At 39.0% G+C, this 121896-nt stretch overlaps 9 protein-coding genes and 1 non-coding gene across 12 annotated transcripts in view; 5 read left to right on the forward strand and 5 right to left on the reverse strand.

The window, feature by feature from the left end:
- Positions 1 to 6163, reverse strand: part of filip1l (filamin A interacting protein 1-like) — a 71442-nt gene extending 65279 nt beyond the window's left edge. The window contains exon 1 of the mRNA XM_061716185.1: positions 5919 to 6163. The gene's annotated coding sequence lies outside the window, so the exon portion shown is untranslated. The remainder of the gene's footprint in view (positions 1 to 5918) is intronic.
- Positions 6164 to 16002: 9839 nt separating this feature from the next.
- On the forward strand, positions 16003 to 18516 carry LOC133425322 (uncharacterized). The gene is made up of 7 exons (XM_061716113.1): positions 16003 to 16055; positions 16147 to 16253; positions 16330 to 16428; positions 17603 to 17784; positions 17896 to 17953; positions 18018 to 18077; positions 18167 to 18516. Exons 2-7 carry the CDS (start codon positions 16161 to 16163, stop codon positions 18461 to 18463), a joined length of 789 nt encoding a protein of 262 aa, XP_061572097.1. The 5' UTR covers positions 16003 to 16055; positions 16147 to 16160; the 3' UTR covers positions 18464 to 18516.
- A 24624-nt stretch (positions 18517 to 43140) lies between these two features.
- LOC133424973 (collagen alpha-1(VIII) chain-like) lies at positions 43141 to 61378 on the forward strand. 2 transcript variants are annotated; one of them, XM_061715595.1, is made up of 5 exons: positions 43141 to 43202; positions 43336 to 43474; positions 55818 to 55991; positions 57901 to 58195; positions 58324 to 61378. In XM_061715595.1, exons 4-5 carry the CDS (start codon positions 57904 to 57906, stop codon positions 60267 to 60269), a joined length of 2238 nt encoding a protein of 745 aa, XP_061571579.1. In that variant the 5' UTR covers positions 43141 to 43202; positions 43336 to 43474; positions 55818 to 55991; positions 57901 to 57903; the 3' UTR covers positions 60270 to 61378. The 2 variants fall into 2 exon arrangements, with proteins under 2 accessions (XP_061571579.1, XP_061571578.1); XM_061715594.1 differs by lacking the exon at positions 43141 to 43202 and having other exon boundaries at positions 43294 to 43474.
- An 8820-nt stretch (positions 61379 to 70198) lies between these two features.
- LOC133425084 (protein jagunal homolog 1-B) lies at positions 70199 to 72519 on the forward strand. Of its 2 annotated transcripts, none has more exons than XM_061715760.1 (4): positions 70199 to 70306; positions 71327 to 71420; positions 71506 to 71578; positions 71651 to 72519. In XM_061715760.1, the coding sequence occupies exons 2-4, from the start codon at positions 71332 to 71334 to the stop codon at positions 72038 to 72040; spliced, it is 552 nt and encodes a 183-aa protein (XP_061571744.1). In that variant the 5' UTR covers positions 70199 to 70306; positions 71327 to 71331; the 3' UTR covers positions 72041 to 72519. The 2 variants fall into 2 exon arrangements, with proteins under 2 accessions (XP_061571744.1, XP_061571743.1); XM_061715759.1 differs by having other exon boundaries at positions 70213 to 70306; positions 71323 to 71420.
- Positions 72520 to 72563: 44 nt separating this feature from the next.
- nfkbiz (nuclear factor of kappa light polypeptide gene enhancer in B-cells inhibitor, zeta) lies at positions 72564 to 78331 on the reverse strand. The gene is made up of 10 exons (XM_061715761.1): positions 78004 to 78331; positions 77332 to 77420; positions 76857 to 77173; positions 75385 to 75490; positions 75160 to 75306; positions 74131 to 74194; positions 73875 to 74044; positions 73617 to 73727; positions 73075 to 73242; positions 72564 to 72942 (listed from the first exon to the last, which is right to left on the reverse strand). The coding sequence occupies exons 1-10, from the start codon at positions 78065 to 78067 to the stop codon at positions 72892 to 72894; spliced, it is 1287 nt and encodes a 428-aa protein (XP_061571745.1). The 5' UTR covers positions 78068 to 78331; the 3' UTR covers positions 72564 to 72891.
- A 1257-nt stretch (positions 78332 to 79588) lies between these two features.
- gk (glycerol kinase) lies at positions 79589 to 97995 on the reverse strand. Its single transcript, XM_061715495.1, has 21 exons — positions 97783 to 97995; positions 95807 to 95880; positions 95561 to 95667; positions 95400 to 95477; positions 95164 to 95243; positions 94946 to 95083; positions 94751 to 94860; positions 93981 to 94047; positions 93663 to 93680; positions 91945 to 91980; positions 91796 to 91863; positions 91659 to 91701; positions 91495 to 91575; positions 91307 to 91385; positions 89584 to 89680; positions 89423 to 89507; positions 89200 to 89320; positions 82615 to 82758; positions 82431 to 82517; positions 81538 to 81624; positions 79589 to 81332 (listed from the first exon to the last, which is right to left on the reverse strand). Exons 1-21 carry the CDS (start codon positions 97873 to 97875, stop codon positions 81322 to 81324), a joined length of 1704 nt encoding a protein of 567 aa, XP_061571479.1. The 5' UTR covers positions 97876 to 97995; the 3' UTR covers positions 79589 to 81321.
- Positions 97996 to 98205: 210 nt separating this feature from the next.
- Positions 98206 to 98277, reverse strand: trnae-uuc (transfer RNA glutamic acid (anticodon UUC)). The gene has a single exon. It is a non-coding gene; the product is annotated as a tRNA-Glu (tRNA).
- Positions 98278 to 98631: 354 nt separating this feature from the next.
- Positions 98632 to 103226, forward strand: wbp4 (WW domain binding protein 4). Its single transcript, XM_061715687.1, has 10 exons — positions 98632 to 98750; positions 98897 to 98969; positions 99055 to 99117; positions 101428 to 101554; positions 101643 to 101846; positions 101947 to 102008; positions 102110 to 102185; positions 102271 to 102443; positions 102530 to 102759; positions 102844 to 103226. Coding segments are annotated over exons 1-10 (1212 nt in total). The 5' UTR covers positions 98632 to 98748; the 3' UTR covers positions 103046 to 103226.
- Positions 103227 to 103639: 413 nt separating this feature from the next.
- On the reverse strand, positions 103640 to 109612 carry mtrf1 (mitochondrial translational release factor 1). Its single transcript, XM_061715688.1, has 9 exons — positions 109160 to 109612; positions 108123 to 108220; positions 107963 to 108044; positions 107664 to 107771; positions 105857 to 106029; positions 105655 to 105772; positions 105442 to 105578; positions 105265 to 105363; positions 103640 to 104097 (listed from the first exon to the last, which is right to left on the reverse strand). The coding sequence occupies exons 1-9, from the start codon at positions 109551 to 109553 to the stop codon at positions 103966 to 103968; spliced, it is 1341 nt and encodes a 446-aa protein (XP_061571672.1). The 5' UTR covers positions 109554 to 109612; the 3' UTR covers positions 103640 to 103965.
- A 931-nt stretch (positions 109613 to 110543) lies between these two features.
- Positions 110544 to 113183, forward strand: LOC133424817 (coiled-coil domain-containing protein 122-like). Its single transcript, XM_061715341.1, has 6 exons — positions 110544 to 110571; positions 111774 to 111889; positions 112068 to 112466; positions 112564 to 112680; positions 112824 to 112897; positions 113093 to 113183. Exons 1-6 carry the CDS (start codon positions 110544 to 110546, stop codon positions 113181 to 113183), a joined length of 825 nt encoding a protein of 274 aa, XP_061571325.1.
- Positions 113184 to 121896: the final 8713 nt, after the last annotated feature.

The raw sequence follows: 121896 nt of genomic DNA on the forward strand, positions 1-121896 counted from the left end.
TTAAGCAATAGCTTGTCATAATAAATATATAGTTGGTAATAATTACGGTATAGTTTCTGTTAGCGTATCAAGATAATTTATATTAGTGTTCTATATTTATCTATTATTTTAGATTTACAATTTTTTTTTAATTTGTAAATTGAGCTACTTTTTTTTAGTTCCTCATTCAGGCGGTTCCACAGTTTCCTTCGACACTGATACATCTTGACATTTTATTTGAGAGAAAGATGAATAGATAAATACAGTATAGATCTTCAAATGGGTAAGATGAGGGTTGGAATCACATTTCTTTAGGTTCTGCCTCATTAAATGCCAGTATGGTGGTACTATAAAAGATAAATGAGGTCATATGTGCTGCAGCATATAGGGCTTTTAGGGGTTTGTTTAACAAGAGAGCTTCATCAGAGTCACAGAATGTGATGCAGCACATTCTCAAGAAAATACACAACCACTGGACCCATTTTACTTACTCGTTGCAACATCTGACAACTTAAAGGTAGGGAAAGCAATTCCACCTCACCATTTCATGTGTAATTCTATGATGGGGTGAGTTTTCTTGAACACATGAGCAACAAGGAAATAGCTAGCCCTCCGTGTGTTGTTGGTGTTTTATTCAAATATCAACAGGCGATAAAAATGGGAAAAAATCTGGGATAAAAAATGTATAAAAAGATAAAATATCAACAGATGCCACTTACTCTACTTTTAATGAGTTATCCACCTTAACAACTTATTAGAATTCAGTGAGTATGTGTTCAAAGAATAGATTTTGTTCCTTGTTTTGGCAGCTTGGCCACAGTTAAAGTGTGAGACTCCAGCGAACGTCGCCTGCTGACAGTCTTCATTGCAGCGCAGTCATCCATCACTTGCTCCATGGTGTAGTGATGCAGCACAAGCAAACCTCACTTATACGCTTCCACAGAGTTGGGCAGCTGCCGTATCGGCTGCAGCAAATTTAAGTGTTTGCAAACAACGTAAATTATATATAGGAAAAATTGTGCGCTTAAAATCAAGTTGTGCCCTGTCAAAAAATGAAATGTAGGGTTTTGCATTAAGGAGGCTGAACGTAACCTGACCAAACAAGATGAGCTGATTGATGATGAAGGTTTAAACAACTCTTTGGAAGATTTAAAAAAAAAAGAATCATAACAACACGGAGTATTATCTTTAATGCTTAAGAATAAGTGTACAAAATAATCCCTCTGAGCCTTTTAGGGTTTTGGCCCTCACTTGCTCTCACAGCCATTGCTTCTGCGAAAGCAAACCTCATCTGGTCTCCCGGTGCCCATCCTGCAGGACTAACTGATTTCAGCAACCTATTTTGAATTGATTTGACAGCAAAAGGGTGCAGGTCAAGCTGGGAGAAATGGAGAAGGCCAAGTGCTGGTGAGCATGGGAGTTTCTCCCTCAGTATATATAGTGGCCTCCTCCCAGAGCTCTGAGCAGTTGATATTCTGTGAGAGAAACGGGATCCCCACGGATGAAACAAGACCCTGGTCCCGTGTTTCATGCAGTCTTAGTCCTGGTCAAGCCCACTTCAGCCACCTGCTTCATCAGCATTTTATTATTATTTATTTATTTACGCTTCAAACTCCATAATCAGACATGGCATGTCCCTCCAAGCCATACTCCTTTTCTACTGCATCATGTTACTAGAAGAAGTATTTTCTCTTATCTTTCCCAAGAGGACCAGAGGTGCAGAGATGCTGTTTTTCTCCTGGAAGCTATCGTCTTTGTGCAGACAGCCCGTCCTCTTTCTGATAAGACCGCTGTTGTCACAAATCAATGCAGCAGGAAGCCTTCTGTGTTGCCTTTCAGCATCCGTGATAAACAGTGAAATGAGATGCAACCACGAATCAGAAAAGGTAAGGAATGTAGAAGATGAAGATTTAAAAAAGATATGAAATGTACTTTGATTTTCATTGCTTTTGCAGACCGCATGAAAACAAGGTATTGAATGCTTTTTCTCTTCATATACTGGAGAAATGTATTGCTTGTAAAAAGGTTAAAGTAAAAAGTAATCATTATTTTTAACAGGGGATTTGGTACAAAAGCAATATCCATTAAAAGCAAACTCTTCAAGGTCATAAGATGGGCAGAGATGTCCACTTAGTCATCAATTTCTTTAAAAGAATTATTGAAAGGCATAAGCACTTAAAATATTCATTATTTTTCTCTATTTATGAATTGGACAGTTTAATTGTCTAATTGTCTCTTGGAGACACCATTAAGTCTTGACAAAATGGCTTTTTCTGACACCCTGATATCTAATTGGCTGAGATGTAGCATCCCGTCAAAAGTTTGAAACAATTATCACTTCAGTTTTGCATTTCTCTACAGTCGTCCGCCACTTTTTCCAGACTAAAACTCATCACATCTTCTCCAGGAAAGACGTCTACGGAATCCCAATCACTTTGTTCCATTACAGTTGGATCCAAAAGTGTAATGTGACCCCTTCATTGATTCCTATGAGGAAACACTTATTCCTGCTGGCGCCCTCCCAGCACATAGATTGAATGTCCTGTTCAAGGACACTTCCCTTTAGGTAGTTGTGGCAACACATGTCAAATGCACACAATTACATTTATGTACCAGAACCTTCATTTCCTCGTTTTTTTGCCGACGTTATTTGTTTCATTAAAGCTCCCTTAAGATATTAAAAGAAGATGAGCTTTCCCCTCAAAGCTCAGCGCTGCTGTGATTGGTTGGAACAAAGGGGGAGGGGGGAAGAAGCACAGATAGCAAGTTTTTCCACTGATTAGAAAAGCCCAAACTTGAAAGTAAAAACAAGATGATCAAAAAAGCAGTTAAAGCCAAACTTCAAGTATATCTTTGATGTGTGTTTTACAGGCTAATTATCACACACGCTGGTCGTGGCACACACCAGCCATCTCTGCTCATTGATAAATCAAACCACGATAAAGCCTCTGAGCCAGGCTCTTTAATCCACGTTACAGCTGGTGAAGCTCTAGGTGCCGGGAGGTTTACCTTAATGCTTTTTGATGACCCCTGCCCCACTACCCTCAAACTGTCAATCACCCCGAGAGCAGAGAAAGGGAAGAATTATCATGAAATGACCTGTTTACAGACTGATTGTCCTTCTTTAATGATATGATGTCACATCATGTCATAAATCATCAGAGATTGTATAGATACGTTTTATTTAATAAATAACAATAGTAATTTTATTTTTTGGCTTGTGGCTGGAATAGTATGAAAAATTAAATGATAGTTTACTTATTATAAAAATATGCTGAAATTAAAGATCAACGTTTTAATGCAGCAAAAACTTAGTCCTGATTTTGTGTTTCTGTAATTTTCTGATACACGTTTCTGTCTGGGATTATTCAGGTTATATATTTAGACGGAGCAGTGGACTGTGTTGAGTGAAAATGGTTTTCCAAGCTCGTGCCTTGGGCCACTCGGTGACATTGATCATAGTGACACAATGGTTTTTGGTGCAGCGTCACCCGAGGGCTCAGTGGTGACATCAGCCGGTTCAGGCCTGGTACTTTTAAACAAGCTGCAACGTCTTAGTTCTTTGTTGTACTCTGGAAAACCATTTAGTCAAAGATGCAAAAAGAAATAATGATGGTTTGAAAGAAACTCTATATCAGAACTCTTCCCATCTTTTCTGCAAATGTATGTTTATTTAAAAACATACTGTTTTATTCCAAAAAGCTGAAAACTGTCAATTTTCAACATTTTAATCTTTGTTTTCATTTATCCTGGAGTCTTCCCTTTTCCTCTGGGTTTTTCCCCCCCTGCCTCAGTTCATTTAGGAGAACGTAATATCTAAAGTGTACTAAAACTCGTCACTTCTTACTTCATTAAGACACTTTTGGCTGTAAAAAACAGCCTAAAGCCCAAAATCTTGGCTCGTGTTTCCCTTTGGAAGTTTCTCTCATTCCCATTTTAATGTCTCTCCAGAGATGCTTGACAGGGTTCATGTCAGTCTAGACTCTATCTTGGGAATCTTAGTACTTTTACTAAACCACTCTTGTGTTTTCTGTGAGATGCTTAGCAAAATGAAAAGAGATGTCACTTTTATGCATCTCTCTTTCTATGCTGACAAGTCTCTGTGTCCAATCTGGGGAAAAATGTTACTGTGGAATGATGCTGGCACCTATATGTTTAACTGTTAGAGGATTTTGCTGTCACGTCTTTGAGTGAAGAACTGTCCACCCTGACTAAATAATGATGCCTATCTGCTTTAAAGTATGAATCTCCACAACCTCAGAATCTCATACATATTAAATCCTTCGTCCTTAGTTTGGCAACTAAAGTCTTGCAGCAGTTTCAAACGTATTTACTTGACTCTAAAATGTTTTTTTTGTCACCATTTTATCACAAAATGAAAATATTTGCGCTAGATAAATGTATAAAAATGCTCAGCAGAGCTGTACAGACACTCTGCACTTTAACTTATTTGACTTTCTAGACTTTATCCATCCTGAACTGTATTAAGCTGCGGGGCTCTTTGTTGTCCTGCAGCAGATTACTGCTGCAGCACCAGAAGGCTGCAGCTCTCCATCTCGCCATCATACGGACTTAAACAGATCAACCTGTCACCTCTAGTCTCACACTACGGCCCCAGCCTTTTAAAGCTGCATCTGGAGGGAGTGGGCCGGACTGTCCTTCCGTTGGACCAAATATTTATGCACAGGAGGGAGACCTGTGGGAGTCCAGGGAGATTGTTTCGACACCTGTTGATTCATTTCATGTTTATTGCTGGCCATTAAATGTGCAGGAAAAGGGAGGAAAGGGCCTTCCTAGAGTTCAGTGTGACAACTTTGTAAGTTTTGAGTCGGTCAGAATAACATGTACTTTATGCAACTATAGATTTTAGCCATGAGCTTTTTCATTGGGGATCCATAATCAAACTTAGCTGTAGTTAATCTACGGGCTTGCCCTGACATGACTGTTGTCTATCGCTCCAACTGCCCTTAGTGGGTTTCCAAACTGAGCCTGGAGTGTAGGCCTGGTAACCCGAGCCTTCCCTCCCTCAGCCGTCCTCGGTGCACTCGTTACTGTATGCTGCAGGTTCTCATGGACATGCTGCCCTTTGGAAATTCCCTGGCCGCAACCAATAAAGCCTGACGCGTAACACCGGTGATAAGATAGTATCACTGCACAGAAGATCATGAATTATCACCTTCAACTTTGATGTGATAGACAATTTAACCACGGGGTCCGCTACCAGTGCCAGGATGGGATCATATTGTGCACTGATCAGCAGATTCAGCAGACGATAAGTGACTGCAAAAGACTGCAAAAGTAAGACTTTCAGCAAAAGCATACAGGAGCCAAAATGCAAATCAGCAACGCAGATTTTAAATCAAAATCAGAAAGTTAAGATCTTCTCTCTTTTGATCAAATAAATCACTACTAATTAGAGCTAATTCAATCCAATTAGACTAAGTTAAGATCAGCCAGATTTCACTGTGACCCCCAGAGACGACGGGCTTCTCCGGTCTTTACTGGTAATCTCTATATCTGTCCAATTAGCAACAACCTCGAAGAAAAGCTAACACAATGCAGATTATGTCCAACTAAGTGTCTGTTCTGGAAATCCACTCAAGTCCAAAGCATCTGCTCTATAGTGTTCATTTACAAAAATACAGACCTTTACTGAAAAAGATGAATAAATGCAACATATTTACGATATTTAACGTGGTATGGTGAACAGCAGTGATTTTCTTATGTGGAAAATAGGAAGAATATAAATAATTTGTAGATATTATATTGCATGATATAATATAATTATAATATATAATATAATATAATATTGCACATGCAGACTACTGCATGCCTGCTTCCAAAGGAGAGATAAATATTGAGTCGTGTGCATGTGTGCATACACACAAACACACGCATATCTCCTGACACACACACCCACACCGCTTCACCAGTCTTACCTATTGCAGCGAAGCTTTTAGCCTCTGCAGTGGCCTCCTTCCTTCTCCTTCAGCCTCCCAGCTCAGATGAAGAGTTATCCTCTGTGTGAATGCAGCGACAGCAAGTGTCCCTTCTCTCTTCTCCGTCTCGTCCTCGGCCGGCCCCTCGTACAATCCAGGTGAACGTGATGAGCAGGAGAGGAGAGGAGTGTGTCCTTAAAGACTGAGGGAGCTGCTGCTGCTGCTGCTACTGCTGCTGCGAGTGTGATGATGTCTGTGGCTGGTGACTGTGAAGACTGACTGTGTGTGTGAGGAGGAGGGTGGGCAGAGGGGGGAGAGACAGGAACTGCCATGCAGATATCAGCCCTGTTGCGGTTAAATTTAAACCACCCTCCCTTCTGACACCTTGAGCCCTGGCCGCTCTTCCTCCCCAACAGAGTCAGACCTCTGACGGTACCATATGGTCCACGACACAAGACTGAGCCCTTGGGATTCTGTGAACGGGTGTGAAGAAAGGACAAACAAGGAGGATGAAAGGAGAAAAGTGTAGGTATTTTAGGCAGTTCTGGGAGAAATCTTTGAATTAATACTGAACCAAACCCAGTAATGTTGATACACATAATTATCTAAGACCACGTTCACACTTGTTGACTTTCAGCATCACAGATTGCGGGGCTGTTCAGACTACAGGATTTGAAGTCCTGAAGTTGCTGTCGTGTTCAGATTATGTGACTGGTTGCTGACTAAAGTCGCATGTCTAATACCTCAAGCAATTTCTCATGCAGACCAAGGCAGGACTCCCAGTTTTCCTGTTTAAAGCCACTGCAGTGATTTCAGTGACCACAAGGAGCTGGCTCCAAAAATGAGCCAATTTTCATAGATATATAAAGTAGAATGCAAGTTACAATTTTAGTCTTCATGATAAGATTTCACTTCTAGTCAGGATGTAGGAGAGGAACATTTTATGTACTCCATCTTGTAAAGTTAAATCAAACCAAGAATTAATATATAAATAAGGGCATGCTGTGTAGAGTGAAAAGCTGCATTGCAGTTTATGGTTCCAAACAGCTTAAAGCCGGGCAGACATTGCGATTGTCGGCTCTTTTTGAACAGATTTTCCAGTTGTGCGACTATTTTTTGGATCGGGCCAAATTTTGACCCAATCGTTGGTCGTGCCTCGTGCAGTGTACGTGGGGTAACGACGAGAGATTAACACCTCACGTCACGACGAGCTCCCGATCACAAATTATGTGCTCGCAAGAAAATCAAACGTGTTTGAAATCCTGGTCGCTCCTCGTGAAGGAATCGCACAGTTGAAGCAGCTACGACCCGATTGTTCTCATCCTTTCACAGAGAGCAATCTCTGATGTCACGTCAAAAACTATTATTTGTAGTTTATAGTGTTGCAATTTCACATTACAAATCATGTTTTAATAGCAGAAAAAAAAAACGTATTTCCCACGTCTGCCCAGCCAATTCCTTGTCCAACCACGACGTTGTCTAATCTTTTTTCATTTATCGCCACACAGAATGGCACAAATTGCTGGCAGTGCGTTTGTTTTTGCTGAGCATCTTCGGTGTCTCCCACTTCGGGGTTCCTCCTCTTCCACTTCTTTTTGACGTTGCAGTTCCAGTAACAGAAGTCCGACGTGAGGATTATGATCGTATAGTGTGAGCAGACGGAGCATCAGAGCATCGGGTCGTACAGTGTGAGACCATAAATCGTGGGCTGCAAACTTTTGAACTCAGCGATCTAGTCGTGCAGTTTGAGATGGGGCTGGATCAAACGATTTCAAATATCGCACAGTGTATGCCCAGCTTTAGTACTGCGTCGTACAAATGGAGCAACTGAGGCAAGGTGAGAAAGCTCCAACCAGACGCCAGGCTTGCACCTTCCACCTTTTTACACATTATTGAAGTGACCGCCATGACCAGAGAGAGCGTCCACTTTTGTTTACACTGCAGATGCATTGCATAGAGGGGTACACTTAAGACTTTGTTTAATGAATGTAGTGACATAAGAGAACAAATATCTGCTTTGACTGGATGACGCCTTTGCTATGGACAAATTCATTCATATGAAGTTCTGCCAAACTCAATGTTTTGATGCACTACCCAGGAATAGTACCTTCCTGAGATGCTTTGCAAAGGTGTTTACCATGCCTCACTTCCCATAAATGAATGGGATCCATGTAACGTAGGGTGATTTATCCATTCCATATAATAGGCATAGAGATCACACATTACACGATATCTCAGCGACTCTGTCCCCCAACTCAGCTTCAAACCACATTCAGTAAAACATGAAGGAAAGTTTGCCCTCCTCATGGTGACGTCAGACCATTCTTAGCTCTTTCATTTACTGTAACTTGAATTAGGGTTTGCTGACTGCTCCAGACACAGCATCCTAAATATCCATCACCAACCAAAGAAGGTCCCATCAGCGAGTGATTTAAACTGCTCACACGTAACAATCAAGTCCCGGCAGGTGACCACCGACTGCCCAGCTATTTGTGCCTGAATACTCACCAAGCTGAGCAACGGGGTCAAAATTGTGTCGTCTGAAAGTGGCCCAACAATGGACTCTAAATAGAACATTTAAATTATAGGGCGACAGCTGGTTCCTACATTACCCATAATGCAACATAAACACTGATATCCTCACACTGCTGGCTGATGTTGTATGTTCTCTTCTTTCGTGCTTTCTAGTGACATCACTGGAGGTTATTGGTCCGTGTATTTCGCGTCCATCCGTTTTTTATTTTGAAATGACAAAACAAAAATAGAGAAATAATCCAAAATAATTTGTTCCCCATCTTTTGTTTTGATAATAAAAAACTGAAAACGGATCGTTATCCATTATCCGTTATCTGTTATCCGATTTCATTGATGTGTTTGAAAATCAAAATTGGGAATTAAAACAGCGAGTGGAAAACTCTTTTCTCTATTTCCTATTCGTTTCCAAGGATACTGGATACTAGGATTGGACAAATGGGGGGATTGCACATGCGCAGTAATAAATTAAGAAAGTTGTTTCTCGTTCTTTTGTTGATCAGATTGAAATTTAACAGTTTTAAATTTTTTTAATGTTGAAATGTTTAATGTTTAATCTGTAATCTGTCTTCACTCCGTCATGAAACTGCAGTGATGTTGTGAAAGTCCGTTCAGCTGCAGCGTCCAATCCCCGCCCCCCCACCACGTTGGAAACGAATAGGAAATAGAGAAAAGAGTTTTCCACTCACTGTTTTAATTCCCAATTATGATTTTCAAACACATCAATGAAATCGGATAACAGATAACGGATAATGGATAATGGATAACGATCCGTTTTCCGTTTTCCGTTTTTTGTTATCAAAACAAAAGATGGGGAACGGATTATTTTGGATTTTATCTCTATTTTTATTTTGTCATTTCAAAACAAAAAACGGATGGCCGTGAAGTACACGGACCGTTATTGATCAAAACATTAAACTCCCCCTTCTAAAATACTTCTCTGCAGGATTTCTAGAGGAGTGGACTTGCACCAGAATAGTTGCCTCATACATTAAGCTGAAGCTCCTTTGCAAGGTTCAAAAACAAACTAGGTTACTTTGTGTTGCAGTGGTTGAGTCAGAGGCAGCGTCTTTCTCTCAGCAGACGTCAGAGCTGCAGCACAACTATTGTTCAGTTTCTAATGGTGCGCAGGGCTTTGATTTAGTTTTTTTCTTTTCTTTTGTTGTTGAGGCTCATTCTTACTAGACATGAAATATATCAGAGCAAAGTAAGCACATAAAGACTGACCTGTGAACATGTGTGTTTGTGTGTGCACGAGATTCAGTCAGAGCTCTTCAGCTGTCAATAGTTGCTCTCCTTGACAAGCAGCCATAAATTTCCCTGCCGGCTCCGTCTTCCTTCACCTCAGTTTCACCCCAGGTGTGTATACGTGTGAGAGAGTGTGTGTAGATTTGCTTTTGGAAATAAAACCATATTTTAATGCTTCTCATTTCAAACCACCCTTTGATCAGTTTAACATTAATGAAAAAAAGGGGAAATGATTTTAGCTCTCCTACAGTGAGGTGGTTTTGTCTTTCATGTCTCTACAGCAGTTTACATTTAAGGCTTTTACATGAAATTGTTGTGGAGAGGGGAAACAATTATACAAAGAGAAAATGACGTTTGAAACTTCTTAAAACGCTTCTTCTCAGCCTGCAGTGGAAGAAACAACGTTGACTCAGCAGTTCTTTAGTCTGTGACGCACAATTTTGCCTCAATGTTAGGGAGAGAGAGAAAAAACACACATTTTGACTGCTGTTGTCATAGGCAACAATGATGACTGAGTTTGCCTCAAGTCTTGCCCGACAGTGAGACTCATTCGTACAGGAAAAAGGCACATCCTGTGGTTATGGAAAGCTTGATACACTATTTTAGAAATATCACATTCATCCGGGTCTGCATCAGGTAACCAGAACAACCAAGGAGATTACCGAAAGTCCTAAAATTGGTTTAAGGCCTGTCCAACGATGCTTTATTAATACTTGAAAGACGTGAAAACCATCATCTTCTAGAGAGAAATATGAATGAAAATGATCAGCAGAATTCACAGCAATGTTAGGTGGTGATAGAAAGAGCATTTCCATGCACAAGATGTAAAGAAAACTCAAGGATTTTGGACCAAAAAATGATATAACCTTAAAAAAAAAAACATTCAAACAATGAGCATATTGATTGGATTCTGGAAGAAAATAGTCATGTGGTCTGTTTTTATTATTGTATGTTTGTTTTGTTTTATTTTAATTCCTTGAAATTGAGGATATTATTCTACACTACGGCATCAATTCAACTCCACATATTTATTGCGAATCAAAATCCAAAATTTGAGAACAAAACCCAAGAATCTGCAGCCAAGAAATCCGAATCTTTAAACGAGGGCGCAGTCATCTTTCTCAGTTACACTTTTCTTTTCTCCACATCAGTTCTAGAACAAATGTCTGTTTGAGATGTCTCTCAGTTGCATTGTTTTTGTGGTTCTGAAATGACTGTCAAATTTGAAAAAAAAGCACAAGTAAGAAAGATTGCTTGAAAAGGGAGATGGTTTGAAAATGATGGCGAGAAAAGAAAAGTGTAACTAAGAATGATGATTGCACCCTCGGTTAGAGGTTCTGATTTCTTGGCTACAGATTCAGAGTTTTCATGCGCAATACATTTGGCACGGATTGACGCCATAAAATCCCCAGACCGTACTGACAAGACTGATGACGCTCAGATTGTGAAGGAGGGGGATGAGGGAGCATGAAACATCATATTCCCAGATGAACAGATGGGCTGTAATGTAACTCTGTCTCCCCCCGGTTCAGCACTGCAGGACCACATCTGACCATCAACTTACACAAACTGCAGCTAAGATTATAGGACACGGATCACTTGTCCCTGCGGTTATTTCAACCGTCCTGTCTGAACATTTGACCGATACGACTCATTAAAGACAGGATACACAGCACCTGAAGCAGCTGCCACTATCATAGTACCCTTGAGATGTTTTTTAGGGCTGAAGTTCACACATCTGAGTGCTAGAGATGGAAAGAACGCTTCAACAATGTGCATGGACCTTTATGGCACCGGAGCTCTTAATGCACTGATATGGCACTGACCTACTGGAACCAGGTGCATTAGACAGAGTGATGTGTTTTGAGATGACAAGCTTGTCCCTGAGCATTTTATTTGTCTGCACCTTTAAGAAAATCTGAGATTTCCCTGAGCTGGTATGCACAACACCATCCACCCTCCAAATCCACAAATCCTGCTCAGAACTTCATACACAGTGTATTTAAGTGGTAGCAGTGAAGGATGGGATTTCCTATTTCATGGTTATTCCTTTTTATTGTTTGTTTTTTCTTTCCTTTGTTTTGAGAACATGTTAAATTGCTCTGCAGATTACATTTTGACTGATTCCTACCTCCATTGAGGCTTGCTAGATTGTATTTATCCTCTCAACAAATCAATGCTCTCAGCCTCAAATGAATTCCCTTTAGCCTGACTTTGCTGACAAACAGCAGTATCAGACGTGGACTTAAAAGGGGTTGTCCTCATTATAGATTGTACCTAAATCATAGCTATTGATCATCTCAGTTTAATGGTCAATCTTAGTTCTGTTTGTCGATGTGCTGGTGTATGTTCTAAGCTGTGAAATAATGGAGTGGGATTGGTTATGGATTTGTTGTTCAGTGCAGACAAGGCAAGAAAAAAATCAAACCCAAATGTGTGTGGCTTTAGTTATTACCAGCATTTTAAAACGTATTCAACAACGTATATACGGTTCATAAGCAATATGCTATGAAGCTACATTCTTTCGTGGTGAATATGTTTCATGTTGTCAAAACGGTTTTATCCAAAAGAAGTTTGATGGTTGACCAAACTCTAGTGGAGTTGATTGAAAAGTGAGTATAAAGGACTGATAAATTATTTACAGAACATGCCTTATTGTGTTTGGATCAGTGTCAGGGTGGTCTTCTGCATGCAGTAACTTTACACTGCTTTCTAATCACAAACATCTCATCATTAACCTGACTGACAGCTCTGAGGGGAGAAAAATGCAGAACCTCAAGCCTCCACTAGCAGAGGTGTGTGTGTGTGTGTGTGTGTGTGTGTGTGTGTGTGTGTGTGTGTGTGTGTGTGTGTGTGTGCGTGCGTGCGTGCGTGCGTGCGTGCGTGCGTGCGTGCGTGCGTGCGTGCGTGCGTGCGTGCGTGCGTGCGTGCGTGCGTGCGTGCGTGCGTGCGTGCGTGCGTGCGTGCGTGCGTGCGTGCGTGCGTGCGTGCGTGCGTGCGTGCGTTAGGGATGGGCGATCTGGACAAAAAAATGTATCACGATAATTTCTGGCATTTATCCCGATAACGATAAAAAAAATACCAATACAAAAAGTGTCATCAACGGGAATTTATTTGTCTTTCTTTCTTTCTTTCTTTCTTTCTTTCTTTCTTTCTTTCTTTCTTTCTTTCTTTCTTTCTTTCTTTCTTTCTTTCAGGCTCATTTCTTTCTTTCATTCTTTTTTTTCAGGCTCATTTAATTCTGTCTTTCTTTCTTTCTTTCTTTCAGGCTCATTTCCTTCCTTCCTTCCTTCCTTCCTTCCTTCCTTCCTTCCTTCCTTCCTTCCTTCCTTCCTTCCGCGTCGATTTAACACAGAACCATAAATCAGCTTTACACAAAAACGTTATCAACGGGAATGTATCGTTTTTACCGCAAGATGACAAATTCTTACCGTGGGGAATTTTTTTGACGGTGTATGGTGAACGGTAAAATATCGCCCATTCCTGTGTGTGTGTGTGTGTGTGTGTGTGTGTGTGTGTGTGTGTGTGTGTGCACACCAAGGAAAAAGAGTTTCACTTAACCGTCATTCAGTCACCAAGATGTTTCTGTTGTTAATTGAAAGGAGACGTCTGAAAGGATTAAGAAAGTATGAAAATGAAAGAAATACTAATTAACAAACCAGAAGCTAATTTACTAATTTACCATTTAGACTGAGTGTTTGAAAGTCCAAGAAGTCATATTGAGCACACTCCTGAGCACAGGGAGTCTGCTCTTGATCCTGGAAATGGTAAATAAACCCACAGTCTGACCACAGCCCATTACTCAGCCCGTTTACTGAACGTGTTTTTCTCAAGTGTTTTTACGACTTTGTTCAACACTATCACCCAGTTCTCCAACAAAGTTGCTGAATGGACTTTGTGGTGGATTGTTTCGTCGAAAGAATAAAGTGATCCAGCCAAACAAACCACCGTGCACGCCATTTTCTTTTAAGCACTTGCTACTGTTTTGATTTCCATTTTTGTGGCTTCTTCTTCATCCTGTTCAGGGTTGCAGGGGCGATGTCTCTGTGTGTTTTAGATCTTAAATGTTGTGTAAAACCATAAAAAGTCTCATGTTGTGAGTAAAATCACCTGAAATTGATTCTGCATTTTCAAAGGTCCTTTGACGACTCTTCATGGACAAGTGCAGGAAATGACATTGTGTTTTTTTTATTCCTCTGGGGCAAAAGCTCTCCACCTTTCTCACCACGATGGCAAACATCCATTTTCCATTAGTCTGTCACTGGGTGAGAGCACCTGTGCTTGCTGTTTTATCAGTCCCTTTACGGCCCGTCTGCTCAGCCCGTTCAATACGCTGCATGTCGGGCTGGTGTGGATGGCCTTTTTGGGACAATTCCCTGTGCAACAGAGAGCTGTTATAGAAATGAAAAGACCAGCGAGCTTTCAGAAGAGTCGATCTGGCTTGAGTGATGTCCTCGAGCCTGAATAGTTAATGTAAGTATGACTCAGTTGTGCAAAATTGTCTTGCATCACAGTTGCCTCATTTGGAAGAGTTTTAAAAAGAAGAGACAGGAAAAACTTCAGAATAACTTCTCAATTCATTCATTATTGAGAGAGGATTTGTTTGTTACCTGACATGTAAAACCAAGCAAATGTTTTCCACTACACTTTGCCAAGACGGAGTCATAAAGCCCCCGTTTATCTCACACACAGGCACACACACACACTCTCTCCGAGCCTCTTCTTCAGCATCATGGGAGCGGGCAGTTTAAAAACAGAAGTATTTACGACTCAGCACTCTCCTCTAGAGTTCCTGGAGCTCCACTGAACATGTGGCACTGGCAGTGTGACACCAGCTCAGTTTAAAGATAGACGGGTTCCTGCTTCTGCCTATTTTGTATTGGGGTCTCCACACCTGCTCGTCTGTCTGTCTTGTGCTGTGAGAGCATGACGGGATATTTTCTAAGATAACTTATTCAGCATATGTGTAATCCAATGAACGAGACACACGACGGCTTTTTGTTTGCTGCTTTGCTTGTTTTTCTGGCATCAGATGTTATATCTTAGTGGAGTTCACAGGTGTGTGCTCTATATGCTTCTATATTCTTTATAGTGGGGGAAAATTGTACTAAAACAAGTTGAAAAAACCTCCTGTTAGTGAATAAGAACAGAATGGGATTTTGTGAAAATAACTATCTGCATTTTTAATTAAAGATAGGATAATAAAAAAATCTTGATTGCTTAAACTGATAAATTGTATTCGATTCTGTAAACATGGAATAATAATTGTGAGCACTGAGATAAGATTTCCAGCAGTTTGTAGTGTCTTCATTTGTACTTTACATTTTTTTTTACATTGCCTCAGATTTCTTCAGTGTTCACTGTAATGTGTGCTTAGTCTCTTTTTTTCTGAAATGGGCAATGACTTTCTTCTGAATGTAAAGTAAAACAAAGCAGATACAATCTTGAACATTAAATCGATTCAAAGGTCATGGAAAATTACAATTAATTTCAACTAAAATGCTCTAAAGTTTAACTTTAAACTTAAATACTTTGGAATGATTACTTGAAAAATGTACCAAAATTAAACAAACCTTTGTACATAAGTGATGCTCAGTAATGTCTGTATGTATAATTTTTTTTTAAACACACACACACATACACAATAGATATAATAGTTATTATAATTAATGAACGTCATTCTATTTTGAATTTGCATTTTTGAAAAATCCATGTGTTTTTACCTGTTTAAACGACGCAAAAACGTCAACACGTGTTAAAAAAAATCCAAACCATTTGCCGGCCTGTGCTGAAAAACCTGCTGTGCTCTGTCTCCATCTAGTGGCTGAAATAGGAAACGCAACCAAGTCTGAATGCACAGCTGAATCCAATGATGCGGCGATGATGAACACGCAGTATTAATGAAGGGGAATGACTGCTCACATTTCGGATGAGGTACCATTGAGAGTGTTAAGAAACAGCTTCACGGATAGCCTTTTTTTCATGTGGTAAAAAGGTGTTGGAAGGGAGTTTTCTTTTTTTTCTCCGTTTTTGCCAAAAAAGAGGGGAAAAAATTTGAATATGTCAGCATGCCATTCTGACATTTTGAGGCGCATTAGTGGTGTAAATCTAATACCTTCAGGTCGGCAGCTGCCCCGGACCCCCCCTGCAACAGTTGTGAGAAGGATAAGTTTTAGTGATGCAGATTTTGGGAATAGTAAGGTATGTGCATTATTCCACAGCAGTCTGTTATATGTGCCTCTTCCTTTTTTTTTTTTATTATTCATAAAATGAGTTGCATCTTTATGCAGACTGGTGCTACAAATCAAGAAGACCAATATCGGGCACTTTGTTGCAGCCATCCTGAACCAAATGAAGGTACTTGCGGTCTGTGTGGTTTTCTTTTTAAAGTGAACTTATCATGATGAGCTTGTTGAGCTGCAGTGTTTCTTTTTGCTTCCAAAACCAGATGCCCCCCTCTCCATGCTGAAAGGGATGAAGGGGTATCAGTTGACCCAGAGTGACTTGGAATTTATCAAACGTATGAAAGAGGAACAACTTGTTAAAAAGCTGCAGGTAAACTTGACATGTTCCAGACATTTTACTGCTGACATGGAAACATTCTGATGGATGGATAATAAACGGTCCTCAGGGAGACCAGGAAGAGGTGCAGAGGCTGCTGAAAAATAAAATGATGGCTTTGGAGCTGGCATGGGCGTCCACGGAGAAGGCACAAGCTGAACTCGGCAAGGTGAGCTGCTCCGAACTGTTGTCAACATGGAAGGCATTGCAGGAGGCCGCTATGAAAACATCTCGGTCACGTCTCAGCACCTCAGTGCTGGAAAGCAGTGATCCAAAAGCAACTTGTTTCTTTTTATTTAGCTGGCGTTTGGGTGCCCCTCATGTTCTTATCATAAATGACTAGGAGTGGGTATTGGGAAGGACCTCACGATACGATACGCATCACGATACTTGAGCCACGATACGATACACATTGCGATATCCCGATTATTATATTCTACATAGTTCACCGAAAAATTTTAGAATGCATTACACATCTTAAAATCCAAGTTGTATATATGTACATCAGATGATAGTGATGGATCTTAAAATCCGAGTTGCACGCTCATCAGATTATAGTGACAATTCATGGGACAAACTGAGTCAAAACAATGTTTTATTATAACTATACAAGCTAAAGTTACAACTTATTTGTATATGTTTTTTATATTATTTACATCATATGAAATTAACATTAAATTTAGTATGAGGTTGCTTTAATTATGTGGCAAATGATAATAAACACAAGAAAGATGGGTACTAAAACCAAGGACAGGCACAGTGATCAGTCAGTATAGATATAAATCCATAAATAAATAAACCTCTGTCCATTATTTTTCATTTTTTAAGGACAGGCAATTGTGTTATATAAAAAATAAATTATAAAATGAAATTAAACCTGAGCTCAGTGCAGGGCCCTCCCGGGGTTGGTAGAGAGTGGCAATGCCCAGGACTGTCACTTAGGTAGGAGCACTGGGTGATATAATGGGAAAAAGATCGGGGATAATAAAAAAAATCGATATTCAAATTTTGAATATCGATATTGAATCGGCTGGAAAATTATTGCGATATATTGCCATATCGATATTTTTGCCCACCCCTATAAATGACTGTTTAAAAATCTGAATGTGTAACAGCACTTGTTGGTGGTTTAGACTGACGCATGAAATATTTAGTTTGTTGCTCAGGAAACTGTCTGAAAACAGGACGGGTGATAGCATAGATTAAACAACTCCAAATGTGAGACGTCTGACCATGCCAACTGTAATCTGAAACATGGACTTGTGTGCAGAGTATCTGCAAATGAAATGTAACTGTCAAACTGATCCTCCTGCGTGTTTTTACTGCATTCCCCCCACTGTCAGATCCCATCCGGCGAAAAACTCACCGAGGGGATCAAGATGGTCATGACATCACCACGGATGGGGCTCACAGACGTGGACGCCAAGTCTCCTCTGTCCATGGCATTGGTGACTATAGAAAACTTCCAGACCGCAATGAAGGAGAAGCAGAAAGACCTCGATAATCATAAGCAGATGCTGGAAATGTAATGTTGTAGCTTCAAGAACCTCAGAACTATTAGTCTCAACACTGATCAGCGTAGCTCAACCTTGCTGTTTGAATTGGAAAATGACCCATCCGTGTCCATGTTTTTAAGGTTGAAGCAAGAGCCTGAAGAGACGGTGAATTTTGAAAAAGAACTTGCCATTGAGCAGGTAAGGTTGGGTCCAGCTTTAACATTTCTATTTATTGGTTGTAGCTGATTACTGTTTTCTTCAGCTGATATCACAGAGGTTGAAGCAAACGTTGTCTGACCTAAAATCTGAGGCTCGACTAGAGGTGAGAACCTGGTCTGATTTCATGTTAAACACATTAATTTGACTGTCCAGTAACCACAGGGTTTTGAAGTGTTTATTATGGTTTCACAGGAGGAGTATAAATCTCTGCAGATGAATACTTTGAAAGCACCAGCAGATGATTTGGAGCATGCACAAGCTACAACAAGCGAAGTGGAACGGTCAGGAAAGGGAAGAAAACGGAGAGCTAAAGAATTACCAGACACGGCAATCAAAGCTAACTCGACAAGACGGAAACGCGCAGACAATCAGATGAAGGTGAAAGATGATCACTCGGATCAGATCAAGAGCAAAGCTTTGGAGGAGACGCAACACACTGGCCCGAGACGGTCGAAACGAATTGCCAACATGCAAATACAAAATAAGTAGGCTGACTTGTGACTTGCACTGTGTCTAGAGTTTTTATTTTTTTGAATAAATTATGTGGATTTCATGTGAGTTCTGATTTACTTTTTTTTTTTTTGCATGGTTAAGTGTAGTACTGATAAATGCAGATGGGCACAATGTGCTTCAAAATCTGAGCTGAAAGTTGACTAATGTAAAGGGGGGAACGGGTGAAATGTATGGACCTGTTGAGCAGAAGAAATTTAATTTGATCATTGTACAACTGTAAATGTAACAGATGCTGATCTAAATGATTTGTAGTTTGTATCAGCTTGGGATCACAAAGGTAAAGGCTGAGTGTTTGCCAGTAAAATATTAAGACAAGTATAAGTAAAATAAATCCTGAAAAAACACCCTTCAGGTGAAAAAGACTCCCTGACGTGCTGATGCATCACTTTAATTTTCACACTGACTCTTGGGAGCTTTAGCAGAGTAACCTTGTCAATCATACGTGACGTATAGGTCTGAAAACCGACTAAGAAAAACATCCAACAGTCGTCATTCGTGAGGAAAATATGCTGACATTCGGAATGCTTCAAGATTTCAGGTTACAAATTGAGTTTGAACAGTCAGACTTCGGTCATTTGCCAGGGTTGGCTTCACAAATGACTGCAGTCCTAACAAATGTAGTACGATCTCTAACAGCTGAACTTGTTATATTTTTCCACCTTGGGCCTTAATCCTTGACAACTTTTCCTGCAGTCTGGGAGGCTTTTAGAGCCAGACTGTTATCCTGAAAACTTCAAAAGATTTTCATTTTTCCCCTCACAGCTAAACATTACACAACTTTTTTTTTTTTAAGTCTTGTGTCTGAAAATGACCAAGGCTAGACCAAAGTCATTTAAGTGTGGGTGCCACAGGTCCATATCTATTAATAGTGTAATATTGATCAAATCATCACACTCCAGTGAGTTTTTTGGAAAGTCAGTCGAGTTTACCAGCAGAGTTTTATTTATTTTTGTTATTCCTTCATTATTTCTTCCCTACTCTGTGGCTTCATCGTCCTCCAAGTTTCTCTGCTTGTGTTTGCCAAGCCTGGAGCCCGGAGCTGCTTTTAAGAGTCCAGGCATGGGAATGTTACCTCAAATACGTCAATTTCAGAAATTAGATCTTGTTTACAGAGAGAGTCCAAGCAGACAGCCGGGATCCTGGCCCAAGAAATCATAGCTCATGGGTTACATACAAATTGCCCTTTTTTCTTTTCTTTTTTCTTCTTGTGGTTCAATAAACTTCCCTCTGTATTAAAGAACTCGAAAAGTAACGAGGTAATATTTTCCAAGATTACAAAATATGTCTATGCAATTTTTTTTATTTTTTTTTAACTTGGATTCCAAAAGTTTATGAACTGTTGTGACTTATACGAGCAATTCTGCTCTAATGTACTCACATCGGAATAGTTTTCCAGGATGGCACATTTTGAATTTCCTGAATTTGCCTCTGGAGCATTGAGCGCGAGTCGCCACTAGAGGGCGGTGTTATGGATGTTAACGCTCCTGCGGCGGAAGAAAAGTCTCTTTAGCTCTATTTCTAAATATCATTAAATTTAGCTTTATCTTTATTTTTTAAGGCCATCAGAAGTTGAGAAAATGTTTCCTGCTGGGATCAAAGCCCCCTGACACACTGCCATGAATGGTAAGATAAATAAAACACCTTTTATCACTTTCAAATCAGATGTATTTAATGTATGAGGTAAAGTTATATATTGATAAATTTCATGTGATACAGTTTAACAAGTATACTTTTTTAAAGTTGCACGTTTTTCTGTTTTTACTTAAATAAGTGCTGGGATCACCTGAACTTTCAGGTCTTGAGAATTATTTAGAGGTTAAACTTATTTTTGCCTACTTTAATCTCAGTCATAAACCTTTTTAAAAAAGATTATCACAGAAAAGCTTTGCAAAAGAATACTTTGTGGCAGAGTTGTTTTTTTTTAATCATTGTATATTTTGCCCATCTAACATAGTGTGTATGAGTTGTTTTTCTTTTCTTAATTTGAAAGAGCTGAATGAATATTTTACTGAAACGTTACTGTTAGACATCAAAAATCTGCATGATGTTCAAGCAAAGTTCAATTTGTGAATTTAAACAGATTTTAGAGCTTTGATTCATGGAGAACTGATTATCATGAAATTTCTCTTGGCGAAGAAAAGTCCCAATAAATTTCATTTTTGTCTCATTATTGTACAATGAAGTGGTGATAGAACAAAATTAGATCACATTTACATTGCTTTACATTTCTTAAAATACCAGTGTTAAGTTTAACGAGTGCCATCCAACCGAAGACCATCTTTGGTGAGACAAAACTATTTAGTTTCAGGCTCTGCATGCCGTCGTGAACCGTCCGGCCGGCCCTGTAATGCTTCTGTTTTGCTTGGACTCTGAGGCAGGACGGGACGTGCAGCCCTGCCAAAGAAAACCTGTAAAAGTAAAACGGTGAGAACGGAGACTGAGACATGAGGAGGTGAGGTGTGCGACACATGTATGAGCTGCCGTGCCAAGTCTGGTGAAGCAGGAACACATTAGTGCATCTCAGAGAGGAGGCAAAGTGTGAATCCCGCCACCGCAGTCTGGTGCCAGTTACAGTGAAACTCCAAACCAAGAGAGAGCACTTCACAGGAGTATGAGTTTCTTTAATGCGGTGCTCGAGATGCCAAATATGACCACAGACATAAAAAAGATTTGGCATGATCATTTACGTGTAAGATCTGTGCCTCATTTTCTATCAACAGGACGAAGTAAATAAGCAATAACTGCATTTGTTCACATATGCACTTATGTGGACTTATTCAGATGTTTTTCCCCACAAGGTATAATTCAACAGCAAATGAGAAGAATGGGAAGAAGTGTTATAATAGAAAAAAATTAGGAAACTAAATGTTTCCATGAGTCCTGAATATTTGTTAAAATCCTTTGTCTCCAACAAATGACTCCCTGCCAGCATCAGGGTGGCTGTCATGACCTCTACAAGGCTCAGAGAGAGACTTCATGTCATTCACCATACAACTGCAACATCAAACTGAGTGATCTGAAACAGATAATACAGCTGCTAGTTCTAAGATGGAAAAAGGTTTCCTATCAAAGGAAAACTCTGTAATCAATAGAACCACATTTGATTTAATTCTACATTTGGAGGCATGGGACGGTTGCTTCGTGTATCCTTCCTCTGTTAGGAGGCCAAGTTGTGTCCTTACTTGGAAGTTAATGCCTTAAAGGTATAGTCTGTGATGTTGGAGAGCTAGCAAGATTTGAAAGTGGCACCTCCTCTAAGCCCCGCCCCCTCCTCCCCCTCCCGTCAGCACTCCGTCCAAAGCCACGCCCCCACAAACTTTGGGGAACGCGCATTTGCAGGAGACGAGTTTTCCAGGACATTTTGGACAGCACATTTTCAACAAAACTACCCCATGTCTCATTCACCTGTAAGCGAGGCCGGTTTTAGGGGGGGGCAGGGGTGGGTGGGCTGTGCCCACCCAAACGTGCGTCCTGCCCACCCAATCAAAGTTATGGGGATCCTTTATTTTCTACGGCGTAGCCGTGGCTCCAGAGCCTGCAAAGCAGCGCACCGCCACCCGCACTGGCGCTCTCCGCCCTCGCCGGGATGGAGACGCCTCCATCCCCACGGACCCCCATACTGGGGAGGTCGTATTTTTGGCTGCGTTTTCTCGTTTTCTGCGCCATTCTTCAGCAAACGTGACTCGAGTGTGGGAAGTTTTCCAGCAATATTTTCAACGTGACGAGTGCGCGCATGGGACAGAGGGGGGCGTGGGCGGGACTTAAAATGAAGGCATCTGATTGGTTCTTTCCCCTCTGCCAATCCTCTGGTCCTCTGACCAATCCATGCCACTCGGTGCGCAAAAAACAGATCGGTCAGAGTTTTTACAGGATTAAAGCTGTCGGAGAGATCAGATTTTTTTCTTTCCTTTTTCTGAACACATTATTCACTGGCTACTCTCAGGATGGAAGGACCATTTCACCCAGTATAACAATAAATGTTTTTGAATACGATTACAGACTATACCTTTTAAAGGAGCATGAGGCTCCTTTTAAGAAATGAGACTCTCTAGCGCCACCCTTCACCACGATGGCCGTGGGGGGTACTGCAGCCAACAGTGAAGCCGGCATGGGAGAACGGGGAGAACGCGGGAGAACGCGCATGCAGCGTCATGTGACGTCACATCCGCAGGACAGCGCGGGAAATTCCAGCCCGGAATTGCAGCACATTTTGCAGCACACAGCCTGTTCAAGGCAACGGAGAGATACACTAGAGGGCTCATTCTTTTTGGTTTGGAACGCTTCATCTGACATTATTACTAGAAAACTTTAAACGTATACAAATTTTTTTCATAAATCCTGCCTCATACTCCTTTAAGTACAAAAAAATTATTTATACAGGTGATCAGCGGGGCAGTGTGGGGATAAATGTGGCCATATGTCCATCCTCCTTGATTTAGTGCCCTTTCATACCATCAACGCTCATTCTGGTCTTGATGAAACAGAAGAGTCCACGACTCTCTTCACACTCTTAAGACCCTCAGAAAGCAGCTGCAGCAAAAACTGTGTAAAGATAATTTCTTTCCTCTCCTGCTTGACTGACGTGCATCCAGCCATTCACTAATGCCAGATGACTTAGAAAAGCTCTCAAAAAAACTAAACAGAACAATCATGGATCATCTCACTGTAAGACAGTGCTATTAGGGAAAACATAACAAATGAACACCCAGATATTTTTGGCGACGTTTGTTGTTATGGGGTCACCATCCTGATCCTCCCTTGAATTCTTTCTGTCTTGGTTTTAATTGAAACTCCTCTCTCCCCCTGAAAAACTGTATTTGCGCTTGATTGTATCAACCAGATTTGAGCTTTGCATGAATAAATCAGGAAATAAGTTCCAAGCAGACTTGCAGTAAATCAACCTATTTGTAAGAGGTAATTAGAATTTGTTTCAGAAGAATTAATTGAACTCAAACTATGCTTGTTTCCAAGAATGTTCCCCAACACTTCAAGAGAAGTTTAAGAAAAAACAACAAAACAAAGAATTTCATCCTTTAAAACTTGATATCTTAATTTACATGTGCAAAAAAGGAGTAGGAAGAAGTGTAAATTTCATATATCAGGCAATGGGTTAAATATAAAGTTATGAATGTTGGATTACAGTTCAACAATTTTTTTAAATTGTTTGCATTTCTTAAAATGGTTATCAGTAATGTTCTGAGTCAGTGAAGAAATGAAACTTGTCTCCAACTTTGGAATCATGAAGAGGCGTAAGATTGATCCTGGATTAATCATCTGTTTTCTCTAAACTTAGGCGGTCCAGAGTCCACATTTCCTGTTTTTGGGACCCACTTGTGAGATGGGGAGACTAACTTGTTGTTCTTTGGATATTGCTACCGTAAATTTCAACTAGCCTCCAGCATAGCTTTATTCTAAGTTAACAGTCCTTTTTTCATGAGCCAGTGAAAACTTGTTCTCCTGGCAACTGAAGAGAGTGTCCATCAAAGCTGGACAAACAGCGTCCAGACAGAGACGCTGCAGAGGAGGCCCTGACCTTCTGTGAAGAACAACAGTAACAGTCTTTGCCCTTCCTTTTCTGGTCTGGCTTAGTTTTGTTGTTTCTTTCTGTCGCTGTTAGCAGCTTGCAGTCATCTCCACCTTGCGTCTTAGAAGTTAAACATGCACTCCGACTGTCCCGGCTGCTGGGATCAGCACAATGTCAGATGGATCGAGATTAATATACACAAGTCAGCAAATTTGTTTGGACCTTTTATATAAAAGAAACAAAACCCCACAATGCTCACTGAAATAACTTGAAACACTAAAACAGTCATAATAATCTTGATATTTCGTTGCACCTGCACAAATTCCAATCTGTCTTTTTTATGATTTGCTTTTCAACACTGTTTGACACTTTGTTTCAAAAAGTGACGGATGGTTTGATCTGACACTGATGTACCTTGACCTTGAAGTTAACCTGTAATCTCTTTGGAAGTTGTTCTGGGCTTTACCATCCGTACTATCGATCTCTACAATTTGTCATCAAGTTTCCTCTTGCAGCAATGTCCAGGGGCATTGGCTACAGTCTTGTGAATCCTAAACTTCTGATCAAATATGCAAATGTGTTTCTTCACAGTAGCATCAAGGTGCTCGGAGATGGTCGTCTAGCATTTACCTTTTAATATGTTTATCTAGAATTTACTTTCTGATCTCCTCATACATCTCCTTTGTTTTCTCTGATCCATGTTCAGAGTGGGAACACGTGTGATGCTAATGACAGGGCCCACTTTAGTTTAAAATGTCAGTGCACATAACTTACAGACCTGACTTTTTTTTTACGTATATTTACTGTTTCAAGTAATCTAAAATTAGATTGTCATTCTAATTGTTCACATTTTTAAATTAAAGAAGGACCTGAGGCATGGCTAGGAAACTTTGCATGATCGTTGCTTAGTTTCACTTCTTACAGAAGCTTGTTTAGATGTTTTCTTGCGAAAGTCTGATGCTAAAGTCTGTGGTGGGTTCAAGAATGGGTTTTGTTTAGATATATTTTTGAATATCATATTTCTCCAAGTACCACTGGATCAGGATTCTCGATTAGTTGTAGCTACCTGATTACACTGTGAAGACACAGTTGCAGTAATCAGTTTGACTGAAGATAAACGCATGGATGTGTTTTTCATGGTCCTGCTGAGACATTAGTCCTTTGATCATGGAGATGTTCTTCAGCTGATAGAAGGCCGACTTTGTAATGGTTTTAATGTGTTTCTGAAGCTTCAGTTCTGAGACCATGACTACACCCAGATTTCGGGCCTTGTCAATGGTTTGTAGCTGTAATACCTGAAGCTGCGTGCTGACTCTTAAACGCCCTTGTTTTGGTCCAAAAACAACTACTTCAGTTTTGTTTGTGTTCAACTGAAGAAAAGTATGGCACTCATCCACTCAATGATTTGTTCCCTGCATCTACACAACGCTTGTATGGGCTCATTGTCTCCTGGTGACAGTGTAATGTAAAGTTGTGTGTCATCTGCATAGTTATGGTAACTTATTTTGTTGTTTATTATTATTTGAGCTAGCAGAAGCATGTTGATGTTAAACAGGAGAGGTCAAAGTAGTCCCTTTCCTTTAAAGGAGCTTGAGGCCGGATTGTGGCAAGATTTATGAAAAAAATCCGTATACATTTTAAGTTTTCTAGTAATAATGTCAGATGAAGCGTTCCAAACCCAAAAGAATGATTCCTCTAGTGTATCTCTCCGTTGCCTTGAACAGGCTGTGTGCTGCAAAATGTGCTGCAATTCGGTCCCGAATTTCCCGCGCTGGGCTGCGGATGTGACGTCACATGACGCTGCATGCACGTTCTCCCCGTTCTCCCGTGCCGGCTTCACTGTTGGCTGCAGTACCCCCAACAGCCGTCGTGGTGAAGGGTGGCGCTAGAGAGTATCATTTCTTAAAAGGAGCCTCAAGCTCAAACTCAAGACAAGACTTAAGACTCAAACAAGGCAAGTACTGTGCAAGAAAGTCCGAATCAATTCTCCAATCGCTCTAGCAATATACTATGGTCAACAGTGTCAAATGCTGCGCTGATCTCCAATGATGTCCAGCACTGTGGTTCTTCCACAGTCTGTATTTATGTGGATGTTACTGAACACCTTGACAAGGGCAGTCAGTGCTGTGGTGAGCATGAAAACTGTACTGGAAGATTTCAAAGTGGTTGGTCAGAGTTAAGAAGGTATTTAACTGTTGAGACACACCTATTTCAATAGCTTACTGATGAACGGAAGATTTGAGATGAGTCTATAATTTTGCATAATTTTTCTCAGCCTTCCCGGGAAAGTCTACGCCAGAGTACTGGAGAGGAGAATACGGCCAATGGTTGAACCTCGGATTCAGGAGGAACAATGCGGTTTTCGTCCCGGTCGTGGAACACTGGACCAGCTCTATACCCTCCGCAGGGTGCTCGAGGGTGCATGGGAATTTGCCCAACCAGTCTACATCTGTTTTGTGGATCTGGAGAAGGCATTTGACCGTGTCCCTCGTGCCATTCTGTAAGTATGGAGTCCGGGGTCCTCTATTAAGGGCTGTCCGGTCTCTGTATGATCAGAGCAGGAGTTTGGTTCGCATTGCAGTAGATCAGACTTGTTCCCGGTGCATGTTGGACTCCGGCAGGGCTGCCCTTTGTCAACGGTCCTGTTCATAATTTTTATGGACAGGATTTCTAGGCGCAGCCAGGGACCGGAGGGGATCCGGTTTGGGAACCACAGGACTTCGTCTCTGCTTTTTGCAGATGATGTTGTCCTGTTGGCTTCATCGGACCGGGACCTTCAGCATGTGCTGGGGCGGTTTGAGGCCGAGTGCGACGCGGCAGGGATGAGAATCAGCACCTCCAAGACCGAGGCCATGGTTCTCCATCGGGAAAGGGTGGCGTGCCTTCTCCGGGTGGGTGGAGAAGTCCTGCCTCAGGTGGAGGAGTTCAAGTACCGGTATCTCAGGGTCTTGTTCACGAGTGAGGGAACGATGAAGAGGGAGATTGACAGACGGATCAGTGCAGCGTCCGCAGTTATGCGGTCGGTGTACCGGACCGTCGTGGTGAAGAAGGAGCTGAGTCGAAAGGCAAAGCTCTTGATTTACCGGTCAATCTACGCACCTACCCTCACCTATGGTCATGAACTTTGGGTAGTGACCGAAAGGACAAGATCGTGGATACAAGCGGCCGAGATGAGTTTCCTCCGCAGGGTGGCTGGACTCCCTTAGAGATAGGGTGAGGAGTTCGGTCACCCGGGAGGAGCTGGGAGTCGAGCCGCTGCTCCTTCACATTGAGAGGAGTCAGCTGAGGTGGCTTGGGCATCTGTACCGGATGGACGCCTCCCTAGGGAGGAGTTCCAGGCATGTCCCTCCTCCCTAGGGAGGTGTTCCAGGCATGTCCCTCAGGGGGGAGACCCCGGGAAGACCCAGGACATGCTGGAGAGACTATGTCTCGGCTGGCCTGGGAACGCCTGGGACTCCCCTCGGAAGAGCTGAAGGAAGAGCTGGAGGAAGTGTTTGGGGTGAAGGAAGTCTGGGCATCTCTGCTGAGGCTGCTGCCCCCGCGACCCGGTTCCGGATAAGCGGAATAAAATGGATGGATGGATTTTGCATTAGCAACTTATCCAGATAGTTATTTTTCAGCAGTGGTTTGGTGACTGCTGTCTTCGAGGTCTGGGGGAAAACACCTGACAAAAGGAATGGGCTTAGATGATCCGTAATATCCTCCACGTTTTTGTAGCTGATTCTGAAAAAATTACAAAAGTTTCATTTTGTCCAAATTGGTTTTAATTGGAGAAAGTACTGTTACTGGACTTGATATCGATACACTGGCAGTTTTTCTAATCTTCTGGATTTTCTCCCTAAAAAACTTGGCAAATTCATTGCAGGCCCTTGTAGAGTGGAGTTGAGATGCTGCTGACACAGGAGGGTTTGTTAGCCTGTCCACAGTGCACCACCACTTCCAAGTCTGCTAAATCCTCCAGATGCTCTTTTGTAGTCATCGGTTTAGATTTGCCTTTTAACTTTTACACTATCTGGCCTTATTATCACTGCTATCAAACCACAGACCCGACGAGCTAATTGTGGTCAGAAGCCTTCCATTTTTGTGTGTCTGCATATTTACAATATACACAGATTTTATTGGAGCATGGGTGTGTCTGACGGTGTGTTTCCTTCACCAGCCCTCTTGACAGTCCACCATATTCATTGACCCCTGTGGGTATATTTAATGGCTGTGTTTAGGCTGGGCGAGAGGACATAGGTACATATTGTTTACATATTGATTGCATAAAAATAACATACGTACTATCTATGAAGCATCTCACTCTTCAGTGCAACACGTAATTAAGTAAGTACAGACATATACAGTCAAATATCTTTAAATAATCATACATATGTAAATATATCAATATAAAGTCGTATACATGCAGTTAAATATAAAGTTAAATACATAACCTTATATCCATTTGTGTGTTTATACATATAAATTAATGGTAAAAGAAATTGTGCAGTCTTCAGTAAAGACACACCTGGAAACACCTATTTATGAGTACGTACACATACTAGGTTTATCATCTATTTAAATATTATATATTGTGTAATGTATACTATATAATAATTCATGGTTAGCATACTCATATGGATAATTATATTTATACCTACAGTTAGAATAAATGCACACACATGTACATGTGATTAAGTACATACATGGTAGATAAACATATTCCTACATAAATGCCTACCAGTACATTAATAACTTCATATATGCATTTACACATGTATGCACATACGCGTGTACAATCAAAAGCTAAACAGAAACTTTAGTCTTAAATATTAACTTTAGTCTTAAATATTTCCTTTTCCTTTTATTTCCTTTTTGAATGTCAGTTTGTCTGCTCAGTCAACCATTAAGAGTTTATAGAAATATGCAATGCCACCGCATTTATTCAAACAAAGTATTAAATTGTTCTCCCCGAAAATATAATAACTCTTAAACTCTTCAACATGCCTTGGTTGTAGTTATGGAGATAATTTACTCAACGGATAAACAAGTAAGATGAATTGCACATTGTGCCCTAAGGATCAGCTTTTGCAGAACTACTTAAAAAATGAAAAAGTAAAAAAATAATAATGACTGCAATCTAAAAAGTCAAATGTAGTACAAGTCTTTAACGGTGACTTGTTTGAAGGTTATCCCAATGTTGATCCATGTGCAGTCGTCAGTTTACTCTGTTCCTGAGAGGAATGGTGGGAAATGTTTGCTGCTGCTTCAGCTGCTTCAGGTTTAATCTTACCACATACACACATCCATCAATTTTGAATCTTCAAGCAGAAAAAATCTTTTCACAGTACTTGCTGGAAAAAATGAATAAGTAAAATAATGAATTAAATCCGAAATATGCTTATGAAGCCACATCAGGAAGACGTTTAGAAAGCCCTTCCCAATATCCCCTATGTGTCTTCAGCAGTTCCCCGAACTCATCCATATCATTTGCCAGTGATCCTTCATTCCTCGAGACAATCAAAGGAAGAAATGGTTTACATTTTATTCCACTTTTTCTCCACTTCGCTCCTGCTCCACACCCTGTCTGCATTTGCGGTGTTATGTGGTTCTCCCACATGTAAACAGCTTTCCCATTGTCAGGGCTATTCATTAAAAGAGATTTAAAACAGAGTCCGAAGTACCAGCAGAAATCCCTTAAGCAGCACGCTATCCAAATCAGAGTTGTAACATGTTTGATGAATTTTTTGTTTTTACTGGAAAAAGAAAATGAATTGAAAAAATCTCAAAACATTGTGGAATAAAGGTTTGATATGACCAGAGCTGGCATACTGGCATCATCAAACATTTTGCAGGGTGTACAGCGGAGAGGCGGAGCTGGGCCGTGATTGTCTCTGTATCATGTCTGATTTCAAACTCATAATTAACACAATCTGGGATCCACATTCTTTTTTAGCATAAAAATGAGCCAGTTATGAAGGTATGAAAGCAAGTATTTTGCCAAGTGCAGAAACAAAACAAGATTTTGTGTCTTAATCCAACATGCAAAAGGCAAGGAATTTGGTTTGTTTTCATTATCAAATGTAGAAAAAATAAAAAAAATAAGAAGTGGCTCTGTTCTACATCACACTTCCTTATTTGGCAAGTGTTTCTGAAAGCCGGTGACAAGAATGTCTGATGATTCCTTCACAGCATGGGTCTGAAATATTTGTGGTTTTGTGCCATTCATAGCTCAAAGCATGTAAAGTATGCTGCAAATTACCCAAGGAAGAGGTGGCTGTAAATTCCCACCCACTCACTACTGTCTGACCTGCATGGAATCCATCATTCATGTGAAAATGAACCCTTTAAATTGCCTGGACAACCCTGACAGTCGTGTTAGGCAGGAGAGAAGAGTTTAGCGCTCCGTCTTGTTTTTCAGGATATAATGTTTCACACCATCTGTATTTACTTTAATGTTACAGTGCTGCCTGACTTTGAAATAACAAGAGCTTATTCACGTTAAAAAGAATCAAGTGGCTGTGATTAGAATGTTGAATTTTTATACACGTGTTTGGCATTCTGTTCAGTCCAGAAGACTATTGTTCTTTGATGTTTGGATGACTAGATATGCAAAGCAACAGACATACCACGTCTTGAAGTTTGTGTTTTTAGTTGATCCTACATATAGGTTGCATTAATTATTTTCTTCTTTTTTTAATCTATATATACGTTGCTATACATAGGTTGCATTAATTAAATCAGGACAAAGACATTTTGCTTTGTCCATTTACTTTTTTGGAAAGCCTTAAGTCAGACTTTCAGCTTCATCCAAGTCGACAAAACCTTGGGAGGCTGCAAAAACTAGTCCCTAAGAACATAAGTCTAAGTCTTGTGTCAAGAAAATTAAAAGATTATTTTAAAAGATTTTGCTAGTTTTAAGAATTTTTGTCAAGAAAACTTTTTTAACCCATTGGCAAAGATATTTTTACTTATAAGAACTCTTTATCTCAATTTATACAATATTACCATTATTTTTGAGAGGGTCTGTTTTTGAAGTGTATGTCGTTTTAATGCACAAAGATTTATTGAATTAAATGAGATAACATACACCCAAAAATTATAACTAATATATATATATATATATATATATATAATATTATATTTTTTTTATTTTTTTTGTCTTGCGTCCACAGCTGTAGCTCCATAATGTAAATATTTCATTCTGGTACATATTTAAATACACATTGAACAACAACAAATAGAGAATACACATTAGTGCAGGGAATTTAAAAACAATACAAACAAACAGCTACAAGACATTAACATGCAAAATCCCACTTGTTGTAATAAGCTTAGGTTGAGGCATTAAACAACAACATTGCCTGTGTTACATCTAGCGTGACTTGTAGAAATATTCCATCTCTTGCTAAGAGCAAAAAATGCAGTTCATATCATTCTGCACAGAAATAAAAGACAGATATATGCGGAGGGGAAACATACCAAATGGATTGAAGAATAAGAGTAATTCATGAATTTTGCACCATGATTAAATGAACAATGGAGTTCAGCAAATATGGCATGAAAACAAGATTCAGCTTAATTGAACAAATCTATGCCCTCAGCTAAAGGTTCAGTGAGGCAAAGCCTCTTTTAGAACAAATAGGCCTTTAAAGATTGTTGAACTTATTTTTAGTCGTGTTAAGATCGTCTGAGTGTGGGAATGGAATATGCGGGGATAGTGTTCAAAGCCAATATTTATTTGATCCCCTGGACATGAGGTTTTGTTGAGCCCTAATTCCAGAATCCACACCGTACTGGTCTGGTTCTGCTCCCAAAGGAACTGCTGTTAAACTCTTTTTATCGCTCGTTTATGTTTTGTTTCATGCCGTCTAGAGCCTTTCATAATTACATTGCTGCAACAAATCCTGGTTCAAGGTTAAAAGAATTGCTACTTTGTTTTGAACGTGCCAATACTGAATGTTGGTCTGTCATACGAATGAGAAGGAAATTGCAGTGCTGACATCTGTCGTTTATAGGTGTACATTAACATGCACTGTTCCTATTAGATAAACTAATACGTGAAATAAAATGCAATATACATGTATATATATATATGACTCCAGAATCTATGACTTGAAAATGTGTAAGGCAGCTTAAGTCTCATCTGTGCCACCACACATTTTGTCAATTGAATCAGCTGAGATTAATAGGTAATGTCCATAACTGGAACTGAGCTCTTTTTTCATATTTAAAAATATAATTGGTAACAGACTAGATTAATATTGAACACATCTGATTCTGTACTGATCAGAGTAGCACATGTGATATCAGGATGGTTCATGACAATTGTACTGAGTGACATCATCACAACCACATACAGACAATCACATGAACATGTGAGAACATGTCAAACTCTGCGTGATGTCACCCAGAGGTTTTCTGAAGTGTGCGTTTAATGCCTCACACTGTTTGGCACAATGTTTCAACAAGATATGATCAACAGCAGAACAAAACATTCTGTCTTTATTCACAGCTAAGAAGGTAAACTTGTAAGTCAATGCAGTGCTAATTAACTATACAAGCTACCAATTAAAAATTCACCTCCCTAATTTTGCATTAATTTGTTGCTTTATATAACTTTATCTGGTCTGATACAAAAAAAACACCACCCAAACAATTATCATGAATGTGAAAGCTAGGAATGAAGACCAAAACCATTTTTTGTAACCATTATGTTAATTTACACTTTCAAATTTGGGCATTTAAAGGCAGGGGGTTGATGGAGTCAACCCCCGGTGGTCAGTCGATGAACTGAAACTTTTCCTTTTTCTATGTTGAATTCAACCAGGAAGTTGAATTTTGGTGTTTGGACACCACAAGTATGTAGCCATTCTGAGGTTGTCCATTTGAACCATCAAAATTAAGCTTGAATGTTGCATTTGAACACTGTAATCTTCATCTTTTTAAAACTTGAAGTTAGAATATTTGTACAAGAGGCTGGAGTTGGAGAGTGAGAGTTCAAATCTGACTGGAGATAACTTTTTCTTTTATTGTGGAATTGTTTTCGGAAAAAAATCACCATTGCAGCGATTGTCAAAAGGAATATCTAACTCAAAAAAATCGGTGGCAGTCGCTTATTGGACAAAAAAAAATCCAACTCAGATATTTCAAGAGAAAAATACACTTAAGTTTTTTAGGATCTTTCTTTAGGCTCTTCTCCATGTTTGGGAATTCGGTTGAATAAATGCTTAAATATGTTAAACTTCTAAAACGAGAACTATTTTTTGAAAAAAAAAAAAGAAATATTGAAAAACCTTGCAAAAGTACCTAATGTAATGTTCTGCAGTGTCGATGAAAATTATGTATTGATTGAACACGACATGTCAAAAAAAGCAAAGTTGATGAATCAGAAGCTTTTTAAGCACTTCTTCTTCTTTATGTCCACTTTAGACTTATTCCCACCATCAAACCAGTACTTACGTATCCAGCCTTTTATGTGAAGGTTAGCAGGAATGAAATGCAAACCAAAGTGCTTGGCTCTAGCTTGCAGCCAAATAAATAATACATTTGATAGCAAGTCGTTCCTAAAGTTGTGGTAATTTCTTCCATTCATCTAATAATCTTGAAGGGCAGAGATTTCCTTAATGTTCAAGGTTGATGAAGTGCACTTGGAATCAGATGACAACGTGGTTGACAAAATGTGGATGAAAGTTGGGAAAGTACTGTAATTCTGTCCATATGCTTTTAAAGACATATCGGTTTTATACTTGGTGTAATTCCCCCCTTTTTCATCCAAAACGTTAAAATAAGGATGTGATTTCCTCCAAACTGCTTCAAAAGTGTTGATGAAATTAAACTTGGTAAAAATGTTATAATTGTTTTTTTTAATTATGCGTAACGTTGAAACCTAAAAGGCAATTTTTTTTTGTTTTTGTTTAATTTAGTTTTTTTCGCATTCCCATATGCAACTTTGCCTGAAAATCATTTTGTGTAAACAGAGTGTAAGGTTAGGGTCGCGTGTCGGAGCTGGTGAATGATGGACTGCAGAGAAGCAGAAAAAGTAAGAACTCTCGACTGCATTTGCCATTCTCGTAGGCTTAATTAAGCTCATGGTGTTGTGGTGTAACTGTTACACTGCTGCCCAGATGCAAAGGGACAGAAAAGCCTGACACAATAGCTCCATTGATGGAGACTTTTTCAGCTTGTGAAAGGAGTTGTTTAATGTTGTCTGTGGCTCTGAAGGAGCTCTGTCGTGTCTGAGAAAATGCTGATGATGTCAGCTCGGTTCTTTCACTATATTCATTGAAGACGTGGCATTTTACCTGTCTGACGTAATAAGATGTCGTACCGGATTGAAAACCCACAAACAGGCAGCACCTGCAGGTGAGTGCAATGAAGGCCTGGCTGAGCATGATCATAATATTCCTGAATCTAGTCAAAATGATCTTATTTTAAGCAGAAATATCTATTCCAATGGAGTAAGAATTTTTTCTTGATTCTAATTCTTAAAACTAACAAAATAGTCTAAAATGGTTTTCTAATTTTCTTGAAACAAGGCTTTTTTTTAAACGTTCTTAGAAAATTCGTTTTTTTTGTTTGTTTTTTATTTTTTTTAAATAATCTCACGTCAAAGAAAGTCTCATGAACTTCTGAAAATCTAGGTACATTGCTTAACCTGTTTTTGCTAAATGGTAAATGCCATGTTTGTATCAGATGAGAGGTGTTTTGTGGACTGGGCACGCTTCCCACCAGGTGAACACCTCAGAACCTCTGACTTCTATGAACCCTTCATAAGCAGGTTTCTTCAGGCATCTCCGCTGTGAGGAGGTTATGAATGTAGGGAAGTCCTGTTAACATGTTGGGACCATGAGGTTGGTCTCCAAAGTTTGATGCAGGTGATGGTTTTAACTCTTGACTGTTTCATTTTGTTTCAGAATAGCACCAAAGGCCTAAACCAAGAACAACAGTCCTGCCCGATAGTCAGCACCTTCACTCAGCAGTTCAGCAGATGTAACCAGACCTCTGAACGGACTCACAGCTGTGAAGGTAAGCATTTTTCCCCGTTCCATTGGTTTTCATTCTAAATCCAGTAAACAAGCAGTGATGCTCAGTGGAATATGAAATATGCTTCTTATTGGCATTTGAACAGTATAGAGGTATGAGATATTTGGTGCTATAAGAGTCAAGTTTGTTGCTTCTGTCTGTGCCGTCTTATTAAAGAATGTAATGCGGCAGCAGATGGGTTATACTTTGGATATATAGTAGGCTTCATGCTGAAAGTGTCTAAAAGCTGATTAGTTGGCTATTTTAAAGGGGACCTTTTATGAAAAACCTGTTTTTTCTTGCTTTAACATATATAAAGTGGTCTCCCCTCAGCCTGCCAACTCAGAGAAGGAGGAAAGCAACCAAATTCTGCAGTGTCTGTACAGCCGCCCGGATGAGCCGTCCAATGTGATGTGGCTTCTACGAGCCGTTCAGATTCTGCTCCTGTCGTTACGTCACGACAGGAGCGATGCGTGAAACCAGGCAGCAAATCAGCACAGAGCCTCATTATCATAGCCCTGCCCACTCAGAATCCCTCATAGAAATGGAGGTTAGAAACGGGGAAGATAAAGACATGGCTTAGAGGCTGAATTTCTAATTTATTTACCAAAAACAATCAAAAGCTTGTTTTTAAGACATTCAAGGCCTGTTTAAAATCCAGGCCCTAGGACACAATGTACTGGATAGCACCGGATGCTGGCAGAGTGTCTTCATTCTCTCCAAAATCCACCACACAAGTCGAAATTATTCAACACAAACCAAATGATGCTCTGAAAAAAAGTGGAAGGAGGAGATTTAGAGCTAAACTGGGAAAAAAAAGACATGAATACACACAAGCAAGTGGTTTTAGAGAATCACATGGAGATGGAGAACGACAAAGAAAACATGATGGACACTCTTCTTACTTTGTTGCTATTTTTGTTTTAACTTTCTAGCCAGATCGGCCCGATCATGTCTTTAAATCCTCCACATCCACGTGGATCCATTCTAAACCAATGCAACATACACGGCTTCTAGCCATGTCGGAAACACTTAAACACAAAGACCCAGACTTTATGGGTCAATCATACTTGTGCATAGCATGGATTGTTTGGTATGAGATACCAAAGAATCAATATGAGCACTTCTCTGGACTAAGATACGGTTATTTAAAGTGGTATTCACTGTTTGATGTAGCCACAAGGTCAACTATAGATAGATGGAACTATAATCTGTTGCTACTTTTCATTCACAGAAGCATACAACGTAATAACCACCTTGCAGGTTGTGAGAAAATGCATGTACCACATGCAAGTTAATAACAGCACATCTGGAGTCATTTTACATCACACATTTACTTCCAACACTGTGCCAGTATATGGAACACAAATGTTCCCTGAGAGAAAACTGATCCAATCATTTACTGGAGGCCAGCACCATGGTGTAAAATCATTAATTTTTTTGGTCTGCTGAAGCCAGACGATTGCATCATAGTTATAAAAACATTCAGAAACAGGAATGGACCTCCAGAGTGGCTGTCATGCTGTTATCCCCACACATTCAGCACACTGACATATTTACACTGCAGTGGCACTGGGAAAGCAAGAACAGGGGTCTCACAGCCGTCTGCTCTCACCATGTCTGTCCTCACTGCAGACTTAATGACCTCAGGAAATTTTGGCAAATGCAGTTAGCAGCTAACAATCCTTTTCCTGTGATATCATGTGGAACTGGAGTGTAGTGGTGTGCTCAGTAATTGGCGTGACATCACCAAAGGCAAACACATGGTGACAGCATGAACAAACCATATTCTATTTCTCCTCCACTCCCAATCCAACCTCAATCAACATTATGTTTTCACAAGCTGTCCTTCGTAGCATGCTATAGTGGCTGCTTTTCCTACTGTGAGATGTTAATAATAATATTTAACTGGGCAATTTTCATAGTTGAAACTCCGGGTCTGGGGTTTGTAAGGGCTCTTTCTTTTCTTTAGAGCCTCAACAAGCGCTATTGTAAAGCTTATAGCTCACATTTATTTCAGAAAGAGAACTCAGAACTCAAAAAATAATACTGAAACTGTAGTTTGTGGCTTTAAATACCTTCATTCGACCTCTTATATCTGATGTTCTGTATCCGTTCTATGTATATTTGTTCTCCTGCACTGATTCAAACAAAGTCAGGTTAAAAACACTGAAATAAGGCACAGTAATCCATCACTGAGGCATCTCTGTATCAGTGATGGACGAAGGTTTGTGAAGCCGAGTTTTCCTTCTTGTATAAATGTAATCTTTGAAAAAAAAAAAAAAAGATTTTCATGCAAATAAAGACACGCCTATTTAAACAAATGAGAATGTAATATCACTTGAGAAAGAGAGTTTGATATTAGATATTCACATATTCCCCAACAACCCTGAACAGAATGAAAGTGGATGGATGGATGTTTTTGTTTCTTTGCAGTTCACCAGAGCAGCATCTGCTTCCTGCTACCTGGCACTGCCTGCCGTCTTTGCCTCAGATCAAAAACTACCATCTTTTTGGGTCTACTTTGATAAATGAGCTTCTCCAAGAGCATCATAAAACATTGCTTTTCAGTTTAACTACATTCAAATGCCACCACCAAGGCAGATGAAAATGTAAATGAAAACATGTGGAGCTTCATATAAAATAAATGAAACATATGTAAAGTAGGGAACAAAACACAAGGAGTGTGTATTGCATGACTTGGCGACTAAGAGATTCCTGTTTGTTTTAAATTTCCTTAATCTAAAATAAAAGTAAAAGTGGCTTGGCAGTTGTTCTTTTAAAGTCACAGGACCTACAATTGTTCTGCAACCCCTGTAGATGTTTTATTAGGCTAAAAATGTAAGACATGGTTCAGTTCTTTGGTAAAAAATAAATAAATGAAGCAATCCGCAAAAATTGCAGTCATTTTATAGGGACCACTTTATTTACTTTTCAATTTTTAAACTTTAACAGAGCCTTCTTGCCTTATTTAAATGTTTTGTAAAGATGATGTGTCCTCTGCCGAACCCCCTTTGCAGTTCCTCTGCCAAAACTCCCAAATCAGCCTACAAAGATGTAGGGAAACATTCAAGTTGCAGCCACAACTCAAAGCAGGCTCTGAGACGACCGGATTAACAGCCAGACAGAAAAATTCAGAGGTGGTCACAAGAGAGCAAACAGCTCGTCTCAGCAGAAACTAACTGATTCCAGCAGGAATAATTTTCATTGCTTGTTTCACTCTGAGGAAGTACTGCAGACGGTGATGGCTGATATCGAGCCTTTACATTGCTCACCATTTGAATGTTGTGACTGGAAACGTATACAACATTCAACCTCATTAGCACCATTCATGCACTACAGCTGTAACTGATATCAGGTTGCATTGTTTCATGCAATGACATCATGTAACTACAGTCAGAAGCCGCATCTGTTGAAAACTGAATGGAAGTCTGAAAAGAACTTGCCGCAAAGTACAAAAAGAAGATTCATAAATCAAAACATCTCATCCCTGTGATTTTATTTATTTGTAAAACAGATCATGTACAAGTGCATTAACATCAACCTGTGCATCCAAAGTACTCCCATGCTTCAATTAGATCCATTTTAGCAGCAATAACTAGAAGTGTTTGTTTTCTTTTTTGGCTTTTGGCTCCTTCTTCTTTACAACATTGCTTCAGATCATTTACGAGGCGGTGATTGCAGTAATCACGGCAGGATATAACCTGTACCAGGAGTTAAGTTACATATAGTCAGGGAGGTATATGTTTTTTGTATTTTGTAGAGTGCAAAGTGACAGGACTTAGGCAATGTGGTCAGGGAAGGATAACTGGTCATCAAACATGACACCCAGGTTCTGTGTAACCTTTGTGAGTGTTAAATTGTTAACATGTTAAGTTGTCAAGTTGTTGTTAAGTGTTAAGTTGAAGGTGGTGATTCTTCATCCATGCAGACAGGTCAGAGAGGCAAGCTGAGATACGCGCAGAGATTGTGTGGACGTCCATTGGAAATAATGTGTATTAATCACATGCACTCAACACCAGGGGCGGGAGGGGGTCCCACATCACCCGCGCTCCCTCACCGGCCTGGGATAGGTGGGTCGGGATACCCGGGCCTGGCGGGGCTCGCCGTGCAGCCTGGGGTGCCTTCTGGCGGTGCTGGACCCCCCCGGGGAGGGGGAAATGGTGCGTGATTGTGTGTCTGTGTCGGTGAGAATGCGGTATGGAAGGGTCCTGCCATGGAGGATTTGGGCCTCCATTGGCAGGACATCAAAACTTAATAATTTATCAATATTATATTATACAAAGATGGTTATTATTATTATTATTATTATTAGTATTATTATTATGTATAGTATATCATATTATTATTAGTATAGATATCGGATAGTTGAATGGATGAATGAATGGGATGCCTGGGTCTGGGGCCCTCTGTTGTCGGGCCTGCAAGGGTGTCGCCTTGTTGGGGGGTTCCCTCTCTCCGGGCCCGTCTCCGGTCCCCCCCGCTGCCTCCGCGGCGGGGCGCCCCTCTGGTCTTGGAGGGCCACTTTCGTGGGGGGCGGGTGCGCCTGCCCGCGTCGGCGGCCGGGGCGGCTCTGTCTCTCCGGGCAGGCTGGCCCCCTGCCGGGTGGGGGTCGTTGGCCTGAAGGGTGAGGGCCTCCTGGCCGCGTGTCCGGCCCGGACCGGGTGGCCGGGGATTGCCTGGGTCGCGGTCCGCCGCCGCGGGATCCCTGGCTGCTTCTTCCCGCGCCGTGGGGGCCCCGCCCGCGGGCCCCCTTGGCTGCCGCCGGGGGGGGGGGCTCGCAGGCGGTGGGTTGCCTCCCTCCTACTTCTCCCCTCTGTGGGGTTGCCGGTGGCCTGGGTTCCGGGCTCTTCCGTGTCGGCCTCTGGTCTCGCGGGTGGCGGGGTTGCTCCCCCCCTCCCCCACTATAGATACACTTCAGGTGGAGCTTTGTTTGGTTTATTACACACACACACACACACACACACACACACATAGTCACTTAGTCACATGCATATACACACACACACACACACACACACACACACACACACACACACACACACACACGCATGATCATATACATACACACACACACACACACGAGCTCACATTCGACTCATTCACTCACTCACGGCTCATGTGGTTCTTCTGAAATGCTGCATTTGGCTTTCCTCAAATGTAGTGTTGGCAATTAAGGCCAAAAATCTCAAACTTTGGTCTCATCAGTTCATATGTTGTTCACATGTTGTGTCCCGAAGTCATGTGTATTTGTTCAGATGCTGCTTTGTAAACCTCAGTCATGCGGGAAAAGAATAAGCATTCTCCTGGTGACACTTTTAAACAAACCATATTTGTTTGGTTGTTTTTCTAATTGTGCTGTCATTGACTGTAGGTCTGCAGGATCTGAGATGTAGCTCTGTTTTTATTCCTTTGAGTATTGCACTGCCTGACCTTGAAATCAGTTCACTGGAAAGTCCACTCCTGGGAACACTGGCAACAGTCTTGAATGCTTTTGTACTTGTGAATATTTTTTCTTAGTTAAGGAAATTGAGGTACAAATTGTTTGAGATGGTTTAATAACTTTCCAGAAGGATGTGCAGCAGCAATTGCTTCTGTAATTACCACTACTTATGTCTTTCCATCTAGGCATTGGGTCAAAACCTACTTTAATGGTTCAGACTGGCAAAAAGCCTGCTTTTATGGAGCTGTGCACGGCCACTGATGACCACTTCAAGCACTAATAACTAGCAGCACTTGCCTGCACCTTGCACTCTTAATGAAGGCATTAGGGGGGAATGCAGTATTGCCTGCATGTTTTTTTTTCCTAATTTCAGTGTCATTTTTTTAATTTGCTTAATATTTGTACCCAAATTCCTGTACTGTGCTATTTACCCTTTGCTAAAAAGGGGAAAAAATACAGCTTGGATTTTGTCCAGTTTGTAAATGCAACATTTAGACTGCCAGCTATAATAGTTTTCACAGCCCATTTTATTTTACTTCTGTGCCTCCTCCAATAAATCCTATTAAGTCCAGAGTCAAAATTCTTGACACAGAGCCCCGCCCTGGCCAGTGTTTCATGTGCCAGTGTAGCTGAAGGCTACATCAGTACACAAAACACTGGTCTACTATGGCTTCCAGAGGGTAAATTCTGTTCTCCTCAGTTCAATCTTCTGTTATGGGTTTTTGGAACCGGTTTCGCCAAATTCTCGACAAGATTTGTTCTTGCCAACAAATTATTTTCATAGTCGCTGGATTAATAACATTTCAGTCAATCATATGGAAACAGTTTCTAAGATGCAGCAGCATTAGGAAAAACCTGCAGATGTTTGAGAGAATGTGTTTCTGATTTTGCAGATGCAAAAGATTGCCAATTGTTTCATTATATAAACTTGAGAAAACAGTGTGGGTGTCTTGTGTGGGCCTCAGTCATTAATCCCAGATCACAGTTTTTTAGAGAGTGCACAGACTAGATACTAAACAAAAATCTAATTCATGTTACACTTGTCAGTATTACTTGTGACTGTGTTTCCAACCCCAGATGAAAGGAAACTGATTGAGGAACAGGAAACATGAAGTAATAAAAGTAATTGCCAAGGTTGCCGGAGCTTTTCATGGTGCTTCAGCAACTTGGCCTTAAGATCTAAGATAAAGGCTAATAACGCCATGAACAGGATTTCTGCATGCAGGCAGGTATGAGGTCAGTATTTCCATGCCGCAGACTTTTTTTTCTGTTGGGGAGAGAGACCCTGATGTATGGACTTAAAGTTATCACTGTAAGATGATCAATGGACAGGTTAATTTAACCCTAATAATAAATACATAAATAAAAACTGACAAACCTAAAGTCATTTATATTCCAAACAACTTTAACAAGCACAAATTTCCACTGAGCAACTAAGCAATTCCTGCACGAGAACACGTTAAAGAACCAAAATAGCAACACGACCTAAAGCACAAGGAATAATTCCTTAAATTTGAACCAGCTGTTCAGAGTGTGCTTGTTCTGCCCTCGGCCTTTGGTTGCTGCTTTCGCATGGTGAAGTATTTGGACAAAAGTGAAATATTTTCAGCTTTTTTACACCAAATGTGCTGGGGAAAAGTTACATGGGAGGGCAAATCTGAGAAGCCCAGGGCTGCCTTAACTTAGCTTAACATAGTTTGGCTTCTCTCATTTGCTGTTCCATCTTGAATTTCTCTGGTATTTAAGGAGAAAAGTGCTCCTTCCATGGCACGAACATCCATCTTGTGATGGATTTCATACCAAAGCACTCTGAGGACTCTATGTAGTAGAAATGGTGTTACTGAATCATTACATTTCTGCAACCCCAGCCCAGGGTTAGTCCACATTCGATGGAGACTGGATTGTAATGGCTTATCATAAAATGTAGTTTAGTCATGCAAAGAATATGCAGAATATGCAGTCCAAAGACTAGAATGTTGTTTCCAAAATGTCCTGGTTTGCATAAGTAGTCTGTTTGTAGTCAGAGTAGTAAAGATTAATCACATTTGAGCGGGCTTTAGTTGGATGCATTTGAACAGTCATGTGGAGAGCAAACAGAACAGAAAGTCTTTGTCTGGATATCCAGATATCTGCTGGCTACACCAAAAGCCCAGGAGCATTGGCTTTATCATTTATACTTCATCCATCAGTCCATTTTCTACATCTGCTTCATCCCGTACAGGGTCAGGGGAAGGTTGGAGTCTATTCCAGGTGAGAGACGGAGTACACCGTGGACAGGCCGTCAGTCCGTCAGTCAGTCAGTCTGTCAGTCCATCACAAGGCCAAAGAGAGACAAATTAAACAAACAACTGTGCATGTTCACACTATGAGAAACAAACCCCAGACAGGATTTGAAGTGCTCTTCCGCTGGAGTTTGAAAGCAAAACTGAGCAGAAAGCTAGGTTAAATATAAGGGAAACAGACTGTTATCTTTTCAATGTATCTTTGCATCCTGGTCAAAATCTAAATTGGATCAATGTCAGCAATGTGTAAATGAGCCCAGTTTTGGAGTGGTTTTATCAACTACTATGCTTATACTGTAGTTGCCACAAAAGCCCTCCCCTCCCAGCTAGAATTTGACCTCAGTAAACGCTGGCTAACCAAATTAAGACCCTGCCCTTAAATCATTCTGCATGCAAAGAATGCACAGAGAGGTCCAAGTCAAACGAGAATCTTCCTCCTTGTGATATATTGTTGCGCAGCTGGTGAGGTTTTCTCTTTCCTCTCACTTTTCTCTCTATAACCCCTAATGCTGCAAACATAAAGTTCCAGAGGTGGTTTCTCTCTCTCACACAGATCTTGTTTTCCTCCCTCTGTGTCTCACATGCACACGTCCAGCGCTGCTTTTCTCTGAGCTTGTTCAGCTCCGCCCGCCGGTCGATAAAAGCCAAGGCTTCACCAGGGCTGCAGTACAGCGTCTGTCCCTAACTCCTCAAAACTCTGTGATACACGCACTCTGCAGCAACAGCACTCAAAGGTAGGATTTGTCACTGCTTGCACAGCAGGATTTCATGATATTTTGATTGGTATGACTACCATTTTGGCATTACTCTGTAGGTATGGTTAAGCTTAAAGTTACATGTGTTTTTCTGTAATTTTCTATTGTTGTGCATAGACTGAATTGTTCCCCTCTTACATGAAGAAAGAGGCAAAGTAAATGTTTCATCGGGCATCCTACCTTGCAGAGCTCACTGCTGTGAAGCTTCTGCTGACAAAGGTTTCTGCAGACAATATTTTTACAGTTTACCCAATGCATTCAAAGAAAGGGAGGAAAATCCCCAAGATACACCTGGGAAGAATAACTCGGGCTGAAGCTTGTTAAAATAAATGCTGTGCACAGCAAGTTCACAGGATTTAGCACGAGTTAATGGTCTGCTTTGGTATTGTGGGTTACTAAGTTGCATATTTCTCAGCATAGCAGGAAAAATGTAGACTTCTTTGTCGCTGAGTGTGAGGAAGAAGAGAATTGGGTTTTAAGCCTCATAGTTTTAAATGTCTCTATAAACAAGAGAAAACGGCTTTAAAATCACTTGGAATTAGACTTTCTGTCAGAGCGCAGCCTCTGAGAGGTGAGTCATTCTTTCCATTTTTAATCTTTGTCTCAATTTCATAAAAGGTTTTGGTCTTTCATCTATGGGTACTGAACAGAAGCTCCAAATCAGACAGATTTAGCAGGATTTCGCCCCTTTTTCTGAATATAGTTGATGAATCCCCACTTCACAGCCACTCAGGTGTAACGAAGGAAGTAAACGTCTCTGAGACGACGTCGTTGGACCAGCACCCTCTTGTACTGATGGCAGCATAAAACCAGATATGAGTTTGATGCCTTCTGAACTTGCTTGCAGCTAAAGAGCTTTGCAGACCTGACTTTTTCTATAGCTCCTCAACAGTTTTTAAATGAAACCTAACTGAAGTAGCAAAAACTTGCCTTTTCTGTAGATGGAGCTATTTTTTTTTCTTGTAGCTTATAACTGCATTGAAAATAAACCCAAACCTTTCATATTTGTCCTCTTTTCAGTGAGGAAACTCACTTATGGGAAATGGGGTTCAAAGCAGCTATAGTAGTTGTGGCTATAGATATTTTGTGATTACCTTAACATTCCCAGAGTGATCCTTGAATGCACTGGAAAGACCGCCGGCATCCATAAAATGTTGTTATGGAATTTGTCAGTTAGTGCTGAACAGCGGGATTGGGAGTAACACACAATACCCTTCTGCAGATGTGAAGAAGTCCAAAAAGAAAAGAAAAAACAAATACAATAGAAAGTAATTAACTATCCATAATAGTATCATGCGTGTTTGCTTTGTTTTTTCTAGAACTGTTTGGTTTTGACAGAAAGAAAAAGAGAGAGAATTAGTTGAGAAGCTAAAACCTCAGAGCTGTTTGCATTTCCCTTGTGTTTGGGGTCAAGGGGGTCAAGGGACTGAATCCGTTTGAAGCAGGATTTCACAAACACAGTTCCTTCAGAAGAACTGTGTGTTTGAGGATGCAGCCAAGAGCCTGAGGGTGACCTAATCTAACCCTAGACCCAGATAGGCTTTACCTTTCCCACGTCTTACTAAGTGCAGCCTGGTAATATTATTCAATTGACAGCAGGTTTGAAATGTGATGAAATATATTTCGGCAGATATCCGAATGTCTCTGTAAAGTCTGCTCGGGTTTTTATTGTATCATACGATATCTTTGTCTGAAGCATTTCATATGGATGCAGAACATTTGTAAGGGTTTTTAAACTTCAGGACTTTTTATGAAATAGTTTGATAGTTCAAGGTATCTACTTTCATACATGGAGCCAGTGTGCTATGCTTTGCAGTTGATAATTTATCTCAGATGACGTATCATGCAACAGGATGTTCTTCCATGTCTCCCTGGCTTTGATTTTCTTTGTTGTGGAGAAACTGAACCTGTTTTGCTCTCTCTAAGCTTTGCAAGGAGACCAGATCAAGCTGTACGTTTGAATCAGTTATTCTGTTGAAGTCCTCTGACTCTTTTTCTCGTATTATCCTTCGCCGTTCTCACCTACTGAACAGGAAGTGTTTACGCAGCTCGGAGGGAATGTGTTTCTTGCTCCCGCAGCTGCAGCCTGTGATTTGAGGCCATGTGTTCAAACATCCTCTTGCTACTGTGTAGACTTGCTGCAGCCTCAGAGATTCATTAGGCTATTTCACTATGTGTCCCTACTCCATCTTTAATCTAGACAAAAATAAAGAAGATACATTAAAAAGGTCATTCTGTGAGTAAATTAAGATGACACTGTGATGCAAGTTTACTCATTTTGCCTCCCACGAGTGGTAGCATTGTTTTCTCAGCATCATGGGGTTTTTTTTGATTTACTACAAAGAATTTCATATTTAAAATTATAAATAAACAGAGTTTTAGTTCTTATTATCTGTCGTAAATACTCCACTGCGAAAACATCTGGACATTAAGGAAAGGGAGGATCATATTTTTTACTCCAAATAGCATTTTTTATGGCGTAACTGTGTCACATCCACTTTCTCTGAATTCCCATCATATCACGTAAAGTTATGATGCACTTTATGGCACCTTATAAACTCGAGAAACTGAAAAAATCAATAAAATGGAGTGTGTCTATATAGGTGACAAATTGTAGGCATCTGTGCGTGAGGGAGATTTACAGCATCCTCTGCGTAGATCATCTCCAAAGTGAAACTTTTAGCAGTAAACCCAAAAAGACCCTCTCTCAGTCCAACATCTAATCATCACGTGGTCATTTTTAAGTGTTAGGCAACTCCCAGCCTCTAAATTACACCAATTACTCCTCATCTGGAAAGTTTCATGTGCCTGCTCGCATTGTGTTTGTGATGTACTGGGTGTTTATATTGGAAAAGTTCTAATCTCACGATGTTAGAAATCTTTTGCGGTTTTTGTAGCCCCAGTTACAGAATAATATGTTTAACGTTTCTGGAAACCTATGACAAACAGCACAGCAGGCCAGGCTTGTGGTAAGAATCACATACAAATCACACGACATAGTCATATTCGTGTAAAAACTCCTAGAACATAGTTTTCAGGTTGGGAGTTTTTCTTTTGTCTGCATAACTTTTACGTCCTGAGCAGTTGAAGCCGATCACCTGGAAACAAAGAGAAAAGGAGACTGGAAACATCTGGCAGATGTTGCAAAAGGGTCTGTTTACGGTAAACCCCAACTTATAAAAGCAATTCCTAACCGAGAGGTTTATGTTTCAAAACATAAAACTGAGAGAAAATGAAAGCGAATAGAAGAGTTTTATTTGCTGAACGACCGGCCAATCATCCCGACTCTTTTTATCTTCAATGTAAATAATTAGTCTGGTTCCTCTGGATTCGGCTTTTAGTTTCCAGGGAGCAGTCACTATGGATGCAGAAGTAACTGCTGCCTGGAAATGCCATTTGATAGGGAGACAACCAGTCAGAGAAACAAAGCATGTGACGGAGGCAGATTGCCAGCCAGACTAGTCTCGATATAAGGCGTCCAAAATGTTGAGCAGTGGAGTAAGAGCAAAGTGGAAATGACTGTTGTTGGGTTTTTCAGGAAAAACTTGTTGATCCAAGGTTTCATTAGCAGCTCTCCAGCCATCTTTTTTTAATCATGGCTCCTGGATTGTATGAGTCATGGGATAAAAACTCCTCCTGACCCACTGCAATTGGTTTGGTACGTTTAGACTGCTTTGGATCTTTCGTGACAGTTTTACCAAATGTTGTAACTAAGAGGTTAAGTTTCATGACGGTTTGAGAGGGTTGAGCTGTGTTGTACGGCCCCAACAGTTCTCAGCTCGCAAATGTTCACCACATATCACTCAAAAGCCACAATTCAATGAAAAAGCTTTATTATTTTTAAAATAACGAGCTTTTTCTAACCCCCGGCTCAGAAGTTGCAAGTAAGGATGAAAGTCAACTCCTGTGCAATCAAGACACCCAAAGCTTGGCGTCAAAGGCAAAACTAATTTGAAAACAATGGGTTCCCTCTGGTGTTGAAACAGGATCCCCTGAACCACTGCCACCCTGCCAATCTTCCAGCGCAGGCTCGTTCACAGGTGATAAAGAACAGGCTCGCTGCTGGATGATCATGTGTGTCTGCAATGCTCAAGAAATGTGCAACGGCACCGTCTTACTCTGAAGACTCGGCTGGGTTTTTGAGGTCAAGTTGGAAAGAACACTCTTTTGGGCTCCAGCTAAGTCTGTAAAAATGCAGTGAGGAGTTTCCTAAAAAATTAATTCCTCTCTTTTTGTCCATGCGTACATTTTCTTTGTCAGATATCACAAGTGAAGAAGGATGTAATTGGATGTCAAATGGGCTTGTTGGTGGGACAATGCAACTTTCTAGAATGTCTTTTGTTTGGCTGTTCGATTTAGACATTAGATAAACATCCATCACGCTCATCTTCAGCACCAGCAGCCAGCAGTTATGGATTTCATTTTATTACAGTTTCTGCCGTATCTCTTTTCTTTACATTCCTGAGTGAGTGTTTTGATCAATCCTAGGGCTTATTTGTGTCACTGATGCATCATCTATCTCATTATTTACATCCTGCAACATCTGGTCACAGCATGCTTTATATCAGATTCAACAAACTTTAATGCCACATTTCCATATGCCCTGATTTTTTCCTTTGATTTTTTTTTTTAAGGGTCAGAAAAACAAGATTGGAGACCTGATGTGGCCCTTGCTCATTTCATATTTTGCAAAATATATGAGATATGTTTATGCAGCTGGAAACTGCAGATTTCCCCAGTGGAGTCTGTGGTTCAAGCAAAGTCATCATACCTGGTTAATGTCAACTCATTGTTATTGCTTATGAAAATATTAATTTACTAAGGAGAGTTTCCCATCTGAGAGCCAGTGCAAATACGAAAGAGAGCAAGGAAAAAAAAATAGAGACAACCACATGGCCTTCAGGTAGAGACTTGGATTAATCTGCTGCTCATACTAAAAGCTTGGAAAAGTCTGAAAAGCCCGAAGTGTTTCCTTCCTGCTGTGCATGGTAGTGGGACATGGTGAAAAAAAGCGCTATTTAAATGAATAAAAGCAAAATTATATACATTTCTTTTATAAAAAATAAAAAAAACTTGAATTCTGAGCAGCTATTATCTGCTTTCCACAGAAATCTGATCTTCTGTTTTGACAGAACTGAGAAGCTAATAGGAAAATAATTCTCCTCCCATTGTGATCTTAGCCTGAGATAAAAACTGTGGCCAGACATTTGGTGAACTGCATTTCCAAGAAAGGAGAGGGAGTCAGTCATTCAGTCAGTCATTGAAATAGGTGAAGAGGTCAGACTGACGGATTGTATGCATTCGTCTGAAGGATAAAGAGGTGGAAGTGTATTTTATCTGCATGCATATATACAGTACGTGTGAGAAGCCACTCAAACCCCCCGACTGCTGCTTCTTTACATTGGTTGCTTATTTGAAGAAACAGTTCAAATGTATTACCAAGGGTGCAGCGAGGCCTCACTCTGCAAAGAGCTAAATCAGGAGATAAAATATCCTGAAAGTGGCATGGAAGTGGTGCGGAGGTAACTCTTGTGCAAACTTTTTAACCCATTTTTCAACCTGCAGTGAGAAGAACCGTATTCGTGTCCCCTTCTTATAAGGAAAAGTAAGAATTAAGGGAAAGGTGATAAAAGCTTTGACGATTTAGCCAATGTAAATCACCTGCACAGACATGGGAAAGGCGGTGAATGCAGAGAAGAAAAACAGCATCAGGTCCAGACTGTGATAAATATGACTGTGGCTTGTGAAGAATGGGGAGAGAAAGTCTTACTGCTCTGTGGGTTACAGATGGAAATTAATTCTGATACAGAAAACCAGCATCTAGTTGTAATTACAAAAAATTAGATTAGACTAAAATTCTAATTTTCTCTGAATAATCAGGCGTTTTCTTGCCATTAGAAGCACATATTGTTCTCCATCCCGTCCAAAGGAAAAACAGGTAAATTCATTGAAAAAGAATTGGCTTTGGCGCCCTCTCTTGATATCCCTTCCAGCTCTTTTTACATTGTTATTGGTCATTTGAAGACAAGGTGAAGGGGTATATTTTCAGAACTTTGTACCTGCTGTTCATTTTGTGTCCACTGGTGAAAATGATGAACATTTCTGAAATAACCTCTTACGACTGCTGCCAGCAAAAACACCAAACACACCTGCACTGTGAGCACAAATTGCTGCCCGAGAGATCCACTGTGGCTGTGGTGTGTTTTAAAGATAAAGTAGTAACGGGCAACAGCTCACACAGAGCCATGCAAATAGTCACACGTACACCCGCACACAGGTGCATTCCCCAGATGTTGTCTTGGCGCGTGATCATGCTGCTGTCAGCTGATTGTTGCATTCCTTTGTGAGCGCATGCGTTATTTGAAAGTAAAGTAGTGCTTTTGGGGGCTTGTTTTCTCCATAAAAATACCTCCTGGGGTATAAACTGCTGAAATGTTATTCTCATAAAAACTATGGAAAACTTATGTGCGTTTTTTTTTTCCTTTTTTTTAGAATTTAATCATGAACAAAATGTCACTGCTTTTCCAGACACATCAGAAAAAAACCCTTGAAATGCCTTTTATCCTGACCCAAAATGTCTACATTTCGTCTTTTCCTTATTAGAACAGGAGAACCGTCTGTAGTCTGTTGGAGACATAACAGCCAGCCTGACTGCCAGCAGTTAAAACTGGCACCCCTGCTCCTGAGCATCGTTGTGCCTCTGCTCCTTTGCCGTTTGTTTATCAAGCAATAGAGTCCCCCCATCTGGAATCTCTCAGCAGGAGAAAACAGAGGAGGAATGGAAATGTGATTATTTTCAAAGCCAAAGTGGAGGTGATAAAAGACTTGTGGCTCATCACCAAACATGGCCAGCTGCGGTTGTATGTGTTGGCAGGGAGGCCTTTGCTGCATGGGATTTATGTCAAGCCAGAGAAGTGGAGGTGTGTGTAGAATTATTATCAATTTGGAGGTTATGCATAAAACATGAATGGGAATCTGATTGGACTGAAACTTGGAATTTTATTGCTTAGGCATGGAGGACAAATGTTTATTACTCCCCTCTTTTAACCCATTTAACCTTAACACGGGTGATGATTTGAAAGTGTGTTTTGTTGTCCGTCTGTGTGCATAGGACTTGCAACTGGCCAAAGGAAAAGAAAAAGAAAACTGCCTCACCCATAATCTTTTTGTATATTGTTATGTGTGGTTTAATGTAAAACTTTCTCCAGAAATGAAAGCAAACCGTTTCAATTTTGCACATTTGGGATCAGTAGATGTCAAAGCTGCAGCCAAAAACGTGATTTATGATGTGACCACTTTTCAAGAGGAATCCAACCGGATGTCTTACAATAAGAAGCATATCTTGCTTTTTTTTTTTTTTTTCTTAAAAATGTGTCAAATAATTAGGACATGCCTCATGTGAAGGCGTTTCCTCTAGCTTGAGCTTTTGTAGATGTATTGATGACACTACACCATCAAATAACCACAAAAATAAGATGCTTATTAGAAAAAAATAACTATCTGAAAGAAGAAGATACATAGTAAAATGTTTCTCAAATATCACCACCTACAACTTTAACTTGTCCGTGTGTGTGATTTAAGAGTTTTGGCCCAAGTGAGAAGAAGACGACAGAGGAAACAAGGAGGAAATGCTGTTTTGCTGAGATGTTTCCTTGTTTTATGGCACATTTTGTACGCATTTATATCTTACCCATCGATGTTAAGCTTAAAAAGTTTAAATGGGTCTGTAGTCAAGCTGAACCAAAAATAACTGAGTTATCACCAAGTTAAGTTTGACAGTGTTCCGGTCTCAACAACATCCCAACTTAGTTCAGACAGGCATGTTCATCGTCATCGCTAAGCTTATTTTTTAAAACATACTTCCTCTTTACTACTATTTTACACTGTCTGCTTGGAGAAGCCTAATCCTCCTTGCTCGACACACACATCTTATTAAAAACTAGTAAAAGAGCAATATACCTTGTGTCCAGTGCCTTTTAATCATCAGTTCTTGCTTTATTGTTGTTTGGTTTTTACAAAATTATCTTCAAACTATGATCGGGGCTGAGAAAAAGGTTTGGCTACTCTTAGCATGATGTTACCAGCTGATTATGTTATGCTAAAGGTTCATATTTTTCATTGTAATTATGTTAATAATGTAATTAAAGGGGACTTATTAAGAAAAACATAGTTTTCATAACTTGTAAGACAGCTGAATTGGTGCTACGATGAAATACAATAACTAATTTTCACCATATTTAGTTTCAGCCCCAGAGACGATCTGAGATTGCAGAAACCTTTGGCTGACTTATAGGAGCAGACAGTTTTATGGAAAAGAGGTTCTGCTTTTTATACAGTGTGAAGAAAGAATATGGCTTTTGAGCATTTATGCACAAATCAAATAATGTTATGAACTGGTAAATAAGCATATTTATTCTATTTATCTCAGTTTATGTGAATCTAAAAAATGGCACAATGCTCCTTATTTTGGTTTGTTGCGCTACTCAGAATGAAGATCATTTGAATAGTTTACAAAGCTTGATTTAAACTGACATCTATAAGAATAGAGATTTTTGTACTTTACGCTGTTTTTTGTCATCTTTGTCAACTAAACGTGGCATATACCATGGAAAAGTTTAAACTAGATTTAAAGATTAGAATTAGGTAAATCATGCCTAAATCTATGTGTACACTTTGTCTTCCTTTTTTTTGGATGGATGTGTTGAGAAAAGAGGATCCTGTAAATTTTCAGATGACTCAGAGGTGAGGAGAGAAGCAAACACTCCAGAGCTTAATCACAGTCTGTGTGATGGAGAACCGAAATAAACCACAAAAAGATGATTCAGGAGGTCACTTTATTCGCCATACAGCGTAATCAAGAATCAAAATGTAATGTTCTTATAATTTAGCACTTATCACAGTTTCAGTCTGTGGTTCAGACACTCCAATTTATTTCCCATTATTCCGTCTGAGAACCAAAAGATGACTGATGATATGGAAGTTGTAATCAAAACCTCTTTTTATTATAACAAATAAGCTTTGCATGTCCGTTCACTTGGAAGAGGCCCAACGTTCCACTGGAAACTTTAAAGTGGAGTATGATTGCTGTAAATTTGCTCTCTAAAAGCAAACGTTGTTTTGTGAGCATCTGAAGCTTAAGGTTTGGTTGAGTCATGGACAACAAGTTTTGACTAATTTCTGACCAAGAAATGTGCTGTTGATGCACTTAATTCAAGAGAGACCAACCTCTAGAAGTAAAAAAAATAATGGCACAAACAATATAACATATGGCTTGTAAAACAGGATTGTATGACTGATGAATTGTTCTTCACAACATATTAGTGTTATAACATCTCAAATACATTATTTAGTTGTTTAACTGTTTGACCTCTCAAAACCTGAGGGCCTTTTTTTCCCTACAGTAAACTTAAATCTTTTGCCAAATTCATTTTTTTGTCAATTGAAGCAACGAGGAAGCATCTCTATTTCCTCGGTGAGCCAGAAATGCTGCTGGTGAGGTTGTGGTTTTGAAGCAAAGGAAGTACATACATGGTATTCAGGGTTTTATTTGTTTTGGTTGGAGGAAACTGACTCTGATGTTTATGTGCACAAGTATAGAACATGTCATTAATATGTCTAAATTATTTCACAGGAAATTGTAAAATTCCAAATATTGTTTAGAATACTGGTATATTTTATGTCATTGATGAGCCAGATGTTGGTCTATGTTTGCAGAGGAGTCAAGTAACGAAGTACAAATACTTCGTTACCTTACTTAAGTAGAAATTTTGGTTATCTATACTTCACTGGAGTAATTATTTTTCAGACAACTTTTTACTTTTACTCCTTACATTTTCACACAATTATCTGTACTTTTTACTCCTTACATTTTAAAAACAGCCTCGTTACTCTATTTCATTTCAGCCTTTAAAAAAAACTATCCAGTTAAATTGCTCCATCCGGATAGAGTGAATTTGGTTGTGGTTGTTTCAGATGTTCTTCTCCAGTTTTGTTCTTACATCTGTTCCCTCAGATTCCTGCAACTAAACTTGGATGTACATTCCAATAAAGGTTAGGATAAATGATAACATGCCTCTGAAGTTTGACTTTTTGCACCATTACAATACTTATAGGCAACTAGTCATCATATCTCCTGCTCTCTGAAACACATGTTAATGCTCAATAGTACACATATATGCTTCTTTAATATATTTGCATTATACTAAGATACATTCATTTTCAATGGCTTTTGTCCTTAATGGCTTTTTCCCCCTTACATTACTTTTACTTTTATACTTTAAGTAGTTTTGAAACCAGTACTTTTATACTTTTACTTGAGTAAAAGACTTGAGTTGATACTTCAACTTCTACAGGAGTATTTTTAAACTCTAGTATCTATACTTCTACCTGAGTAATGAATGTGAATACTTTTGACACCTCTGTATGTTTGACAAGACACATACAAAAGACATCTCATTTAATTTTTTTGACAATTAAACACAACTTGCCAGTTGATGATATTGGTTACTAGAAAACTTGGTTTCTATCAGCAATTTTGCTCCACTGCATATCTAAGGGTGAAAAAGGTCAGCGATGGTGTCAGATCCTTTCACACATGATGTACCTCGTGAACCGTTTGACATGGTTAAAAACTGGGACAAGGTGTCCTTTTAGCTTAAATACGAGTTTTCCAAACTACACTATTACTCCAGTTTACAGAATAAGAGTGTTAAATCAAAGTTCCATAACAAGCAAATGTATAATAAAACAAACAACATGCAATTATCCTGACAAGTCATGTGTAAAACTTATAAAATTCTCCAGCAATAACAGTAGCCAGGACAGGAGTTTTATCCATCACTGTATGTTTTTATTGGTTAGTCTTTGTATAGACCTTATTTTTATTCATCCACAGAATTACTACAGTGATCCTAATACTGATGTGATATTCAGATTATGTATTTTTATTCTTGAACAGGAAATGTCCTTAATCTCTCCCGCGGCTCTGTTACTCATGGCTAAAACAGTATCAAGCAAAAGGATGAGTGTTTTATATGCTTTTTGAGCATAAGCCATGAACATTGTCGTCTAATGGATATTTCCCTGTTTCCTCACCAAACATGTGTTCCTCCTCCATCTGCAGGGAACAACTTTTGAATTTTGAGTGCCTTTGAATTGTTATGAAGTCTAGGAGATTTTGAAGGGTGTCAATCAGTTTATTGTCCAAATATTTGTCATCGTGTTCAATTTTCAAAGCTCCCTGCCAAAAGAAGCTTGACGAACAATGTCTTACAGCTTTCATATGTGGCAAAGATGTGGAGATAATTGCCTCCAGCTTTGTGGTTTTAGGAAACACGCAAAGGAAATGAGTTATAGGAAGGGTATCACTCTGGTGGCAGTCTGTTACAGAAGCTCTGGTCATATTGTGTCTTTCTTTGTATCTTCTTTAGATTTAGTGCTGAACTTTTTTCTGTTCAAACTCTTGGTTTTTTAAACAGTTTCCAACTGAAGGTTGGAGATTGTTCTTCTTGGAGTATTTCTACTGATAATTTTGGCACTTCTAATAGTTCTTACGATTATTTCACATATTTACATATGGGAGCAAATAACGGGTTTTCCGTGGACCACCTAATGCCCACAATAAGTTTCCAAATCCAGACAAATTAAGGATGTTGGGTCAAGTATGCAGAATATGTGTAGCTCATTATAAAGAGAGTGCTGTATGAATTGACTGGCTCATAATGTAAGTGCTTTGAGTAGTTAACAGGACTGGAAAGTGGTATAGAAATACTCCCAAATCACCCTTCATTAAATGACTGGTGCCTGTAATCTTAACATAAATTCCTTAGCAACACAAGCATGCTTCTTATTACTACTTATTACTTATTTGAAATTACAGTCGTTCATCGTAATTGTCTCTGTCCATGGTGCTGCATCAGCTATATACATTTTATGTGTGATTACATTACATTACATTTAGAAAATGTTTTAATCTCAAGCAATTTAAAACAGTTATACAGTCAAGCCATAGTAACATTGTAGGTCACAAAGTAAGGGTTGTTAAGTCACCGTTCAAATAAGTGGTAACGTACATTGTATATATATTTAATTCATATTTGTATTTGGATTTAATATGAGGTATTTTCACACATAAAAATACAAAAGTGCAAATATATAATCAGATGTTCAGCTTTGGATGCTAAATTGAGATTGGTTAATTCACAATTCCTCACAAAGATTTGTCATACCGCTATGAAAACAAATAGCCAGTTTAAGTGCTTGAACTTGTTACAAGCTCCAACCTCCAAAACAGCTCATCACACAATATTTAATTTTTTCACAGGGCCCAAAAGGACTTCAGCCTGATGTGTGGATCTCAGCCTGGATCCCGTACATACCGTACGTACCTAACTCACTAATGTGGAAGAGACCCAGAGAAGCAACCTAAAGAGGAGGGGAATCAAAGGAGAAAGTGGCTTAAGGATTGAAAGAGGTGTATGCCATAAAGACCTGACCGGTGAGAAGCTTTGCTACATACTTAAAAAGTGCAATGCATTATATAGAAAACAGAAAGAGTCAAATAAAAAAAAAAGTAATTCCTTGTGGGGACAGGCAATTTATTTTTTCACAGGATAATTACTTTTTCAGGTAAATATGAATTTACGCAGCTTATTACTTTTCTTATTGGACTTAGATATTGCATGTTGATTAATGTGGTCTCTCAGGGTGCTAAATGCATTTACTTATAGACAATGCACAAAAATATTAATCTCATAGCAGAAAATACATTAAAACAAATATGTGCGCAATTACAGATTTATATTGAAACTACAAGAGTAAAATACACAAAATACTGACTAAACATAATCTTTGCATTCTCCTTTATGTTTGATATCTTTTATTTGGAACACAAGCACAAATAAAATAAACAGAAAAACAATAAATCAAAAAAGAACAATAATAGTCTAAATAATAACTGTACCTTCATAAACAAAGTAGACGATAATTAATGAATCCAAATAAATACCAAATGCATCATGCTTGAAAAGGAGTAGAAAGAAGTGATACGTTCATTAAATCCTACCTCTAGTCTACGCACATACGCACGTATGTATGCATGCATACATACATACATACATACACACCTACATACATACACACCTACATACACACCTACAGACAGACAGACAGACAGACAGACAGACAGACATATACACACACACACACACACACACACACACACATACATACACACTTGCATACACACATGCACACATACATGCACACATACATGCTTGCATACATACACAGACTTGCACACATACACCCTTGCGCACATAAATACTTGCATATTTGCATACATGCATACATACATACATGCATCTATACTTGCATGCATACTTTCATACATACTTGCATACGTTCATACATGCTTGCAGACATACATACTTGCATACATCCATGCATGCATACATACATGCATGTACACATACACACTTGCATACATAGATACATACATACATGCTTGCATACATAGATACATACAAACATGCTTGCATACATGCTTGCATTCATACATGCATGCATACATGCATACATCCATGCATGCATACATGCACACATACACACTTGCATACATAGATATATACATACATGCTTGCATACATACATGCATACATACATACATACATGCATACGCTTGCATCTACTCTTGCATGCATACTTTCATACATACTTGCATACGTTGATACTGTACATGCTTGCAGACATACATACTTGCATGCAAACTTGCATGAATGCACACATACACACTTGCATACATAGATACATACGTACATGCTTGCATACTTGCATACATGCATGCATGCATGCAAGCATACATACATACATATTTGCATACATACTTGCATACATGCATACATGCTTCCACACATGCATGCTTGCACACTTGCATACTTGCGTATGTGCCTACATACATACATGTTGGTTTTAATGAACATGTTGCAAACATTTGTACCTATTTTAAATGCTAATTGGACTAGGCAAATCATTCTGGTACAGACATATTTACAGCATTGAAGATCATGTCCACAGCAGACCATTCCCTGTTGGGTGTCCTAATTATGATGCATGTCTGTGTAACTCACTTTGAGGTAAACAAGAGGATGGAAAGACTGAAAGGAAACTCCTCCAATACTGGCAGTGGGCAATGGGGAGTTTTTGTTTCTTTTTGGTATTGTCATAGTTGATGTCATAGGATTTGTTATATCATCATTATTACAGTATACAACAATACAGTAACAATCTGTATGTGTGTGGTGAGAGATAGTTCATTGGGAGCCATTCAAATGGACATTAAACCAGTTTTAAATATCAAGCACGAGCCAAACATGGAATTGTTTTCTTTTGTTCCTTCTCCGCTACAGAAAATGGTGGCTGCATCACTTCATTTTGCTTATCAACTCATCTCAGTCTTCCACCTATGTTGGTTACATCTGGCTCATGGTGGAGCATATTATGGACAGAAACAGCCACCTCAACAGCCCCAGGCCTTACCACAGTACGGTGATGGGTTTCCTCAGCAACAGTTTCTGGGTAATGAGATGCCACCCTCATCTTATGGAAACGAAGGGCCATTGCTGACTCAGTATGGAAAAGAGTTTCCTCAACTACCTTTGCAAATGGGAAAACAGAGACCATTGGGAAATGGTAAAGGTAAAGGTAAGGACGCATATATTGTATACACATTATTGCATAGATGGGGAATCCTAATTGGAAAAGTAAAATTACAAACGTGTTAACAATACATTAATTATTTATTGCTCACATCTGTTTTCTCTTATTTACAGGGCAAACTTTCCCAAGAGGATCTAAAGGTCCACAACCAGTTCCTGGTGGGGATGTTATCCGAGAGGGACCACAAGGAATTCAGGGTCCACCAGGAGCAAGAGGCCCCCCAGGACCATCAGGCAACCCAGGCCAACCAGGACAGGGGTTGCCAGGTCCGCCGGGAAAGCCAGGACCCCCTGGTCCTCTGGGCTACAAAGGAATTGGAAAACCTGGTATGCCAGGGATGCCAGGAAAACCTGGAGGATCTGGAATACCAGGACAAAAAGGTGACCTTGGTCCAAATGGTGGTGAAGGGCCAACTGGACACCCCGGGCCTCCGGGACTCCCAGGTCCTTCAGGTCTACCTGGAATCGCAAAGCATGGAGGTTTGGGGCTGCCAGGCGTGACAGGCCCACCAGGAGAGCCTGGCCCAAAAGGTCCACCAGGGTTACCTGGTTTGTCAGGCCCAAAGGGAGACAAAGGAGTTGGCCTACCTGGTTTTCCAGGTTTGAAAGGACCTGGTGGACCACAAGGTCCCCCTGGACAAGTGGGCCTCCCTGGCATTGGTAAACCTGGCCTTAATGGTCTCCCTGGGCAGCCAGGGATACCAGGAAAACCTGGTGGTCCTGGAGAATCAGGGGTGGTAGGGTCACCTGGTGAAAGAGGCCTTCCAGGTGTACCAGGCATGCCAGGAATTGGAAAACCAGGAAAAGATGGTTTCAATGGTCAACCAGGGCCCACAGGTGGGAGAGGGGAGCCAGGTCTTCCTGGTTCATCAGGGCCTCCTGGGTTGCCAGGTTATGGTAAACCAGGGTTTCCTGGCCAAAATGGTCATAAAGGACATGCTGGTATTCCAGGACCACTTGGCCCAAAAGGAGATAAAGGTAATGTAGGTCTTCCAGGGGTCATTGGTCCCACCGGCGTTAGTGGAATGCCTGGTCAGCCAGGTCCGATAGGGCCTCCTGGTAGTCTTGGATTCACGGGACAAAAGGGAGAGGATGGTGATGGAGGCCAAAGAGGAAATCCAGGAGCAAAGGGTCAAATTGGGCCTTCGGGTCTTCCAGGACAGCCTGGCAGAGGAGGGGAGTCAGGACAACCTGGACCAAGAGGTTTTCAAGGACCTACTGGTCCTAAGGGAGAAGGCGGTATGAGGGGTTTACCTGGTGCTCCAGGTGCTTCAGGATTATCAGGACCAAGAGGAGAGGGGGGAGAACCTGGAGACAAAGGCCCCCAAGGACCACAGGGTATTCCTGGACTTTCCGGACCAGGAGGACCGATTGGACCTCCTGGACTTCCAGGGCAAAAAGGTGAAACAGGCCCATCAGGAAACCCTGGTTATCCTGGTGAGGGAAACCCAGGACCCCCTGGTCAAGTTGGCTCTCAAGGTAGCCCAGGTCCAATTGGCCCTCCCGGACTTACAGGACAACAAGGACCCCCTGGCCCCCCTGGTCCTCCAGGACTACCTGCTGCATCTCCTGACCTAGTGCAGATCCTGCCACACAGTGGCCCATACAATGGCCAAGGTTACAAGAAGCCCAAGAATGGAGGGGAGATTAGTGAAGCTAGCCTGGAGATGCCTGCATTCACAGCAAAGCTTACAACTCCATACCCTCCTGTTGGGTCTCCCATCATCTTTGACAAACTCCTGCACAACGGCAATCAGGACTACAGTCCCCAAAATGGTGTTTTTACCTGTCGGATACCAGGCATCTACTACTTTGCTTACCACGTCCACTGCAAAGGGAGTAATGTTTGGGTAGCACTGATGAAAAACAATGAGCCAGTAATGTACACTTATGATGAATATAAAAAGGGTTTACTGGATCAGGCCTCGGGGAGCGCCGTACTCCCATTACGGAAGGGAGACACTGTGCATGTACAGCTACCATCGGACCAGGCAGCAGGACTTTATGCCGGTCAGTACGTCCACTCTACATTTTCTGGATACTTATTATACTCGATGTAATGAAATTTTATATGCTCATAATACGGCGCATTGATGGTAAAGTTTACCATTATGATGGTAAAACTACTTAACACTCAAGGTACATTGTAGGCCAAGTTAAACAGTTTACACTAGATGGCGGCAGAATAATAGTTTTGCATCGTAGCAACATATTTAATTGAATTATTCTTCGCATTACAATCATCACATCTGTTTGAGCCTATGTAGGAAGAAAAGATTTTTGTCTTGACTCTTAGTTGAGGAGGACCAAAGATCAAAAAGCACTACCAAACAATATAATTCCTTAAACGTTTACATTGTACATTTATTCTTGTATCCATCCACACGCAATATACCAGTGTCAATGATATGGCAGGAATCATTCCTAAAAGCTTTATCTTGCAGACTATCACTTTAGATTAGCACCTTTTTCATTTATACAAAGCACAAAAACATATCAAATGCATTATACGGTGCATTTAGTTACAACTATGACAGACAGTTGGCTTATACATGAAACCATTGTTCTTTTATAAGTTTGTTTTCTTACATTACTTACAAAATCTTCATACACATCTTCTAATGCAGATTCAAGTGACTGTAAAATAATCACACTTAGTGAGCATTTTACAAGTTATCCAACCATCTTTCAAGTCATAAAGGACCAAGAAAAAAATGCTGTGCAGTTGTTCCCACAATTTGGAAAGTGAACAATTTGTCTTCTTTGATTTGTTTTGTTTTTTTAATATGGAAACTAGGTTTTTGGCAGTTTGTTGATACTTTTTGTAATTTATATTCTTGACTACTGATTACTTGGATCTTGCTTTTTTTGTTGAAACGTAAATGAGATAATTCATTGGAAAATGCTCTAAAACACACACAAGCTGTAGCAAAAGAAAAAACCTTCAAACATGCTAATTACATACAATTACGCACTTTCATAGCAATGTTTTTGCTTTGTTTTTTGTTTTCAAATTGTGGATGTTCCATTTTGAAGAGTTATTCTTTGTTTTCCTTTAGTTTTTCTTTGTCAGACAATGGTGCACAGAGGTAGATGGAAACTGTGTCCAAAGTATGTGAATTTTTACATATATATATATATCGGTTTAATAAAAGAATACAAAAATAAATGTTGATTTATTGTCATCATACTTGAGCTGAACTCTGATACATTTTTTTTTTTTTTACATTTTCAGTGAGATTTGCAAATATAATGGTCATCCACAAATACAATTTTGTATAAGATAAAAAACCCGACAATAAACCCGAAAAAACCCGAAACACACCAGGCCATTAATTGAAGAGTCTAAAGTTTTAAAATAGTGTATTTTTAAAATAGTGCATGTCAACAGACAAGTGAGTTAGTTAATGAATGACTGAATAGCCTGGTCTGTTGCAGAGTTTCATAAGTTCTTGATGATGTCAAGTTCCTCCAATGGCAAGAAGCTCAGGCTGATGGATGACAGGTTAGAATATGTGAAGATGTAGGTTCAATTCCCCTCTGATGCTTTCTTTAAAGGGTAACTAGTTGGAGACCCAATTTTAAAGTCCAGCAATATAAATATTGAAAAGCTGCTTAAGAAGGTGCCTGTTTGTATAAAGAAGTACTTCAGTATAAGAACAAATAGTTGCAGCTGAAGGGCACAGGGTTCAAATCTCCATTAAGTTGTATTTGTTTTTGTATGCCATCAGTACAGCAGTTGGCATAAAATGAAAAGTATGTTAAAGAGACCACATAGAATATACAGGACTGTCTCAGAAAATTAGAATATTGTGATAAAGTTCTTTATTTTCTGTAATGCAATTAAAAAAAACAAAAATGTCATACATTCTGGATTCATTACAAATCAACTGAAATATTGCAAGCCTTTTATTATTTTTATATTGCTGATTATGGTTTACAGTTTAAGATTAAGATTCCCGGAATATTCAAATTTTTTTAGATAGAATATTTGAGTTTTCTTAAGCTGTAAACCATGATCAGCAATATTAAAATAATAAAAGGCTTGCAATATTTCAGTTGATTTGTAATGAATCCAGAATGTATGACATTTTAGTTTTTGTAATTGCATTACAGAAAATCACAATATTCTAATTTTCTGAGACAGTCCTGTAACTATAAATACATCAGTGCCAAACATTTGTGATTTAGTGGGAAAAGAGCAACACCTAGTTTCTGAAGCAGTTCTGGGTAATGAGGTGGAGTTAATGGAATTGTTATTTCAGTGGATATCAGCAGATCTTTGTTTGGAGATAAATGAATCTGAGAAGTTATTTGTCAAAAGAAACGAGCGTTTTCTTGTGGGGTTGCAGTTCCCGCCTCCGGCCACTAGGCGGCGATGATGCTCCTTTGAGCTGGTTGCTCAGCTGATTAAAGCCAGTCTGGAGTTTTACCTGCACAGGTGTCGGAGGAGCAGCAACATTCAGGTAACTGCACTTCCACTTCCAGCTCGGAATCGACTGAAGACAGACTGTAGATATGGAGTTGAAGTTACGCTGTGTTGACTTTTAGGACGTTGCCATGGCAACCTCTAAAATACAGTACAGACCAAAAGTTTGGACACCCCTTCTCATTCAAACAACTGAGGAAGTGTGTCCAAACTTTTGGTCTGTACTGTATACTTATATGTGTTAAAACATAAGCACTCACCAAAGTTTAGATTAAAATAACATTTTAATGAGACTGTGCTCATTTAAAAAAAAAATCATCAATATAATAATGAGTCATATTAAATGTTATTCAGTTTCAGTAAAGCTAAAAAGTATGAAAAACCATTTAAATCCAGAATGATGGATAAATAATATAATGGCAAACTTATTTATTTATTTATTTCTTATAGCTTTGAATAAATATCTGACTTCTTGGTCTCCTTCTAGGTCAAAATGTATTAATTACAATATTAAACTTTGAGATAGTTAGACTTATGAGATAATACATCAAAAAGATTGGGTGAAAAATTAAAATAAGATAGTCATCTATAGTTATCAGTAAATCATGAATATGATATAATAAATCAAAAATATGAAGTAGTTAGTCAGAACAATAAGATAAAAGATTGAATTATAGTTATGAATAAGCAAAGATTATAAAATTGTCAAAATTACGAGACAATAAAACTTAGGAATTGTAACTAAAAATGATGATTTAGTACATTAAAGTTAGATTAAAGTTAAAGTATTACAGAATTTGGAGGTGGTTAAACAAAAATATGAGATAGTCAGTAAAAGTCAAAATTACCAGGTACTAAGTAAAAGTATGTGTTTGAATAGGTCAAGACTGTGAAATAGGCAAAACTACGAAGTAGTAAGTCATAATTTAAGTAAAAATGTTTAAAGTCAATAATTATGAAAGAGTATAACGTTTGAAGTCAGAATCATAAGATTGTGAGTCAATATATAAGATGACAACATTTGGGACCAAGAAAAGAAAAAAAGTATGAAATATGAGAAAGTTAAAACTAAAATAGAGAGTCAAGATTATGAGATCCTAGTTCAGGACTCTGAGATGAGAAAAATTTAGAAATTGTGTCAAAATGATGAAATTAAGTGAATCAGTAATAAATAAATTGGGATTATGAGAAAGTAAAACAAAAACATGACGGTGAACAACAGATATGAGACAGGTGGGCAAAATCATGAGCTTTGAAGTAACAAATAAGATGAAAATTTAAAAGTAGCTAATTTTAGTTATGAATAAGTTAAGATCATAAAATTGACAAAGTAATGAGACTGACAAAATAAAAGTTGTAATAGCAAGTCAAAATGTTGAAGTTAAAGTTATTAGTTTGATAAAACTGTGAATTAGTCAAATTTATGAGAAAGACGTCCAAAATCATTATTTTTACTTTCAGATCCCGTATTTTTATTCTGAGTCATTTCCATACATTTCTGTCTCATCTGCATCTTTTTCCTGTAAATCAGATGTAGTTGTTTTCACCAGCGCTCAACACAGTACCTTCACACGTCCAGTTTACAATGTTTGAAGAGAACTGTATGAGGGAATATTACAAGGTTTTATCAAGTTTTATCCTCAAATGTTTTCACGCTCAGATATTTGGTCCCGACTACAAACTCTGCCGCCAAAACGTTCCTGGTGGTTTCCAGGAGGAACAAATATTCCTGTAGAATCTGTTGTACATCCCTCTGTGAGAGATCAATAAGTGATAGAAACATGATTAGAAAGTGGTTTGATTTAACAAATTAAACCAAAGTAGAGGAAAAATGTTTAAATAACCTTTCATTTCCAAAATTTGAATCTAAACCTATTTTTGCTGATTATTGCACTCCCTACTGATTGTTTGGTGTCAGAACAACTTCCAGCTCGTTTCTGCACTCAGATGTTCTCCTGCATAACTTAGTTATTTACGAAGTAACTTACTTAGTTACTTAGTAAGTAACTTACGAAGTAAGTTACTTACATAAGTTAGTAAGTAACTAACTTAAGTAAGTTAGTTAGTTACTTACATAAGTTAGTAACTAACTTAAGTAAGTTAGTTAGTTACTTACATAAGTTAGTAACTAACTTAAGTAAGTTAGTTAGTTACTTACATAAGTTAGTAACTAACTTAAGTAAGTTAGTAAGTAACTAACTTAAGTAAGTTACTTACATAAGTTAGTAAGTAACTAACTTATGTAAGTTACTTAAGTTAGTAAGTAACTAACTTAAGTAAGTTACTTACTAAGTTAGTAAGTAACTAACTTAAGTAAGTTACTTACATAAGTTAGTAAGTAACTAACTTAAGTAAGTAACTAACTTAAGTAAGTTACTTACTAAGTTAGTAAGTAACTAACTAAGTTAGTAAGTAACTAAGTTAGTAAGTAACTAAGTTAGTAAGTAACTAACTTAAGTAAGTAACTAACTTAAGTAAGTTACTTACTAAGTTAGTAAGTAACTAACTTAAGTTAGTAAGTAACTAACTTAAGTAAGTTACTTACTAAGTTAGTAACTAACTTAAGTAAGTAAGTTACTAACTTATGTAAGTAACTTACTTAAGTTAGTTACTTACATAAGTTAGTAACTAACTTAAGTAAGTTAGTTAGTTACTTACATAAGTTAGTAACTAACTTAAGTAAGTTAGTAAGTAACTAACTTAAGTAAGTTACTTACATAAGTTAGTAAGTAACTAACTTATGTAAGTTACTTAAGTTAGTAAGTAACTAACTTAAGTAAGTTACTTACTAAGTTAGTAAGTAACTAACTTAAGTAAGTTACTTACATAAGTTAGTAAGTAACTAACTTAAGTAAGTAACTAACTTAAGTAAGTTACTTACTAAGTTAGTAAGTAACTAAGTTAGTAAGTAACTAAGTTAGTAAGTAACTAACTTAAGTAAGTTACTTACTAAGTTAGTAAGTTACTAAGTTAGTAAGTAACTAAGTTAGTAAGTAACTAACTTAAGTAAGTTACTTACTAAGTTAGTAAGTAACTAACTTAAGTAAGTTACTTACTAAGTTAGTAAGTAACTAACTAAGTTAGTTACTTACTAAGTTAGTAAGTAACTAACTAAGTTAGTAACTAACATAAGTACTACTTATTTAACTTAGTTATATTTAATACTTTATAGCATTTCTAGGATGTCATGTTGCACACTAAAACAGCTTCTGCTCCTGCTTCCTCCTCCATAACCCCCTACCTTTGTTTCCCCGTATTTCGGGGAGGAGACACCCTAACCTCCTCCCCTTTCCCTCCCATCCTCCTCTATCCTCCTCTCCCCCACCACAGTGACACCAGTTTTAAGGGCTCCAGGTACCGGCGTCAGGTTCGAACCGGCAAGCACCGTCCTCCTGGTGCCTTACAGCCGAGAACTAACCCACCACACCACCGATACCCTTCACACTGAGGCATGTTCTCATAGCGCATTTAACCTTTCGTTTCAGGCGGTGGATTAAAAAAGTGAATCCATCATAAATTCTGGCTCCATCACTTAGACCCATATCCTACAAGGGGATTGAACTTGTATCCTCTGACTCCCCAGGTAGCTCTTTGACACCCTGAGCTATGCTGTCAGTAGTTCCCCAGATTTCTTTCAATGTTTTCTATCTACATTTAGAGTCAAAACCACAAAAGTCTTTCAGCTGCAAGTCTCAAACCCTCAACCTCTGGATTACAAAGTGTTCATCTTACCCTCTGTGCTACTTGTCAGACAAGCAGAAGTGCTTTTTTTTAAGCTTTACACTTCAATATTTGTGGTTCAATTTGGTCAAAATGCTTTGCCAAAGGAAACCCAGTAAGGGACTTGAACCTGGGACCTCCAGGACACTAGTGATCATGTTAGTCCAACGAGCTATTTAACGGATGGCCTGAACGGTTTTCCAGGCGTATCTATACGTCTGTTGTAACAAATGTGAGGTCCAAAACTATGAACGGAACCAACAGGGTCTCAATCTGGCCAACGCAGTGACGTCGCATTAGGAATGACATGACAGACTATCTGAGTCAACACCACAAAAGTCTTTCAGCTGCAAATCTCAAACCCCCAACCTCTGGATTACAGAGCATTCATCTAACCCTCTGAGCTCTGAGTCAGACACATGGAAACGCATTTTTTTTTAAGCTTTACACTTCTATGCGGTCAATTTTAGTCAAAATGCTTTGCTAAAGGAATCCCACTGAGGGACTTGAACCTGGGACATCCAGGACATCAGTGACCATATTTGTCCACCGAGTTATTTAGGTCTGCATGGCTTTCAAGTTGTATTTATAGTCTCAGTCTGGCAAACGCAGTGGCGTCAGGAATGATAAGAAAGACTACCTGAAATTCTATCTGAGCAACCAGAACGTCATAACGGGGCCCAGCAGTGCACATCTGGTTGAAATCACATTTGAAACCACCTCCATTTGTGGTTTAAATCGTCGTTAAATCGGAAAAATTGTATGTTTTTTGTCGTTTTAAGACTTTAAAATACGTCATAAGGAAAGAAGATTACGTGGAAGCAGCTTCCTGGGAGATCAGACAAGCGTGGACGGGTCATCTGAATTGATTGTGACCCCAAAATAAAAGGAAAAATTTCTCCCCCTTATTCTGGTGTTTTGGATCGTTTTAAATGTGATGAAAATATCTGACCAGAAAACCTTCATTTAGAGTTAAATCAGAAGAAAACTGGGAAAAATGAACACTGATACCCGTCAACATGAACATAAACAGAATCAGTCACTACTTTGATGGTAAATATTTCTACAATTAGCCTATGTCAAACTCTCTACGTTGCTGCGTTTATTGTCGTCGATTTACACTTCATGGTTCAACTAATTTGCACTCCCTGCTGGTATCTTGAGATTTCAACTTGATTGGCAAAATTATATATCGATTAATAATGTCCTCCGTTTTATAAACCTATCAAGTTGGAATCAAGCATTTACAGCTTCCTGAAAAAAACGACACCAACGTTAATGGTATTATGTGTTAATGGTATTGATATTTTTAAAAGGAGGCTCAAGACACACCTTTTTAGTTTGGCTTTTATCTGATCTCATTTACCTAGTGTTTTTAGCTATGTATTGTGTCTACTTCTTTAGCTCTTTTATCATCTCTAAAACTTTAATCCATTTTAGTGACTTTTTACTTTATGTTATTTATTATTCATCTTAAGTTTTATATAGATTTCTCTAAAATTTTACACTTTTAGGCATTTCTTACTTTCTTTTAATCTTTTAGTTTTTAGCTCCAGTGTTTCCTCAGGGGGGTCGTTCACACTGGGAGGTGTGCCTGCTCCGCCCATGGGGGTGTCGTCATGGGGATCCCTCAGGCCTGGGTAGCTGGGGGGGGGCTCCACCTACTGTGTGGGGTCTGCCCCGGTCTGTCCGGGTTGGGGGGGTCTCTGTGGCGATGCTCCGGGTGGTCGTGGTCGGTGGAGCTTCTCAGTGTGGACGGCCACCCATAGGTAGTGTTTTCCTCACCTGGATCGTCAGTGCTAAGCCATGTCACCAGTCCACTTATTGTGTGTGTGTGTGTGGGTGTGGGCGTGTGAGTGTGTGCACATGTATATGAGTGTGAGTGAGTGTGTGTGTACGCGTGGGGGGTGGGGTCGTATGGAATGTTTTAAATTGTGTTTTTTATTGTTATTTTATTCTGCATGTAAAGCACCATGTGTTGCATTTTATATTGTATGATTTGGCACTATACAAATAAATAAAGTTTAAGTTTAAGTTTATGTAGCTATTATTGACTTCACCACTAGGTGGCCTCTGTTAACCTTTTCACAACTTGGACTCGAGTATCTGCATTTAAAGTTGACATGACCAAGACGTCAAGGGACCTAAATCAAAGTAGACCAAACCGTTTAATTAGGTTTTATTAAAATTCTTCAGTCATTCAGTCCATCACAGTAAGAAAAGTGTCTGGACTGTGAGATGTGACACAACATTCATTAAAAAAACAAGTGAAAGAGTGCGACATGAGGCCTGATAAGTCTAAATGTATTTAATATAAGAACTTGAAAGGGCCCAAACTGTACACACAAACCCTTCACTTCTGTCACAGAGAGGCCCTCCAGAGCGAAATCAATTTTCCCATTAAACTGGTGTAGCACCAGACTGTACCACAGCACCACCTGGCGGACAACTGCATTAACTGCATCCCAGCGATAATCAGAATCAGAATCAGAAGGAAGTTTATTATTGCCAAGTAGTTTAACAAACACAAGGAATTTGTTGTGGTGATTGGTGCAATACAAAAGAACAAATAATATTAAAAGAAAAAATGTGGAACATGTTGGTTTTAAAGTGCTGGAGTAATGAGTCTGTATAAAGGTGACCTAGGATGTGCGTTAATGTGAAGCATAAGGTCAGAAGTGGGGTCTCTACGCAGGGCAGTTGCTAGGAATTCTGGGTCCCCTAAAAGAATATACCCGTGGGCCCTTTTACACTTACGATGTCTTTTCGGTGGTCAATATTGTAAAACACCCAATTTGTTTTCTTCTTTTCCTTTTACATTTAACTACTTCACGAGTAAAATTTCAAAAAAGGTGTTGATTAATGTCTTAGTAACTGCCAGTGGTGCAGCAGTTCACTAATAAAGCAAAACAGCCAACTAGTGTTTATGTTGCTCACTCACCATCTCTGCTGCTCTTATTTCAGGCCTCCTTTTCTAACCTTTTCTGGTGCCCGGATTGGTGCTTTTTGGGGGGCATGATAGCCTTACCACTATCTAGCTACTGTACATCTAATCCAGCTGTGCCCTCAGGTTCACGCTGCTCACTCGCACAGAGGGAACCGTGGTGAGTGGACCAAACCATTTTAAGAAGGGAAAGCGCAAAGGGAATTATCAAAATGATTAAAATTAGACAATATTGTGTGACTGTTGACTCTGTTTGAATTTAATTCATTAGTATGAGTTTATATTATGTATTATGTATGCATAATATTTTTTTCATAGGTTACATGGGGCTGTGTGTGGGCCCTTGTGGGTTCTGGGCCCTTATAATTGTCACCACCTTTGCCCCGTATACGATGGCGCTGTCTCTACGTTAATGTAACGTAGAGTGGTAAAGCGGTGAATCAAGCCTTTTAGAAAGCCTTGAAATGTGTTTGTTTGTTCATAATATTTGACCCCGAAAATAAATGGCTATTAAGATCTGATTGTAAACAAAAAAAAAGTAAAGGGAAATAAGTACATTTTAATAAACTGAAAACTCAATATTACTAAACGCTGGTTGCCCGAAAATAATAAAGGAAGGAAGATACATTTTGTTTTATAAAATCACATATTATGCTATGCCATGCCATGACATACGTAGTAGAGTTTGAACGGTGACATTTTAGTTTAGTGTTGCCATGTGATACACCAAGTACGAAATGGTACAAAAAAAAATTAAACATTAATTAATTATCAAGTACATTCACTATAAAGTGCATCTCTTTTAATTTAAAAAAAAAAAAAGATTTCTTAAAGTTGAAATATTTGAGCAATTCAGCGTAATCTTCTGGACCAATCACAGCTTGATACGTAGTGAACTCAGTTTCCCAGCTGCCCCGGCGCAACCGTCCGCGCCCCGTTCACTCTAATGGTTCCAGCTGACGGTTTCTTTGGTTCAATCACCCTAAACACGGCGATATAAAGAGGTAAGCGTGACTGCCAATTTGTGACAACTTAATAAACTATCCTGCTATATACGCCAAGCTTTGATAAGCTCTCCAGATACGACTACAGGGCTCGTTAGCTCAACAGCTAAGGAAGCGTAAAGCCTGAATTATGGTTCTGCGTTAAATCGACGCGTACCCTACGCCGTAGGTTCTGCGTTAGTGTAACGCGGAACCATAAATCAGGCTTATGCTGCGTATGCTACCGTGGCTGTGCAGTACTGTGAGCTTTGTTTGGACAACTGTTTGTCTATTTTATAGGCTATTCTTTATGTTATTTTAATTGGCAGCTGTTACCAATGTGAAGTTATTGTCAGATTCGACTGTTAAGGAGACATTTAAGAGAAACTAGGTTACAAATGTTTGGAAAGACAACTCAAACCTTTACTACTGAAAGATCCACGTGTTCGTTTGTCTGGTGCAATAAGAAAACCTGTGAACAGAATACAAGCTTTTATTATATCATGCACAATGTTGAGGTCCACTTTTCTCAACCACAGAGGTAGGAGAGAAATGCACACTGTGGTCATCAATCCAGTCATACTGAAAAGGGGAGGTGTTTAGTACTTTATAGGAGCAGAACCTTATCATGGAGGCCAACTGCAGTAAAACAAACTTAAACATGTCACTTTCAGCCATATATTTTCTGTTGTCTATCTCTAATCCGACATGCCAACCCAGCACAGATCTAGGACAACCAAAACCCAGAGAAAAACCCATCAATCTTACATCGTTCCTCTTCACCGTCCTCACCTAAAGAACTCTAATCAGTCTGCTCATAAAAACAGGAGGTGGTTTCTGCGCTGAGAGCAACCATCAGAATACAATCTTATAGAAAAAAACCCTTGTACTTTTAACAATTTCATAAAATCCTAACACTACTTTTCTGTTTCTCTGTATAGATCTCATATGCATGAATCACAAATCCATGAGTACATTTATAACCCATCATTAATTGGTGAACTTTCTTATTTTTCTCCTATTTCTTGTGGTTTCAGACAGCAGCTATGGCTTCTCGAGCAGGTCCGAGGGCAGAAGGCACAGATGGCAGTGACTTCCAACACCGGGAGCGGGTCGCCTCTCACTACCAGATGAGGTTGGTTCCTTTTAATATCTACAAAGTCTCTCCTTTGAACATCTCCCGCCCCCCTGTGACTCGACCCGTTTTTTGTTTATTACAGTGTCGCCTTGAAGTCTGAAATCCGTAAACTCAATATCGTTCATCTGCTGATGTGGATGCTCATGGCAGCTCAGGTGAGAACATGCTTCCTTGGAAAATGTTTATACTTTACTGCCAGCTCTAACAGTTTGTCTCGTCCACCACAGGTGACTGTGAGCCAGCTGAGCCTGGTGTCCCACAAGGTGGTGGCCTCTCCATACCAGTGGGAGTATCCGTATCTTCTGAGCATAGTTCCCACAGTCTTCAGCTTTTTGGCATTGCCTCGCAACAACATCAGCTACCTGGTTATCTCCATGATCAGTTCTGGGCTTTTCTGCGTGGCCCCTCTGATTTATGGTAGTATGGAGATGTTTCCTGTGGCTCAGCAGCTTTATCGCCACGGGAAAGCATACCGCTTCATTTTTGGCTTCTCTGCCGTATCAGTCATGTACCTGGTGATCATCATCGCTGTACAGGTCCACGCGTGGCAGATCTACTATAGCAAGAAGTTGCTGGACCAGTGGTTCACCACCACACAGGACAAGAAGAAGAAATAATTGACTTCAGCATGCTCAGAACTAAAGGTTTACCCTTATTGTGGACAAAGAGGATCTTGGATCTGAAACATTTTGTGGAACAGACGAGACTTCCAGAGGTGCTCTTGTTCAGCATCTTTATATTTATACTTGTCAGTAATCATTTAATTGTTTGAAGGAAAATCTGTTCTTGGACAGCCTGTAATTAATGCAATCACTCTGTACACCAGTTCATCATGGGGGAAGGAAAAAAAAAAATGAAAAAAAAACTGCAAATGTTTTTGGTTTGAGCTTTATTATTATTATTGGTTTGAGCTTTATTATTATGGGTAATAACAAAATGGACAGGGTAAATAGAGGACAGTTAAAATATACAAGTTAAACTGAACTATGAAGCAATTATAGTATTTAAGAGAATCCTTGAGACAAAACTACATACCAAAGTACATGTGTCAAAATAATACGATTAAATGGTTTCCCCACATAAATCAGATGTTCATTACAACAAATAGATATTGCAGATTTAAATCTCAAACTTTTTTTTTTTTTTTGGCACTGTAATACGTCAACACTTCAATTTCATTTTAGTTCATTCTGTCAAAGACATTAACACCCAAAAAAAAGTTGATCCCAAAACATTAAAAAAAAACAAAACCTAATAAAAATCACTCCCCAGATATTAACAGTCACATGACACTTACTCGTTCCACAGTACAAAACGAGTTGAGGAAGAAAAAAAACCCACCAGAAAAACCCTTTTAAGTAAGCATTACACAGTAATGAACAAACTGGCATGTTTCACTGAAACAACGTGTATCTGCCTTGTTGGGGCAAATAATTTCATAGAGTCGACTGTCTGACTGACAGTGTTCTTAAGCTTTACCGTATGTGTGTACATTTTTTCCTTTAAGGATCTGCCGGACCTGGGAAATCAAGACAAGCAGCATGTTATTTAGTCATGGACAAACACAACTTTTATGTTAGAACAACCTTAACTTAAGAACGTTGCTCTTCTTTACTCGGGTTTAAAGTGATGCAAGAGACAATTCAAATACCTTCTCGCCAGAAGGCCCCTCGGGTGTCAGCTGAGATGGAAGCTCATTCTCAAAGTTTCTGGTCCCCGGGTCGGCACCTTTCCTCATCAGCAGCTTCACAGCTTCTACTTGGGTTTTATGATCCCGTAAAGAGCTGACGATGTGCAGGGCCGTGTTTCCACTGAACGTCTGAAACGCAGATGCAAATTACTACGATTGGTTTTAGGGGTTAGAGTCAATCACACAAGTTAAAATCCATATTACATTAGAAATCTGTGTGACAGCTTTGTGAGTCCCCCTTCCAAGGAACATCAAATGTTAAATATGAAATATTTGTGTTGAACTTTCTGATTATAGTCAGTTCAGAAATCTGAATATATGCTCTCAAACACAGAAGGCGTCATTTTTTTGCATTGTATGTCCCCTTTTTCAAACACATATTGCAGCTAGAAGAAAAAAAAAAGTTTTATCATACGTGAGCTGAGCTTTGTGCATCTTTCCATGGATGGGGAAAGCCTGATATTTCCTAGTTTGCCAGGTACTTGATTATAAAAGAAACCAACCTTAATATTCACAAAGGCCAGTGATGATGGCTGTTCAAGGAGAATCTTAAGCAGCTCCACGTTTGCCTCCTCGGAGGCCATGTGCATACAAGTCCGTCCACTTTTTAGATCCTGTGTACATGAAACATGTGATTAGTCTTTTTAACAAAGATCATTGCTAAAACGTATGCACCGCTGAAAAACAGTGAAAACTGAGAAGTAATCATCTCAGTAATTACTCAGAATTAAGACGATGTAAAATACTCGTCGTGATGGTACCTTTGTCACATAGGAGGCGCCCATGTTCAGGAGAGTCTTGAGGCATTCAACATGTATGCGTCTCCTCCGTGCCATCTCCATTATCTTGTATGAACAGGGGTTTTCCAGAAGCCTTGTCTCTCTAACAAGAGCATTGTGTGACAAGACCGCTGCATGAAGCGGAGTCAAACCTTCACACACATACAGAGGGGCTCCGTTTTAACAAAGATTTACACGGAGAGCACAAACAAAGTTTGCAATTACTGAACATACTCACCATCATAATTGAACATTTCAACATCGATCAGTTGGCCAGTCCCTGTAAGAGTCTTGCAGATGGCCTGCGTAAGAAAATGGGAGAAACCCTTTCTGTTCAGATGGTCTAAGGATTTAACTCATCACATGAAGAGGGACATTAAAAACTAACCCAGACTTTAGTCCTCATGACAAAAGGTCTTTGGCACAAAACATTTACAAGCTTCGTCCGATAAAACAGTTACAAATTAACAAGTCAGATGAGCAATCACATCAACTACTCTTAACACTATGATGGACTTTGTTTTTCAGAATCGAAAGACTGAATTTCCTCAGAGCAGCATAGCACTGAATTAATGCATCAAGTCAATAAATGACCCAAGTTTATTATCATTATTATATATGTACTTTTAAAAAATGAAAGTATTTTGTGTAAAATGATCAGAAATATGGAAATATCTGAACAACCCTTAAACCTTGCTTCATTATTTTCAGACAAGAACCTTTTCCTCTCTCTCTCCCTCCCTCCCTCAGGTGTTGCCTTGAATCAACAGTTTATATTTGCATATTAAAGCTGGAGGGCAGAAGGAGTGCCCTGTGTTGTTGGGTTTTTTTGTTCATTTCCTGATTCACTCATACCAGTTACGCAATCTTTGATTTCCTGTTGCCGAAACTTCCACGGTAGTTGAATCATGGGAAACTAAAAAAGACTGGCACAAGCTTCAGCATGTCCAAAAGTAAACACTCCCACAGGGTTCGTGTGGAACCCATGTGTGACACCATCTCCAAGAGGAGAGAGACTTCTCTGAGGTTTTTTTTCTTCTTTTCTTGGGTTACATTTGGTTAATCTTTCAATGGCACCAGCTTTTGTAGACAATGAGTGTTATCACATTTATTGTAAATCGCACAGTGGGTCTGTATACTGAACCACTAACTGTTGACCCATTCCTGAACATCTAAACATTATTTTGGAAATAAATGTCCAAAACAGCAGGCTGGATCAATATTACGCCATTTAGCTTATGTTGATGCATTAACTGCAGATTCTTACCTGCAGACTGAGGAAGTGTCCTTTCTCAGCACACACATGCAGAGGAGAGCGCCCCCACATGTCTCTGGTGTTTATTTGCGCTCCATGAGACAGCAGGTCGCCCACGATTAGGTGCTGATTGGTGGCGGCTGCGATCTGGAGGGCCGTCTGCACACAAATGATACAGGTTAATGCCGCTCCTTTGAGCTGAAAACACACGACCCGACTGTTTAAAAACATTTGTACCTGGCCATTGTGTTCCTTAATGTCCAGAGACCCACAATGTGCCATTTTGGCAGCGAGCACATAAGCAAGAGCCCGTCTACCCTGAGCCACCGCTATGTGAAGAAATCTGATGAGAAAAGATAGAAATGAAACGCACAAATAAAACCAATACCGATAAATGTGTCCATGAATAAACATTTAGACCACTGGTTATATGCCACTAACTTTCATTTTGTTATATCCATCAGAGGATGGAGAGCATGTCAACAGTCTTAAATATTAATTTCCCATTTCAACTGAGCCTCTATTACCAGCGTAGGTTACATCTGCATCTTTTAAATCGTAAGTTTAGCTTTTAGACAGATTCAGGTGTAACCGGAAGAACAGCTCATGTTTATTTATACTGGTTGGCTGCCAGTCTTTATCGCGTGCCAAGCTGCAGATTCAATCGCTCAAGTCATGTTTTAGTTTCGTCTCATTGCAAATATTGTCAATTGTTAAGCACAACAAGGAAACTATTGGCGCAAACTTTAAATGGAGACTTTCCATAATCTAAGTCAATATTTTTTGTCCCCCTTTGTGATGCATATCTTGAATGAAAAGTGCTTTGGAGATAATGTGACTGATGGTTGTGGTGCTGTGTAAAGTTTCCATGTGTTGTAATAGCAGAGAGGCGTCAAGTAATTTTGGTTATCTATACTTCACTGGAGTAATTATTTTTCAGACGACTTTTTACTTTTATTCCTTACATTTTCACACAATTATCTGTACTTTTTACTCCTTACATTTTAAAAACAGCCTCGTTACTCTATTTCATTTTGGCCTTTAATAAAAACTATCCAGTTAAATTGCTCCATCCGGATAGAGTGAATTTGGTTGTTTCAGATGTCCAGTTTTGTTCTTACATCCGTTCCCTCAGATTCCTGCAACTAAACTTGGATGTACATTCCAATAAAGGTTAGGATAAATGATAACATGCCTCTGAAGTTTGACTTTTTGCACCATTACAATACTTATAGGCAACTAGTCATCATATCTCCTGCTCTCTGAAACACATGTTAATGCTCAATAGTACACATATATGGTTCTTTAATATATTTGCATTATACTAAGATGCATTCATTTTCAATGGCTTTTGTCCTTAATGGCTTTTCCTCCCCTTACATTACTTTTACACTAAATATTTTTGAAACCAGTACTTTTATACTTTTCCTTGAGTAAAAAACTTGAGTTGATACTTCAACAGGAGTATTTTTAAACTCTAGTATCTATACTTCTACCTGAGTAATGTATGTGAATACTTTTGACAACTCTGTGTAATAGTATATGAAACAGAAACAGTTGTTGCCCTCTGTATTTATCCAGTATATTTATGTGTAGCACATGGTCAGCCATTAAGATTTTTTTTTGACTCCTCAAACTAAACTGCCTGCTTTATCACTAGTACAAGGTCAAATTTACTTCCATAAAAGGCATTGCATATCGATACATACGTGTCACCGTCTGAGTCCTGCATGTTCAGTTGCTCAGCAGACAGTCCTTGAACCTTTTGTGCCTCCTGTTGTATTTGCCAGTGAAACAAAGTGACTGTAACCTCGCCACTTGGAGCATCTTGACTCTGAAAAGATGGACGCTGCACTGGATGTTGCATTTTTGCTGTGGGCATATGAGTATTTTCAGAAGCAACAACAAAAAACTGAGTTGTGCCATTTGGATTCACTGGTGCTGGAGGACTTGACTGATGAGGACTCGTGTCAGTGGGAAAAACATCTAATTTGGCAGATTTGAAGTTGTGCTCCGAGTATAATTTCTGAAAGATAAAACAAATGCATGATGCCTTTAAAATAATTGAAGGTGCAAGAACTTCAATGCACTTTATTCTGCAACAGACACAGCCATAAAATGATTTGCATACCAATTCAAAGCCACGAATACTGCATTGGGAAAAACAAAAAAAAGAAGACTAACCTGGCGTCTCTTCATTAGCAGTTCTTTCACAGTGCTGTTCTGCAAAGTCTGGATAGGTTCTGGTGGTCTGGGATCATTAAACAGATGGCCTGCAAACACATTAAGGCTGATTTATGCTTCCGCGTTACACCAACACAGAGCTTACGCGCGCGTACCCTACGCCGTGGGCACTGCGTCAATTTAACGCGGAACCATAAATCAGGCTTTACAAGTACATAATAGTCAAATACTGGAAGAAAAGATGCAGGATATATGCTGTATTCAAGGGTCACCTAAAGATTCGATTAAATAGTAAAATCTTTAATCAAGTTGTCTGACTTCAATTTAGAAAAACCGAGCCACTCAAGAAGATATAGAAAAATATAAAAAGCCTTTTAATCATGGCTTTGTAAAAGTTAAAACTGTCTTTTTTAACTTAAGAATTTTTTTTAACTTTTATATAGCCATGATTAAATAAAGGCTTTTTATATTTTTCTATCTTGATTCTTCTTGAGTGGCTCGGTTTTTCTAAATTCTAAATTTTAAAATTTCTAAATTTCCAATCTTTTTGATCCCCATGCCGAAGAGCACCTGAAGTATACTTTTTTCTCACACCCAGCAGCACTCCATGCATTTGTAGTTAGATTCAAGTTGTGTGACTTCCTTGTTCTGAAAATGGAATTGCAGACTGACCTCCGCCCTGGCTCTGGGAGCTGGGTACCGGGTACGCAGCCTCGCTCCTGCGGAGATCGAGCATGTTGACCGGCTCACTGAAGGACGGCGCTCCGCCGACCAGCTGCTGGGCCCCGGATCCCCACCTGCAGGACAACGGCCGGGAAATACCAGCTGTGGGTTGGTTTTTACAAAGAAAAGGACTGAAAATTAAATGAGCAGCTTCTCACCTGTCTGCGCAATACGCAGAATGCGCCACACCTGGCATAACTTCCTGGTTGATAAATTCAGCTGGAACTTTAATCCATTTCAAAACAAAAGCATATGAAAAATCCGTATGTTGAGGGCAAATTTGGAATATTTTACATTTACTTTAAATATAAATTAAAAAGATTAAATGTTAAATTTAAATTATATGAATGTATATATATATATATATATATATATATATATATATATATATATATATATATATATATATATATATATATATATATATATATATATATTTATATATATATATATATATATATATATATATATATATATATATATATATATATATATAAATATTAAAAAATATATATATTTTTTATACACACACATATATATATATATATATATATATATATATATATATATATATATATATATATATATATATATATATATATATATATGTGTGTATATAGCCTACTTAAAAAAAATATATATTTTTTAATATTTATATATATATATATATATATATATGCACTTTATTTTTTTTATGTTGAATGACATGTTCAAATGCAACAAGGCCCATTTAAACAGTTTGGAGGCAGTTTTCCAGTTAGATAAACACGTTACTTAAGATAAGTTCATATGCAAATTTAGTTAATTGTATGCAACCATTTGAAAAGTCACTCAACAATGCAGGATTTCTGCACACAAATTAGCTTAAGCATTTCTACTTGAGAGTTTCTATTGTGTCGTGTGAGTAATAAGCCCAGAAACGTACCTCTTAGGTGCACCACCACTGGAACATCTGCATGAAACACACAAGTCCTGAATGATTCAAACTTGATGTTGAGAAATAAACTCCTCCCCACCTAACAGCTCCTGTCAGGTCCAAACCACAGCCTGGATGTAACAGCGTGTGTGGGGGGGAGTCGCTTATCAGGACAGAAGAGGAAGAACGTCCTCGTTGTTAAAGTAAACTGAGATAGGTTTGTACATTAGAGGTGAAAGGTTGTTACTTTGTACAATGCAAGACTGACCAATCCATAAATATCTAAATAATGATGACCAATGCAGTTCCTTTAAGTGACATATGTGGACAGTTTTGTTGGCATTCTTTCATAAAAGAAAAAACCCACAATGATCACTGAAATAAATTAAAACTGACAAAAGTATTAATAAATAATAATTTACAAAAACTGTAATGAAAATCAGACACTACTTTTGAATTGTAGGTCAACATAATAATAAATTATAATATAGTGGGGTTTTCCTTTCTTTGATGGAAGTGTACCAACAGATTTGAAGATAACCTCACACCTTTAAAGGCGGCACGTCTGGAACACCAGAATCTGCGTGAAATTGCTCTTTAATATTTTGAGAAGCTGAACAGGGTTGTACATATTTAATGTGACGGACAAACACCAGCACACTGTGGCTCGTGGAGAAGGAACACACAGATCAAGTTATACAACTTTTCATTTCACAGTTGAAGGTCTTGATTTCCGTGTTATTTGCTTTTTCTCCCCGCTCATGTAAATAGTGTTTACACCCCGACAGAATACTCTGTTTCACACATGTGGTAGACTGTACAATAAATAAATAGCTGCACAACTATACAAGGCAAATGCCAAAGCATTTATAAGCAATAAAAACAAAAAACCCTCGTTGTGACACAGACCTTGGTTAAAACCGGCTTTGTTTTTGTTACAGTGTCAAATGCTGAGTGAGAGGACAAACACTGACAGTTTGCTGTCACACTTCCTCAATGTCAACTCCTCAGGCGTGGCACACACTAAACCGAGGACAAAGAAATCATCCATGTTCGTGAAATTTGATAAGGCTCCCTTTGACGTAGGTACCAATGTAAAATCATTTCCAGTGCAATAAATTTGCAGGTGCAAGTTTTGATTTGCATGAGAGGAAATTAATCCAGGCTTTGTTCAACCATTGAAGGTCAATAAAAAGCTCCCGAAATGACCAAAATATAGCATTATCTTCAAAAATGTTCAGAATGGTTCCAATTATATTTTATTAATCCATTTTAAAGTCAAAATGAGAACAACATTTAAAACATTCAGTTGCATAATCTTATCAAGATGGACCTAAAAATGTCAGTTTCACTCTGGTGTGCCTAGATCAAAGGAGCATTCTGGAGATAAAACAACCGTAGGTGTGTTATTAGCTGGTAAGGAGTGTAAACTGAACCTAAAGAGGGGGCCAGTGAGATAAACATGTCAACAGCTCCTGCGTGCTGCTTTAAAATATACTTTGACAGGTCCCTTGCACTTAGTGGTAACGTTAATTGGTATTTTGCTGTAAAAACTCTGTTCTCACTCAAAACTGCTTTTGAATCTTTCATGAAAGTTTAAGCTCATGATCAACTAATAATACACCTAGGGGTTGATCCAACTTTGGATTGTTTCTTTAATGCCAGAAATCTTGTCATAAATGCCCTTTCTTTCCACATTTGTTAAATAGATAATACTTTCTTCGTTTACAAAAAGGAAAAAAAATCATGTACATACAGCTTCACCGTCACAAAAAGCAGCCCATTCATTTCCTCCCTCAGTGCCATAACTTTTCAAAACTTAAAAAAAAAAAACGGTTTTGTTGCAAACGGCATCTACAGGACAAAAAAAATACAATAAAGTGCTCTAAAATATTCCCGTAACTCACAGTAGAAGATCTTTTAACAGTAAATTATCACCGGATGACTGTTGGAGTAGTCAAGACTTACAGTAGGGTTACAAAAGAAAAATATAGAAGGAATACTTTAACAATAACCTGAACTGTCTGTTTCTACATAAATTACCACAAAATTTCATCTAATCTGTAACAAAAAAAACAACAAAAAAACAGAACACTGCATGTATTCTCCTGCTAAATCATCTCTTGCACGTCAACATGTACCAACGTGAATGCCACAGATAAAGTAAAAGCACAGGAAATAAAACAACTAGTTCCTTCAGGGAGTTCCAGGTCGTCCAGATCTCTTGTTCTTAGTTCTCCTGGAATGAATTCTGGCGACAAAAGTACAGCGAGAGCGCCTGTGGTGGTCCAGCAGGATGTGCACTTGTTCCCACTTTTCCTCTCTGCTTTACTGCTTCCAGGATTGTGAGGCTAGTTGGGACCTAAAGTCAAGAGAATATATCAAAGGAGAGTGAGCTTGACATTTAGAAAGGGTCGCATTATAGTTTAAAATCATCGTATTAGTGGTAAGTGTGATAGTGAAATGTCTGAATTTATCTCAGATGTTTCACTGTCTTAATAAAAGAACACAGAAAATGTTTCTTCCCACATGGATCACACATACAGTAGCTGGAGGGAGACTCTGACCTGTGATGTATTTCGCACCGATTAACATCAGCATGCTGCCCATGATGTAAAAGCCCAGCGGGATGCTGCTGAAGATGCTGATTTCACCTGACGTTCATCAAGTTCCACACAGAGACAAAACACAACATTAACTGGAAGTATCAAACTGCAGAAATAAATTAAAATCAAACACGTGGATTCATTTTCTATCACTACAATCATCCTTTTCTTACTGATAAAAAGTGACGTTAATGAGTCACACAAGTTAAAACGTAAACTGCTACATTTGAACCCATAAAAGTACCATCTTTTGTTTTGTTTAGGCATACTGTGAAGACCGGTTAGTGGATATATTCTATCCACAAGTCTGAAAGGATTTAGTAATTGCACTTGTGCCAGGAATATTGTATTGTATTTGTGTGCAATTAATAAAATTTTGATTGCGATTTCTATTTTGACCTCTTATGACCACAAAAATGATTAAAAAAAAAGTTATTTATCTAACCAATAATCGAGATGATGCTGGTACTTCTGGCCAAAACTATTTAAGGGACTATTTTTTGCAGTTGTATCTGCCTTTGCTTTGTTAGGACTGAATCATTTTTATGTAGTTTGAAATTTTAATCTTTATTTTATTTATACTGTGGAAATGTCAACATTTCTATTTAAAAAAAAAAAAAGTGGATAATAGTTTAAATGGTCATGAATTGAGTTAAGATGATCGTTCCTATTCCTCAGTATCACCACAAGAGGGCACCATTTTACCCATTTTATGTGATTTATATACTAGTACCATTCCTATTTTCTGAGACACCATGTCCTTATATTTGTCACTCATTCAATGAGCATCTAAGCTCAGCGATGTTAGAGTTCACTGAATGCTGCAGAAAGGTTGGTTCAGATGTGATTGTTACCGTTTCCATTGGCAACAGGCTGCGTCGTCTCCCAACTCATCGATTTCTCCACCGCCTTCTTCCATCGCGCATACCGAAACTCGCTTTCTGCCATGTCACAAACAGAATCACCTTTAGACTTTTTTTTTTTTAAGAAATCACAGGGAATTGTCAGCTTCTCTTTAGAGACTGCAGCTCTTTGCACCTTCAGGGTTGATCTGAGGCTCAAACTTCTCTGATGTGACTTCACTCAGGTCCTCGGGGTTCAGGCTCCACACGCTCACGCCCTCTGCTGCTCCTGCTGCCATCGCTGCACCCAGAGCTGTGGTTTCGGGCATGGATGGCTTCACTTAAAAAAAAACAAAAATAAAACAACTGCTTTCACTGGGAATGCAAGAAGTTGTAATGGGTCACGGAAGAAATGAGAAGAATTAAGTGCCCAACACAAAAAAACAAGACTTTATTTTTACCTGCAATTCTATTTAATTTCGATTAGTTTTGAATTAAACTAATTCAATTTTGCATTCATTTTTCATTTTCATATAGTTTCCATGTTAGGAAACTCTTTAGATTTAGTTTTGTTTCAGTTAACGGATAATTTTTTCCACTCTCGTTTCACATTTAGTCTTGGTTTTTGTTAACTAAAATAGCTGCATTAAACATTAAACACTTACAGTACATCATTTTCTCTAAAATAATTGTCTTTATTGGAATTTTGTTTTTACATTTCTCCATATGAATCCCACATTTTCCATTAAAAAGACTTGGTGTGACATTCCCATCAGCTCCTCACATCAGTCCTGCACCTAACACTCCATGAGCCACTAGTTGGCATATCAGTTAGTTGCATTAATATGCCACTGAGATCAGCACTATCGCGTATTTGTAAAGAATAGGATCCTTCCTTTCAGCTGTGCCAACTGTGGTTCAGCCAAGCTGGAAGACGACACTGTACAACGCTTGCAACATGCGAGTAGCTTATGTGTTAAACTGGTGTAGGACGAAATGCTTTTTTTTTTTTCCTCATTCTTATTTAGGTCTTCAGGTCAAAGGGACACCCTGATTATGTTTGTTTTAAATTAAATTAAATAATGTGAGGGGTGATAAAGGTGCAGCTAATTTTACTGTTTATAACTGTTCTGTATGATTTTACTCACACACAGCCGAACATACCTGTAGTACTACACTGTTTGTATGTGATAAAATTGTAACGGCAATTAACATGAAATTCATTAAAAGACTAGCAAAGAATATACTGTATTGGAACTGTAAGCCTACAAAAGACAGAGCTTCACATATTAAACAATATTTTAGTATTTAAAGTGCTTGCTGTAACTGTTCATGACTTGTCACTGACAATGTGATACCTTTTTTTTTAATGTATATAGTTAATGGTTGCTAGTAAATATAAATAATGTAAATTGAGCATTTTTTAAATAGTTCTGTGACCATATGGACACAGTGTTCTATTTTAAATGTGTTGCTAAGTTACATTGATGTCATAGAATGTGGGTGTGGTTTTGGGCTTTATGACATCACGGTGTCTTTGTAAGCACAAAATCTAGTCAGATGCATTTTACAATTGTTCGCCAATCTAGTAAGACGCATTTTACAATTATTCGCCAATCTAGTAAGACGCATTTTACAATTATTCGCCAATCTAGTAAGACGCATTTTACAATTGTTCGCCAATCTAGTAAGACGCATTTTACAATTATTCGCCAATCTAGTAAGACGCATTTTACAATTGTTCACTAAAGTAGTCACATTTGTATGTAATTTGAAAATTTTGTTTTGTTTTGTCTACATTTAATATTTGGTCATGGGAAGCTCCAACATAAGAAACTGGAATAGTTCTACTTTACCACTTCAGTTTTCAGATACGTACCGGATCGTAACATTTTTAGATCAGGGATGTTATGGAAAAGTGGTCCAATGCACAAAAGAGGATACAAATCAAACTGTTGCAGTGAAGGTTTTGACACGGCAAAACAGCGAAAAAGGATATAAAGAGATTGAAATCCTGAGCAAACTAAAGCAGCTTGACCCTGACAAGAACAACTTGTTAACGTTCATAGAAAGCTTTAAATACAACAACCACCTTTGTTTGGTCACTGAAATGCTTGATACACCTCTTGATATCTTCGTGTGGCAGAGGAATTCAATTGCTGTGTCTGAAATAAGAACAATGGCTCGACAGATGCTGGTGGCTTTGGATGCCCTGAAAAGTGTAGGTTTAGTTCATACTGACATCAAGCCAGACAACATCATGCTGGTGAACCATCAGTCACAGCCCTTCAGGGTGAAACTGATAGATTTTGGGTCGGCTGTGGAAAAATCTCAACTACACTTGGGAAAAAGAATTCAACCTCGCGGTTATAGGGCCCCTGAGGTGAGCCTGGGTCTTCCAATGGATGAAAGTGTGGACATGTGGTCTCTTGGGTGCGTTTTGGTTCACATGTACAGTGGAAATCATCTGTACCCAGATTCTGAATACGAGACCATGAAGGCCATTGTTCAGATGCAAGGAATGCCTCCGAATGATCTACTGAAAATAGGAATTAAAGCAAAGTATTTTTTTAAGAAGATTCAAAGCTTTCCAGGCCATAGCTTTAGACTCAAAACATCAACAGAGTTTTATAAAGGATCACACTTAAGTCCAAATATCTTTCAATCCATTAGTGAGAGCATCAAGAGTCTTGATGACCTGCCAAAGATTACGGGTAGGGAAGTGACGGATCCATGTGTACGGAAGGATACAAAGGAATTTGTAGACCTGGTGAAGAGGATGTTGTTTGTGGATCCGAGGAAACGGATCACTCCCAGAGAAGCTGTCAATCACCGTTTTACTACAATGAAACACCTCTCTGTTTGGAAAGATAGCCCCTATGTAAAATCGGCTCATGAAACTATGGCAATGGCAGAGCTTAAGAAGTCAGCAGATGAGCCGTTTAAAATATCCACTGAAGTAAAGGAAAAACAGTTGAGTGAAAGAACAACAGAAACTAAAGATAAATCATCAGAAACAGAAGCTTACGCCACAGCTTCTGCCATCTCTGAAGAACTTCCTCAGTCTCAGAAGACGATGAAGACATGTCATCACAAAGAGTCAAAGGGAAAATGTTCAAATGATGTAGTGTGGACCGGGACTTATATTATTGTGACGCCGCGTTATTCAAGTGTTGAACCAACTGAAAGAACCTTTGAAAGATCTATATCTAACAGAATACGTACGGGTTGGGAACACATATCAATTAAAGTTGATAAAAGTACCACAGCAGTGAGAACATGTGAAAAATACCCTGTTACAAGTAAAGATGCTCCTTCCATCAAAATGGAAAAAGGTTTTGACTCCAAAACAACTCAGAAGACGACAAAGACCTGTCATCACAAAGAGTCAAAATCAAAGTTGGCAGGAAAATGTTCAAATGGTGTAGAGTTGAACTGGACTAATATAATTGCGAAGCCACGTTATCCAGGTTTTGAACCAACTGAAAGAACTTTTGACAGATCTACACCTAACAGAAGAGAAAACATATCAAGTAAAGTTGATAAAAGCAACACAGCAGCTGGAATATGGGAACAATTCCCTGAACTTTCAAAAAAACTTGGAGGCAAAACCAGAGATGCTGGAACGGCAAAGAAAGACTGTTGTACAAAAAACGAAAAAACTTCCAGCAAGGAAGAAAAACCTGTTCTTGTTGAGGTTAAAACAAAACACAAATATTTTAGAAGGATTATAAACTTCTTCTCTGGTAAGCCCTCGTGAATGGTGCTGAAGAAAATGTGAAGTACCCTGGTTGAGGGGAACAGCCCTTAAAAGACATTGAGATGGTTCCTGTTTTGAATCCTTCCTGGAGATTTGTTTTGGTTGGTTTGGATGTTGTCCTTGTGCTTCTTTGTGTTTTCTCCAGTTACTCTGGTTTCTAAAAAAATACGAAATTTTTTCTTTTTGTTTACCAAAAAGAACCCTGCGGTCCTCAGCTGCTGGGTTATTAGAAAAATTCAGAATCCAATTTAAAAATGTTATTACTTGCGTATAAAACCCAAAACGGCTTAGCTCCGCATTATTTTCAAGACCTGATAGTGCCTTATGTTCCTGGCAGAGCTCTCTGTTCTTAGAGTGCAGGTTTACTCGTAGTTCCTAGAGTATCCAAGGCCGCGTTCAGACTGCCAGCCAATATCCAATTTTTAGCCCATCCAGATTGAAACTGGATGACTCTTTTGAAGTCTGAATAGTCCCAAACCTCATGAGATCCGATTTTTGCAAACCCTATCGAAACCACCTCCGGGAGGTAGTTTCATATCGCATTTGGGCAGATGCGTCTCAGTCTGAACAGCTCCAAACACTCAGATCGGTTTTGACTGTCCGTGACGTCACTCTATGCGACGCCAGACCAGACCCATGCGCCAAACCACCCGCCCATTTCGAGTTGTGGAGCTACGTTACAGGTATGGAGCAGTCGGAAGATGCCGAAAACAGCCGCAAACAGCGGATCAATCTTGTTATTGTTTTTGTTGTCGCAATTACATGACGTCACACAATACACGCGCTGGGTGACGCCTCCGCTCCGACGGCGTTGCTACGGCAACCCGTCAGATCAGTCAATGATGTGGCCCAGTCTGAACAGAGCCAGATGCGATTTGGACACTTGCTAAAAACAGTGTGGACAGTCAGCCCTGAAAATCGGATATGAGAAGGAATCAGATATGAATCAGATTTGCCTGCAGTCTGAACGCGGCCCAAATGTAGATTTGGAGGGCGGGCGTTCTGCTATCAGGCACCATTACTATGGAACCAACTTCCTCTAGTTGGTGTTTAGTAAACCTCTAGTTAGTGTAAACTCTAGTGTATTAGAGTCAGTAGTCATAGTTGCAGCTATAGAACAAGACTATAATAGTTAGTCTCAAACCAGCTTCGTGGTAGATATGCTGCTATAGGCCTATGCTTCAGGGGGGCACCGACATGATCCACTGGGCGGTGCCTCTCACCCTTCTTCTCTTCTCCTCTTCCCTTCCTCTCTTCTCATTTTCCATTTTTATTATAAGTAACTCATAGCAACATTTTTGTCCATCGTGCCTGTAGTTTCTTGTGCTGGCCCCCTTTTTTCTCTTTTGTGCATGTTTGCAGGCCGGAGCTTCAGGAGCTGCGTGCTGGCCTGCGGCCCCCCACCTGCCATTGTTTATGTAATAATTGCTGGGGGGTTTATGTTCTGGGTCTCTGGAAAGCGCCTAGAGACAACCTTTGTTGTATTAAACGCTATATAAATAAAATTGAATTGAGTCTCCCAGTCTTTTCTTAATCGCCTTCAACTTGTGCAAAATGCTGCTGTCCGTCTTTTAACATCATGTCACGTCACTAACAGACGTGTGCACATCACACCTGTTCTTAACTCCCTTCATTAGCTTCCTGTCCTTTTATAGAATTGATTTTAAACTTTTGATGTGCCTTTTTAAAACTCTTAATGGCCTTGCACCCTTGTATTTATCTGAGCCTTTAACTGTCCATAATGCCGGTAGAGCGCTGAGGTCAACTAATCAACTTTTAGTGCAAGTCCCGAGGTCAAAATATAAACACTGGGGTGACCGAGCCTTTTCTGTTGCTCTTCCCAGGCTCTGGAATAAACTCGCCGCTGAGATGCGACTTATCTCTTGGTATTTTTAAATCTAGGCTAAAAACCTACCTATTTAAGATGGATTTTAACACCCAGTAGTGTGATGAAACTTTTATCTTATTAGATTTTGTTGTATTTTATTGTTTTCATTGTTTTTGTTTGTTCTTATTTATCCTCCTTTTTATTACTTACTGTAAATCACTTTGGCACACGGAAAAGATGTTGAAAAGTTCTATATAAATAAAGTACATTACATTACGTAATTTAAAGGAGAGTGGAAACACAGCAGAGACGGAGTCCTTTTGGTTATTTTCCGCAAGGTGGTACTGCTGCACTTTAAGTGGAGACGTGTTCATCCTGGGGTCTGGGGCTCCACCAAGCGTTAAAAGTAACAAATGGCATATGAGACATGAGTTCCCAAGTAAAAACTTTTGCAGACTCATTCTGGGGGATTTTTGGCTCACTTCAACAAACGGGGGACAGGGATTGTTTTTCTTTTTTTTTTTAGTTATTAGCTTAATTTTTTTTTTTTAAAAGGAAAGATTTTGAGCTTGAAAATGAAGTTTCTCTCAATCTGTTAATGCATTTGAGTCGACAATTACCATATGATTTAAATTAGAATTTGGTTTTATCATCTAATTGCATTTGACAAGCAACTATAATTTGCCTTGATTTCCGGCGTATTGTAAAATATATCAGTGATGATAAGCAATGCTTCATTATATATATACATATATATATATTTTTTTATTTTTTATACTGCCTTTACGAGGGCCTCACAAGTATCACGAAGGAAATATGAGACCACAAGAGGGAAATGAAAGAGGAACTCAAAATTCAAAGATGAATTTAAAGAAGAGGTGAGAAAGGAGTTTGCCGGCGTCCCAGAGGAAACGAACCGCAAAATGTCAGAAACCATTGCGGAAATACAACAGCAGCGAAAAGATATTACAGAGGCACAAGAACGCAGGAACGAGGAACGAGGCAGGGTTGTTGCCTCTCGCCATGTCTCTTCGCGTTGTTTGTTGAACCATTAGCTCAGATGATAAGGCAGGAGGAAGAAATTAAAGGGTTGACAATCGGACAGGAGGAACATAAGATATAAGGTTGTTTGCGGACCAGTTTGGTCACCATCAGAGTTTGTTTTAATGTAGCAGGAAGTAAAAAACTCTTACCAACAGGGATGCAGAGAATGTCGGCCTGCAGCTGCATCAGTAGCCTGTTGGACGTCATTCCTCCGTCCACCTGGAGCTGAGTCAGAGGGATGCCACTGTCCTGGTTCATGGCATCCAGTATCTGCATTTTCAAGGATTTTCATGTAGAAAAATCTTTTCTTTTTTTTTTAAACTAAAAAACACCTAATAAAGTGGTAAGGAAACATTTTTTTCAGAGACGTACCTCTCGTGTCTGGAAACAGACAGCTTCTAGTGCAGCAAATGACAGGTGGCTCTTATTCGTAAACTGAGTTAACCCACAAATGATCCTGTAGGGAATATCAGAACTGAGTGAATCTGCAAGTTTAGGATGTTAACTACATTTCAGACGATTTGATGGCCTACCCTCTCGCACTGGGCTCCCAATAAGGTGCATAAAGGCCCGAAAATGCAGGAACAAAATAGCAACCATAGGATGTGCCGACTGATGCCGCCAACTTTTCTGCACACAGAAAAAACCAGGATCAGTCATTTAACACTAAGAAAAGCTTTTTTTTTTTTTTTCCAGATATGGAGATAAACTTGAGATAAACTCGAGATACAAGCCTACCCCACCTGTGTGAAGCTGGCCCCCCACCCCACGCAAAAGTGAAAATATTCTCAATCGTTTGTGCTGCGTTAGTGCTGGTTTGTGCAGAAAGAAATTTCGTTTGCGCTGCTTTAGTTTTCAAGATATAACGGGTTAATTATGACACGATGACGTCACGCAGCCCCCCGACTTTGTTGATGTCTACAAGCGGGGTGATTTAAGTAATGCATGAATGGGCATATATTCACCTGTTCACTTGTTTGAGAATGGTACTGCTGACTCGCTACACAAACAACAAGCCATTTCCGTGTTATCGAACTGTGTCCGTATTTATTTTCCTCCAACGCCGAACAAACAGTCAAAAGCAAGGCAAAGCAAGATAATCACGCTCAGTTTGTAGATATTTGAAGCGTTCAACAAAAAATGACACTCTCCGTACTCACCCCCTCTCCATGCAGCCGCCGCGGTGAACAGGTGAATATATGCACATTCATTCATTACTTCAATCACCCCGCTTGTAGACATCCACAAAGTCGGGGGGCTGCGTGACGTCATCATTAATTTAATATTTATAGGGTAGAATATTATGAACATACAAATCCATTGTTTATAAAATCTCATGTTATGACATTTTATGATTTGGTTTATTATAAAATAATGCAAATAATGTATAAAGTTAGATTAAAGTTGCTCCCTGTCTGTGTACAACGGTTTTTCTCAATACATGAGTCAAAACATAATTTGCGTGATGTTTGTAAATTTGTTGTACAAAAAGCTATGAAAGAGACTAAAAGGAGATGTATATCTGTTGTGGGAGTTAAATTATGGAATGAGGCCAACCTAGATTTACAAATGTGCAGCTCATTTTCAGTTTACAAAAAAAAGATTTGTAGAGCAATCTTTGAAAGCTACAGCTGCTGCTGTTCTCTGATATTTATATATATATATATATATATATATATATATATATATATATATATATATATATATATTTAAAAAAAATGTCTTTACTATTATATATGTAAACCTTATTGGTCCTCCTTTTCTGGTTTTTCTGGTTCAGTTTTGTTATTGTTTGTTTGTTTGTATGTAGGACAGGCATTAATATAAGCACTATGCTTCTGCCTTTGCCTTTTCAGTCACTATTTTTCAATAATGTTTGTGTTCAATGTTTGTATAGTGATGTGACTGAATAATGAATTTCAATCAATCAATCATGTCATAATAAACGAGTTACATCTTCAAAACTAAAGCAGCACAAACGATTTTTTTCTCTGCAAAAAACGGCACTAACGCAGCACAAACAAACTAGACCATTTTGGTTAATTTTGGACAAAGTCGGGGGCTGCGTGACGTCATCGTGTCATAATTAACCCGTTATATCTTGAAAACTAAAGCAGCACAAACAAAATTTCTTTCTGCACAAACCAGCACTAACGCAGCACAAACTATTGAGAATATTTTCCCTGAGCTTCACGCAGGTGCCTACCACAGCCACGAGGAACACACTATGTTTGATTAGTCAGACTCTGGACCTACCAAGCTCTTCAGATGATCCAATGATCCCCAGATTGTCCTGAAGCCAGCGAACCACCGCTCCTGCGATGGCGACGGAGCCCTGGCAGAAGAAAAACAAGATAAACCTGCACATCGTACATGAGCCGTTAACTTTCCTTAACGTCTCTTTAATCCAAAACGTTACATAGGACCAAGTGTATTGTGTTTACCTCTAGTGCATAACAGGCGGGTTTGTCTCGGCCGAGCTTGTAGGCGACGGTGGTCAGCAGACCGTGGTCAGACATCACAGCCTGCAAAGCCACAAACATCACTGTAAGCAAATGCATGCAAATGGATTCTTTGAAGTTTAAAATACAGTTCTGAAGTCGTGAACCTTGGATCCGGTGTTTCGAAGCAGGAAGCAGCCAGTCCCATACCTGAAAACAAATACCAAATCAAATAATCACCTCCATCTCTAACAAAGCTCTCATGCATTCATGTGCAGAGCGTAAAAAGCTAAATGCCACCTACGTGTTTTTAGCTTGCCCGTCCTGGAAACACATCTGCCCAACAAGAGCTGCTGATTGATCCCCGAGACACTGTTTTTAAATGAGATGCAAACCAAATAAAGCCTCTTCAAAGTGCTGGTGGAATAGTAGTAATGAGGAGAAGATACTCACCCCTGAGATGGGAATCCCCGTTAAAGGCCCAGATTTCTGTTATGGATGGAAAAGAAAAATGTTAGGAGCTGCTATGTATTCTTTGTCATTCTTTGATCTGATTTACTTTTAGTTTTAACAGGATCTTTGACTTTAACTTGTGAATACTCTGACAAAAAGGTTTCAAAGTTGGAAATCCCTGTGCCCCAATACCCATCAAAGTATAATTTGACCAAAGTATTTAAAAGAACAGCTGTAAACAACGCAGAAACATTTCTAATCACTACGAGAAACAGTTACCATGACACAAGAAAAAATTTGTTATCTGACTGTGAAGTCAAATAACAAAAAGAAAGTGATTTCTACCAGCACATTTTTGTTTTACCCAAACTGTGACAATGTCAAAAGCAGAAGAAAAAAAAACAGAGGGGAAACAAAAGTGTTTATTTAAAAATGTCTTCACTAATACGTGCAACTTCAGTTAGATGTTTAAATAAAATAAAATGAAAATAAAAAAGCAGAATGAGTTAGGAGAGCTGTCCCAAAAGAGTGAAGAGATTGAGGAGGTTGTGTTAGAGGTGGACGTTGTGACTGGGGCACCAACGACGACCACGTGGGCAGCATGCCACCACTGAAGCAACGACGGGCTCACACCATCCGGTACATTTCCAAAAGCACAAATAAATGAGTAAAGTGCAGAGAAGTTTTGTAACGTACAGCCTCATTTTTATTTTAGTCGATGCTATACTCATTGTTGGCCACTGGGGGCAGCAAAACCGACTATGATCGTAACGCTACGTCTCATGCTTCTCCGAGCAAGCTGATGATTACGGTGGCCGAGACCCACCATTGCTGAAAAATAAAGAAACGCCACTGCAAATAAAAAGAAACGCCGCTGCAAATAAAATAAAACGCTTTGCAAATAAAATAAACGCTGCAAATAAAAACAAACGCCGCTACAAATAAAAGAAACACTGCAAATATAAAGAAACGCAGCTGCAAATAAAAAAAAAAAAAAACACGCAAATAAAAAAGCCACAACGGAAGTGAATTACCGGGGACTATTTTTGCTGATGCACCCGTGTTTTTTACGTGAGAGGAGAAGAAGAAGACGAAGAGGACGTAAGTGAAAAGGAAGAAATAAGAAGAGCGAGGAATAACAAGAACAACGAATGAGAAAATAAGTGAAAAGGTTAGTGTTCAACGTCGCTAGGTGTAATTTTTTAATGTGCAACACCGGTGCATCGGCAAAAATAGTCCCCGGTAATTCACTTCCGTTGTGGCTTTTTTATTTTCGTCATTTTTTTATTTTATTTGCAGCAAGGTTTCTTTATATTTGCAGCGTTTCTTTTATTTGCAGCAGCGTTTCTTTTTGTTTGCAGCGTTTCTTTAATTTTCAGCAATGGCGGGTCTCGGCCACCGTAGATGATACTTAATATTCAAGTTTTGAATCAATTCAAAATTTCAGAATTTATGGGGAATTTCAACCTCTGGCTCTCCACCTCCTGCTAACACGGTCCGTCTGCTGCTGCTATGGATTCAGGAAATTTTTTCGCAGCCACAAGTGAGAGGATAATTCTCTGTTTTAAACATAATTTGTCCCGAATGAACAGCTCACCTGGCCTTCATTCGACACTTGGAAATGCACAGTGCGATGGTGTGCTCATTTTAGTCAAGGAGAAGCGGGGAGGGGGTTACTATCCACGGTGGTGAAAACAGCGATGGCGAGTGCCACTTACCCGACTAGAACATATTTTCTACCAGTGAGAGAGAAGAGACAATGGCACACACAAAAAAAAATGCCTAAAAGAGTTTCTCAGACAACCATCATGCACTTAAAACAATCTGAATGCAGACTATCCAAAAAGATATATACACTACAGACCAAAACACAGCTCTTTTAATTTATTAGTGGCTTATTGCATGAGACATTCCTTTCTTTGAACAAAACACTAGTCACACTAGACACAGCAATGAAACTGTTAGCATAAAACTACATCTAAACACTTCTTATGGTGAAATTGTACACAAAGAACACTTATTTCATCCAAACTTACCATGAGTCCATATATTTCTGATGAACTCCTCACCCTGGGTAAGATCTCCATGGGAATACCGAAATATCTAAAAGGAAGTAGAGACATAGAATAACGGAAACCATCAGGAAAGTGGCTCTCAGAATTAAGCTCAAACATCTTATATATCTAACAAATATCATCAATATTCAGTTTAAATTTCATTGCACAGACATGTTGAAGAGGTTAAAAATATATCAAACGTATTGTACGCATCCTCAGCTTTGCTACACATTGCTTTTGAAGGGAGTGACATCAAACTAAATTGCTATACTAGAGTCCATCCGTGAGGCTCAAACATGGATCAAACTTATATCTCAAATGGAGAAAAATGTCAATCAAAACAAGCGTTGCCGTGACGCTGCAGTACGACTGCACAGAAACATCCTGAGAGTCAGCACTCTGCAGTTTACATACATTTTCTGTTTTTGTAAACCTGATGCACGTTTCTCTTCTTATGAAACTCAAATGAGATATTTTAATGTTTTTCATCACTTGCTTTGCTACACTAGAATCCATCCGTGACAGAAAACATGCTTTGGAAATATTTAATTTGGAACTTAAAAGGCTCATGAAAACTACTTTTAAAGAGACTTTAACAAGTTCAGTGTTGTTTTTTGAAGGTGATGCCCTTCAAGTTTTACCTTTGTTTGCTTCCGCAAATAGATTTCAAGACTATAAATCTATTTAAAAGTGCAATTTTAGTGATATGCTTTATAAAAGATGGAAGATTGAGTAAGCAGCCGTCATACTTGCAGAGTTCTGGGTCCCAGTCCAGGGTGTGGATGTTAAACAGCATGGTTCTGCTGGCGTTGGTCACATCTGTGCAGTGAACTCCGCCTGACTTTCCCCCTGTCAGACACTGCTCAGGAAACATCAGGAAATATGCAAAAATGAGTCAAATGTTCACGTATAAAACTGCGTATGAAGGCAGGAAGTGCGATCACCCATATGAGCCAGGAGTCGACGGTGCCGAACATGGCGCGGTGGGAGACGACGGCCTCGTGGACCTCGGCCACGTTGTCCATCAGCCAGCGGAGCTTCACTGCACTGAAGTAGGTGCTGATCGGGAGCCCCGTCTTATGCTGCACAGTTACAAATCAGTCAAATTATTACATCAAAGTCCAACAAGGGATCAATCGGGAGCCTTCATACAAGTCTTTACCTTCAAGTGGTTCTTATTCCTTCCTGGGGTTTTACTTATGAGACGCTCGACTGTGGATTGAGTCCGCAGGTCCAGCCACACTGAATCAATTAAGACACAGCAAATCCAAAAACACCTCAGACCACAGGAGTAGCTAAATCTAATACACTCAGATTTCTCATTTAAAAAAAACCAGAATGCCAGGTCATTACTTGTATTAATAGGAAATGATGATCCAAACTGGTTCAACACTGTACCAATTGCATTGTAGAGGGGCTCCCCTGTCTCTTTGTCCCAGACGAGCGTGGTCTCTCTCTGATTGGTCACTCCAATAGCTACATACATTCAAGCAACAAAGTGCAAACACTTTAGATCTTTGAAATGCATTAAAATGTAACAAGTGGCAGCACGTGAATACCTTTAATGTTCGAGATGTCTATGTTGAGCTGCGTGAGCTTTTCACATGTCCGCTCCATGCACTCATACACCGACTGCAGGATTTCTTTGGGATCCTCCTCCACCCATCTAAACAAGAAAAGAGAAAAAAGCACCCATGCATTTGGAATTTTAAGCATGAACAACAATAATAATAATAATTATAACAATAATCGTGTCAACTAGCAAGAGTTATAAATGAAGACATTATAACAGTTTCTTCCCTTACCCTTCTTTGGGGAAGCTCTGTTTGATTTCCACCTGATGATGGCTCAAGAGCTCTGCTGTTTTTGAATTAAACACCTTCAAAACAGCACAAGAAAAACAATGTCACATTAGTGGACTCCATGTTCTGTTATTTTTTTCATATTGCCCTCTGTTATGTTAGCTATTCCATCCTTTGAACTTTAGTTTTACGAGATTTAATGTTGCAGGACATCTCATAAATGAGATCAATCTTATACTGAATCATGATACTTCCCATGAAAAGAGTCAGCAGCAGTGTATCAAATTTGGGCTATGCCGTCACGAGGAATAGGTTGTCTTTTCTGGTGAATTTTCAACCAATGATATTTATCCATCCATTATCTATATCCGTTTTATCCTTTGCCGGGTCACGGGAGTCTGCTGGAGCAAATCCCAGCTCATTACAAGCGACCCTAACCAATGTGATTTATTAATAGATAAAATCCTGAGAAGGAGCAATAAAACAATGTTGTCTACACTGCCAGAGTTATATCTGTGCAAAGGTGGTGGCAATGTTCCAGAGAACAACAACCAGAGGCAAAAATACCCCTGCACATTTCACATACCATTAGGGCACATTCGTCATTGAAACATGAGGACTACACAGTTAAATCTGTGGAGATCTGATGATACGTTTTCATCTAAAGTTTAGTGCAAACTCTCTCCTGCCAGTTCCTGACAGCAGGATGTGACTTGGGTCAATCAAAGCCGTCCAGACGCAGAAAACAAATCAAAGTATCTGGTCAAATTTGAAAATAAATTAAACCTTGGATTAACACATAGCAGTTGATCTAACGAGACTTTTTCAACCAATAACAGTGAAAATACTGGAAATATTGAGTCAATGACTGAAAGAGGCTTCAAATAAATACTTGTAAACATTAAACAAAAAAGGGTGTATTGTTTGTTTGTTTTATCCAGTCATCTGACACTATAAAAAAATCTGATAAGATATGATCATCATAAAAGCAGAACGTAAGCAGAAATAACCCACGTATCTCTTTTTTTATTTTAGGTATAAAATGTTCAATGAATTAGTAAAAAGCCAAAAGGAATTTCATAAATGATCATTAACTGGACAGTATTAGTGCAAAAAAACTATATATATATATATATATATATATATATATTATTGTAAATAATCATGTACATGCATATGTTTAAAGTATCAGTCATGACGATTACTTACATTTTCTTTCTTTAGTTTACGGAGTTTTTTTCCTATGCTTGTGTGAAGTTATGTAGGAGGAAATTGTCATTAGGGGTCAAAGATCAAAATGTTGTAAAATATACACACATTCATGTGTAGGTAACTAAGAAAACTGCAGCATAAAGCAGAACGTAAGCAGAAATAACCCACTTCTATCTTTTTTTATTTTATTTTATTTATAAAATGTTCAATAAATTAGTAAAAACCAAAAGGAGTTTCATAAATGATCATTAACTGGACAGCATTAGTGCAAAAAACAATATATTATTGTAAATAATATAAATTTCCAATAATATATTTTCAGGGCTGATACTTTAAATACATACGTTTAAAGTATCAGACATGGCAATTACTCAGAATTTCTTTAGTTTAAGGAGCTTTTTCCTATGCTTGTGTGAAGTTATGTAGGAGTAAATTGTCATTAGTGGTCAAAGATCAAAGTGTAGTAAAATATACACATCCATGTGGGGGTAACTAAGAAAACTGCCACATAAAGGTATAAAACGATTATATGTCATTGGTATTCCTTTCAACGATGGAATATTTGATTTTGACGTCGTGATTCACAGCCTTTTAAACCAGTTTAAGAGCTTATAAACCGCGACAGGTCTTTCCCATGCAGAAGCTGGACAGTTAACTCAAGGACACTGCAGGCTGCTCCAGTTGAGGAGCCAGATATCAACACCTCTGTCCCCGAGGTCGAGTCCCCATACATATGACATTATTATATTATTATATATATTCCCTACCAGGAACCGTGTGGAGCTGGTGCCCTGGTCGATGGCGGCCACCAGCGGCCCCAGGGTGATCCGGTGCGAGGACGCGGCCATGGCTCCGTGCATGGACGGCCCTGAAGCGACAGGGACCTGGAGGAGAAGGAGACAGCAAAGCTGCAGCGGCTCTCGCCGGTTCTACCGCTGGAAGATGAGACCAGACCAGACGCGGCTAAAGCGCAGCATGAGTCTGGCGCTCAGTGATGACGCAAACACGCGCAATCTCTGCTAGGAAAACATGAGATACATCGCAACATTTGTTGTTGTCTTTTAATTGTAAGTTTTCAGCAGAAGTGTGCCGTCAATGAACTTTCCCCGTAAATTATATTTATTATTTTTATTTCCTGTAATTTCACTAATGAAATACGTAAATCTTTGACGTAACGGAAAAAAGCTACGTTCCCATACCGGGAGTCGAACCCGGGCCGCCTGGGTGAAAACCAGGAATCCTAACCGCTAGACCATATGGGACGTGATTGCTGTAAAGGTCCCTGTTTCAAAATTTATAGTCCATACTAGACGACGTGTGACCTTGATATGTTCTTTGACTTGTAATATGTTCCACAGACAAATTTATATTTTATATTTATATTTATTACGGTACATCTGATTTTCCTTTTTTTTTTTTTAATAAACCGATGCTTGACAGACACAATTTTTAGTACTTTAGTATTAGCGTTCAATACATGGTGTGAGCTAAGCCTGAAATCAATTTCTCTGAGAGGCTAATTTTATAAATAGCGACTATGTCGCCTCTTATTCATGAGCAGATGAATGAATATTCCTAATGAAGATTTTAAAGTTTGTGGGCGCTTTTAGAATGGCGAGTGTCTATGACGTCATCATCAATGGACACTGTTGTCATTCCTGAAATGTGAAACACTCCAGTCTGTATTTGGCGCGTTTAAGAAAATAGTCGAATTTTGAACAAATATATTAAAAATGTAAGTACTAATTTACTCCAAAAAGCCTTATGCATGTGATATGAGACACAGGCGGTAAACATTTAAGACATGTGCAAGATTGTAGATGGTTCGCTTCGTTAGCTGTGCTCGTGTTCAGTTCTATTATAATTGTGTTTAATTTTTAGGGCTGATTACTGGAAGTCACAACCGAGGAAATTTTGCCAATACTGTAAATGCTGGATTGCGGACAACAAGCCTGTGAGTAGGACGGATAACACGGGCGATGTTGCTGGGACAGAACTCACACATCAGACCAAAACATTAACGTGTGTTTGCTCTGCAGAGCGTTGACTTCCACGAGAGGGGAAAGAATCACAAAGAAAATGTGGCTGCCAAAATCTCAGAGGTATGAATGTCTTTTTAAGCGCAAGAACAGCAGGTAAATCACAATACTTACTAGGAATGCAGTATCCAGACTGATGTTGTATTATAGACTGCATTTCAGCTCTTATGTACAAATGTTCAGCTTTATATTATAATGGATTAGATTTAGATAGGATAGGATTCAACTTTAATAATCCCCAAAGGGGAAACTTCATTGCCACCATGGCCACAACAATACAACATAAAACAATCAACAATACACATTAACATGTCTCCACCTAGGGACAGCAGTGGATCAATAAAAAAAAAAAAAAAAACAGAAAATGGGAGATAAAAGAAAAAGAATACAAATCCATTTAAAAGTGCAATGTGCAAGACAAGCATAGCAGCAAATTATGACCGTCTAAAAGAGTGGCTGCAGTTTAAAGTGCAATTTGCAGTACAAGGGTTAATATAATGTAACAGCAAGACATGACATCAGCAGTCCAAGTTAAAAAGTCTGGTTGCTGCAGGAACAAAGGACTTCCGAAATCTCTCTGTGGAGCATCTGGGCAAAAGAAGCCGTCTACTTCTGCTACTTCTCGAAAAAAAGCTGTACAAGGGATGATCATCTTGGGACAGGATAGCTCTGAGCTTCCTCCTAGTCCTCTGTTCTGTTCTGACCTCCAGAAAAGAATGGCTCATACCAATGACAGATCCGGCCCTTTTAATAAGTTTATTAATCCTGTTCCTGTATCGCGCTGGACACCCCCATTATTCATTCACTCCTCATTCATACTTAGATTCACAAGTAAACAGACGTTTCTTTTTATTTCTAAAGCACCATACACAACTAGATTGTAAATCGAAGTTTCATTTCATTTTTTATTTATTCCGATCATGGAAATATGCAAACACAAAAAACAAACAAGTAAAATAACAACAACACAATCATCAACTAAAGTATATTCCATAACCAGAAAGGAGCAGGAAGAAGAAAAATCGTATTATACCTGCCCCTCCCTCAAAACAAAATTGAACAATAATAACAGATGGAAGTTGAGTTGGAATAGACTTTTGTCAGAAAGATCTCTGGACTCAGAAATAATTTTCTTTAAAACACAAAATTTAAAACTCAAAAATGCTCATCTGAATACTTTGTTCGGAGAAAAAAAAACTCCATGATTTTGTTTGTAAATCTTGACTTGCATGGATTAACACTATTACAATCAGATGTAACACCCCTTTCATTTGGCCTGCTGAAATCGGAATTTTAGTTTAGGTCAACAAGAGGGGAATTATTTGAGAAAGAAGTACATGTATGTAGGGCTGGGGATCGATTCAAATGTCAAGAATCGATTCGATTCCGATTCTTAAGATTCAGAATCGATTATCAAGATTTGATTCGATCCGATTCGATTCCGATATGGATTTGGGTTAGTGTTATTAAAACTGTTTTTTTGAGCTGTTGCATGAATTATATGACTGTAGTTATGCAAAATATTACTACTAGTATTATATTGAGATTAAACAGCAAGTATTGGCAGCTAATGATGCTGTAAGGAACAATCAGCTCCCAGAATGCTGATAGAACTGCTTTCAGAAACATCATGTGGGTCAGAATTACCAAACAGACCCAGGGAGGAAACAGAGACGGATGAAATCGATTTTATTTTTTCCCACATTCCGTTTTTATTTGTTCCATTTTCGGTGTATTTTGGTTTTTAATTTTTGAGCATTTGGTTTTTAGCATTTTTTGCAAATGTAACTCCAAGACAGTATATAAAGTAATGAAATATAGACAATTTATGCAATTATAACCTAACACTTTAACGTTTTCATACCTTTAAACATATTTAAAGGCAAAAACATGGCACCAGTTATTCTCGTGTCCAACAAAACATTCCTTTTTTGGGGATAAACAAAAAAATAACCAAAAGTTGTAATGTAATGATGAAAAAAAAAAAACATAAATAAATAAAAAAAAATTAAAAAAAATCGATCTTTAGAGATATGAATCGATTTTAAGGAATTAATATGAGAATCGATTTAGAATTGGGAAATCGATTTTTTCAACACAGGCCTACATGTATGCATTGTTAAAGTGAAGTTATTGACTTTACATAAAAGTCATATTAATACCAAATTACTGTATATTAAATTTACAATGTTTACAATGTTTCACGTGATAATCCAGAAAACCATCCAAACCATGATACATGCCTGCTTTGGCACCACACTCAGGACTGGCCGGAGAGATAAAGCTCCAGACGTAAACACGGTGGCCTTTAAACTCTCTGCTTATTGGCCAATAGCTTTTACCAATCATCTCAGTCCATCTTTCTCTCTGCAGATTAAGAAGAAGAGCATTGAAAAGGCAAAGCAGGAGGCACGCATGTCCAAAGATTTTGCAGCAATGGAAGAAGCAGCGCAGAAGGCTTATGAGGAGGATCTGAAGAGAATGGAGAGGGAATCGGAAGGTATTTACGTTGCATGTAACGCAGTCTCTGCACAGGAGGAGATTTAATCTTTTGATATAATTCAGATTACGTGTTTTTTTTGTGTTAGGAGGATCAAGTTCTCCAGTCCGAGTGACACCACAGCCACGAGTGGCACCACAGCCACAACCTCAAGTAAAACATCCACCCAAAAAGAAGCACAAGAAAAATGAGAAAGCAAGCAGAAAGTTCAGAGACCAGACAGGAACGCAGGTCTGGGTGGAAGGCCTCACAGATGATGGACAAACTTATTATTACAACACATTATCTGGAGGTGAGGAAACCTGACGTCACAACTCCTACTAAACATCTATTTGCAAATGTTATTTAAACCAGGATATAATGTTGGTTTTAATGTTAATGTATTCAACTAGAGTCTCGGTGGGAAAAGCCATCAGATCTCATGGGGGGGAACTCAGTCCCTACCCAGCCTGAGGTAAACAAGTCTTCCCTGTCTCGTTTTTTTCAGCTTTTATTTATTTCTAAATTGGTTACTGTGCTATGCTGTTTGAATTTATGCTATTGTTTGTCTTTTAGAGTTCCCCAGGCTCTGCTTGGATGGAAGCTGTCAGTCCTGATGGTTTTACATATTACTACAACGCAGAAACTGGAGGTGGATCTAAATTCATTTGAACTTCCTCTGTATCCTCCTGTACCCTAACAACTGGTAATCATATTTCTTCTTTTTCACCTCTCAGAGTCCAACTGGGAGAAGCCAGCAGACTTTCCATCTACTGAGGCAGCTGCATCCAACAAAGAAGAGGAGAGCCAAGGGGAGCCTTCAGCCGCTCAGCCAGAGCAGAGCTCTGGAGGGGAATCTCAGGAGGCGCAAGCCCCGGAACAACCTAAAATCCCAAAGATCAACTTCAGGGTGAGATGACTCCTGAGACTGCATGAGAACAAGTTTAATGTTAAACTTGTTGAAGACCTGATAGTTTGTCTTTTTCTTGTTTTCAGAAAAGAAAAGTGGAGGCAGAACCATCAGAAACAGAGGTAGAAGATAAAGCCACTGATGATGCTCCTAAGGAGGAAGAGACTAAAAAAGAAGAAGAGGTTCAAAGCACACAAGCTGAGCCTGAGAAGAAAGAGGAAAAAGCAACACCAAAAGAGACATTTGTCAGAAGGCCAAAAAAAGTGGCTAATCCGTATGGGGCGTGGGAAAAGGTTCAGGAGGAAGTAGATCCATAGTAAGTGTCTCATCTATCAGTGATTATTGAACATTGCAGATGACCACCAAGTTCACCTGTTTTGTTTTTCGTTTGTCTCTCCAGCACAAAAGTGGACCTTCAGTTGCCCCAGGTGGAGGTGAGCACCACCGCCTCTCCGGCCGACCTTCCGGCAGAGCCCAAGCCCAAGTTCAGGGAGCGGGTCATCACTTCCCTTGGGGACGAAGGCGGATCGGCTTCGTTCAGGAAAAACAAAACACAGAACGGCAAATCCAGGAGCTTCCGACAGCGAGATGAGGATGACTGACCCAAGCGGGCCAACAATTCAAATTAAGGAGAATAAGACTTTTACACAAATTAAATTCTTTCTAGGAACATTTTGATGATTTCAGTAAGATATTTATTTTTTGTTCTCCTTATTTTTTTAGTTAACATTTTAGGACAAATTGGCCTTGAAAATCTTTAAAACCAAATACCTTTTTTTTTTTTTTCTTCCCCACAAAGTCTTAAAATCTCAACAAGTGAAGACTAAGTTGGTTTTTTTCCGCTGATTTCCGTCATTGTGTATAGTTTTCAAGATTTTGTTACCGCAGTGTTCTTTTCGTTGTCTGGTGTGCGCAGATCTAACTGTGAGGAGCAATTCAAATTATTATTATTTTTTTAATTTCTAGAGCTGTATATTTTTACAAGCCTGCTTTACATTCTTATACAAACAGGCCAGGAGAACTTGTTAAGAAGTGATCATGGATGATTTTGATAAAATTATTGTCCTGATATTGAAAAAATGACTTTGTTAGTTTAAAAAAAAAACAAGCTTTAATTAGAAACCTAAAAGCTACAGAAACAACACTGGAGGCTGCCGGTCTGTTGGCACACACATGCTGGGTGTGACACACTTGGTTGGAAGTGTGTGTATAAAGCTGATAGATGGTTTAACCGCACCCTGACTGGCACAGTACCATGAAAGATACATGTACACAATAAACAACAATTTTGTCTATTTGGCCTGAATTATAACATTTAAAATGTGTAGTTTTAAGAGAATACCCACACACAAAATGTATAATTGAATTTTTATTAAAAAAATAAAAACCTGTTTATCAGAGTCATGTTTGAAGTGTCCTGTCGTCGAGCACAATTTTCACATGAATAATAAATATGTCCTGATATGCAGAAATGCCTTCACTGACTATATTCAGCAAGCTGTGGTGGGCGTCAGTCTGCAGACTATCCCGTGTCCGGTCTCATCATGCTGCTGCTGCTGCTGCTCTCCACGGCCTCCAGGAGAGACTCCCGCTCCACATGCCCCAGTACGTCACAGATCAGATCGTCCAGTGCCTCCCCTCCTCTCATGAACTCCTGAACAAAAAGCACCAAATATCTGAGGTTGACTGTTATGGAAAAGAGCTTTACAAGGGGTATTCGTTGGTAGAGGTGTAACGATACGCTAATCTCACGATACGGTACGATACACGATATTGAGGTCACGATTACGATACGATATTATAGCAGTATTTTTTAACAACCTTGAATGAGGAACATATGACTGGAAAAAATTATCTTTTATTTGAAAGACACAAAGTACAAAACAATGCTGTGTGTTTGCCCTATTGTTACAGTTTGTAATGCTTTATAACTGTTTAAGTTTTAAAGAGAAAGCCAGGCCAACCATTTTCCTCAAACTGAACTAAAAGTAAATGTCAGGTTTGCATTATGCATCTTCAGTTTCATACAAGTAAAAATATTTTGCCACAAACTGAATAGTTTCTCTCATGTTTGATTTGACTTTTTTCTTTTCCAGAAATTTAACAACTAAAATTAAATAAATAAAAGTAAATAAATACATACAATTTTACATCATAAAAAAGATTGATTCATGCTCACTTTATAAGTGTAAGAGGAGATTTATTTTTGTTAAGGTTATTTTGGTAATTCAGGGTTCATTATTTTATAAATCTATTATTTATATTCTGATGTAAATCAGGGACTATAATGACACTAGTCAGTTCATCTGTAGTGATTAGTCTGTTTTAGATTGGGCGGAGTGATACGCCACAGTACGGCACTAGGTGCTGTGTTGATGTTCTAAAATCCTACACTGTTGAGGGACATTAAAGTACACTGGAACTCAGCACAAGTTGTCCCCGTGTTTATCCTACTCACCACCCCTAAAAGGTTTAATTTAATAAGGTAAGGCTTAACTCTACCACCACCAGCCTTACATAAGTAAAAATTCAGAGCTCAAAACCCCGCTAGAGTCCCGTGATCGGGACCGCAAAACAGTACTACTTTCTTCTGAGCGGAGTAAGATTTTGGTCCGCGGGTCGAGTCGCGGTCGGCACGCGTGGTTGGATGCGCGTTTCTAGTCAACACAATAGATCAATATTTATAACCCAATATCGCGATACAGTTTGTCACCTTCATGACACGTATTGTGACGTTTTTGTATTGTGCAATTTCGTGGCACGATATATTGTTACACCCCTATTCGTTGGTGTAGGCTAGGACCGTTTTCATATATCTAACCTTAATGTCTCTGGTGGTATATCCGGTCCGGTGATCTGTGACACGGTCCTGGCTGAAGTTGTAGGTACGAATCCTCTCTGACTGAGAGCGTGTGCCTACCTGTGCTCAGAAACGTGGGACTGTAAGTTTAAAATGATCAGAAACGTAACATTACAAGCTTTTAAAAGGTTCCCTCACCTGCTGCTTCCGTGCTGTGTCCCTCTGCTCCGTCTCCTTACCCATCATGCTCTGATAGAGCCTGGCCTTCAGCACACGCATGGCAGTGTCTCTGTTTTGCAGTTGAGAGCGAGTCTGCTGACACTCAGCAGTTATTCCTGTTGGGATGAGATGAACTGAGTGAAATGAGCTCAAAAGCGCGGGGAAGCTCCACCATCCTGTAGCGTGCTTTACCAGTTGGAAGATGAACTATTCGCACTGCACTGTCTGTTGTGTTGACACTTTGCCCTCCAGCACCTCGAGATCTGTATGTGTCGATTCGAAGATCCTTTGGGTCTATGTGGACATTTAACTACAAACACAGAACAGCATCAGAACCAGTTTTTCCACTGAACGATTAAAAGGTAAGTGATGAAGGGACAGGACCAGTGTGTACCTCCACTGGCTGTGGCAGGATTATGACAGTCATGGTTCCTGTGTGAATGCGCTGCATCCTGGAGGACAGGCCCACCTCAGGGATCCTCTGCACCCGATGCGTCCCTCCTTCATGCTTCAGATGTTTGTACACATTCTCCCCGGCTATCCTTACTGCTGCATGGTGCAAACCACCTGAGAGACACGTCAAGTCAGGGTTCATACACATTTTAACCAACAAATTTCCATGACTTTCCCATGACTTTCCCATGACCTGGCAGCAAGTTTCCATGGCTATACATGACCTCTAAAACATCAATGTATGAATTAAATATAGGAATAAAACTATGTAAAAAGTCACCACAGTGGAGATCTAATGACAATTATGGTTTTATACTAAATAAACATTTGTTTAAACTAACACTGATATACCAGCACTATGTTGTAGTATATGTTGTATAGTAATCTAATATAGCTGTAATAACTGTAATAATAACCGATCTGCATGATGCGGAAGATGCTCGGCACGTCACGCGTGAGAACGCGCAAGACTTTTCTATACGAAATATTATTGATACATTTTAAATCTACCTTATAGGCTGTTATTACTAAATATTATCATTAAGTGAGAAAAATACATTCCATGACTTTTCCAAAATGTTTGGGGTGAACTTATGTTTCCAAATCTTTTCCAGGCCTTGAAAATAACATTTTTAAATTCCATGACTTTTCCAGATTTTTTCAAAACGTATGAACCCTGCAAGTTCATGCTGTAATCAAAATGTAATTCAAATGTTTTCCTTCCTGTCATATCTGTTCAGATAAAATCATAGATTTAATTTGCATCATATGCAATTTATCTGCTTCTGTTATAGTAGTGGATGGGGGTACATGTCCAGTATTTCACCATGACAACCTCATATCGCCATAAGATCTCTGTCAACACAGCACAAGTCTGAACTCTAACTAACCATATAATAAATATATAAGATAAAACTGGGTTAGAGGCCCGGGAATTGACGCATCCCAAATCACTGTGTACCTGCTGTACTCTACTGCCCTTACTTTTTAACAACTTGTGCCTTCTATTATTTTACCTCTTTTATTTCATTTTATTTGTTATTTATGTTTTAATTGTGTCTTGCCGGTTTTAATGTTGATGTAAAGCACTTTGAATTACCTTTTGTTGAATTGTGCTATACAAATAAACTTGCCTTGCCTTGCCTTGCCTTACCAATAGACATGTACGACAGCTGTGAGGTTAGTTTGACTTCAGATCAACTATTGAACAATACTTAATCACTTTACAAAAACGGGGCTGGTTCCTCTCCCATTGCAACAGGAGAGCGTTGGGTTTCTGCAATGACTGCATTTTTTTCAGCATCCGAATGAGTGGAAACGATTTGAAAGCTGCAGCTTCTGCTCTTGGTCTGATTACAAATCAGTCATCAATACCTCGCTTCTATAACTATATTCTTGTTAACAATACTATGGATTTTTATAGCAAAACTGCATGTTGTTATGGGATGTCTGCAGCTCTAGGCAGACAGAGTTTTGTGTGTGATGAACTCACACAGCAGTTACAGTTGAAGTAGTTGGAGACAGGTACTTTATGACATAGATATAAACCCTCAGGCGTGTAAAACTGACTATTCCCTAGGATTGAAAAAGTAGAAAAGGGATATTTTTCACTGTTTACATCCCCTAATACCATACTAGCTTCTTACACAACCAATAACTGAGACATGATCTTTTACGGAAAGACTGAAGGTTGTTGCTGTTACAGATTGATGAAGCCATTAATATTTAGTTGGGACAGTATGGCTTACCATACTCCGCAGGTGTGTAGTTCAGAACCGCACAGTCCCAGTTCTTGTAAAAGGCAAAACCCTGGTACATATCAAACATTTCTCTGGTGAACTGCTGACAGATATCACCTGGAGAGCAAACGGATGTTAGAAAGGCTAATAGACAACAGAAACGTCAAAACTCATTAAAAAGAGTGCCCTGGCTGCTTTAAACATTCTTCGTTATCGTGGAAATGTGTGCACCAGAAAGACAAGATATTCATTAACTGTGAGTAACAAAGCGGGAAGTGGGAAAGGTTCATGGTTGCCTTCGTTCCTACCTCCTGTTGTTCGTCCTGATACGACCTCCAGGACAACATCACTGGGATCCAGGGGGTCGGTGGGAACAAGCGCTTTGATCAGCTGGAGCGAAGCGTAATGCACATTTTAATATAAACTGCATTAGTAATACACTTCTATCAATATCTGAACAAGGCTTACATCTTTTCTTAAGGACAATATTTTGCTGGAGATTTGTTCCTCTTCCTCTTTCAGCAGCTGGATCAGATGTTCATCTTCATCTTTGGTTGCAGTTGAACCTGCAGTAATTTGGGAAAGCAGAAGATATAAATCACAATGTACTGCTGTATGATGAATATCCTGAGACAACAAAAAAGGGAGATTTATTGCAAAAGAACATGCCAGAATGCTTGAAAACTAAGAAATTGAAGGCGTTTCTGTAGTTTAAAAGTGTAATTACTGGACTTCAAAACTGCACAGATTATGTTCAAAATCAACAAGAACAGGCTGCCAGACTGTATCCAAAACATGTTTAGTTTAAGACAAAGCCATTACCACCTCAGAGGGGAGAGCAGATACAGGAAATCAAAAATCAGAACCAACACCAAACTGAGATGCTGCTGAGGCAGCGGAGGATGTTTGGAATAAGTTGGAGAGGGATTTGAAATCAAGTAGAACCTTAACCTTATTTAAAAAAACATTGAAAAGAAGGAGGATTTCTCTATACCAAAGTAATGAGTGGTGATGCTTGCTATGTTGATTTGGGTAATCATTTAATTGGTGATTTGATTTGATTATTCAAGGATGAAGGAAACATGTAGACTGCACCTTTTTCTTTCTTATTTCTCGATGAATCTTTGTTATCCCCATGGAGGCAATTTGTTTTACTGGCAGTCTTATCTCTTACTTCTTGCTTTTATTTCATTACTTTAAACAATCTTTTTGAGGGTAGACAATGAACAAGCGTTGCTTCAGCCTACACCTTTTTCGGTCAAGATGTTATTTGTATATTGGAAACTTTTTTGTAATGTTTTCTTTAAACCTTTAAACAGTGTATTCGTTTCCTTGTTGTCATTTTTATTTTATTTTTAATTTCGTAAAAGCTATTTTGATTTTTGTTTTATTTTTATTCTTTTTTTGTGATGTCATGACCGAAATAAACTAAACTAAACTAAAATAAAACGAAACTAATTACATGTATATGACACTTTAGAATTTAAGAACTTTTAAATCCTCACTATGCAGAAGAGAAATGACTTCCTCCAGGTCTTTCTTGGCTTTTTGACTTCTTTCAAACACATTTGCCAGGGGCAGGAGTTCTGTGTGTTTCTTCACCAGCACTTTTCTCTCCGTCTCGCTGAGGTGTGGATGCTGTAACTTCGTAACTACGTCTCTGTATTCCTGCACCAGCTGCTCCAGGTACCGCTGAACAGACTCCTTCTGGTACAAATCCCCCAAATCAGCGTGAGAGAGGCGTTTTGGTACAATTGTCAATTGTTTGGTACTCTGTTGCACCTTTATCACCACAGCATTTTTCACGCATGTTTGTCCCACGAATGTCCTCCAACCGTTTCTTCCTCCTTGACTGCGTGAAATGACGCGGCTGCACAAGCAGCACAATCGGAGGAGCATTTGAATGAAGTTGAGATGCAGGGAGATAAATAATTATCCTCAAGTGGGCTGCTGAAGACCATAAAACAGATCATTTGTACTGTATTGTATGGAGGAAAGCAGGCACCGGATGTAGTTTGGAGGTGAGGAAACGGCATTATGGGAGATGTAGTTTATCCATGTCGTGCCTTTTATTTAGTTATTTAAACCAATTACGCAATTTAGATTATAATTTAAATTATAACTATCATTAGATTCAATTCTTACTATTATTATATTAAATAAGTCAGCTGGATATTATTATTATTATCTAATTATTAATTATTATTTAATAATGTCTCATGTCTCAATTATAATTATTATCTAAAATTATTAAGATCTTATATATATATATATATATATATATATATATATATATATATATATATATATATATATATATATATATATATATATATATATATATAAATATATAAATAAATATATAAATATATATATATATATATATATATATATATATATATATATATATATATATATATATATATATGTGTGTGTGTGTGTGCTTTAGGTTTTTACCAACTTGGTATTAACCATTATGTATGCAGACAAAAAAATAAATAAATAAATGCATTTTCTTGAAATAATTTTAAATGAATAATACGTATGGCCTATTTGTTTTTCAAAATTACATTTAATAATTATAAATCTAAAATTGAAGACAGTAACACAAATAAACAAATAATAATTTAGCTGCAGATTGTATTTGTTTTAAATTTCATTCACCTTTCAGTTTTATAGGCTGCCAAAAGACAAGATCAAAAACACACCGAAAAAAACATAAAATGTTGTTTTCATTATTCTTGTTAATGTACTTATTTTGGTTTTAGACCGATATTTGCCATTACAGTAACTCATTGTTGGCTGGCTTTAGCAGAAAACGTTGATATAAACTATAGTTTAAAGATTGGTTGTTGTTTTTTTAATTAAAAAGACGGAGAAAAGAAAGAAATGTCAGACTTTCCAGAGCACGGAGACGGTGAGAGATATCTGCTGAACATAAATGAGATATTCACGAAAATAAATGTTTATATTGTGTTGAAAACATCGAGGCTAATGTTAGCTTTGTTAGCTCGTTATTTATAACCAATTATTTAACTAATAAACCTTAGTTAAGAACAAAATCGGGGTATTTACAATAACAAAGTCAAATGATTGTCACAGACATTTTATTATAGTTAAATTAAGGTAAATGAGAAATTCCTATACACTTTGCTGCCCGATAAGTTATTATTCATTAATGTTATTTATGTTCTTTCCTCAAAAATACCAAAATGTCATATTTCTAGCCATGTAACTGTGTTACTTGTAGATTTGCTTTCAACAAGCACACCAGAGATTTTTTTAGTATTGTAAATTAGTTTCACTGATAGACATTATGTGTAAAGTGGCATGTGTGATAGTATGGCAATTCAATTCAATTCAATTCAATTCAATTCAATTCAATTCAATTCAATTCAATTCAATTCAATAGCAACTCTGTGGTGTTACAACAACATAAAAAACACAGGACAATTAAATAATAAAAAGCATGTATCAACTAAGATCTGCTACTAAGCATGTATAATAATAAATAATAAACAGTAAAACAGCTGGCTTGCACCAGGTTAAAGTGCATGGTTAAAGTGCAAGAGTGGCAACATAGCAGCATCAGCTTAATTAGTGCATTTCAGTATTAAGAGCACAGATATCCCTGGGAAACAAGCTGTCTCTGAATCTGGTGGTGTGTGTTTTCATTGATCTGTAGCTCCTGCCAGAGGGCAACAGATCAAACAAGTGATGGCCAGGGTGGGAAGAGTCTTTAGTGATGTTTCTGGCTCTTTTGAGGTAGCATGCAGAAGCAGTTTCCACCAGTGGTGGCAGCGGGCAGCCGATCATTTTCTCTGCAGCTTTCACCACATTGTGCAATGACTTTTTGTCCGCTACCGAGCAGCTTGCATACCACACTGAGATGCAGTAGGTCAGGATGGACTCAATAGCTGCTTGGTAGAATGAAATCAGCAGTCTCCTCTCCATGTTGTTTCTCCTGAGAACTCTCAGGAAGTGGAGTCTCTGACGAGCTTTCTTCACCGTGGCTGAGGAGTTGGCTGACCAGGAGAGGCCCTCCAAGGCTTCGGCTGTGGTGTATCTATGCCCAGTTTCTAAGAAAGTTTAATTGTCTTTTTGTGACCATTTGGTTAGGATTGAAGGAAATCCCTGGGTTTTCATTATGCAAGGCCATGGAGGATCTCAGTCAAGCAGGGTTGACCCAAAATGAGGCTCTTAAAGAGAAACAGAAAACACTCAGCTCCCTTCAGGTAGATATCACCTGTACACTCATTATCAATACTTATAATGAAATTAGACTTTACTCTGTATCTACTTTAATCTGGCACTCATAATAGACTTACTGTTTGAGAACTGATCAGTTATTTTATTGGGGTGTATACACTTATATAGACATTTCACTTTGACATGTTTAATCATCTTTTCCAGACAACTCTTTCAGACGTTGAAAAGAAAGGTGAGGCTGCAAAGCAGGAGCATAGAATCATAGTAAGGGAAATGTTAATAGTAGAAGGCGACCTGGAGCATCTGGAGAAGCAAATTGAAGTCCTCCACGATCGCTGTGCGTCTATCAGCACGGAAAACACAGAAATGCAAAGTCTTATAAGTGAAGAGGAGGAGAATGCTCGCCTAGCGCTTGCAGGGTTTGACACTTACAGAAAGAAGATGGAGGGACACAGAATGGCTGTTTTGCATGCTGTGAGCCAGACAGAGGCTCATAAAATGCTTGAGGAGAAGAAGGAAATGGTGCGGATGCTGATGCAGGAGAAAGAGCAGCTGAGACTGGATTTGGAGAATCCAGATGGAAACACAGCACAGATGGCGAAGGTGGAAAATTGTACCCAGTGATCTTAAACCTCCAAATAAATATAGGGCATGTCTGTAGATCTGTAGTCTCATATATATTTTCTCTCTCTCACTGCAGAAGGAGACTAATGCTCTGAAGAGAGAAATCTCTGAGAAGAGGACCATGATAGCTGACAAGACAGGCAAACTAAAGAAAGAGTTAGATGTTCATTCCCAGTTAAAGAAAGACATAGAGGTACTTGTGAGTCTGTTGAGCATTTTCACTAATAATCAGTAAATTGAAAACATTGTCCCTGGCCAAACGGTGATCTTTTACATTTCTTAGCAGATATTCTACACAGATATGGCTTTTGCATAAAACATCTTCCTCTGCTTCAGATCCAGAACAGGCGCCATGAAGCAATCATCAAGCGTCTCCGCTGCCAGCTGAGCAGAGCTCAGGCCGGCCACAGGTAAAAACAAATACACATGTATTACTAGCAATAATTGACTTTGTTGTCCTTTAAATTACAGATGCAGAAACTGGCAGAAGTAACACATTAAAATAAGATGATAAAGTCAGGCTTTGCATTTTTTGTATTTTAGTAACGTAGAGGAATGCCGCTGCTCCACGTCTAAAATGCTCTTAAACTGTGTGGTTTATTCAGGCAAATGTTTGATGAAATCTGCCACCTGCAGAGTCAACTAGCTGAGCTCAAAGGGCAGTCATCACAGGAGTCAGTGGTCAGTGATAATTAAACTGTATAATCAGGATTTGTTGTTCAAGATTAATTGTTCTGTTTCGGGGATAAATGTAATGACTGTGTTAGTTTTGGAAAAGTTTGTTTTTGTTACCACAATTGAACAGTAGGGGGCAGCAGGGACCTCTAAATGTCAGACTGAAACCAGTATGTTTATTACTGTCACACATCAGCTTTATGCAAGATATTAATGGTTTATGTTTTTTTTGTTTAATATATAGTTGTCTTTTTTAAGTAGAAAACATCAAAAGTATTAGTATATTTTTATGCAATTTATCCCTGTGAAAACAGCTTCAAACGCATGACTGCTTGCATTTTCTCTATGGATCGGGAGCAATATAAGGAGGGCGTAGGATTTCAGGTCAGTTGATGACAGCAAGTCTGTTCATCCGCAACGCAAAACAAAAGCCAAGTATCCACTGTAACTGTCGATGCCATGGTGGTTTGTTTTGGAACACACTGTTCCAGCTTCTGCCTCGCTGGATGGCTTGATGGTCTGGAGGTGACAGTCCCACTTTTGGCTAACGAGAGTGCGACTGTGCTAGTTCAGCCATAACTCCAAAATAATTAGTTAAACTGCCTACTCAGGAAATTGGTCCACATCAGAATGTAATCCATCACCCTTTCAGAAAACTTGTGATTCAAAGTGTGAGCCCTAAATGCCCTAGTTTTTCATATATGCTTGTTGCCTGACTTGTTGAACTATTTTACTGTAATAAAACAACCGTTTCGATGAACACAAAAGCCATAGAAATACACATGAATGTTGCACAAATGTGAATTATTATTAACTTAGTTGAGGAAATACCTTCACCTGCAATTCTGTTTTGCAATTCTGTTTGCAATTTTGGTTGTTTGTAAGGTAATTGTTATTAAAACAAAGCAGAATTAAGAAAAGATATATCTTGTCTGTGTCTCCTGGTGATGTGAGCTTTTCAAATTGACCCACTTAAAACACAATTTAACACATAAAAACAGCATAGACCACACATATATACATCAGCGTATTCCAATGTGAGCTCAATAAAAAAATAAAAAATGCTCTTTTGGAGCCTCCCCATTTGCAGTTCAGCGGAGTTGCACTGTTTGACCGATCTCATCCGAATGTTTAGCATGCCACGGACCCCATTCGTCTTGTTGATGTTGCTCTGACAGGGGCCTCCAAAACATCCTCTCACAAAGGATGAGCTGGTATAAATAGAAATGTACTGCAGTGAATTTACAGTACATTCCCTCCTTTGTGCGTTCATTTTGTACAATATAAGCATATCCTCACACATGCTACTATTTCACCTCTGCATTAAAATAAATGTAATTCTCATAACGCTGGCAGAAATTATGTCCCAGGATGCCACAGTAAATGCCTTTAAAAAGGAATAAAAGTTGATGGTAATCTCATGGAATGAAGGAACATCAGTTTCTCCTAAGAAGCTCTTTTAGTAAATGCGTTTCATGTGCATCCACTCCAAGCTAATTAATCCTAATTAATTAGACTTATTTAATCACCATCCCTCTGCCACATGCTGACACATTCATCCACTCCACTTTGGCATGTAAAGATATGCTGGCTGAACAGACCGGTACCAGAGGGAACTACTCCCCAGTGGGAAAATGAAACTAAAATCAAGTGATGAACATAAATCATCTCCTGTCTTTTCCTTTTTTCTTTTTATTCCCTTCACAGGCGGCTTTTTTGCACTATTTAAGTGTCCTTCAGCTTGATCATCCAAAAAGATACAGTAGATAGTTGTGGAAAATTATCTGTTGAATAAATGATTTCAATTAAAGCCACTGTTGTAATGAGTTTTATATAAACAAGTTACACCTGGCGGTTTCTATTCCTAATAACTGTCATGTGTGGACACGACTATGCACACTATCATCTTTCACTTCCATTTACTGTAAATGTTTAATTATTTCTTATAAGCAAGTCCTTACGAGCGACTGGTATTTCACTTGTGATGTTCTCCATAACTTTGTTACATGATATAACCTTGTTTGGTCATTTTAGTAGGTAGATATATTTTGACTGTGCACAGATGTCTCTCTGAAAGAAATGAATAACATTTTGGCACCACACAAAAGCAGTTTCCTCCTCCGTTGACTGATTGGATTGTTGCAATATTCCAAAAGACATTAACTCCTGTGTGCTTTTATGAGTTGATGACGTCAGGCCCTAAGCCTGTTAGAGAGCCATAACAGAGTGTGACAAACATCATTTCATACTCCGCTTTGTTGTGAACGGCCTCCTGCTGCCTGTTCCCTTCCCCGTGCGTGACTGAGTGTGCGAGTGGCACGTTTATGGAGAAAGTAGTTGCATGCATGCCTCGACTGCAGAAAATTATTAGATTTTCTCTAAAGAGCTGGGGGGAAGGGAGGGGGGTGTTTACGCATAAGATTGACAGACATTCCTGATAACAGTTTCAAAAAAAAGTGCTGATACATCATGGGAGTGTGTTTTTACTTTGTGGCCTGCACAGCTGAGTAGATTGAACTTTGTGGATAAGTTTACTTTTTTCTGATTTCCCGAGGCTTAGAGTCTAATTTAGTGATTTTATCTCACTGTGTATCCAAACGCGTACTGGCATATTAACGTTAAGTACATCATTTTAGAAGAGAGCTTAACACCGTCTGGAGTCCTTCTTATCACTCATTTGTGTGTCACAAGTGTTTGCCGCCTGCATTCACAAAAACAACAAGTCGTGTACCGGCTTGATCAGACTGCTATTCACGTGCGTCTGATGATTCGGTGGTATGGGTTTGCAAATCATTCCAAGAAACTCTGTGAACTTATTCCTGGAAACAAATCGGCAAATTTTTTGTTTTGTTTTTTTCCTAAGGTTTTTTTTAGAATCCTATCTTTCCATGGTCTCATAAACACTTGTTCTGGGGTTATGGTAAGTTAAAGGATCCATAACAGCTTTGACATACGACTTTATAGCTGTATCCTAATATCATAGATCCGCATAAAGATTTAAAATTAGGAACAAACTACTTTTTTGAGAATAAAAAAAAAGCTATAACTCGAAAGGTGAAGGACTTTATGAAGGTTAATATTCATATTGCTGTGAAACATTTGACCAACAGCCTGCATATATTTTTCATCAACATTAATACATTGAATGATTAGAAATGGGGGAAGTTGCAAATATAATTTCATCTGAAGTATGGTGAACTATATCTGTTAACCATTTCCCGTGTCGGTTAATAACGTGACCTGACGAAACAATCACATGCAAAGATGTGTCTGTGGTAGTTTAGAGTAGAATCGGCTTTATTGTACAAGTTCAATCACAATGAAATTGTGGATGCACCGACCAGCAGCTGGGCAAAATACATAAATAAAGTAAAATACACCATTATGAAAGTATAAAACACACAATAAAAAAGAGCAGAAAAGGCCATTGATCCGAACATTATGAGATCATAGTTTCTCTCCTCCTCTTTTTTTCATGACACCAGTTTTGAGGTTTCCTTTATGCATTCACGTCATTTTATAAATAGTCACGGTGGCCTAGAAAACTGACCTATCATGCCAGAAGTGAAGGGTCTAAATAGAGCCATATCAATATTGTTTTCTACGAAGTTCTAAGTGGCATAAGTGACTTTATCGTACACAGTACTAACCTCCTAATGCCTGATGTATCATATTTATATACATATTTATCTGAGATTTCTGTACCACCCCCAAAAATCAAAACAATAAAAAAAAAAAAAAATTACTCGATGTATTCATAGAGATGCAAAATATATTAATAAGGAAACTATTGCAGGCAAAATTGGCGTGTTTTGTGTAATAATCACTTTTAATACACAGATTTTCTGTGTATTAATTCACATGTCAGGCATTCAACGGTTAAACTGATACAGTGAATTTGTTTAAAAAAGAACTGATCTGACAATTTTATGAATGACCTTGTATAACTGAAATCACTTCCATATGTTTATATCTTGTTCTCATGTCTCGTCTTGTCTAAGAACACTTATCAATGATGTTTCGCGACTATTTCACAACTGCCACGAGACAGTTGTGGCCCTTAACAAGTCCTCTTTTGTGTAACCCTTCTGCCAAACAGCAGCTGGTGAGTTGTGGACTTCACTTCTGTCAGACAGATTAAAGCTGTCCTTTGTGCCAGAAGCAGCTCACACCACAACAGACTACACAAAAAGAGGTTTAAGAACTAGAAATACACTCGAAATATATCCCGGACAATGGTCCTCCTGCCTCTCGGTAATGTAGCGGTCTGGAGAGGGTGCAGGGTTGTTTGCTTTTCAAAATAAGTATAAAATCCCAGAGAAAGGGCTATTCCACCACTGCCAGTAACTGTGACATTGTGTCTTTAAGGGCTTGAAGACTTCGAGGCAACACCTTACAGTCAGCTCAAGTACGGATTAACTTCCAGAGATCAGAGAGTTTATTTACATTCTTTTGTTTGTTCAAGTAATTGCTGGTTTTGTGCAAAGGTATCCAGCCCAGTTTCAAAAAGCAGTCACCTTGACTGATGAGCTTTGTCGTTTGAGGGGAAATAAATGTATGGTGCATGTTCATGGGTAAGTAAATTAAAAAAGCAAGGAGGGGGAGACGGAGACGGAGCGCTGAGTTCACCGGGGAAGCCACTGTAACTCTGCCAATCTCTAATTGCTCCCATTGGTCCTCGTTAGACTAAACAGCGTTTCACCTGAGTTTGACAACAACGCCTACTCACAATATTTTCATGCCAACTTTAAAATCCTCACTGATCCTCAAATAGACTTCATTACTGCCAGCAAGTTACTCATTTATGACTAAAACATTCATCTTAAAACAAGCCCACTGTCATTTTTATTGATCTTTCCAGATGGCGAGGCTGTGCCTGCTTCTCCGGCGATCAATGAAAACAAATAAAGGTGTAGCCTCGGGTGTGGTTGGGCATTGAGTTGAAAAAATGTTTTGATCTGCATAGACAAGAAATGGGCCCCAGCTGTCGGTAACGCTGGGTCAGGAATGTGGGATGATAAGACTGAATAACATGACGTGGCTAAATGTTCTCGCGCGACTCCAGGAAATAAAACCAAATTAGAAGCCGTAAAAGCGACCTTTAACCCTCGACGAGGACTGGGAGTAGGTTCTGGCCTGTTTTGTACCTGAGTTACGCAAACAAAGACACTTGTTACACACACTTTCATGTCCTTGTGTCCATGGAAGATGACAGAACTCTTTCTGCCAAACACAGTGTGTGACCCATCCCGTATCCCAAGCTTGTATCATGAATAAAGGTGGGTGGCATGTACTGTGTGTGTGGGGATTAAGCATGACCACTCACGTCCACATCGTGGCAGGAATTAGAAACATACAATGACTGATTCCCACTCAAATGAGTCATGAGTCCACCATACTTATTACACAGTGTACCAAATTTTTGGGAGTTGCCTTCAAATGTACATCCAGCGTCTTGTTATCAGTGCTCAACACCTACGCAGCAGTGAATCACTTTAGCTGTATACTGTATACTGCATTTATCTTTCTGTGACAGTAAACACGACTGCATAAAACATAGACTAAACTCACGCTATCAGCAGTAAAGCCAGTGCAGAAATGTAAGAAATGCACATGCAGCACATTATTAAAAAAAACACATAGAAAAGAATGATATTAAAGAGAGAAGAAAGTTGTGGTGTTTTTCTAAGACACTATAATGACAGTGTGCAGGTGCAAGGGCAGTAAAATCCTAGCAATAATTTCAGTTTGGTGCCACATGCTTATATTTTTGTTGGCAGAACATAAACAGCTGTATAAAAATGTTCTTTTCATGAACAAAAAGGAATGTAACCTCCCATAAAAGGAAGCCAACGCTTTTATAGTGGCCTAAACCTCCATTTAAGTTAAAGGCAGGGTATATGATTTCTGGATGATGTCACGTCTGTTGATATATAAAGTAAAACACATAGCTAGCACAGTTTATGTGCTTAACTACTCTCATGTTGTTTGTCTGAGCTTCATTTAGTGAATTATGGTCTCACTCAGAATAATGAGACATTATCATTCTATAATCATGCCAGATGTCAGGATGGACATACTTGCTTTTAACAGGCCAATAAAGTCTAAAAATGAATGCATACAGTTACTCCTGTACCACACAGATCAGCAGCTCATATCTCATTTCTAAGCCAGTGTCTGATGTTGTTCTACTTGCACCATAGAGTCATTTAGTTTTACACACATACGACGACCATCAAAGAGATTCTGATTGCTTCTGCCCTCCTTGGATTATACTGTCAAGCTTTGATTTAGCTAAACGGGATGTTTTGTATGGAGAATGTGGGATTTGTTTGATTGTTTCGGATATTATGGCGAGCCGGTCATGTAGTTCTCTTATTCTTACACTGCATTTGTGCAGCGCTCTGTGTTACAGTGCTGCTAATCTTTCTTCCGCTTTAATCTGGCGAGGTTTTAAAAAGAGTACATGGTGACCCAGATTAAAAAGCAGATGCTTTACATGATGTTCATCTCCAAAAAGGGCTAACTTTTAAAACATGATATGGATCTGCTTTTGTATTTCCAGGCTGTGAACTCAAATAGATTTCCCCAGAGGAAACTTTTACATGTTAACATGCTGCTTATAAATGGCCATGGTAGATAATCAGTGGGATGTGGCATGCATATGCCTAACATGGCATGTATGCAAACAGGGCTCTAAAAGCCTTGTGAAACTGCAGCACAGGAGATGAGGAAGCTTTTTTTGTATCCTCCACCCCAGCTAGAAAGTAGGACAACTATAGAGGGAGCAGCAGGGAGACCCTGGTTGTGTATGAGCAGTAAGAGGGAGGCTTGCCTTAGCTCGCCTCCTCTCTGCATCTTAATTGCAGCAGTGGGGCAGTAAATTATGAATGAAAGTGAGAAGAGAACATCGATGGCAAGGGACAGGAAGTGTCTTTCCCTCTCTTGCATCTACAAATGGGAAAGCTTTGCCTTGTCTGGTTCAAACTGCTTCCTATTTATCCACCTTCATATTCACTCGGAGAAACCACAGCTGCAGTTTTGAGATCCCGCCTGAGCGATTTCATTCCACGGGGTATTGAAGATCACCAGAGGGAATGCTCAGATAATGCTGATTACAAATAATATAATATATTACAAATAATAGCACTGACCAAAACACCTGCAGAAATACTGCAGGAATGACATAGCAGCAGTTAAATGCAGCCTTCTGTAAGCTTTAAATACCCACTGGGCTTACATCAAATACATCAAAACACAACAATAAAAAACACTTTTCTGAACTTATCAATATGACTCTGTCCTTCACAGGATAAGTACAATGGATCACTGCAAAACTTCCAAATCTTAACAAGAATATTTGTCTTATTTCTAGTTAAAATGTCTCATTTTAGTAAAAAAAAATCTCATTACACTTAAAACAAGACTCATCACTGGAAAAAACAACAATTTTTTTCTGTTTCAAGTAGAAAAATCTGCCAGTGGAACAAGATTGTTTTGCTTGTAATGAGAAGATAAATCTTGTTCCACTGGCAGATTTTCCTACTTTTTTCAAGTTTAAATTTACTTGAAACATTTGAAAACTGTCAAATAAGTTATTTTTCTGGTGATATTTTTCTGGTGATGACTCTAAATAAGTAAAACCACATTCATTGATGAAAAGACATGATTTTGACCGTTTTTATTTCAGGAGCGATGCCATCCCCCCTCATCCCCCCTCAACTCCAGTACTGCTCATATCATCCAGATTTTTATTCATGCTTTTCCTTCATCCTACAACCCAAATTTTACTAAACCTAAAAATGATCATGTAGTACAGTTGCACTGATCCCTATTGAAATACCTTTGATAACCAAACGTGGTGCTGGAATCAGGAGGTCTTTTCTCCTGATTTTTATTCCTGATACAGAGTATCGATGCTGTAGTTTCATCAGTGGATGCCGATTAACGCCTGCCAATATTTGCATTTAAAAACCATGGAGTCCAGAGTGAGGAAGGAAGGCTACTCACAGAAGGTCAGCTGCAGAAGATGCTTTTTCATCCAAAGCCACTCCCACATCGCAGGTGCAACCTGGTCTCCGATGACCTAGTTAAGCACCTGCCAACAGAAGCCAGATTTGATGGCAATCAGCACAAAACATGGTTGTGTCACAATAAAAGCTCCAAAATTGTAAAATGACGATGTTTGATTTGAACTTTTGTTTTGCGTGGGGTTGGTTTTACGTGTAGGTTACAACTAACCCTAGTCATGTATTTTTTAATGCCTAAAACGAACCAATCCCCTGTTATATTAAACAAAAATTGCAACAGTTTGGTTAAAAGTCCGTAAAAGTCTGGTAAAACGTAATTTGTTACTTTTCGTGGCTTTATGTGAAACTGGTACATCTTTTGCTCAGTCCTGTCAGACTTACAGTCCCTTAACTTAAACTGTTTCCCAAATCCCTACATTTGTGTTCATTGCCAATTACCGAATATTTGCGAGCTGTTAGACTAAAGCAACTCCACATGCCAGAGCTATCATTTTGGCACACAAAAGCACCACTACTGTCAAGCACAGTATTAACGAACTGCTGGCAGGGCTGTACACTCTTCCCCATCACGTTTTCCAAGATATCCGGCCTTATTCTGGCTTCACCAGCTGAAAAAGGATGAGAGAAACTCCTGAGCGGCCACTTCCACTTATCCACTCCATGAAGTAGTTCCTGCCAGTACGATAACTTTTTTTTAAAAGTAA

Source organism: Cololabis saira, chromosome 24, assembly GCF_033807715.1.
Source record: "Cololabis saira isolate AMF1-May2022 chromosome 24, fColSai1.1, whole genome shotgun sequence".
Lineage (NCBI taxonomy): Eukaryota > Metazoa > Chordata > Actinopteri > Beloniformes > Belonidae > Cololabis > Cololabis saira.

Excerpts from the sequence above, each read along its gene's own strand:
- LOC133425322 (XM_061716113.1), top strand. The coding sequence starts at position 16,161 with ATGCTGAAAGGGATGAAGGGGTATCAGTTGACCCAGAGTGACTTGGAA. Across the intron at positions 16,429-17,602 it reads CACAAGCTGAACTCGGCAAG|ATCCCATCCGGCGAAAAACT; the intron begins GTGAGCTGCTCC and ends CCCCACTGTCAG. Across the intron at positions 17,954-18,017 it reads AAGAACTTGCCATTGAGCAG|CTGATATCACAGAGGTTGAA; the intron begins GTAAGGTTGGGT and ends TGTTTTCTTCAG.
- LOC133424973 (XM_061715595.1), top strand. The coding sequence starts at position 57,904 with ATGGTGGCTGCATCACTTCATTTTGCTTATCAACTCATCTCAGTCTTC. Across the intron at positions 58,196-58,323 it reads GGGAAATGGTAAAGGTAAAG|GGCAAACTTTCCCAAGAGGA; the intron begins GTAAGGACGCAT and ends TCTTATTTACAG.
- LOC133425084 (XM_061715760.1), top strand. The coding sequence starts at position 71,332 with ATGGCTTCTCGAGCAGGTCCGAGGGCAGAAGGCACAGATGGCAGTGAC. Across the intron at positions 71,421-71,505 it reads GCCTCTCACTACCAGATGAG|TGTCGCCTTGAAGTCTGAAA; the intron begins GTTGGTTCCTTT and ends TGTTTATTACAG. Across the intron at positions 71,579-71,650 it reads GGATGCTCATGGCAGCTCAG|GTGACTGTGAGCCAGCTGAG; the intron begins GTGAGAACATGC and ends CGTCCACCACAG.
- nfkbiz (XM_061715761.1), bottom strand. The coding sequence starts at position 78,067 with ATGCTCGATCTCCGCAGGAGCGAGGCTGCGTACCCGGTACCCAGCTCC. Across the intron at positions 75,491-76,856 it reads CAGGACTCAGACGGTGACAC|ATTTCTTCACATAGCGGTGG; the intron begins GTATGTATCGAT and ends TTTTCTCATCAG. Across the intron at positions 72,943-73,074 it reads AGGGGCCTTCTGGCGAGAAG|GTCCGGCAGATCCTTAAAGG; the intron begins GTATTTGAATTG and ends TTGATTTCCCAG.
- gk (XM_061715495.1), bottom strand. The coding sequence starts at position 97,875 with ATGCACGGAGCCATGGCCGCGTCCTCGCACCGGATCACCCTGGGGCCG. Across the intron at positions 95,881-97,782 it reads CCAGCTCCACACGGTTCCTG|GTGTTTAATTCAAAAACAGC; the intron begins GTAGGGAATATA and ends GCTGTTTTGAAG. Across the intron at positions 81,625-82,430 it reads GCCTGTTGCCAATGGAAACG|GTGAAATCAGCATCTTCAGC; the intron begins GTAACAATCACA and ends GATGAACGTCAG.
- wbp4 (XM_061715687.1), top strand. Across the intron at positions 102,186-102,270 it reads CTACAACGCAGAAACTGGAG|AGTCCAACTGGGAGAAGCCA; the intron begins GTGGATCTAAAT and ends TTCACCTCTCAG. Across the intron at positions 102,760-102,843 it reads CAGGAGGAAGTAGATCCATA|CACAAAAGTGGACCTTCAGT; the intron begins GTAAGTGTCTCA and ends TTGTCTCTCCAG.
- mtrf1 (XM_061715688.1), bottom strand. The coding sequence starts at position 109,553 with ATGCTCCTCCGATTGTGCTGCTTGTGCAGCCGCGTCATTTCACGCAGT. Across the intron at positions 108,045-108,122 it reads TATTGTCCTTAAGAAAAGAT|CTGATCAAAGCGCTTGTTCC; the intron begins GTAAGCCTTGTT and ends GCTTCGCTCCAG. Across the intron at positions 107,772-107,962 it reads ATCAGGACGAACAACAGGAG|GTGATATCTGTCAGCAGTTC; the intron begins GTAGGAACGAAG and ends TTTGCTCTCCAG.
- LOC133424817 (XM_061715341.1), top strand. The coding sequence starts at position 110,544 with ATGTCAGACTTTCCAGAGCACGGAGACG. Across the intron at positions 110,572-111,773 it reads CTTTCCAGAGCACGGAGACG|GATTGAAGGAAATCCCTGGG; the intron begins GTGAGAGATATC and ends CCATTTGGTTAG. Across the intron at positions 112,681-112,823 it reads AGTTAAAGAAAGACATAGAG|ATCCAGAACAGGCGCCATGA; the intron begins GTACTTGTGAGT and ends CCTCTGCTTCAG.